Source organism: Oryza glaberrima, chromosome 1 (genome assembly GCF_000147395.1).
Source record: "Oryza glaberrima chromosome 1, OglaRS2, whole genome shotgun sequence".
In the NCBI taxonomy this organism is placed as follows: Eukaryota; Viridiplantae; Streptophyta; class Magnoliopsida; order Poales; family Poaceae; genus Oryza; species Oryza glaberrima.
In genome coordinates, this window is record NC_068326.1 from 25688468 (window position 1) to 25797390 (window position 108923).

Below are 108923 nucleotides of genomic sequence, written 5' to 3' on the forward strand. Positions count from 1 at the left end.
CATCCTCTTGCTCTTCCTTCGGCGATGGGGAGGACTGTGGCGGCAGATCCGGCGATCGGTTGACGGTGATTGCAAACGGTGTCCATCCCTTCCCTCTCTCATCCCTTCAACCAAACAAAAAATTAGGATCGTCCCATCTTACAAACCAAACATGTGAGTGGAATCATCCCAACCCAAAAATCAGGGATGGTTCCATCCCATCCCACTTAGTCCCGAAACCAAACACTGCCTACAAGTACAAGAAGCTGGGCTGCTGCATGCACCACACATGTCAACCTGCTGCGTTTTCTTAGAATTGAGATGGCCTTATTTCATCCTTTCCGACTGAACCGATCCAGATGATCATCAAGTGGGACTGACATTTCAAGTTCCAAAATCTCCGTATTGTGTCACCGTAGTAGGATCTAAAATTAAATAGTACTTATCCCATAAATCACATTCTATTTAAATATCTATGTACAATAACTTTCTTAGTAGTAAGTAACTACTACAAAGTTGTATGGTAGTAGCAGGTACTCCCTATATCGTTTGACTTTTTTTCCTAATTAAGTTTAATTAAGTTTATAGTAAAATATATTAGTATTTTCAACACAAAACAAACATATTATCAAAATATATTCAATGTTAGATTTTAACTAGTTTAGTATTTTAGATGTTGCTAAATTTTTTCTACCACGAAATAGTTTAGGATGGATAAATTAAGATCGGATTAGCTCTATTTCACGAACAAAAATAGATAATGTAAGAAACCAACTTCCGCGCTCGATATCTTCTTGGATTTACTTGGATCTTTATTTGAATTCTAACCGAATTCAAATCGTTTCTTCGCACGTAATTTTAGAGCCCGAGGGAGTTGCGGATCCAAGCGAAGGTCAAGACCCGCAAGACTTTGAGCAAGACAAGTCTTCACTATTCTTTGAACATGTTGATCATTTGCTTTAATATCAAATAATAAATGGGCCATGTCCATTGCAAAAGCCCATATAGGCCTAAATATTATACCACACCATTTTCAGCCCGTCATGTTGTATTCATTTACATTAGTATCGGCTAAGCCCATACAGGGCCAACAATGAAACACAATAACAACCCATATAGCACAAAGGTTAAAGCACAATTAGCATCCAACACAACCCGATAAACATCCAATACAACACAAAACTTACAACCCAGTTAACAACCAAATCCAACCACATTCCAAATCCAGCCAAATTCGTCTACTAGTGGGAGGACAAGGTCGTTGTCCCTTCTTCTTCTCATTTACTTCTTGCATATCTTTTGCCATGAAACAGACATGCATGGCACGAAGATATGCATCCTTAGCTGACTAGTATGAATCAGTTTAACATATATGTGCAGCTACAATATACTTCGACAGAGGAAGCTAGCTTTAGCTAATGGAAATAGAGAACTTCAAAAAATTATGACTTACACTTTCTTAATTACTACTAAACTTCACTGTACAACAGAAGATAGATATCCTCGAAGTATCAGCTCTGCAAACATGCTGAAAGCAGTAATGAGTGTAAACTGATAATCTTGAATAGTGAAAATTTTAAGCATAATACGACTGCTGAGCAATAGTTTTTTCGTTAATGCATGATATGCCACATAATCATCTGAAAATCCAACCTGTCTATATTACTAATTGATACTTCAATACTACATCCAAATATCTCAAAATTTAATCTGTTGACATTGCTAAATGATAGTATGCACTCACATAATTCAATTTGCAACCACAGCTTAATTAATTTGCATCTAGTTCAATCCATACTTGTGGTAAAGATTATTGAACTTATAGATAGAAATCTAGAATTTCTCAAGATAAAACCCTATGTTCTGCTAGATCACCACAAGAGAAAATGTTAAATGATATCCCGACTGTACCATGATAAAAAAAGAAGATATGCCAAGTTTGGCATGGTTGCATAATCTACCAGTCTACTCAATGATACCAGCTCAGTTGTCTCAACTTAACAAACATATTTGAATTGAAAAATTATAACACTTCCAAAAGATGAACATTTTTTTGTGAAACAAGACAATGCCAGCTTTTGATTGCAATGTTTTTGAGAAATACTATTAGAGGCATAAGTATTGCTACACTGTCAAAAGAAGAGATTTTGTCAAACTTAATTAGAAAAAAAGTCAAACAACTTATAATATGAAACGGATGGAGTACTTAAGTTTGTAGTTTTGCCACAGCAAATAAGGTTTTTGTTTGGGAGTTTTTGACATCTGCATTTTCTTCTAAAATCTTTGACTCCCCGAATGTTTCATATTCTTGAGAAATATGTAGTTGTAGAATCCAAAATAATAAATTAGAAGACAAAAGCTAGAAATATAGTTTTTTTTTATATTCTTACAAGTTGTTTCTCATAATCTCGAGCTACGTAAACAAGGCCTCAATGGCTTTAATTAGGTAAGTTCGCACCATTTAACTCCTATCAATTATAGTTCTACTGTTTGCCAAGCACCACTAATTAAATGAGATAAAATTGATTCCAATATCAAAATTAAATCAATAATTTCACTTTTTTTACAGAACTCTTAAAAGAACTATTCAATTTCTAATTAAAGAACTCTTGAAAGAGTGTTTCTTCATCTGGCTGGCGGTGAAAGGGCGCTGCTTAACCGGGGATAATCTCGCCAAACGTGGATGGCCTCATGACCCACTTTGTGCCCTCTGCTCAATTGATATGGAAGACTGCCATCATCTCTTGGTGAAATGCCCTTACACAAACAGAGTTTGGTCCCTACTCAGAGATAGGATCAATGTTCACTTTGACATCCCCGGACTCGTTTTCAGACGCGCTACAGTAAAGCCTTTGATACGTTTTTCATGCTTGTTTGCTGGCTCGTGTGGAAGGAACGTAACGCGAGGGTTTTCGATCAGAAGTTCAATACGGCTGACCTCCTTTCAGCAGACATCAAGGAGGAGGTAGCACTGTGGAGAGCAGCAGGTATCTTCCAATTTTGTGAGTAGCCCTACAATTATCCCGTCTTTTTCTTTTGTTTCCTTCCCTCTTTTCCCCTTCCGGGTTTTTCCCGACTCGACAGTTTAATGCCGTGTACAAAATGTAAACTCTCCTTTTATCTTAATGAAATTTGGTCGGCTCCTTAGCTGACACGGAATAAAAGAAAAAAATAGCGAAAGGGAAGCAGGCATGGATCTGGCAAACATTCAGCTTACAGATCATCGCCAGCAAAAGGATTCACCATTTCAGCAGCATATGTTAGAGTCTACCTACTACATGCACATGACTAACCAATGCGCACTTCTGGTCGAAGTTCTAGTTTAGTGATGTCTAATGTGACCTTCATCACAACAGACAGTTCAAGTAACCTCCTAGGTTTCCATCTGATTTTACGGTCTATCCTAGAAGGCATCCAGATTGAAAAAAAAACCGGGGGGGGGGGGGGGGGGGGGGGGCGAGTTTTCCAACCCGGATTAGGGATGCAAGCTGGGCGGGCAAGCAGGCTTTTTTAGCCCGCTTATCTCACTTCTAGTTCATTTTTTCTTCTAAATTTTGTATTACTATGTGGAAAATACACTAACAAGCGGGTTTTTATGCGGGTAGCAGGACTAGCACTTCATTGATCAGGGTTGGGCTTGCTACCTTGGTTTGGGTGATTTTCAGGTGAACCAGATTGCTGTTGCTGCTGCTGCTCTTGTCCTGCGCCTGCACTGGTTTCAGGATGGAAATTGATGGGGAACTTGGTGACGCTGGGCTTGTCTGCCAATATGTTCCTCTGCACCCGGTCAATCAGCAGCTTCGCAGGAGGCTCCTCCCGAAGCTGCTCATCATCGTTGTCATTGTTCACATAGTAACCTACTCTGATGAACTCTTGACCCATGTAGGAACAAGTTAATAGCAGCACAATAACACCAATTATGTCTTCCTTACGGATCTTTGACGGGTCAGGAGGATCAGCCTGAAAACGGAAATGTGCATATCATTCTCATGATTCAGACATACATCCAAGATAGCAGCAAAAATGCAGCAGGTCCAGTGCAAAATGAGCACAGGTCTCTGCACAGCTGAGAAACTGAAATGCCATATCAGATTCAAGTTCAACACTAGTCTCTGAGTTCATGATGCAGATCTTGTACTCGGTTTGCCACTAAAATATACTTATTTACCTGGAGAACAAAACGGTATGTCCCAACATTCACAGGGCCAACAAGCACACTCTCAAGCAGCTGATCATAATTTTCATCCTCAGCCGATCCAACATATATAAGCTTCCACTCCAGATCTGAAAGAAAGTCACTTAGTACTACTTCATAGAACTAATCCACAAAAATGAACAATACTCGTGACTAATGCAGGAAGATAAATCAGCACTACTACATGTGTTTGGAGTTCTGTAGGATGAAAATACTTCAGAGTTCAGATGCGTGAGAACAGATGATAAGCGGCGCACATCAATGAAAGCATAATAAATCACTACAGGCACATAATAAATCACTACAGGCACCTCTCAACATCAAGATTAAATTACGAGTCATGACCAGGATAAAAAAAATGTAAGAGAGGATTTATTGCGTAGACTAAGGTGCAGAACAGATTCCTAAATAACACATGTATAGAAGAGACTTATTTTTTACTGGTACAAAACTGAACAAATATAATGGTGTTATCAGCTATTTATAGCCAGCATATTCATAGATAAGTCAATTTTCAGTGGAATATCATCCAGAATGTTTGCACATATCTCCGAATAAGCACTAGACAACAAAAAAAAGAGGAAAATAAAATATCTGAAAAAACGAAAGGTGGTAAATTACAGTAATATCATCCTTTTTCTCAATATGAAACAACCATGTTAAATTGGCAAGTTGTTTCAAAAGGGGGTAACGAAACTGATGGATGCTGATGTAACAACACCAAGCAGATGGAATATTTACAAGATAAATTGGAACAATGGTTACTAACCATATGTTGAGTCAAACTTAATCCCTGTTCCTGCACGAGATCCAGAAGATCCCCATAATCCAGTTTTCTTTGATGATGTAGCACTTCCATCTGGTATTGACTGAATCCTATCAGGTAAGGCAGTAACCAGATCACCACGGATTGCAAGTTCTTCTTTTGAAAGCCCTTTAACCTGGCATTGGCATAGAAAAATCTTTAGAACTAGTATTTTGTTTCAAGGAAAATCTTAGAGCAATACTAAATCAACCAAATTGAACAGTCCATTCGGGTTAAAGCCTTGCTGAAATAAAACTTGGACGTGCACCAGGAACACCTTGAATACATGTCTGAGTTCTTTAAACAAAAGATATGTATGAAGGTAATTGTCCAATATTGTTATGCCGAGGAAAGTTCTATAAAGTACAAGCACCTAGTCACCTACCGACTCAATAAACAACACAGCTCCTGTGCTATGCATTTGTTCCTTTTTTCCTTCTAACAAAATGCCATATAGATATCCTTCTTATAATGCATTGCCTACATCACATGGTACCAAAGAATCTAGAAGAATTTCCACAGGGTAAATTAGGAGTCATCAACAGTCAGCTTGAGTACTCAAACTTAAATGTCCCAAATGTTCAAGAGAAGAACTTAGGAATCAACTTTGTTCTAGTTCTACTTCTACATTAAGAGCTGTCGGATATATCTCAACCTCGCAAATCAAAACATAGATCCACGACCAGAGACATGCATTTTTCTTAATGCATTGCCATTACGAACTACGTAAAAGCATAGACAGCATGACATCCATTAAGAATGGTCAATTCAATTCCTACAAAATCCCTATGGAGTTCCTGCTCCAAACAGGGTCTGCACGACTGTGCACATTCACCAAATCAACAATACTTAATAGCATGGCCTACTTTGTAGAAGAACTGCCCTGAGAAAGCGCATAAAACTCCTAAATTAATTTACACACCCAAAGAATACATGTTTCCAGACAATGTAACCTGCATTGCAAATGTTCTAGTTGGATCTACTCCAAATCAATTATACTTCCCCACATTTTTTAAAAAAATACAACTTGTTGTTTCCATCAGAAAAAAATCGACTAGAGCTCAGCAAACATTTGAAAACAAAGCATAAGAATCACTCTCCTGGCACAGCAATCAGTTTGCGTTCAATCATCGATTAATGCCATATGCTAAATTTAGAAATCGTCACTCTTGTGATCATCCCAGAAAGCTACTAAGGTCACATCTCTGAAGCACAGTGCAAGCAGGAACAAGCTCCTCGCACCAACCACCTTGCATATCTATGTACCGACTAGCTATGCAGAGCAACAGAGGAGAGAGGACTAGAGAAGCATCAATAACCTTCTTCAGGGCGAGCCGCTGCAGCTTGGGCAGATCCTCCTCGAGGAGCTTGGCCTTCGTTCCGCGGATCTCCGCGTTCAGCGCGACCACCGTGGCGCGGTTCTTCTCCTGCTTCGCCGCCTCCGCTTTCTGCAGCGACACCCGAATACCCGATCAGATCAAGATCAGATCACACCCGCTGCGGGCCTGCGGCAGAATGCGAGAGAGAGAGAGGAAGGGAGGCAATCAGGCGGCAACAGTGCAATACCTCGAGGCATTCGTTGAGGTCAGCGTCGACCGAGGCGTAGAGGCGCGCGAAGGGGTCCTCGCCGGCGACGCCGGAGCCGTGGAGCTTCTCGGCGTCGTACCTGCCGTACTTCTGGCAGATGGCGTCCACCCGCGTCAGGATGTCGATCACGCTCATCTTCTTCTACTACTTCCCCGCCTCCGCTCCGCCGCCGTGGCTGGTGGGAGTGGTCGGTTGCGCTGACCGGACGGCGGTTGGGGAGGGCGGGGTGGGACGGCGGGGATGAGGTGCGGGGTGGTGATGGTGATCAAGCGATGGAGGAGGTTGGCAGGGCGGCCGGGCCGCCTGGGCGGGTGGCCGCACAGCTTGGCTCCGGCGGCGGCTTATCGTGGGCCGATTCGAGTAGTGGGCTGTATGGTTAATGGGCTGATGCAGTATGCTCTTTTTGGGGTGGAAAAAGTACACCGAAGGTCCCTCAACTTGTCTTAAGTTACAAAATCATCCCCTAACTGCAAAACCAGATATCCGGCGTCCCTTAACTAATTAAAACCGGTCACAATAGTTCCTTCCGTGTTTTTGGCCCCGGTTTTGTCCTGCGTGGCGGCTGAGTCAGCGTGGACCCACGTGGGTCCCCATATGTCAGGATGCCACATCAATCTATCTCCCTTCCTCCTCTCTCTCTCACTCTTCTCTTCTCCTCTTCTCTAGGCAAGCCGGCCGGCAGCTAGGGAGGAGGCCGCGGGGTAAGGCGGGAGAGGGGCTGGCTACGGCACGGCGGCGGAGAAGCTCACGCTCTTGGCGATGCCGCTGCTGTAGAGGAAGTCCAGCGGCGTCGGCGTGCTGTCGCCGCTGGCCCACCGCTGCGGCACTATTCTTCGCCGGTGCGTTCCCGTTCCTGGAGGCGGAGGCGGCGGCATCGCCGGTGACCTGCACCACGGCAGCGTCTGCATCATGTTGCGCTTGCGCGTCATGGAGATGGACACCTTGTCGCCGTGGTTCCTAGGCTCTCTGTTACGCGTCGACGCGCTCCTTCAGTAAGGCGGCGACGTGAGTGGCTAGGACGGGCTGGCCGCGGTGAGCGCGACCATGGTGGGCGGGCGGCGGGGCAAGGGCGCGGAGGCAGCGGCGAGGCAGCGGTACGAAAGAAGAGTGAGAGAGAGGGGAGGGGAAGAGAGAGGGTGCTGACATGGCATCCTGATACGTGGGTTGCACGTTAAATCAACTGTCACGTAGGATAAAACTGGTGTTAAAACCACCGAATGACCTAGAGTAAACGGTTTTTTGTAAGTTGGGGATGTCATATATCTGGTTTTGTGGTTGGGGATGATTTTGTAGCTCGATTTTCGGTGCACATTTTCCTTTTGGGGTAGTACTGAGGATGGGGAGTTGTGAAACAGGAATGCTAGCTCAATTTCTGTTCTGACCATGATTTTTTTTTTGACTGGTGTCCTGACCATGATTTAGTACAGCATTTCTTGTAGATGTATATTATTTTTTTAAATAACATGTATATGTAATTTAATATTTTTTTATACCTCTATTGTTGTAAAATATAGGCCTTGTTTAGTTCTAAACTTTTTCTTCAAACTTCCAATTTTTCCATCCCATTGAAACTTTTCTACACACATAAACTTCTAACTTTTCCGTCACATCGTTCAAATTTCAACCAAACTTACAATTTTGACATGAACTATAAACTATACACACTCATAGGTTCCTAAAAAAATTAGACTACAAAAGGTAAAATATGTTGAAATGAACGGCATATTTCCAAATGTATGCTCCATTCAGAACACTTGAACTGGAAAAGGTCATTTTGTAAAGGTAAGTGAAATCGTCTCCTTCTTATAGATGGCCCCAGCTTAATTACTAAACGAATTGTGAATAAAATGATCGTCCTTGTTCTGTTAAAAGTCTAGTTCGCATTGCAACGCGGAGTTACTAAACGATGCAGGAGAAACAAATTGTGAATAAAATGATCGTCCTTGTTCCTTTAAAAGTCCAGTTCGCATTGCAACGTGCAGTTACTAAACAATGCAGGAGAAACAATGTGCCAGTCTTATTAATTTTTCTAAGGCAGATCAGATGTCATACAACGAGACATGTGAATCTGTTGCGCTGTGGTTCATTTAAAAATCTCTCGGTGGTGGGTGTTCTTCAAAGTCCAATCCTTTGAAAGCTGTCGGAACATCACACTGGTCAAAATGTACAGAACAGCAAAGCACGAACAGCAAGCAGCGCGGCTATCTTCCCACCAACATGCTCTCTTGTTGCGCGACTGATATTAAACACAATTAAAAACGGGACATGATTCCAGGGGCAGAGCCAAGGTCAAGCGTGACGATCCATACGGTTGTGGTGTCAAACGACGGATTCGGTGCAACCGCAAAGCAGAGACTGTACCGGGTGCACACAAACTTGCGAGTTAGAACGCTTGACCTTCTCGTGTGGTAAAATGCTTATAATTCTCGCGTTCTCTGATAAAACAATTGTGCATAGCCATGCCCCTTCCCTAGCCCTTTTCTCTAGTCTAGACCGTACTGGAATGCCTTATCTGCGTGGGCGCGAGTTTGACAAGCGTTATGTGTTTGTCAACCGAGTAGAAACCGACACGTTTCGCGACTGGATTCGATCAGGGAGACGGTAAAGCTAACATAGCAGAGTTTTAGAATGGCTTTGTCTGAATCTCTAGAGAATGGAGGAGGATATCTGAAACTCGAACTCTACCCTTCCAGTTTCAGTGCAGAGCTAACATGGATCATTTGGCTCTGCTTAAGTCCAAAGTTGCAAAATAATTTCGCAGTATTTACACATGCGCGGTACTCCCGTCGACCTATCCGCGGAGAAGATCGAAACGCATTTGGCAAGAACAGTGGTGATTTCGTGAATGCGCCACACTGCCTCGTTTTTTTAGTGCAAGGAGGTGACGCTCCTCTCCAATTCTCCGGCCGCGTGCCGGTGGTGGAAAGCAAAATACTACTAGTATAGTATATACTCGTAGTCGTACCGTCGTATACTACAAAAGTAGTAGTACAAGAAGACGGAAGAATTGAATTGTGTGTGTTGACCGTGCCCGAAAAGTAAAACACAAGCGAGCGAGACAACGTCTCGCGTCTCTCCTCTAGTCAACAGCGAGGCTCTACACTACCATGAAAAAAACCAATACTTTTTTCGTAAGGCGGGGCACACACCGCACCCCGCGGCTCGGCCGGTCGAGTCGACTCGGAGACGAGATCGCGTAGCTGGTCTCACCTGCGCTGCCCCACCGGTGCCGGCTACCGCCAGAGAGAAAGAGAGAGAGAGATGGCTGTCTATGATGAGAGCGAGTGCGCGCGCCCGCTATAAAGCCCGCCCCCCGCTGCAGCATAGTCTGAGCCCTCAGCCTGCCCAGCTGCCACGCTGCATCGCACGCACGCCGCTCCAAGCAGATACGCGCCTGCAGGCCGCAGCTGCAGCAGCAGCCACGCGACACGCTCCTCCACTCCTCTCCCGTGCGTCGTGGCAGGGAGAGAGAGCCGGAGGGTGAGTGAGTGAGAGAACGGTCGGCTCGCTCTACCCCGCGCGCCCGCGTCGCGTGCTTGGATTGGTACGAGGCCGGCGGGATGGGGAGGGCGCCGTGCTGCGACAAGGCAAGCGTGAAGAGGGGGCCGTGGTCGCCGGAGGAGGACGAGCTGCTGCGGAGCTACGTCCGCAGCCACGGCACCGGTGGCAACTGGATCGCGCTCCCGCAGAAAGCAGGTGCGTACGTACCCCCGGTTTATCGTTCTCGTTTTTGGCTAGCCGGCCGGCTTGGTGACTGAGAGAGGTCGTGACCGATCGTGGCAGGGCTGAACCGGTGCGGGAAGAGCTGCAGGCTGCGGTGGCTCAACTACCTCCGCCCGGACATCAAGCACGGCGGCTACACCGACCAGGAGGACCGGATCATCTGTTCCCTCTACAACTCCATCGGAAGCAGGTATTGCTACAGATCTGCACGATATGTGTCAATTATCAGAGCTAGAGTTTAGGCTAGTCTGCAGGGTGGTGTGTAACAGCTATAGCCTACAAATCGCAGGTGGTCCATCATCGCGTCGAAGCTGCCCGGCCGGACGGACAACGACGTCAAGAATTACTGGAATACCAAGCTCAAGAAGAAGGCCATGGCCATGCATCATCATCATCAGCCGCCGCCGCCGCAGCAGCAACACTACCACCACCACCACCACCACCGTGTCGCCGGCGGTGGCGCGCGCGTCACGCTCGTGTCGCCTCCGCCCGCCCCGCAGAGCCAATGCGCGTCCATGCAGCCGTCGCCGGCGTCCGCCTCCTCGTCCGGCGGCGACGCGTGCAGCTTCGGCGCCGCCGCCATGTACTCCCCCTCCCCGTCGACCCAGCAGGCGCCACAGGCGGCGACGCTCGCGGTCGCGGGGTACACCTCCGTGGCGACGGCAGCGGCGGCGGCGGCGGTGGCGGCGCAGCGCTCGCCGCTCGACGAGCTGATCTGCCAGGTGCCACCACCTCCCACTACTACCGCCGCCGACTGCTGGGCCAGCGGCGTGACCCTCGACGACGTGTTCTTGCCCGAGCTCGTCGGAGCCGGCGAGTTCCCCAACGGCGACCTCTTCGGCGGGTTCGGCCCGCTGCTCCAGGACAGGTCGTCCATGGAGCTCTCCGCGTGCTACTTCCCCAACGCCGCGGCGGCGGAGATGTGGCCGGCGGCCACGGACATCGTCAAGCCGGCCGGGCTGTGCCACAGCCTGACATGACAAGTCAGACACTAATGATCCATCCATCCAACGAGAGTGCTCGAGTGATCCATGACGACTAGTCTCAAGTTGTTGCGTGGCTAGCTTCTTCTTGATTGATTACCTGATCATCTTTTTCTCCCCCTTCTTCCCGACGAGATTATTACATGTACATTATCCTATCTGTACTACGGCTGTTCCACAGACAGGTTAATTAGATGTTGATTGCCAATTAGCAACTGTTCTGTTCTTCCGCCTACCAGCCAGTAGTCCAATTACTGTAAAATTTTCAGCAAGCGTGTGACTATTTTCCTTCCATGCGACAAGGACAGGCTTTCTTTCACTGATCGTTCAAACTAATGCAGTAGTATACTTGTACTACATAGTCTTAACTAGCCAATTACTAGACGTAGAAGAAGATGATCACACGCACCAGTTACTGTCTGTGACTTGTGAATTCGTGAGACCCTCACAATTAATGGAGATAAAATGCATGCATGCATATATCCATCAACTCTGATGAAAATGTTGATTTGGCTAGCTGTCTAGCTAGCACTAGCCTATCTATCCGAAGATAATATCGAAACGGCCGGCGAGAAGCGCATGATGTGTACTGTGCTGCCGCACGTGTCCGGGCCGGGCGCTTTCTGTTTCGTCCCCCGTCGAGCGTGATGAATGGCGATGACGACGGCGACGACGCCGCGGTGGTTGGGCGAGAGCGCGCGCGCGCGACATGGACATGGACCAGCCGCTCGCACGCACGCGCGCGACCCGTTCCAAGAGGTAGCCGATCGAGCAGCAAGGGAGACGGGAGCCGTGTGGATGCAGGCGGCTAGCCTAGCTAGGAGTGGATGGATGATTAGATTCTGTGTCTTGCTAGCTGCACTAGCTAGCTTGCACCGGATCACTGATTAGATAATTAATCCCTCGATCTTATTCCATGGGTGCTCCTCTAGCTTGGAGCACATGGGGGATGATACTGGGATTAGCGATAGATCATCAGCTAGCTAATTAGCCACATTTAGCCATTGCTAGCTGCTTTGCCTGCTACCGCTGCTAATTACCAGAACGGGATGGGTGTTTCGGCACCTGTCCTAGCTAGATAGCTGCAACCAGTAAATCACATAAAGACGACAGAGGTTATAGTCATCAAGCAAGCAAGAAAAGCCGATCATGGCCGTGTCAACATCATCATTGCGGTTTCGGGGAAGCTTCTTCATTCCCTGTCATATACACATATGCATGAACTCTTTGTGTTAATTAACCAGCAGTTAGTAATCACGACTTAGCAAGGACCATTTCAACTCGCTCGCGCGTCAAAAGAGATTCAACACCGTGCATGCCTGCGAGATCTCTGCACCGATCTGATGAAGCATATATGTGTTTCCTTTTCGCTCATGGTCACACAAGAAACCGCACATAACTTTCGTCGCATAACATTGTAGAATCGTGGCATCCCTAGTGACAAAAGCCAATCATCTTCACGATATAGTAGTATATAATACGAGCACTGTGCTCATATACTAGTGTAGCCACTTAGAGCAAGTTTAATAGTGTAGCCCACTATTAGCTCCAATTCATCTGACCAATCTAATAGCTCGTTCATACAATAGTTACATACTACACTATTAATATCTGGTCCCACCTATCATAAATACACTACGTCTTAGAGACCATACTACAGCTGGCTACAAATAGGTAGCCCGCTACTCTTCTCTCTACTCATTTATCTTCTAAAATATATTTACAGCTGACTTATAACCTGCTATTGTACATGCTCTTACTAGTTTATTTTACGCATCGCATTGGAACTTGGAAGCTATGCGATCGATATGGATGGACCAAATATATTTTTTCTCTCTTGGATTCTGCGGTCTGTGCGTGTCAAAGTGCATCACCGGTTGGTCTGCAATGCAGACGACGCTGCTGACATCGCGTTGAAGGGAAGGTTCGAACTGGCTCGGTCTTTTTGCGAGGAGGTCCAGTGTTACAATATTTAACCGATTAACCATCACACCACCACCACACACACTTGGTCCAGGTCTTTCTTTCTCATCGATCGGCATGGCAAAAGTTGGCATTGTCACATCTCACGTCACAAGAAAACCGATATGGCCAAAAACACCACACACATTAATAGTAGTACTGGTACTACGCTTCGATCGATATATCATACTCCATCCGTTTCTAAATATTTAACATTGTTAATTTTTAGCACATGTTTAACCGTTTATCTTATTTAAAAATTTTTGTGAAATATATAAAACTATATATATACATATAAGTATATTTAACATTTAATAATAAATCAAATGATAGGAAAAGAATTAATAATTACTTAATTTTTTAATAAGATGAACAGTCAAAAATATTTTAAAAAGTCAATAGCGTTAAATATTTAGAAACGGAGTGAGTATATATTTAAGTAATTGGAGTAAGAAGGATTAAAGAACACTACTCTAGAACAGAAGGTCGGTGAGCACTTTTGGGATTGCAAAGGGAGTAAGGATGATATACAGTGCTTTCTTTTTTTCTTGTGGCCGGAATGGGAGTAGAAGGAGTACGTTTTTCACTGATGACTACTTGTAGGGCTAGTGTAATGGTAGGGAACGTCAAGTTTCTGGTGGTTTTTGGTTTTGACAAGGCAATCCCGCTGCGGGGTGTGCTGAAACAGGGAGCTAGGATTGGACTCTTTTGGTGATCATCTGATAGCCGCAGACGTTCAGATCGAGTCAAAGATGCAGATTGCGATGTGCAGTTGGCAACGTGCACAGTGTGGGAGGCAAGCCGAAGCGTCGCTGCTGCTCATCGTCGTCAGGTTGATAACCCCCTCCGTTTCAGTTTCGAAATGTTAGGTGGCTGTCTGGTTCTTAACTAACTCACTTTAGATAAGTATGACTTACCATATTTTCTAAGGCCTATAAATTGTAAGTCATGCTTGTGACAAAATCAGATAATGAATTAAGTCTATAACATGCAAGGCAAAATGCAAAGATAAATATGGCAAGTCACAAATAATAAGCCATAGTTTTTTTTAAGGATATGTTCTATACTCCCAACTTATACTCCCTCGTTTTCCACATTTACGCTTCCTGAACGGTTAAACGATTCGTTTTTTTTTCAAAGAGAAATTCTTTAAAAGAATTTTTTTAAAAAAAATCATATTAATCAGTTTTTAGCTAATACTTAATTACTCATGTGTTAATCTGTCGTCCCGTTTTAAGGATCGAGGACTGTTTCAGAACCCGTAGGTTCAAACGCACCCTAGGTACGTCAAACTTTTTAAATTTAGTTTATATAAAAACGTGTAGCAATAATTTTAGCATCGAAAATATATATTATAAAAACATATTCAATGATGAATCTGGAGTAATATTAATTTGTTTTTAGGTGGTATTATGTTCTTTTTTAAACTTGTTCAACCTTAAACAAGTTTAACTTAAAGCAAAATCAAAACAACTTGTAGGGGGTGTTTGGGGGGACTTATTTTTTTATGAGATAGGGAGGGACTTTTTTTTTCAGTGAGAGGGACTCCAAACACCCCCGTATTCTGAAATGGAATGGATACTCCCTGAAAACTATTAACTTGGCCTCACTAGCTAGCCTAACAATTATTTTATGAACCTTACTAGTCTAACATTTAATTATCCTTTTTTTTTTTTGACAAACCTGACCTGCTTGGGTCTGCGATATGTCGTATGTTTTTCTTCAACAAAAAGTATTCCAATTTTGAACTTCTCTTTGAAAAATCAAATACCTTAGTTTTAGAAATAAATTTTAATGGCCACGACATGGTGGCAGAAGTGATTTGCCAGACTGTTGTCTTCAACGGGCACGGCCGCATGGTCAAATGGACAAAGGTTTAGATATGAAAATAAGTTTTGTATGGTTTATTTTACAATTTATTAACAATGTTCAAAAAGATAATGAACGGTACTCCTTGAATTTTCGTAAGCTTATATAGAGGGTGACAAAAATGAGGCCCTTAGTGTACTATAGATTAATGGGAAGAGGATCCCCTGATATTAATATTCACCGTGACAGTACTGTACCATGACTAATATGTGAGCCCCACCACTCTCAGACCCACATATCAACCACCAAATCAGTGGGAAGTTACGTCAGAGGATCTCAATCTGGATTAATGGTTTCCAACACCTAGATATATCAAATTTCAACTAACAGAATGCCATGCACATTTGCGCTGTTTTTTTTAGTGTTTGTCTCATAGAGAAGTCAATACTTCGTGAAATGTTTATGTTCCTTTTAGGCTCATTAGATGTTTAGGATATATACTTTAAGCATTTGAAATGGCAATGGAAGATTCAAGAATAGTACTCCCTTCGTTCCAGGTTATAAGACGTTTTGACTTTGGACAAAGTCAAATTATTTTAAGTTTGACTAAGTTTATAGACAAATATAATAATATTTATAATACTAAATTAGTTTCATCAAATCAATAATTGAATATATTTTCGTAATAAATTTGTATTGGGTTGAAAATGTAACTACTTTTTTCTACAAACTCGGTTAAACTTAAAGCAGTTTAACTTTACCAAAGTCAAAACATCTTAGGCTGCGTTCTTTACCTCCCGTTCCCAACTTGCCTCTCTCGTTTTCCGCGCGCACACTTTTCAAACTACTAAATAGTGTGTTTTTTTTAAAAAAAATATATATGAAAGTTGCTTAAAAAAATCATATTAATCCATTTTTTTAAAAAATAGCAAATACTTAATTATTCACCCGCTAATTGCTGCTCCGTTTTCCGTGCCAAGGAACGCAGACTTATAACCTGAAACGAAGGGAGTAACATTATACAAGAATACATAATTGGTTTTTGATAGTACAAAGCATTAAGCGCTCTTGAAGTTGCATTTTCTGAACTAGGTTGACTTTGTATTATGCAGAAATTAAATAGGCACCAAAATTCGTCTCGATGGGGATTCAAACTTGGGTGGTATAGGCGTACATCCACTGATCCACACCATCGACCGAGCTATGCTCACTTCCTTGATCACCTCCCATTTGTTATTACTAGTACTCAAGAATGCTAACTGTAGTTGCATGCGAAATGAACATCTCTCTGTTTAAAACCAACGCAGGAATGAGCCTTGCTCAATCCCTCTCAATCATTCCACTTCAATTCACCTGTAACATCCAGTTATATTATGCGTGTGTTCTATCATAGCTTAGAGACACTTAATAATTGTTGCCGTTTGCTCTTTCGGTTCTAGCTTCACTCATAATGCATGAATTTGGATTGCAACAGCTGAGCATTTTTAGTGATCAATTTGTCCTCATTCACCTACCATTGACTCAGCGCTTTGCATAAGGTCAATGCCCGCCCATAGGATAGATCATGCCATATTGAACTCTTTTGAGTACTCTTTCGAGATTAGTTTTATTTACAGTTGTGAGAGAAATGCATCAGCCATCAGACACCATTTACTCTACTAGTAATGGTGTAACTTAGGAATAATTTTGCCTTGTTTGCATGCATACTTCTATTTCCTCCATTTCATATTATAAGTCGCTTGACTTTTTTTCTTAGTCAATATTTTTTAGATTTGACCAAGTTTATATAAAAAAAATTAGCAACATCTACGATATCAAATTAGTTTCCTTAAATTTAACACTGAATATATTTTGATAATATGTTTGTTTTCTATTAAAATATTAGTATATTTTTCTATATACCTGGTCACATTTAAAATAAGTTTGACTGAAAAAAAGTTAAACGACTTATAATATAAAACAGGAGAGCAGTCTAATCAATGTTGCAATCTAATCAATGTTGTAAGAGTAAAAGTTGCAATCTAATCAATGTTGTAAGTTGTGAGAGTGCCCTAATGTACATAACTTTCATGCTTTGCATCACTTCAATTTCTCTAAGCAGAACAACATATATACAAAATGAACAGAAAAAACTGACTTACATGGGAAAATTCAAAGAAAATTAACTGTAATTAAATACCATTTGTTGTACACAGGATACATCCTTCTTTATCTTAAATTTTGAATGAAAACGATGCAAGATACATACTCTATGCTCTGAAGAAATGCCTACACGTATGTCACTGCATGGCTGCGGTTTCAAGTAAAGTGCATGGGCTAACTACGGTTGGTGCCTCGAAGGCAAATTTGAGAGTGCAAATTGTGCACTTCCTGTCCAATCTCTTTCCATACCAACCTGAAAAGGATCAATGGAAGTATGGAACAATATGGGCAACATCTTAGCTGCACTCAAAATGTTATTAAGCTGTCAGAAAAGGACATGCACTTTCTGAAAACGCATGGCCGAAATAAGATGCAAGAACACCTGCAAAATAATCTCAGGATCAGTCCAGGTACGCATTCTCTACTGTTATCTACTGAACCAGAGGGGAAAAAAACAAAAACTAGGATAAATGCAGTGTCACTTTGCTGCTTGTAATTCTCTGAATTTCTGAATGAAAGAAAAGAAAAGAAAAGAAGCGAAACTAGTGCTCTGACAAATGTGTTTCAGATTATTGTTGTGAAAAACAAAGGAAATCTGGGCACTGGCAGAATTATTATACGATTAGACTACATTCTGACCTGAGGCAGAGATCAAACTGAATCAGTTTTCCATGACCCTGAATAAAAAGGGTCAGAAACTGACGGCCTCGCAGACCAAATGCGTTTGCTGCGGTGTCTCTCTCACATCGTCAACTGCTGATCTGCTTTAAGCAACTGTGCATTGCCGGGAAAAACCAATCTCCCTCGCCCCGTTTGCGCGTGTCGTCTAGCAGGCCATGAATATTCCTGAGCTTTGCTTTAGGGGCATCTGTGAAAGAGAAAGAAAGAAACCTCTTCTTATCACCAAGGAAATTAAACTACCAGCCAATTGGTAGTAAAGCTAAGCTCCACAGCATCCTCGTCAGGTTCTTACTGGAGCTAATCTTGATCCGCATATACCAATTTCTTTTCTCTGCTTTGGCATTCTGGTCACTGTGCATCAGTGCATGCATGAATGAATGAATAAACCCTGAGAAAATTCAGAGAGATGGAACAGTGCCTTTTCTCATTCGAGCTCTACCTAGTGTTTGTTTGTTTCTCTGACACTGTCCATGCTTGCATCTGCTACTGCTGGTGCCTCCTGCCCTGATGTGCTAACCATCTCACCAAACATAGGCCTGCATGCAGGGCAAGGTCAACGTTGATGTTTCTGCTGACACACCAAAATGCTCAAGACACGCATGCAAAGCCTGGATAGGTCGGCATGGCCTCCCTCAACGTCTCTGAAGACGATTCTTCTGCTGCATGCTGTAGTAGTAGTAAAATCAAGCGTACCTTACCTGTTCGTGCCTTCACCTCCGGTAAGTGGAGTACATACAAATTCCCAATTCTGCAAATTGCAAAGGACACAGTTTTTTCTGCAGGACACAGCAGCACGGTGCCTGGCAGGCTCCCTCACGCGTGCGATGGCCGATTGGACGGGTCCTCTTGTCCTCGCGTTTCTCTCCCGTGGATAAAAAGATCTCATGTACTGTACTCCACTTCGGCTCTGAAACTCTGAACTCTGAAGTCATCATCGTCTCAACCAGTCTCGACACCCATGATGAGCAAGAAAGAAAGCTACTACTAGAACTCCACTGTTACTGTAGTACATGCTTTGCAGCTGTGTACGCTGTGTTGTGATGATATTCAGTCAAAATTCCGGCCAAGAACGACGCACTCGGCAACTCGCCGTCGCCGGCGACGGCGATGGCTATCGATACGTTTTGCCCGTTCCACCAACCGTACAGAATTCGGCCTCGCTTTTGTACTAGAAGCATGCAGGGGGCGTATCTACGACCATCCGCGACGACGACCATTCGGGACGACAGGATCATGCTTTTCCGAGACTTTTTTTTTCCTCCTCCTCGCGTCCCTCGATCCTCATGTCTCACTGATTTCTCATGCACGCAGTGCTCCAGATGGAGAAGAGATGTGAGGGAAAAGAACCTTTGCTTTATTAGCAGGAGGACAGTGCGAAAAGGCCTCCATGATTGTCACTTTGTCAGAGAGGGAGAAAGAAAAAAAATAATAAAAGGGCCCTATTTATACCACGCTAGTGTATAAAAACAACTGGAGAGAAGAGAAAAATGAGAGGAAACGAGGTGAAAGGCAAGACGAGATGGATCGCGACATCCACTAGCGTGTGTGTGTGTGTGTGTGTGTGTGTGTGACGTACCTGTCCATCTGGGGTACGTGTTGTCAACTTTGCCCTTTAATTATCTCGCAGGTTTAAATGGAAAGATAGATCAAGGTCCCAATAATCCGATCCAAAGCTGCATCGAGCTAGTTACAATTTCTTGCCTGTGATCATCATGTCATTGGACTGCAGATTGGACAAGGTTCAGTACAACATGTATTGCTGAAAGAAGGAACAAGGAGGGAGAGGCGTTTCAAGCAATGTCATTAAGGTTATCTGCATGTAACCCTAGAGCTGCCTGTCATGTCACCTTTTCAAAGCTTAATACTGTAGTAACAAAGTTGATGGAGGAGTGCTGACTTTCCTTTCCTCGTCGGCTCGTCACCAAACTAGCTATAGCTATAGCAGTAGCTTGGCTTAAATGCAACTGGAGAATGTTGGAAGCTTTGCAAGAATGAAAAAAATGGAGTAGCTCAACGTATGCATGTGTACTACTGTAGTGTATAGGTATAGCACCATCTAGGAGTACACACTGTAGCTAGTAGCAGCATCATTAGATCGTCAGCAGCTGAGTGTTCTTTTCTTTGTTTTTTTTTTTAAGAATGGCCGACTTGTCACCTTTGAAGTCCTCCTAGCTATAGTTCCAACTTTCCAAGTCAATAGTACTTTTTGTCATTACATACGGTGTAGTCTAAAGACCAAAGGATATACGAGTATAATAACCAGACTTAATTAGTGGCAAGCTATCAATAGGCCAAATAGTGGACAGTTCTAAGAGGAGGTGATGCTTTCACACAGTGGTTATCGCGTTTTGATCACGTTAAGCATGATACATGAGTGTAATTGATATAATTAAACGAGTCGGCTATCATGGAAACTTATGTGAGCAATGGTCCATTTAGCTCACAAGATAGACTGATATATATTATAATTAAGCAGAATGCTTTGAAAAATGCAGGATCTGCAGACACGGAAAAGAAAATATTAGTACGACTACACGCATCGGCCATGCAACTCCAAATGGAGACTCTTTAGAACGACCTTGATGTTTTTTTCTCCCTTTAATGTTTTTCTTTAGACAAGTTGGGCATGTTGATGACTTTGTTGTTAGCAATAATAGCCATATTTCCTGTTCCCGTTGACCTAGCTTTGAGAGGCTGTCAAGTCACATTAGTGAGTTGGAAATATTGACGTCTTTTCTTAGGAGTTTATCAGAAGCAAGCAACCAAAGATAACGTTGGCTGGGGCAGCCTTTGCCCGGAGTTGTTCTTAATTGTGGGGCTTTTAGTTGTTTCTTAAGCATGTTAGCGTGTAATGTGGTTGTTTATTCTTGTTGGAGGAACGCAAATTATTGTCAAGCGTATGCAAGATGGTGTCCTCTTTCCTTCAAAATAAAAATGGCGTCCTTGTGGCCTGAAAAGCAGGAAGTAACTAGTGTGAATGCATCTCATTGTCTTTGTTCTTATTTTGCATGATGAAGTTAATTATGAAAGCCCCACAAACCAAAGAATGACAAACAAACAAAAAACAATCAGAAACGCCTGCCCAATGCAAGACAGAAATTGCAGTCACAAGACGTAGGCGTTCTACTATTTTCTAGGACTGTGTTTAAAAATAAAAACTACTCCACCTGTCCCATAAAATAAGGGATTTTGAGTTTTTGCTTGCAACGTTTGACCATTCGTCTTATTCAATTTTTTTGCAAATATAAAAAAAATGAAAAGTTGTACTTAAAATACTGTAGATAATAAAGTAAGTCACAAATAAAATAAATAATAATTTCAAAAAATTTTGAATAAGACGAGTAGTCAAACGTTGCAAGCAAAAACTCAAAATCCCTTATATTATGGAACGGATGGAGTAGTATTTTCTAGTGAAAAATACGTTGAAAAGCTAGTGCCATTTATTTACACAGTAGTATAGAAGGTGGAAAACAAAGGCGTTTGCTTGCTACTATTCTGCATCTGTACATCTACAAAAACACTGTAAAGCGGGGTCGGATCAGCTCTGGCTTAGTGACTTGTGTCCTGGCCATCGCTGCTGACCTCCATCTTCCGGGTCTGAGCTTTGAACAAGCTAGCAACATCAGTAGCCGTGCTACAATCCTCTGGACTCCGATCTGGACGAGAGCGTATGTACCTCGGCATCCTCACTGAGATCCCACGCGACGGATGGACCAGACCAATAGCCGCATGGTGAACAGGGGATAGCGTGAGGTCTGCAAAAGAAGATACACCCAAATCGTGATTTTACACTCCCATACATTGCAGTGGATTTCAACAAAAAAAGATAAAACATTTTTAAGTTTAAAGGCTTATATGTTCCTAGAATAAATCATAAATATTTTACAACTAAATATCAATCCATAAATAGCATTATTATAAGTCAAATGCATAAGTTATCTATGCTGTCCACGGGAATATCCTATTAATGCCTTATTTGGCAGGGCACGGTTCCAGCCCATTCCCAAACGGGTTATGCACTATAATTTGCTACTAAATGTATGTTAACCAGAGGGGCGTAATTACCTGCACCTCGGATTTCCCAAACCTGTTCCGCAGAAAACCACAACTCCGGAAGCTCGTCTGTTTTGTAGTAAACAGGTTTCTTGGGCAGTATTCTGTCGCCAGAATAGAACTCCTTCATCTGTAGCTCAACATTACAAAATCACAAGGCATATATACACAGAAGATTAATTTCCAGAATAACACAAATTCCAGATGATAGATATGAACTGTGTTGAGTTTAAAACAATAAACCACAATGGACACATAATTTATCCTTTCTGTGACATGTTCACTAGAGATCTCAAACAAATACATAAAAGCCGCATTTGCTAGAGACAGTGGCGGAGGACTCGGTAGGGCGAGGTCTGGCGCTCGCCATACCTTGCGCCATCCGCCAGTACCCCCTACCCTCCTGCCGGCAGAGCAGAGCACGGCGTAGCCGCTCGGGAGAACGACGACTCAACGAGACGAGCGAGCGACGGCCGACAGGCGAAGGCGTTCTTGCTGCTGGGCCTCTCGCCGTTGAATTGGAGGCCCATATTGGTTCCCCATCTCACCATCTTGTTGACTATTAAACCCTAGTAAATTCCCCATCTAACCATCTCCATTGATTCCCCATCTCGCGCGATTGGCGGCGTCGAGCCGGCGTCCAGCTGATGAGTGACGACAGGCGACAGCATGGGCGAGCAGGAGGTGGCACATCGACAGGCGGAGCAGTCGAGCAGCGGAAGTCCGCCAGCCGCTGGCCGTTGGGCGCACCTGCGGCAGTCAGCAAGGGCGGCTGCAGGCTGTGGCTGCAGTTGGGCAGCGCGGCGCATCAGGGCCAGAGCCGGCGCGGCAGTCGGCGGGCCAACAAGTAGCAGGGCAGGCCAGCAGCAGCAGCAGCAGAGCAACAGGCTGATTCAATCTTTGCTATTTGTCTTATCCACCTTAAAGATAGTCTATTAATCGATCTTTGCTAGGACTATCTGTTTTGCAGATTATTTATGTCTATCCTCCTTTGGCTATCCCTGAAACTTCATTAGTTGAGGTAAATTTTAGTGATGGAATGTGACGAGGGGTTGTTGTCATGCTTAATATTGTGTGGTACAATATGGTGCAATTAAGATTTTTTTCCATTATTCCTAGGTTGACTCTCATGCTAATTCATGAGCCATACCTCATCTTTTTTTCGTCCTCCGCCTAGAGAGCTCTCAGTGAAGTCAATTTCATTATAGGAATAGCTATACAATCACTCCACTGTTAGTCTAATTTCCATTATTAGTTGTATATTAACCTAATATGATAATATCTGAAGAACTTTCATTCCACTTGTTTTCTCAAAACTACCTTCATTCTTTAATTTGTCATGTCATTTTATCAAATCACTCAGAATATCAAGAAACTGAACAACGATTTGTATAGCTTCCCAAAAATTATATTCAAGCATGTAAGCAGGTGTGGACATGATGTGCTTAAAGATGTAATTTGTAAAGCTAGTATGCTACTATGCAAAAGTATTGCATGATTTGATAAACCAAGAATCCAAATCTATACCTCTTTATAGAACTCATCTGAGAAACCAGACATAACGCGGCAGACACTTTGGAACTCTTCGTATTCAGGGTTGTAGCACGCCATAAGAAAAGGGCTATACCTGTAAATGTAGAGAAGAGAAGAGCATTGGGGCAAGAAGTATGGTAAGGGGAAAAGAGAGGTTCTATGCACAGGAACCAAACGTACCATCCAGCTTTCCGACCATTTCCATACCATGCACCAATTGGAACCAAGTCCAGGCTATCACCCAAGCCAACATAGTCACGCTTAACCTGCAACAACACACATGGAATACATGATGCATAGTTTTATAGTTTCAGATATAATGAAAAACATGCAGATTCAGGCACTTGTTTAGTATAATACATAGGTTGCACCTTTAACCATGAATCACAGCGCTTGGAAGCAGAATATCCAGCATCAACATCCAGTATTTTCAGCATAATACCCTCACAAGAAGACTGGCATGCCATTTTGAAAAAGGTGTTCATTCTCTCCAAAGTGGTAGAATTATCCACAGAAGCTTCATCTGCTTCTACCTGTAAAATTGATTCATGTGTACCATGCATGAACATATGATAAAGAAGCAAGCACAGAGATAAAGGCCAAAGTTATTTGCGATGTCAACCAAAATGCAGTAGGTTATTATTCTAGAACAAGTATGCTAAAAAATTTAAGCTGAGCAGAAGCATATAGTATATGCTGAGACATTACCCTGAAAACATAACAAAAGCATCACTACAGTGTCCTGCATTGGTACATGCCCCCCAACACCCCAAGCTACCTATGTCATTTTGTTTCTAGGCACTCCATTACAAAGCGGAGATGCTGAAGTCCAACATTTCAGGCCATGTGACTAGTTGTTTTACTCATAGTAGTGTAAAAGATGGCAACCATGGGTGAATTCTTGATTGGTCCTTTTTTTTTTGAGATATTGATTGGTCCTTGAAGTTCCCCCCAAAACTCACATTGGCAACTCAGAAAGGGCCATCTAGGTCCTCTAGCTTTCTGTGCTAGACCAAAGGACTTATTGGTAATTCACATTGACACATTTGAGTCAAATTTGATTTTATGTGTTCTTGTAGCTGATTCATCTTGAGCAAATGTCTATTCTACCCTTACATCCTGAAATTGGATTTGCTATTTCGCTCCCCTTGATTTTATTTATCCCAGTCTCTTTTTTTCAACCATTATGTGCAGCTCTCATTGTGGCAATATCCAGCTTTTGCTTATGATGAGGGAGGAATCATTATACATAAGCACCTTGATGCGGAACAAGACAACCCAAATGATATGTTTGGCCCAAATAGACAAATTTGAGGGATCTAGGAGGCCAATTTGAAACGCAAGGGAGGAAATTAGCCTAGGGGGAAATTCGGGGGACCAAACTAGGCATTTACCTGGCAAAATTCAAACAAAAGAAAATATGAAACGGAATGTTCGTATTGCTAAGTGTGTGGTACAACATAGGGATAATATCCGGTGTAATCATTTTGCCTTGATGAATACAAGTGCTATTCATAACAGTTACCATGAATCTGCTGCTTTACACTAAGAGGTGCAACGTTTCGAGTATCATACTATCATGAAGGAGCACAGGAATGGTAGTGGTAATGTTAACGAATTAGTTGTGAGTAGGTAATGTTAAAACTGGTTAGTTCCGCATCTTGTATTTGCGTTGCTTGAAAAGGCAAGCGCTTTGATTTTGTGTTGTCCATTCTAGTTGATTGATTGGTTAAAATTATAGCGTGATTCTTTAATTCATAAAGCCGGTTACCTTCACATCGAAGTGGAAAAATGCTAAGAAGATGGCAACATAGCTATTAATGTCATGCAATTTCAATTAACAGAAGGAAATGAAATGAAAAGGAAGGATGATATTATGGCAAGATGTAAAAGGCGATATCATTAGGTCAAGTAAGAAGCGAATGTTTAGAACAGTAAATACATCCATAAAAATGCAAGTCAGAAAAGGATACAACTTACAGTAAGTTGCTGAGCTAACTCAAAATGTCCTGGCTTCTCCTGGAACAAGTCGTGGATGTCTGCAGTGAAAAATGCAGAAAGAAGTGCTATCACATTTTCTAAGGGATTCACTCAAAAAGTATGCCCTGCCTTATACATGTTTTTCAAGTACTTTAAGATGGTACTGAAACATACACTTTCTTCTTTGCCGAAGTGAGCAGTTCAATAGGCTGCAGAAAAACACCGTAAGTTTTCTGATATTGTAAATAAATTCAACAAATAATTCATATTGATATGCATGTAAAACATTTTTACACCAAGCAAGCAGCGTGTAATTGCTTTTGCAGCTTAATAGTGGGCGTTTCCGATTACCAAACAATGTATATATAACCTGTGACCAACATGAAATAAGCTTTCTGAGTCATTTACCGTCTAAGCACAAGGTTTTCTCATTTGTGTGTACCATTAAATCACTGATGACTTAAAACTAGAAGGTCACGAGCTTGGTAGTTGAAGCGTGGCACAGCCAAACTAAATTAAACTAACAACCATAAGAAAATTATGTTTGTGAGTAAAGCAATAAGCTCTCACATCGACCCATCAGAGAGGGGTGGTTGCAAAAGTACTTTCCTTGTCTTTTTCTTATTTAAAAAAGTGTCAAGTTTGATATTATATTATATAGGTACTCTATGTATATGAAATACTCCATAGTGTTACCTTTGTCCATTGCAGAACATGATATCAAAAACAAACACACAAATGTCTACCTGCAAAGTAGTCAAAATATAGTCAGATAAAAAAGACACAGTTACAAAAAAAAAGATGGATTAGTAAGCATATTATGCATTCCTAATAGGTACTGCCACTAACTATTTGTCTATCCACACACTTTCTTTCAACTTTCATCACAGGCATTTCAGTGCAAATGAACATCCTCTATGCTAGGAAAACTGATTCATGCTATAAACTATGAACCACAAAAAAAATATACGTATTTGTGGAACTGTAGGAATATCTACCACAGAAGTTGAAATTTTGTCAACTACATATCTGATTATTTTAGTGATAAGTAATAAGCACTGAAAAAACCCGGTAACTGCAAAGGGACTTGTTCATTCAATTAAAGTTGTTGGTGACAAACATAAACAATTGAGTACAAATTTTTTTGATTATGTTTCCTTGTGAAATTCTATAATTATAGGAATTCATCATGCAAAAATATTGCCCGAAAATAATGTTCAAGATTCCAAAGTAACAAGCACAATACTTTGTAAATAAAAGAATAATGGCATCACCTTTATGTTCTGAATTGCAATTGAGGAGTGCTTGCTCCCTCTCTCTCTTGAAGACAGCTCTTGGAATGACATCAGTTTGTTTCCTTTCTTCCTATCGATTCCCACAACCTTGTTTTGAATGCACAAGCACAAGAAACACAAGCCTAAGGTGAAGGAGTGTTATATTATGAAGAAACAAACAAATGTGAGTTCCTCACGAACAAAACTTACCTCGGCGTCAAGTATAAAGCTGGATACTTCGATGCTGCACAGCTCTTTGATCATGCCAACCAGATCAGGAAATCGAGAGGTTGACTCTTTCATTTGCCTTGAAAATATTTGCACAGATCCATCATTTGATCTGTGAATCTGGGCTCGCTGACCATCATACCTGGAAGCAACATTAATAAATAGAGTGCAATTATTTGGCAGGAAAGATATGCTTGCTAAGTCAAAATTCCTACAAACTGGAGATATTTAAGAAGTTGATAAGGGGTCATGCAAGAAAAGGTTTGAACTTCTTATGTTAATCATAGATATAGATTTCAGATTTTACTAAGAAGAGTAGACGACTTCTTCTGAAATTCAAGCTCAACAACTAGCATGAGAATAGGGAAGCTACTCATCCATTCTTTCTTCCTTCATGATCCACGGTTGTCATAATTCCTCAAATATAATCCATTAGTTTGCTTAAGAAAGAGTAGAGTCAGAATAATAAATATATGGCGCATTTTTTTTCCTAGCTATTGGCTCTTCATGGCAGAAACTCTGTCAAGAATTAACATTCCCCTCCATCTAAGGAGTCATGGAAAACTCATGTGTCTAGGGGTTGTGTGTGCGCGCGCGCGTGGGGGGGTGGATATTTCAGGTTTAAAACTGGCAGAATGCAATCATGGTGCGGTTATATACCATGGGGGTTAAAAGATTAAAATCTCTTAGAGAGCAATGAACATACTTGTACTCACAGGTAAATGCTCTACCATTAAACAATTTCAGTGATTGAGTCAACCCGTTAGTAATTCTGCAAAAGAAGGAACGCAGCCATGAAAATCTTACAGTAGAACTGTAGAAAATAAATGAATAAAAATGGTTGTATTGAATTTTTTACTGGACATGTTATACCTTGCAAGCATAGGTGGGATAGGGGTGCCAGTTATCATTGCTAAGGACGAGGCTGAAAATGCAGTGCCTTCTCTCAGGAGAGAGGGAATAAGCAAATCCTGATAAATAATGTCACTAAACAGGTAAATGCCTTTTTGATTGAGTTTATCCAATCATTATCTGATGTAAAGAGTTCACAATATTAGTATTTTTTTCCAATTCTGTAGAATATCCAGGCCATAACATGCATCAATCTCTATAAGCACGTGGATTGGCTAATGATCACTATGTTGTCAAGTACTAAAGGGAGATAATAACTTCAAAAAGACACCACATTATTACCTTTTAAAAAAGTCAGGGTGCAAGGACCAAGTACTACAGAGGGAAATTCAATAATATAATCTTGTGTTTCAATATTCTAATGCACATACTGCGGAAAATTGTTGTTGCCATTACTTATTAATTTGATAAATCCACAAACTTCATTTATGGAGGGTCTAATTTTCTGGCAATGAAAGCTAGATATCGACAGATTTGAGAAGGATAGAAGCCAGTAATTAGATCATGCACCATGATATATCAAATGAAATAGGCTTGATTACTCACAAGATTAGGAATGACATTGTATGCTTCAGCAACTTCAGTTGAAAGTTCCTGCCAAAAAAGGAAGAAAAAGAACATTTTGGTCCAGAAAAATTGTAAAATTCCCTATGGTAGGTATAGAAATAATCACAAGAACAAGGAAAGGGACAATTCAGTTTTTTTGGCCTTGATTAATTTAGCTTCCTCCATTTTTTGGAAAAAAAATGTTTTATTATTAGGGACAAGAGAGAAACCTCCACATGTCCTTAGTTAATAACAGAATAGGAGCTTCAAAGGATCTTTAAAAATTCAGTAAAGCTATCAAGTAGGCTGCTTCAGATGGCTTAGCAGGAAAGCTTAAGCACCATCACCACTAAGTTTAAACTACCTTTTCACAACTTTTGGGCCTTTAGAGCTTATGTCTTATGAACAACATCAAGCACTCCCAGATATTGTTGCACAAAAGAAAATTCATGCTAGGTAGACAAACCTGTAATTGTGGTTTTATGCCTTCCAAAGATAGCACAGGACTATTTGAATATTTTCCATCTATAACAACAGCATGTGCAAGTGCAGGTAAAATTGTCTTCATCATGACCCCAATACGCAAGTTACGGACCTGTTGGTAAAACACACATACAACAGAGCAAAATAAATTATAACATGAGTTATTGTCTGTAGTAATTCTAATAAGTTGAGATCAGTTGAACATTGAATTATACGCTTAACTTAATAGGCGTAGGATTGTTATAAAAGACAAATGGTACTATCGTAGCAACAAAATGAATAATACAATTGACATGAAAATTTCGTTATATACCACATTTCTGAATATGGAGAGTCAGATATCATATTTTAATAACAATATTGAGTGCGTAAGTAGATGAACTGTCCATAAAAAAGCAATAGTCGAATAAAATCAATTGAGAAGATAAATTAGGAAGATAATCACATCTGCATATGAAATAAAAAAAATGTACAGTCCATACAATACAACAGCCTCAAAATAAAATTAGAAACTGTCAGTTAGAAAGGCGCATTACCAGTGTTCTAACAAGAAATTTCATCTCCATTTCTCTGCAAGAACGGATAAGATGCAAGACAAGAATTTTTCTCCTTCCAGTACTCCCACTACCTGCTATCCCACTGATAATGAAAATTATGATGAAATAAAGGAGATTGTCATTAAAGGAACTCCAGATGTTGATAGCGTATGTAAGTTAGTCAGTAATACCTTAGTTTGCGAAGTGTGGAAAACACATCGCGAATTGAGAGAGGACGAGGAGGAGCAAGTAACATTTGATTCTGGCGGCATTCTTGGGCAACATCACCTACAAATTACACTACATCCACTGTTAACACTACACAGGATCATTTCAGCATAATTAACCAGTACATGAAGCTAAACAAGGCAGTTGGACCTGGCCGTAAGCCTGCCAAATGTTGCATGCATGCATCAAACTCCTATTTTGCAAAGACACAGCCTACACCATACAGTAATTTTTTTTCCCCACACCATGGACATCAACAATGCTGGTACTTCTAACCTCCAAACTTACCAAGATCGCCGAACGTTTTGTACATCTCATGTATTTTAGATCTGCTGGATCCTAATGCCTCCTCCAGAGCAGATACAACCAAACTCCCACCAATGTTTAGTTCCTAGCTTCATTAACAAATATGGGTTATTGTATTGATTGTGCCACACGACAAGGCATAACAGAAGGGTAAACCAAAATATTTATAATAGGACATGACACAGTTACTCATTAGAAAATAATGAAAGAAAGAAAGCCTTCCAAAGGAAAGGGCCAGCTAATTAAGAAAATTTCAACTTAAGAAAAAGAATCAACTTATCCTAATTGAAATGCAGCTAGAAAATTTCAGCCTGTTGGAACATAGTATCCTCACAGGGATTTTGTAGGACACCTACATCCATGTTCCTCCAGGAAGTCCCATATTTCAAATAAAGCTTTAGAAAGAAGCAAAGAGCAGTAAATAGGGGGAAGGGAAAAGTGAAGGAAATAAAACACTTACAATATTTTCATGGTCAGGAGAAATTTTATTAGTACATAAATAAACAGCAGGTAGCACATCATCAGGTGATAAGGCAAGCAAACTGCACTTGAGAATATAAGATGTTAAGTATATTCCCCAATCATAAACATATAGATGATAATCAAAAACTGCACGCAATGTAACTTAGAGGGTTATAGGAAAAACCTTCGGAACATGTTGCAAAGCATGGCAGTAGTTTTGATCTTTCCCTTTTCTCTTTCAACCAGATCAAAAGTGCGAGCCAAATGTAAGTATGGTGCAGGCTGTCCTGCTGTCCAGCAAGCTGTAGAAGATCACATACATGGTATTACTCACTGTCAAGCAAGATGCTAAGAACCATAAGGAGGGTAGGCACTAACCATGCTCGATCGGTAGATACTTTTCAATTGGCAATGATATACAGACTGAATCTGCTTGTGCCACATAAGATTGTACACATAAGTTCGGCATCTTTGGAGTGTCCTCAGAAGAGTTGCGAAGCAAGCCCGTACTACTAGATTTGTCTGTCATTTCATTTTCTGTGTTTTGTGTGACAATATTCATATCATTTTCAAGTACATTACTGTTGTCGGTTTTACTGTAAAATATATCAACTGCTACATTCACATCCCCTTTTGCCTTCTCAAGCAATGAAATTGCAGACTCTCTGGACATTCCACCATCGACAATCTGAAGAAGCTGGCTTACACTCTGCTTCTCTGACTCTACAACTTCAGTAAACTGGTCATCATTCCTCACATTGTTTTGATTTGTGTCTACAGTTACTTTATCGGATGTATCGCTTTTAGAAGCAGCTAGCATGGTTCTAGCAAAATAGTTCGTAATTGTGGACTGTTTGCGCCCACTGGATTCTGTCAAGGGTTTAAAGGCAGTTGACCGCCCTTTCTTTTTTGGTTTGTCCGCAGAATTAGAGCCCCTCTTCCTTTCCCTTTTAGAAAGATTTGACTTCATTCTCATAGCGTTCAAATTCAGCAACTTACTAGAATGATCCATGGGCTTCTGTGAAAATAAAGGAACTTCTTGCTGACTACTTGCATCAGCAGAAGATCCATGATCAGAAGAGAGATCTATCTCTGACTTAGGCGTTTCACTATTATAAACATTTGCTTCCTCAAAGAAATCTCTTTCTTTCTCAAAAAAATCAGTTGCTGCTTGAACAACATCACCGCCTGACTTAATTAGCAAGTCCAGGATCAGGTCCTGGCTGACCCATGAGGGTAGGAAATCTGATAATTCTTTCTTCATTTCCACTGTAATCTTCTCTTGAAAACTATCTGATCGTTCAAAAGCCAAACTTGCAGGTAACAAAGTAGCCTCCTCCAGTTCTTGCACCTCCCCTTCTTGCTGGCTCAATCCAGTAACTGCATCCTCAGGGCCAAGAGTAGCATTTCTTGAGCTTCGGTGGAATGCCATCAGGAACTCCTGTTTGTTTGCTGTCTCATCCACCAAACCAGCAAAATGCTTCTGCAGAGCAAATGCCTCTTTACTATCGGGCTTTCCACCATCAAGCCCCACGGTTGGAATTACCCGTTTTGGGTGCAAGAACTTCACGTAGTCCCGCAACTCATCATAGCTCGAGTGCTCGCTATAAGGCACAAGATGGATCTCAAGTGAATCCTTTGTTCTAACTGCAAAGCCTTCCTTCTTGGTCTCGTACATCCAACCGGTCGGTACAAATCCAACAGCCTTGTTATATCCTCTCTCCACCATGATCTCCTTCATCTTCACAAAATTTGGCCGAAAATAGGGCCATGTTTCACCTAAAATATTCCACCCAGTGACATGCACATCTGTTGCTGCAGCATCCTCAGTAAAAACTCCATCCTCCCCACCAATCCCCAATAGAGTCAGGATTTCCATCTTCCTACTGTCCACATGGATCTTACAGCCACAGCGTCGTGCAACTTCCAGCAAAATCCTCTCCTTGCCCACCACGTAGGTCGCGATCAAACACAGCACGCGCTCTCCAGATGCTCTGCTCTCCTCCTTCACCCGCTTGATTGAGTTCACGACATACTCCAGTGACTCCTTTTGTGGAGGAAACGTAAATTTGGGATTGCAGTACGTGGTATCTAGAAACACAGCATCAGCACCGATGAACTCCAGCAAATTAGGTTCGGTTATCATAGACTGCGAAAACCGGAAGTCGCCCGTGTGGACATACCTCTCCGCATTTGGTCCAGATGAGCGGAAGAGGAATTGAACGGCACCGGGGCAATGGTTAGCATCCACAGCGACGACGCACCACCCATCCACGGTGACGCGGACGCCAGCATCGAGCACGACGACGAGCTGCGGCGGCACGGAGAGCACCGAGACGAGGAGGCGCGCGGTGAGCGGGGAGCAGAAGACGAGGCCGCGGCGCCACGAGGGGCCGAGGCCGGTGTAGTGGTCGGAGTGGAAGTGGGAGAGGAAGTAGGAGGCGGTGAAATCGCCGGCGTGGCGGAAGGCGTCGACGAGGAAGCGGGAGCCCGGGATGAGCGCCGTGGGCGGCACGGAGGCGGGGACGGGAGAGAGCGGCGATGCGGCGGAGGCGGAGGGGGGCTCGCTGTGGGGGGAAGGGAGGGAGGCGAGCGACGATAGGAACAGGGTGGAGGTGGCGACGGAGAGCGATTTGGAGTCCGGGGAGGAGAAGAGGTACGCCATTGGGTGCGGCGGCCGGCGGTGGGTTTAGGGTTTGGGCGCCGCGGCGGCGGCGATGGAGGACATGACGGTGCCGCCGTGGCGGGGGTGGCGCGAGAGGGAACGAGTGGGGAAGGGGGAAAGGAAGAAAAGAAAAGGTGCGAGCAAATCAGCGAATCACGACGGTGGCACGGTGCCGTCGATGAGAGAACACCGATACTTTTTTTTTTATTGTCAAATTTGATTTGAGTTTTTTTTAAAACGATTTTGCTATATCTCACTCGAAAGATTTTTTTTCTTTATCTCTCACTCGATTTTCTCATTCAAATTTACAGTGTATTTAATTGTAAGTTACAGTGTAATTTATGAAACTTACATGGTAACTTTTGTAAGTTACGGTGTAATTTTTGAATCGTCGCATATATAAGCTTTGAAATTTATATTGGATTTGGTCTTTTTCTTGAAGATATGATAGTTTAGTGTCCATTACGGTATTTCTTAGTTGCTTTTTACCTTTTACTGTGTCTATTGGATTTTAATCCAAAAATTAAAAATTTGTGTGATATGATCATAAAAATCTTTCGAAAAATGCATAGGTACTCTCTTTTTAAAATTGTATTAGCGGTACATAAACTTCTTAGGTGCATGCAATTTAGTGTATAAACTTGTAAAATACTCGTTTTGGTACATGAACATGTCTAATACGTGCAAAATATAATAAAATGGCATGACAAGACCGATTTTTCTATGTTGAACATTATAAATTATAAATTAGTAGATGACTTGCGTGTATATAGTAGAAAGGTTATACTTGTATACTTAGATTCCACTTTATCTTTCTTTGTTTCTGTACCTTGCATTACTCGTATTTTTTTATGCAATCATTATGCCTTATTATATGTTTATCCTTCTTAGATTAATGTTTATATAGAGTTTAAATCAACAACAGAATCAGTAAGATTAATCTTGCAGTGCGATTTTGACCTTGTTCGCACGCACAAAACAAGTTCGTGCACCAAAACGAACGTTTTACAAGTTTATGTATTAGATTGCACCCACCCGACAAGTTCGTGTACCACCGATGCAATTTACTCATTTTTAATACTACTAAATTTGATTATTTTGTCACTCTTTAGATTGTTACTACTAACCTATTACAAAGTTACAACGGCATGTGGGATTGTGAGTATAGGATGGCAAACCATCAAATCTCGTCTCTAAGGCTGAGTGAGTTATGGGTGAGAACTTCTCGTTTATCGTTAGTATATTTTCCGAACTACTGTATTTTTTTTAAAAAAAAGTATAGTTGTTTTTTTAAAAAAATCAAATAAATCAATTTCTTACATTTATGTTAGTTAATACTTAATTAATCAATGTGTTAACAATTCATTATGTTTTTGAATCACAAACAACTTTAGCCGAAACATAGTTTTGATCTCAGCCTAAGGAGCAGCAAATCATCAAACGCTAAAAAAAAGTTTCAACTATATACTAAACAATTTGAGAAAGTTTAGATAAGCCTAAAGAGGTTATGGCCAACTTAGGGAGAAAGAACTTGACAGGATCATCATGGGAAGAAATAATATCATAAGTGAAGACAACAATGCAGTGTTTGCAGCACGTGAATAGAATAGATCATGTTCTAGCTCAACCCACAATTAGTTCATGGGCTTGCATAGAGTAGAGATTATGTGCTTCGTAGGACTTCTTGAGATGTTGGGGGTGTAACCCCTTGTTCAGGCATTAATAGTAATCTCTTTACCCTAAAAAATAACACATTATGCGAAAGATGGTACTCTACATTGAGGTGATCTCGATGAATTTCGAACTTAAAATATATTTGTCTTGTAAATAGCTAACTGATTTGGATCTTCCACACGCTAAATGTGTTTGCTATGTAATAATATGAAGTTTCAACACAACGTCAAATGTTTATCCAAGCATCCCATATTTTCTGCATCTGTCTTTCATCATGTGCTAGTTGGCTCGGTTTGCTGCTAAATTTTGTGTTTTTGAAACTTAGGGGTGTGTTTGAACTGGACATTCGGCTGGTCTAATTCGTTTCACGCAAAATGAGATGGATCATTTGCGAATGGTTAAGTGAGTGCTGACTATTACAATCTTAAAAATGGATTTCCTTGATTTTACAAAATAACTTTTATATATTTATATATATATATATATATATATATATATATATATATATATTTGCATAAAATGTATTGTTTAGTAGTTTAGAAGCGTGCCTATGGAAAATGATGCAAGTTGTTGAATCAAACCCAACATTAGGCATCGTTCTAAAACAACTAGTTGGTTTAGCTACTTTTCACTTTCGTGAGCATGCTTCCCAATTTTCGCAAATGATTTATACATAGAGCTTCTTTTAAATAGGATCAATTAAATCTATTTTAAAGTTTGCAATAGCTAATGTTTAATTAATCTTACGCTAGTGACCTTTATCGTTCCTTATGACCTAGATAATCTTGTATCTTCGGCTCTTTCAAACATAGTTTTAATTTTGAAGTTGATTTTGAGTTTTTTTTAATCAAGGTCTATAGTTATCATTGTCGATGGGTTGGACCCGACAACGGTATTTTAGGGACATAGGGTACATTGATACTAGTGTATATGTAAGATCAGAAATAAGAGCACAGTGGAGATATTTTTATACTAGTTTAGGCTATGAGATGGGTAATAGCCTTGATACAATTTATATTTATAGCTATAGAATGTATCACACCAATTGGGGGGAGGGGGGAAGCTACATATTAGAATAGTACCAACTAGTATTCGACGAGAACTAATTCGACAACTTATAGTCGATGGCTAGCTTTTAGGCTTTCTCCTAGGTGGTATTCAACGTGCCTTGTAGTTATGACTTATGATGTGATGCTCTCCCCCTAATTGGGGCTTTGTGTTTATATAGACAGAAAATCCATCGTCCAAATAGAACTCGGGGACTCCGAGTAAGCTATGGGCAGATAAGACCTTATATTACCCAGATCGGATGCTGACATTCTTTCTTACTGGGAAAGGAAATCCAATCTTATTTGTAGAATTAACCAAACTTGAATACACCCTTTCATATAATTTTAGATATACGGTATTTCCGGTGGATATGAATACAATTACAGGAGGTATACCTTATCGATAACACAAAGCATTGACTTTTAAACCGTTAAGAACACATGCATAGTGGTGGATATCGAGCAGGCTCGGCTCGGCTCGCTCTAGCTCGTTATCGGCTCGGCTCGACTCAGTTGTAAGCTCGAGCTAGCTTGCTTAGCTCGCGAGCTGGATCTGGACGACGCACGCGCAGATGGATTTGGAAGGGCGAGCGAACGACAGACCTCCATGGCTGACGAGTCGAGGAGGAGCACCACATAGAGGCGCCGCCCAGACCTCATCGGAGTGGTGGACTCCACGACGACCAACAAATCGAGCAGGAGGGGGGGCACATGGCTAGTGGCGCGGTGGCGCCGGCCAGACCTCGTCGGAGCAACGTACGCCGCGGCCGACGAATTGACCACACGCGGATGGGAGGTGATGCCGGCAATGCAACGGAAGGAGATGGGGAGTCGTCTATTTGCCTTGCCAAGGCGGTGGCATATGGCGCACCGCCAAGGTCACAAATCAGAACAAGGTTGGAGCAGGAGAAGTGTGGTTAGGTGTGAGCTGTGGATGGTGTTGAGTGCTCGACGAGCTCCTGCTTCTACGGGCGGCCAGCTGGCCGATGAAGACGATGGCCACAGATGAATGTGAGGCACAGGCATGGTGGAGCAACGGGCGGAGTGTGTGACCGGCGAGAGAGCAGCAATAGATCGAGGGGATTGGGGAATGTACTGGAGATCGAACTCCAACTACGGTAGAGAAAATTCTAAAAAAATACGGTAGAGAAGATGGGCCTTTTTCTTGTCCTTTTTCTTATTGGGCTGCTCAGTTGTCGTGTTTGGCTCGTGAGCAGCTGGCTCGTGAGCAGCTAGCTCGTTATAAATAACGAGCTAAAACGCTGAGCCGAGTGAGCTTTTCGTCCAGCCCTACACATGCATGAAAAATTTGCCATATTTTTTATTGCTTTATTTATTTATCTACAACTTATATTCTTTTTCTTAGCAAACATCCCTGTTCAGTTTTGACAGGAGCAATTTCTCAACCACTTGAAAAGAACCACAATCACTATGGGTTGGTTTGGTTTGAGGCCTATATTGGCCTTACCAATATTTGGCAATTTCAATAGTGTTTATTGTCTATTTTGTTTGGAGCCAAATTTTGGCATGCCTAAGAAAATAGGCCATTTCAACAATTAATTTAGGCTATTTTGGCTTCAATCCAAACACAATTTTTCCTTTGCCAAAATTAGCCATGCCAAAAATTACCAAAATCTGACATTGAAAAAATTGGTAAGGCTAATTTAGGCCGCAACCCAAACTAGCCCTATATTAACATTTCAACTCTGCTCCGTCACAAGCCGTTAATGACACATCAGCAGGCACGCTCCACACATCTCGGTCCACTGAAGACCGCGTCCATCCGCGAATCCCTCCGCGCACTCCCACCCCACCCCACCCCACCCTCCCCCCTCCTCCTTATTCCCCAGCCCGACCCGATCTCCAAACCCCTACCACCATTCCCCGCAGCGCGGAGCCGCCGCCACTCCCCCCCACCCTCACCCCGCAGACCATTCGGAAAACCTAGATCCAAGCCTTCCCCCTTCCCCTCCCCCGGCGGCGGCGGCCATGGCGACCCGCCGGGCCCTCACCTCCGTCCTCCGCTCCGCCTCCCGCCTCCGCGCCGCCTCCCCTTCCCCGTGCCCGCGCCGCGCGCCGCTCCACCCCCACCACCGCCCGTCCCCCGCGGGCTTCCTCCTGAACCGCGCCGCCGCCGCCTACGCGTCGTCCGCCGCGGCGCAGGCGGCCCCTGCGCCTCCCCCCGCGTCGGGCAAGGCCACCGGGGGCGGCAAGATCACCGATGAGTTCACGGGCGCTGGCGCCGTCGGGCAGGTGTGCCAGGTGATTGGCGCCGTCGTGGACGTGCGGTTCGACGAGGGCCTGCCCCCGATCCTGACCGCGCTGGAGGTGCTCGACCACAACATCCGCCTCGTGCTCGAGGTGGCGCAGCATCTCGGGGAGAACATGGTGCGCACCATCGCCATGGACGGGACCGAGGGGCTCGTTCGCGGCCAGCGCGTGCTCAACACCGGCTCTCCCATCACTGTAATGCCCTCCCCCCTCTTGTTCCTTGTCCATCACTATGTTTGGAACTGTTTATTTGGATCTAGTCTGACGAAATGACGGACCAGTAGTCGGTAGATTTGATCTAGATGTACGGATCCGTGTATTGATTAGGGCAGGCTCACCTTACAGATCCGCGACTATAGTTTGTTAATGAATCCATGCACTGATTTAGTGCGGATTCACATATCAAATGCCAAATGGCGAGGCCACAAATGGAATTTGACTCTTACGAACATAATTATGTAATACATTCTCTATGTTCAAATGCTGCCCCGTAGATTCATTTTTCCAGTCCAGTCATGCCATCTGGAGATGGAGAAAACATTTACCGTTGGATAATTTGGTAAAGGTACTGAATGCCCTTATGGGCCTTTTCCTTTTCGTCTCTATGGTCCCAGAATCACACAAATCAAGGAGGGGCCTTTTGTCTTTTGGGTGTAGGGGCTTTATGAAGGGAGGGTTGAGAGAAAATGCATGTGACCCAATGTAGGTTCCCAATCTCAAAATGTGCTATGGGATAACGGGAAGTCCAAAAATGTTTCTTTTAAAATAAAGTTAAAGTTATCATGTGAAGTTAAAAGTTATATTTGTTTTCCTGAGAAACTTAGGAAGCTTAAGATTAGGTGATGGGGGTTGACCCTTTTTTTTTTTTTGCTTACAGATATTGTGGTTTGCTGATTATAAGTTCTGTCACTCTGTGCGGCTTATAATGTGTGTCAAACTAAAGATTATTTGTTATTTACCTGTGACAAAAGGCTATATATATTGTCCTTGAACTTTGATGTTGTAATGTCAGTATAACCATCTTTGATCTAAACCATGTTCTTTATATTTCTTTGTTTTGTCTGTTTTAGGTTCCTGTTGGTAGGGCCACACTTGGGCGTATTATGAATGTCATCGGTGAGCCTATTGATGAGAAGGGAGATATCAGTAAGTCTAAATGATATCCATTTGTATATTGTAGGTGTATGCATACATACTATATTTTCTTCCTTATGATCTTTAGTTATTGATTACCTTTCTTTGCCACAGCAACAAACCACTTCCTCCCTATCCATCGTGAAGCCCCTGCTTTTGTTGAGCAAGCTACAGAGCAACAGATTCTTGTTACTGGAATTAAGGTACACTAATTTCTGTCTCTTCTGAAATGATTTTCTTAAACCCTGTGTCTTTTTAAATTGCCTAGTTGGTTAGGTTTCTTAATTGTCAAGAGGCGTTCCTTTTTGTACCATTTTGTCTTACACAAGGATTGCACATTTATCAGGTCGTGGATCTCCTTGCACCTTATCAAAGAGGTGGTAAAATTGGTCTCTTCGGTGGTGCTGGGGTGGGCAAAACTGTACTTATTATGGAGTTGATCAACAATGTTGCGAAGGCTCATGGTTTGCTTTCTACAGAGCTTGATGGTCATATCCAAAGTCTTGTGCTGTGCATTGCCTTATCTGGTTGACCTGTTTATTTTAGGTGGTTTCTCTGTCTTTGCTGGTGTTGGAGAACGTACTCGTGAGGGTAATGACTTGTACAGGGAAATGATTGAGAGTGGTGTGATTAAGCTTGGTGACAAGCAGGTAAATTAGTCACATTTCAAATATGATATCAGTATATATTTTCTCTTTAATGAAATTTCTCCTTACAAGGTAGTATTTTCCTTTGGCAGAGTGAGAGCAAGTGTGCTCTTGTCTACGGGCAAATGAATGAGCCCCCGGGTGCTCGTGCTCGTGTTGGACTGACTGGTTTGACTGTTGCCGAGCATTTCCGTGATGCTGAAGGGCAGGATGTGCTTCTCTTCATTGATAACATTTTCCGTTTCACTCAGGTAAGTTTTGTGAGACCCTTATGCCATCTCATTCTGGCAATTCTAGCAATGGTATTCATGGTAGTTGATGCACACATTATTTTTTGTTATGTGCATTATTATTACACCTGACAAAGCTGCTCATTTGATTATTCTGTATTAGGCAAACTCCGAGGTGTCTGCCCTGCTTGGACGTATCCCATCTGCTGTGGGATACCAGCCAACCCTTGCTACTGATCTTGGAGGACTGCAGGAGCGGATTACCACCACAAAGAAGGGTTCTATCACATCTGTTCAAGCTATTTATGTGCCTGCTGATGACTTGACAGATCCTGCCCCTGCTACTACATTTGCCCATCTTGATGCTACTACTGTGTTGTCACGACAGGTATGCCTACCTAATCTTTTTACAATTTGAAATATTAATATCTTTCCTATCATAAATGGATTTATTTGTACTGGATATGCAGATTTCTGAGCTTGGTATTTATCCTGCTGTCGATCCTTTGGATTCCACATCCAGAATGTTGTCTCCCCATGTACTGGGTGAGGACCACTACAACACAGCTCGTGGTGTTCAGAAGGTTCTTCAGAATTACAAGAATCTTCAAGATATTATTGCCATTCTGGGAATGGACGAGCTCAGTGAGGATGATAAGTTGACAGTCGCTCGTGCTAGGAAGATTCAGCGGTTCCTTAGCCAGCCCTTCCACGTTGCCGAAGTTTTCACGGGTGCACCTGGAAAGTATGTTGAGCTGAAGGAGAGCGTTCAAAGTTTCCAGGTATGTATTTTGACTGTTGTTATTTATTCCCCTTTGGAACAACATTTCCACAGTAGAGTTTTTGGCTGCAAGTTACAATGTTTAGGCTATCGTGATTATTTAGATACAAGAAGAGAGCAGGGTTTTAGTATTTAAGTTGGAACTTGGAGATCATGTGACAAGAACTGTGGTTCATGAGATGAACTCATCTGTTATGGTCATAGAACATAAATTAAAACCTGATGTGGCATAAAAATCAATTTACCTGCTATTTAGCTATGCTAACTTGACAATATTTGTCAAGCCCTGTATCATCTTCCTTTTCCTAAGTCAATGGTTACGTGGCTACAATATAGTACTCCGCAAGGCAGCAGCATATTGTTGCAGTGTAACAAGTAATAGAAAGTAGAAGTGCTAACATTACTCTTGTGAACTCGTGTCAAACATTACCAGTACATCTGGCCATTTTCTTATTAGTGAAGAGATATAGTTTTTATGACAGCCAAAAATGCGTCTAAAAAGCAATATGTTTTGTTATCCTTGTTTCTCATGGTGCATTATCTTTGTCCTCGGGGGTCTTACAAAATCATCACTCCAATGTCTACTATTTTTTTTCCACCAGTCATGATCATGACTCTTATCTTGTGCTGTCTGCATTTCTACCGAGTAATGAATTTTCTCGACATGTCACAGGGTGTATTGGACGGGAAGTATGATGACCTTCCTGAGCAGTCATTCTACATGGTTGGAGGAATCGATGAGGTCATTGCCAAGGCAGAGAAGATTGCCAAGGAGTCCGCTTCATAAGCGATGCAATTTTTAACATTTGGAGGTCAACATGTTGTGCCTTTTATGTTTGTTAGCCAGGACATGTACTTACATGCAGGAGGCCCGGCCCTGCTGATCGATGTTTTTCCCCTCCACTTTTTTCCAAATAAGGATTTGCAGTGACCTATTTGTTTGGCTTACTGCCCTTCAAGGAAGAATTGAGTTCTCTTTTTGTGTGATGTGCGGCCAGTCCGGCAGTCCGTGAACTTGTTACTTGCTGAAAACACTGAAATATTGGTCTCCCATACAGCACCTCTGTGAAAACTCCTCATTTATACTAAAACCCCTCATTTATACTTCCAACATGTTTTGAGAGCCGATATAGGCCGTGTTTCGATTCAAAATTTTTTCTTCAAACCTTCCATTTTTCCGTCACATTAAATGTTTGGACACATGTATGGAGCATTAAATGTTGACGAAAAAAATAATTGCACAGTTTGTATGTAAATCGCGAGACGAATTTTTTAAGTCTAATTATATCATGATTTGATGATGGATTAATTATGCTTAATAAATTTGTCTCGCAGTTTACATGCGGAATCTATAAATTATGTTGTTATTTGTCTACGTTTAATACTTTAAATGTGTTAAAAAAAATTTTGGCACACGAACTAAACACAGCCAGAGAGCATATCATTGAGGTTTCTAGCTGTTCCGAATCCTCTTCGAGTTTCGTTTTCAGCGTAATTTGTATGGTTCTATTAACCTGCAATTTCGAAATTTCGATGTTCATTTTTTATCGCCTCGCCTTGCATATTTTCCATGTCGCCTACATAGTTAACATCTTCGGTGAAATATTGCTCTTTTTTTAAGAAGCCTTCCTGAAATATTGCACTTGTAATACGTAGCGATAATTTTCGCATAACCAGCTTATATTTTGTAGCTTAACGTGAGACAGAGGTTAACGGGCCTACAAATTTCGCGTTTAACTCCTGGCTAGCAAACAATGGGCCCCACCTGTCAGTACACCGTGTCCCGTCTCCCACGTGTCCCATTCGCATCCGATTTGGCAATCTCCTGCGCCCAGAAGGCCGGAACAGCTCAATCGCGACCGCCCAATTCAAAACGTAGGCCCGGAGATGCGATCGCTGCGGGGAGCCGGTCCAATAAAGGCTCCCTCGCTAACGTCTCTCTGCCGCTGTCCCCTTCTCCGGATCCCTTCGAATTCTGAAATCCCCAAATTCTTCTCCGCCTCTCCTCCCCTCCCCCTACAGTATTTCAAAATATTTCAAATCACACTACACTCTCCGTCGTCTCCTCTCCTCTCCTCTCCTCCCCCTCTCCTCCGCCTCTCTCGCATCTGAGGCTCCGATCGCCGGCGACCCCAGCCAGAATCCGCCGCCCCGTCTCGCCCTCCCCGCTCGACGAGACCGCGCCGAGCGGCGAAGAGGTAAGCCCCCAACTCGCCTGCGGTTTTCTCGGGCCCGAAACCCTAGGCCTAGTCGCGATCCCGGCGGGTTACTGACGCGCGCTGCGGCGGCGGCGGTAGCGGCGCGGCGGGTGTCTCGCTGAGGAGGTTGGATTTGATGTCTGTGACTGCTCTGCAGGCCTACTGTTCTTCGCACCTCGCGATGAGTAGCGCGGTGAAGGACCAGCTTCACCAGATGTCGACGACATGCGATTCGCTTCTACTGGAGCTCAATGTATGTCACCGCTTGCCGATTCAACCATTTCCCGGCTACTCGTGTTGGTTCTGGCATGGCAGTGGAGGATTTACGGGGTTTTTTTCTTCTCTCGTTCTGTTTCAGGTGATTTGGGATGAGGTCGGTGAGCCCGACACGACGAGGGACAGGATGCTGCTGGAGCTCGAGCAGGAGTGCCTGGAGGTCTACAGGCGGAAGGTCGACCAGGCGAACCGGAGCCGCGCCCAGCTGCGGAAGGCCATCGCCGAGGGCGAGGCAGAGCTCGCCGGCATCTGCTCAGCCATGGGCGAGCCGCCCGTGCACGTTAGACAGGTTAGTTTCTGGCTCCACCAATGGCTGTAAAAGAGGTATCGCATGGTTGGATCAAAAGATGGAAGTCGAATTCCTGTGGAACTGTGCTAATTGGCGATGGAAGAAAAGGAAGATTTAGTAGAGAACTAAAAGCTACGATTTCTGTTGTAAGATGATAGTACTACTGCTTGCATTGTTGATCTGATGGAGCTAAACCGTGTAGAACTCCATCAGCAGTTAACATTTTTCTAACTGATTAGTAGTAGCGTATCAATATATTAAGGGAAAGTGTTGGCAGAGCTTACATTTCTTTCTCACTTCTATTCTCGACTTTATGCCCAGTTACTGCTCAATCGGTTCTATACTTTTTACTGCTGTTCCCATGCATTAGCAATTTAGGATATATGTTTTGTAAAATTTATCTGTTTCCTTCAGTTTGAATATGTTCAGCATGAATAATATATTTACTGTTTTACCGGCAGCATGACTAAGTTACTGCCTCAAGTACGTTTTATTTGTTGAATACATTCTACCTTCTTGACTAATCAATTCTGCTTGACTGTAGATTTTAGCACTTCCTCAGCCATTCATGCAGTAACATGCATTTCATCTGAAATTTTGCAGTCAAATCAGAAGCTTCATGGCTTAAGAGAGGAGTTGAATGCAATTGTTCCGTATTTGGAAGAAATGAAAAAGAAAAAGGTCGAACGATGGAACCAGTTTGTTCATGTCATAGAGCAGATTAAGAAAATTTCGTCTGAAATAAGGCCAGCCGATTTTGTTCCCTTTAAAGTTCCGGTTGATCAGTCTGACCTGTCATTAAGAAAGCTTGATGAGTTGACGAAGGACCTGGAATCCCTTCAGAAGGAGAAGGTCATCATCACTAATACCATCTTTATCCATTTTCACCAGTCATGTTGTCATCGTGTCTCTATCTATCAAGAATCCTTTTCATTTCTTGTATAAAATCTCACTATGCCATATACATGTTTGTTTCTCACAGAGCGATCGGCTAAAGCAAGTGATAGAACATTTGAATTCTTTGCATTCCTTATGTGAGGTGCTTGGCATAGACTTCAAGCAAACAGTATATGAGGTGCACCCTAGCTTGGACGAAGCTGAAGGATCAAAGAACCTGAGCAACACTACAATTGAGAGGCTTGCTGCTGCCGCAAACAGACTGCGTGAAATGAAGATCCAAAGGATGCAAAAGGTCAGCATTGCCTGTACCATTGTAGAGGTATCAATGAACACTTTCAGTCTTTAACTTGGTTAATCTGATTTTGGCAGCTTCAAGATTTTGCTTCTAGCATGCTCGAGCTATGGAATCTCATGGATACTCCACTTGAAGAGCAGCAGATGTTTCAGAATATAACATGCAATATTGCTGCTTCAGAACAAGAGATAACTGAACCAAACACCCTCTCCACAGATTTCCTGAATTATGTAATTTATCATCACTGAGATTGCAAAAATTTATGTTCGTATTGTGTTATATTTTTATTAAGATATGAATGTTCATCGACTATACTTATAACTGTAGGTCGAATCTGAGGTGTTAAGGCTTGAACAACTGAAAGCAAGTAAGATGAAAGATCTTGTTTTAAAAAAGAAAGCAGAACTTGAAGAGCATAGAAGACGTGCTCATCTTGTTGGCGAGGAAGGTTATGCAGAGGAGTTTAGCATTGAAGCTATTGAAGCTGGTAAGATACTCTCCTGCCTTACTGCCTTTTATTGTGCCTGACAATTGTCATACCAGACAGAGTTCATATACCTGGTCTGTGTTCTGTTCGCAGGAGCTATTGATCCCTCACTAGTACTTGAACAAATTGAAGCTCACATTGCAACAGTGAAAGAGGAAGCTTTTAGCCGGAAGGATATTCTTGAGAAAGTTGAAAGATGGCAAAATGCTTGTGAAGAGGAAGCCTGGCTGGAAGATTACAACAAAGTATGGATGCTAGCTGAAGCTATATCATGTCGTCTTTGTATATTTGTTTAGCAAATAATGTGGTACTGATATTTCCTGGCTTTGGCTTTTTTAGGATGATAATCGTTACAATGCTGGGAGGGGAGCACATCTAACACTAAAGAGGGCTGAAAAGGCTCGTACTTTGGTCAACAAGATTCCTGGTAATGTTACTCAATGATTTATGTGTTTGGAACTTCCTTATCAAGTGCATATTTAATTTACAATTTTAACTCTTGCCATTACTACAATCTGATATCCTTTTGATTTGTGCTGAGCAGGAATGGTAGATGTTTTGAGAACAAAAATTGCTGCATGGAAAAATGAACGAGGAAAGGAGGATTTCACATATGATGGTGTAGGTTTTCTTACTCTCATTGATCGGGTCTATTTTTGTTTCTTGCTGAAGTGCCTTTCTTGCAATTCTTACAGGTTAGCCTTTCGTCAATGCTTGATGAATATATGTTCGTTCGTCAGGAGAAAGAGCAAGAGAAGAAGAGACAAAGGGTATTATGCTCTCGCCTAATATTCATGTATTGTCTAAATCATCTTTTCACCTTCTGTGAATACGCTCTAATACTTGAATATACCTGCAGGATCAGAAGAAGCTCCAGGATCAGCTCAAAGCGGAGCAGGAAGCTTTGTACGGATCAAAACCCAGTCCATCCAAGCCCCTAAGTACAAAGAAGGCACCTAGGCACTCTATGGGTGGTGCAAACCGAAGGCTATCTCTTGGTGGAGCCACCATGCAACCCCCGAAGACTGATATACTGCATTCAAAGTCTGTTCGTGCTGCCAAGAAAACTGAAGAAATCGGCACTTTGTCCCCTAGTAAGCCCTACTAGCTATCATGTGTCGATATATTTCTTTTTCCTCTTATTTTCACTTGAACATATGTCTAACTCAAGCAAACAATATCAGGTAGTAGAGGTTTGGACATTGCCGGATTGCCTATCAAGAAGTTGTCTTTCAATGCCAGTACTCTACGTGAGACGGAGACACCTCGTAAACCTTTTGCTCAGATCACACCAGGAAACAGTGTCTCGTCGACGCCTGTGCGCCCTATCACCAATAACACTGAGGATGATGAGAACAGGACTCCGAAGACATTTACAGCACTGAATCCCAAGACTCCGATGACTGTTACGGCTCCAATGCAGATGGCAATGACTCCCTCTCTGGCCAACAAGGTTTCAGCAACTCCAGTTTCCCTTGTTTACGACAAGCCAGAGGTAACATTGCAGGAGGACATCGACTACTCCTTTGAAGAAAGGCGGCTCGCCATCTATCTGGCCAGGCAAATGGTTTAACTGTTGATCAATTTATGTACGTAGTTGAAATCTGACTGCATTTTCTTGTCGGTGGCCATTGCGTATGTTGGTCAACAATAGTCGGCCTTTCTAGTAGCACTATTCTGATTTACTGCAATTGTTTTAATGTTTTCTACAACCAGTAAAACAGCTCAGTACAGCTTTCTCGGCAGCACGAAACATTTCTGTTCTCTTTGATGAATACTTCTTGCTGTGGATAGGGATAGTTACTGTTACATATACTGTATGCCCTCCAGAATAGAAACCTGTTAGTACGGGAGGTATTATAGGAAGGATCGTTTTGGAATTTTGGTGGTTAGCCTGCACAGTAAGTTCCATCAGTTTCTGGATTGTCCCTCGCAAAGAAAAAAGTTTTCTTGATTCTGGTAATTCGTTTGTCCCACCTGACTCCTTGAAAGTCTTCTGGACATGGGAAGCTATCGTATCGTATCGCTCGGGCGAACATGATGTGTGTGTCACTCTCGAGTGAGCAGGCCACCGAAGGCTGACTTGACTGACTCCAGCAACCAACAAACGAGCCAGCCATTTTTCACCCCGGACTTTTGTCCCAAAACACTTTTCCACCACCGTCAAGCCTCAAGCAAAACCAAAACGCTACGTAACGCCCATCAACACCATGAAATCGAGCAGCTAGTTGTGCCTGCTACTGGCCCCCCAGTGCCCTGCACCGCCCGTTCTTTTCAGCCACCCGGGGGACAGAAGAGTTTCCCTCTCAATTCCGGCTGGAGCCAGAGCCGCACGTACGACACAGTACACCACCCGCCGCGCCACGCCACGCCACACCGCGCGCCGAGGGCGCCATGAACGTCAAGACGGACGCGAGACCGCGCGCGACGACGGGTGTGTGGCCGGCGGGGGCACAACCGCACGACGCACGTACGCTCGCCCGCACGCATAATGCCGCCCAGGCGCGCGCGGGCGGGCGGGGCCCGGCATGTGCGCGGCCCCGGTGTCATGCGCTAGCCCCCGTTGCAACTTGCAAGCACTCTCGCCCTGTCTGTCTCCCCCATGCGTGCGGCTTCCGGGCGGTTTCGTCGGTGACATTATCTGGTGGCTGTGTGGACTTGTGTACTAGTTGTGTGTGAGGAGCTGTATTGCATTGCATCACTTCATCATCATCGGTACAGGTTACGGTTGGATCATGTCACGTTTTTGGTGATGATGAGGGCCTGGAGGGACCGGAGTGTGGGAGTCAAGTCCTGCACCCTTTTCCGGGGTCAAGCTGCGTGTCCCCCCTTAACATCGCACACTGATCAGCTCAGCTGGGCTTGTTTCGCCCTGGACTGTCGCTGTCGCTGTCCGCGTCCTACCGTTTGGGTACAGGTCGTACAGCGAATTTGTAGGCGCGACTTCGAGGTGCAGTGAAAGCGAAAATGGTGACGAATGATGAACTGCCGTCCTGGTGATGAACTGCGTGCTGCTTACTCAAAGTTGACGGGCGCGGGACAAGCAAGTTCCGGGTCATTTATCCAGCGGATCAAGTGTGTTCTATAAACGACACATCATCCACGTACTGAGGCCACACACTGATCTATTAATGCCTATCATATGCGCATCAAATTTAGACCTAAATTTCCAAAATCTCCCAAATTTCAGGTTATTTTGGCTGCTGCACTTTTTAAATTTAGCAAAAAAAGAACTTGTTCGAAAATAGCAAAAGTTCTTCATTTTTTCAATATTATTTAATTGAAATCTTGAAGTTTCAGTCCACCCCGAAATGATTGTGCATACCAAAAAGTAAACCCTGCTCACGAGTCATGGAAATTCCTGCGCTTCAAACAAACCTACATGTTGTTCCGGTGTTTCGTGCCAAATAAATATGTCGCCCTGCCATCTCATCCGCCCTACTACATCCGTGCACCATCTTTCCCTTTCAGGTGTTTGGGATTCACCGAACACACGAGACGGAAGAACGAACCAGCAGGTTCCACCACGCGCCGTGCGGCCGGTCGAGCCGATCGAATAGATCGACTCTCTCGTCAGTTGTCACGTCACCGGCGGCCGCACGCATCGCACCAAGCAAAGCATATCATAGGCTCATAGCACCGGACCCGAGCCCCCCGCGCCCGCGGCGCGCCGTGGTCGGTCGGCCCCACGCCCGGCCCTACGCGCAAATCGACTGCGTTTCCACACTTCCACCACCACCACCACCACGACCCGCCCGCGAATCCACCGAGCCGGCAGCCCGGCACCACGTACGCCACCGCCATCTCACGCAACTTTCCCCTCAGAAACACATCTGACACAACACAAAATCACCAACACACCCATCGCGCCATCGAACGCCCAGTTCGCCGCCCGCTGCGCCTTTTCCCTCTCACGTCGTCGTACTCGTACGCGTTTCCGACAAGCAAAGTCCACGCCACCCGCAACCACCACTCCATCACCACCACCCCACCTATATATCTCGCGGCCTCGCATCCCACCGCGACAAACCAGACACACACTCGCGCACACACACAAACACTGGCACGCTGATCACCCAGAACAAACGCAACACTCTCTTCAGCTACCAAGCGTAGCCGGCGAGCTCTACCTCGTTGGCATGGGGAACCACCTGGCGTCGTGCACGATGGCGAGGGTGCCGGGGGCGGCGAGGGGGGCGAAGGTGGTGCTGCCGGACGGCGCGGTGAGGGCGGTGAAGGTGCCGGCGAAGGCGGCGGAGCTGATGCTCGAGGCGCCGGGCCACTTCCTCGCGGACGCGCGCGCGCTGCGGGCGGGGGGAAGGATCGCGGCGCTCGGCGCCGACGAGGACCTCGAGCTCGGGGGCCTGTACGCCGCGTTCCCCATGAAGCGACTGGGCGCGCCCGCCGCGCCGGCGGACATGGCGCGCCTGGCGGCCGCGGTGTCCAGGGATCAGGCCGCCGCGCGGAGGTCGTCCGCCACGGCCAAGGTGGCGGCCGTCGTGGTGGCGCCGCAGCACGACGCCGCGATGGCCGAGGAGGAGGAAGACGCCGCGCGGCCGAGGCTGGACGAGATGGCCGTGGGCGACGCGGCGGCCGAGGCGGAGATCAGCGAGCTCAAGCAGCGGATCAGCGGCGGCCGCCGGTCGAGGCGGCCGACGTTGGAGACCATACACGAGGAGAGCTACGCTCCAGCAGCAAGATGCTAGTGATAGTTGAATTCAGTAGCCAACAAGTAACACAACTGGGATGGCAAAAGGCCATTTCTCGTAATATTTTTTCCTTCTTTTGAACGCTATGTAAAATATTTCTTTCTTTGGCGCCACCTCTTTTTTCATGTTTTTTTTTGAGAGAGGAAAGGGGAATATATGGAAGAAAAAGCTCGGTGGAAAGATGATTAATGAAATGAAGATATTTGAACATTTCACCTACTTATGCACTCTGATTCAGGTCTGTTTGCAATGAAGAAAATTGCTCAGATCATTTTGATCGGTAGGAACTAGTGCATATTTTCTAGAAAACGAACTACAGGATCCATCTGTTCTATAGGCTTAAATCTGTACTTATGCTGATCTTTTAAGAAAGAATTCGAAGAATCTCTTCTTTTTTCCTTCTAGAATATTAGAATGGATTATTGGAATTGTATATTTCTAGATCCAAAGTATCTAAATCTAGCGAAAAACTGTTGATTTTATAGCATAAACCATTTTCTGCAAGGTTGCAAAAGTCCAAAAACAATTCTGTGTGTCAGATATTTGTGGATATTTTCTGCTCCAATCCTCACAAACCATATGGTCAATATCTGAATGGCAAGTTCTGGTTTGTTTGGTCAAATTGTATCTCATGGGCTCATGGGTAACTTGGCAACTTGTTGAGCTAAAAACACATTAATTCCGTCTCTCCAACACTGGCCGTGATTCTATTGGCACACCAACACAAGTGGCTACTGCTTCAGTTAGAGAACTGAACAAAAGTAGGTTATGGAGCAGTATAAATCATTGACTATCGTGAGGGTAGAATGACTCATGAAGTAGTAGCACTCACGCATGCCGTGCTCAAGACATATGAACCGCTCAATTGTCTCGTCAGATCAAGCAAATCATAATGCAAATGATGCTAGTATATGCTAAGGGCTTATTTTGAAATGTAGGATTTAGAAAACGGAGAAATAGGTAAAGCATGGGATTCTGATAGAAATTTAAGTGTAAAATAAATAATTCTAAAACACAACAATATACAGAAATGATTGTTTGATTAGACAACAAGGAAAACACAAGAATTAAATGAAATATATAGAATCATAGAAAACTTTCTATGAGGTTTGGACCTCATGTTAAAAATCCTCCAAAACTCTTTATGAATTTCGTAGGATTCAATAGTTTTCAATCCTTTGTTCCAAATGGCTATATAAGAAAAAATCTTTTATGATTGGAATTCTACAAAACTTTTATTCCTATATTTTCATTTTAAATAAAGGGGGCCTGAATTCACATAATTTTCTTTTTTTTCTTGAAAAACCAAACCAGCTGGTTGATTCCAGAGACCGAAGAAATTAATGGCTGATCCTTTCAGGAAAAGTGGAGAACAGTGTTCTTGGTCGTTCTCTGGTCTACCATATACTCATTTCCAACCAGTTATTTGAAAAGGCGTGGAAATTATAGAAGTCTAGTGCAAAAAAAGAAAGAAGAAATGTCTTGCTCCATTTATTTATGTGACGCCCATACGTTGCTTCCAAGCTTTATCAAACAGCGACAACAAAGGCACGTACGACATCTACACAGCAGCTAATGAAATTATTGGCTCTCAGCCTCTCACACTGTGTCACTGCTCCACTCATTGTATTTTTGTTAGTGAATAGATCAATCAACCAACCATGTAATCAAAGTGGGTTAATTACGCTGTTGTTTTCGAAACACTGTTCCTTCCCCCAATTCTTCAGAGGAAAGCAAAGCTGCAGAGTGCAGACATACACATGAGAGAGGAGAGCAGAAAAAGAAAGGTTGACAGATTAATTGACGAAATGCAGTGTAGCTACTACTAGCAAACAAGATTAAAGCTAATATAAAGATGCTTTGGAATAATGCCATGACGCAACCCACACTATATGGTGGTGCTGTGCTTGCTAGGCTAGCTTTGACGGTGCTGATCCGGACCAGCGAAGCCACAAGTCCCTCCACTATCTTATGCAACTGCAAGAGAGAGACAGAGAGGAAGAGAGAGAAACCGGGATATCAAATCATGGCCTGCGAATGATTAATTGCTTGGAGTTCACTTGCATGCAGAACAAGTTGCAATGGAGGATGGTGAGGGATTTTATTTCTCAGGTCAGAGCCATCTGCTGATTAGTTAGCGGAGATCTCATGCATATCAACTACAGGCTCTAGCTAGCAGCGCAGTGTTTACAATTTCGTTTTGCACATTTCTATAGGCGAGACCAAAATTTCGGGACGAAAAACGTAAATAAATTTTGAGTGACTTTAAACAAATTCACACACACAAAATTTGTTGGGCGGAAAATGGTTTTCAAACCCTGGCTAGCAGTGACGAAGGAAATTTTTTCTTCCAGTTTTACCAGTTTGCGGTGGATGTACTGGCTTGTCCATCAACCAATCTGGTAGGTTAATTTCCTGCGAAAGCTGCTGTTTACTGGTTACACAAATATCCAGTGACTTTGTAAAGATTTCGGGGTGTGGCTTAGAAATATTCTATGACTAACTGTTACACACGTACTAACACACGCGCACACACATACATACAGAGGCCGTAGAAATGTACTTCCTCCGTTTCACAATATAAGTTATTCTAGCATTTCCTATATACATATTGATGTTAATGAATCTAGATATATTAACATCAATATGAATGTGGGAAATGCTAGAATGACTTATATTGTGAAACGGATGCAGTAGAATACTTCTTCCGTTTCACAATATAAGACTTTACAGCATTGTCCATATTCATTTAGATGTGTTTAGATTCATTAGCATCTATATGTACGTGGACAATGCCTGAAAGTCTTACATTGTGAAACGGAAGGAGTACAAAACTGTATCAGACCTTGTCTGATAGACTGAAATTCCAGTCGATTCGTATGTACCCATATATACCAGTATGCCACTAGGCCATGATCCTATGCCATACACGTGGATGGGCCACTATTGCAGCCCTATGCAAACAGGCCTCATTGCCATGAATCGGTGACGATCCTCTTTGAGGAGATAAAGGACAGGGACAATAGACCACAGCGTCGGTGAGCCTGGCCCTGCCATATGCAATCCCACCCTCCGCCACTGGGAGAGAAAGAAAAAGTCTATTTGGACTCCCTCAATTATAGGCCAAGTGTAATTTATGGGCATGTTCAGATTGTAACCAAAATAAACCTTATCAAGTTTTGGCGATTGCCAAAATTTTGGCAGTATTTTTTATGTATTGACTAAATTTGATAACAAACTAAACGTAGACATTTTTTTTTGTCAATTTTGCTAAAAAATGGTATGGTAGAAAATGACATCAAAGTGAACAGACCCTATATCTCTCAACCACAAAATAGGGTATATCGCTTCTCACAAGTGTTAAAACTGGTACAAAACAACTTTCTTTATTGTTTTGAGGGTGGTTTGGCTGCCTCCTCGCGTGCCGTCTCAATGCACGGGTGGTGTCCATGGATCACCATGCTCTCACCTTGGCGGTCATTGCCACCATCGCTGGCCTCTAGATCCTATAGTTCCTATCCTTTAGTAGGCTTCTCCCTGGCAATCTGTGCATCAATGAGGAAGGAGGTGGTGGTGTTGGCCAAGGAGGCATCAACAACAAGGACCAAGCGGTGGCGAGTTCTCGGCAACATCCTCAACGGTGGCAATTGATTGAGGAGCCAAAGAGGGGAGCCAATCCAGCGTCGAGAACAACTACGGATCGAGGAAGCTAGAGGAGAGTGGATCTGGCGTTGGCAACCTCCCTTTCTAATGAATGCCAAATCCGAAGAGGTGGCATGCTCCACACGATGTTATCGTAGCGGTGAGCTCGGGGGCGGGACTGACAAGAGGTGGCGACGAGCACTGCGTTAAGATGCCATGATGCTCGGGGCGGCAACATGCCTCCTCCCGCACTGATCTAGGGATCTAGGGCTGAGCCCGTTGAAGAGGACTGCCTAGCCTCCACTGAGCTCCCCTCGCCATCTTCCTCTCTTCATTGCCCAAAGCGTCTCTGGCTCCCCTCACCACACCATCGTCATCCGGTGGAGCTCCACCTCTTCGAGCACACCGGTGAGTTCACCTCCCTCTTCTCTCCATCCAGTCGCTGGTGGCCTCCCTAGCTACGCACTACCGTCCCTAATGTCATAGTGGCCAGTCGCAATCGAGCGGCGGCATCAACTTCTTGAGTGAGAAAGAGGACGAAAGGGAGGAGAAGGAAGAGAATGACAGGTAGGCCCAACTTTGTTATGCATATATTTTTTCTAAGAGCCTTATGTATGGGTCTCACCTATTTTTAATTTTTAATTATTCTTGTTTTCATATTGAAATGGTGTGTAAGCACCACATAGGCGCTTTGTCATGTAAAATACAAAGTAAAAGTGACATGTAGATGCCAAATAGGATTTTTTTAAGACAAAGAGGCAACAACCCCTGGATTATTTATTTGAGAACTGGAAGTACAACTAGTGTTGCATAACAGTCCCTTAAGCAAGGGGGAATTACATAGAGGTCCAGATTTAAGCATAGAAGGATAAAGTAAAATACTTCCTCCCTCCCATAATATAAGCCATGGTCAAACTTGGCACAGTCTTCAACACTAATCTTTGACTTATAATTTCTCATATACTATAATGTTTATTGCAACAAAACTATAACCATCTTAAAGTAAATTTAAATATCAATCCGATGATATTAATTTTAGCAAATAAAATTTAATTTATATTACACTCCCTCTATCTACTTTTAATTCATATTTTATCTTAACACACATACCAAGAATAAGTAATTCTACTTATCATTTATACTAATATAAGAAAGAGTTCATCCCTAGCAATCTTACAGGCCAAATCAACACACATGATCTCATCCGTCTATCTGCCATGACATCTAATCTCATCCGGTCTTGCTGCAGATGAGTTCGACGACCCTATCCACTCCACCGCCCGTACTCCTATCGCAATGACACTCTGCCTTCGCCCCCCGCATGCTGCGATGACTCCGCCCTCCTCCCATCCCCGCGCTATACCTCGCTCCGCACTGCTCGCTTCTTCCCGTCGCCGCCGCACACCACCACGCCCTGCCCCACCAGCGCCAGGTGGATCTCCTTTCCGCCGGAGCCCCCGCCAGCGCCGGGTGGTTCCCCTTTCCGCCGGAGCCCTGCCTGGGATTACCCGTCCTTCGCCCTCCTCGCTTCTTCCCGTCGCCGTGCACACCACCGCGGCCTGCCCCCGCCGGCGCCGGGGTGGTTCCCCTTTCCGCCGGAGTCCTGCCTGGGTCTATCCGACGGCGCCGAGGTGGTATGCCCTTTCCCAGGACCCGCTGCGGCACACGCCACTCTGGTTTGCGACTCTCCTCCCCTGACGACATTTTGATCCCCTTCACATGCCTAAGCAACCCATGTGAAGGACAACGCCTCCAGCTGCATCGCCTCCAAGCCATCGACTGCGGCCGGTATAATGGAGGTGATAAGGAGAGGTTCGCGGTGATTTCTTCCCTCCTTTCTTTCGCCCAGGTGAAAAAGAAAAATCCCCTTTATATATACTCCATTAGTTTTGGTTTGCTTCCATTACTGGCGCACTGAGACATGATCTTTTGATTCTCTCTAGCACCTACTTTTGGTTCGACTGGATGAGGCAATTAGCCAAACAATAGCAGTGGCAGGATGCAAGCCATGACAGCCATGGAGGCAAGCCTATACCTCCCCATCTCTTCTATATCATTATATATGTGTATGTTAGAGTGTACATTAGATTAGTCCTATACCTCCCCGTCTCTTTTATATCATTATATATGTGTCCGTTAGAGTGTACGTTAGATTCATCTACATCTCGCACATAGGGAGGAATCATTTGATCTCCATGTTGGTAATTTTGTTTTTATTTGATTCTATTGTCAAGATGGATTAGGGCATGGTAGGATTATTGTATATAAAATATGTAGTAATCCATGGTCAACTCTAGGTCTGCAACTTATTTTTATGCATGACAAACACAGGAGTTTCTCTGCCTTTTCTGATCCGATATTTGCATCTGTTTATCTTTACATAAAGATATTCGAATATCTTTACATAAATTTATCGTACTTTACATAAATTTACATAAATTCATCTTACTTTACATAAATTCATCGTACTTTATCTTTACATAAATTAATTTGCCTTTTATGTAAAGTACGATAAATTTCTTGGTTGGTGTGTATGTTAGTAATCATCGTACTTTACATGTGAAAGTACTAATGTTCAGGTTCGTTCAAAATAAGATAGTACTAATTTCACCATGAATCAGAAAATTAATGTTTCGCGTTTGTTTGTTAATGGCTATGTAGGTTTAATGGACTAATGATATCTCTATTAGAATTATTCAGAAGAGTAAATCTTTTGGTGGTAAAATTCAGGCTAATTGCAATGTACTGCTTTTTGACCTCTAATAATATTTCATCCCAGTTCCACCTCAACTGTTGCATATTTACTTACTTAGGTTCTTATCCTAAATGGATGTTTTGGTTTTTAGGTAGCAACATATGTTCTTCCTACAATTGGATCTTCAAAAGGAATTGTTAGGAGAATAAATACCCAGACCTTTCTCGGCTTTGTAATGGTCTAAGTACTCAATTTGTTGTTTTTTGGTTCCTCTGTTTCATATTGCAGACTATTTCATTGCTGCAGCCCACTGCTCTTCCAGCTCTGCCGACAACCACACCTACAAGAGCTACAGCTGAAGCATCACATAGGGCAGAGGAGGCATCACAGGTCTGGTTTGGATTCAGTTTGATGTTGCACTTTGTATAGCTATATGCAGTTTCAATTTCATCTTTTGTTTCTACCACCTTGCAATGTGAGAGTTGGTACGAGAAGATCTCACCAAAGTTCACTGTTTTTTATATTGTTCAAACATCTAATTCAGCTTTTGTAGTAAATGTACCTCACATTCCGAAAATTTATGTAAAATTGTAACGACGTCAAATTTGTCTACTCCCACTTCTTCAGCCATTGCAGGTTGAGGCAAAATCTTTTTTGTTGATAGCTAATATGGTTGCTCAATTTGTCCCAACAAGTATTTTCTAATTAAAGTGCCAAAATATATTCTGTCATTTAGAACTGATGTTACTTTTACATTTCAATTGGTGCCTCTCCCCAACCTCATCAATTTTTCGGTTGTCACATCCAAACATGTACGTTCTCTTCTCATCCTAGGTTTACAGATTTGTCTTGCCCTCACCTCTCTGCAGTCCGCTCTTGACGGCTCTGAAGGACACCAAGGTCCCAAGCCTTAGGTTCTGTAAATGATCCTGACTAGGGTGACCAGTAAAAGCGAGGATTGTGGTACTGTTATTCACTTTGTGTAACTGTGTTAGGCGTTCTGGTCCTGCTTTGAGCAAAGCCATCCTTATTTATATCATGTTTCTCTTGATTGATCGCAGGTTTGGAATTATGAAGAGCGCATGACGATTTGCAGGTGATTGTGAGCATATCACGCGCACCTAGCAAAGTGTGAGTACTGATTACAAACTTGATTTTTTTTTTTTAATTTTACGAACCAATTGGATTCAATTTTCTCTGCTAAATCACCTCATCATCATCGGTGAGATGTATGTGCACTTCCAATTTGTTTTGCTATTACACTTTGTTCCAAAATATCTATAGGTTTTGCAGGTCTGTTGAAATAGATTTGGAATACCAGAACACCTACCTCTAAAACACAATAAAATTACTTTTCACTTTGGAATCTTAAGGTGCAGAACAAAGGTTTTTTACTGCAATACAAATTTTGTGCAATTCCAAATGTTCTCCTTGATGTACTAGGTGAGATTTTTAATCACAGTGGCCTAATTGATATATGTATCTGAGCTGGCAAGGATGTGGAAAGCAAGCATATTCTTGAAGCTATCTGGGCTTGACCACTTAAATCAAAATGATTTCTTGCTATTCCATTTAACTAATGTTAAAGTCGCGTGAAAGTTCTCTTAGATTAGATATCCTTATGCATGCTTCTACAAAAGAGTCCTTTTCATCTTGTTGGGATGGCCTATTTGTTGCGAATCACATTGTTGGGTTATCCTGTATAATAATTACCCAAAAATATTTGGGAGAGAGAAGTTTCTTTGCCACAAAGAATTTGAATTTTGATAATGTAAATAACTGACTCCTTAATTAAAGGTCTTCTTCTCCCTAATTAAAGTTTTGTTTATTCTGTATCAGGCTTGTGTAGAGGAGAAAGGGAAGCTAGCAAAATTTGTGGGTGAAGAAACTAACAGATTGAAGTCCAGTCCCTTGTTAGTGTTTTTTTTTTTTTTTTTTTTTTTTTTTTTTTTTTTTTTTTTGCGATTGCATTCATTAGTTCCATCACTGACAATCTGCCTGCCATACTACCCAACTGTAGTAAAAGATATTGATAGATGACATGATGTTTCAAATAGTGGTTAGCAAGTAAATCAATGTTATATTAAAAAAATATTTACCTTGCTACCCAACTAAGGGCCTGTTTAGATCCCCTGGCAAGTTTTTTTATCCTGTCACATCGAATGTTTGGACACATGCATAAAATATTAAATATAGACAAAAAAAACTAATTACACAGATTATGTCTAAATTGCGAGATGAATCTTTTAAACCTAATTGCTCCATAATTTGACAATGTGGTGCTACAGTAAACATTTGCTAATGATGGATTAATTAGGCTTAATAAATTTGTCTCGCAGTTTACAGGCGGAATCTATAATTTGTTTTATTATTAGACTACGTTTAGTACTTCAAATGTGTGTCCGTATATCCGATGTGTCACGACAAAAATTTTCACCCCTGGATCTAAACACAGCCTAAAGCAATTTGCCTTGCAGGTTCATGAATAGATTGATGTTTTGATGATATGACCAATCTGCTGCTAAAAATGTGCTACAGGTACCCAAATCTCAAGCCTTATTATGGCACTGAATAACTTGAACCGAAAATTTGATGTTATATAAATTAAGTAGATCTCATCTACTATAAAGATCTTCAGTAGCCATGTTTAATGAAATCATGAGGTAAGTACATATTCATGTTTTTTAGAAAACTAGAGCTTCACATAGACACATATCTAATTTGCTGTCACTAGGAAGCTTGTTGTTGTTAGAGGATTTTACAGTTTTCTGAAGTTTGAAATTAATTCAGTTCCTTTTTAATGGAGGTAGTCTTGGTACATTGGCTCATATATATACGTGTTTCAAATTAGTGTATTACTTGAGTTCATTTTTTGAGTGGATTATTCAGTGATAATGTACTCTACCATTTTTTCTTTTCTTCTTCTTTTATCACAGATTGAGCCATTGGATTGTTTTTCAATCTTTCACTATCTTACTATGGTAGAAAACGAAACTTTAATCTGTTTTCATATCATTTGTCCTTACTAACTATCCTTTTATGTAGTCCAGAAAATTAGGTCGCAGGTACCAAGGTATCATTAGTATGGTCTCCATTTATATGCAAGCACTAGGTTTAGTGTCGGAATGGTTTGTTTTGGGTTCTTGGTCTTTTATGGTTGTGTGTTTGTGTCAGGTAGAGGGGAGTTGGAGGGGTATGGCAGCTCGCTGCAGGTAGAGGAGAGTTGGAGTGGAATGGCAAGTGCGAGTGAGGCGAATGGATTGTGCTGCCATTCAAGATTGACTTTAGAAGTTCTCTTCTTTTTTTCATCTTACCGATAATTCAAGATTGTGCTACCATATGTTTATCTTTTGAGTTAACACCAAATGTCTGGTGGTTGCCGATTGCCATGTGGATTTCGAAGCTTGACAATTGCTTATTTCTTTAGAGTGAATCTATTTCTAACATTTCATATTACTAAACCATATAAGTTTGATTCATGAGGTAAAGTTTGTAATATATATGAAGTTCCTACGCCATCTTACTTATTTACCTCTTGGAAGTATAATTGCTTCCGCAAATTGATGTTAGATTTGCCATATAAGGAAACAATATGTTTGATTATAGGCAATATATATTTTTTAATTTCTCATGCCGCTATGTGCATGATTACTAGTCTATTTAAACATGTTACTATTATTCCTTGTAAACAAGCGATTCATTAATATTTGTATTTCTCGATGTCTATATAGCCAATTTTGTGTGGACCAATGGAGATTTACGCATTAAATCTGAGAAAGTTATTAAGAGGATATGTTGTTGGATTGAAATATGCCTATAAAAATAAATTTTCCAGTTTTGGAAATATGCCTATTAAAAGTTGATGGAGGGAGTAATAATTGTTGGCCAAATGTTTTTAAAGTTGAATCTTGGAATATTTGCACACCTTATATTATGGGATAGAGTGAGTATGAAAAAGGTGATCAAGTCCTTCAAGCTCTAGCCACAACTGGCAGCCTTGATGATGTTCGGGATGACGGGATGCCACATATAATGAAACCACCATCAAAACCTCTAGGGGAGATGAAAGATTCGATTTTAACACTTGAGGGAGGCGGTATAACTATGCTTTTATAGTTGAGAAATACGGAGTATAAATTAAATCCGGCCTATGGTTGAGGGAGTGAAATAGACCTTTTCTTGGAAGAGAAACACTATTAATGCAATTTCATCAAGACACTCTTATAGTCTTATATATGTGGGCTTGGGCTTTTTTCCAAAGCAGCCGAGCAGGGGCCAGCCGATGGACTGCGGTAATGGCCTTCAAGTTGTCTATCAGACTAGGACGCTGAAATTCGTCATAGCTCATAGAGCAGTTTCACAAACTATATACAGTTCTCCGAACAACGAACTATGACGAGTTTATTTACAACACGATCAGCCGGTGATACAGTTCTCCGAACAACAAACTCGTAAATTTTTGTTTCTTTACAAACGACAAAGCGATAACCATACAAAAGAACTTAACCTGCAAATAGTAAATAAACAAAAATATAAAAATTGAAGATGTTTTTGCCGATACTTTTGGTACGTCATCCGTGTTTGAATCGGTTTTTAAGTTCATTCGCTTTTGGAAGTATATATCTGTGTTTGAGTCGGTTTTTAATTTTGTTCGTTTTTAGAAATACAGAAGGAGTCATATAAAAAATCTCTTTAAAAAACTTGCATGCTAACTTGAGATGATCGGACCTCTAATTGCGGCTCATGATTTTGTAAAAAGAATATCCAAGCGAATTCCTACAGTGAATTTCACCTTAGCTAAACCACACAATAATAATCTTCACCCGTTGCAACATAAGGGCATTTTTCTATAAACAAAATTTTACGAAACGAATCGGTATCACGGTTGGTTTTGCGTGGAATGGAGGGAGTAGTAGTTAGGAATAGCATAGGCTAAAATTTCCATCCACTTGTGTACTAACAATTTCTTTTAGTAATAAGTCTATTTGCCTCGCTCAACTCATGCCTATGGTTGAATCGTATCCCTTAACCGTAAAGCCGTATCCAAAAACCGTTGCAAATCGACTCCCTAGACGGTTTTATCCCACGTGGCATCTTTGACCCGTTAACTGGTTGAGTCATCAGGTGGGACCCACTTATCAGCGGCCTCCATCTCATCCCATCCTCTTCCTCACCTCTCTTCCTAGATCCCTCTTCCTCCTCCTCCTCCTCCTCCTCCTCTCTCTCTCTCCCTCACTGTCTCACCTTCCAGTCCCCCTCTTGTTGGTTCTGCCACCGCAGCGCTCATCACTTTGCTGCCGCTGCTGACGGCCTCCCCCTTGCCCTCGCCGACCTTCGTCCGCACTCCTACCGCGGGGTGGTTCAAGGGCACTGGCGACAATGGAGACTCGGGACTGGTAAGGGAAGGCCGGTTCCAACCTGCCTCATGGCTTGGTTTTCACCACCATGGATGCCAGCGATGGCGTCGGGTTGAAGACTCTGCCCACGCCGCGGCTCGGGTCGATGCCTGTGGTGGCTAGGGATGAAAACGGAGCGGATACGGACGGATAATGCTAATACCATATTTGTTTTCATTTTTTTTTACCGGATATGAAAACGAATACGGATAGCTCCAATACGGAAAAAAATACTGATTACCTCGAATACAAATAAGAATCGAATATGATCAGACACGAATACTGAAACATTTTTTTCTCGGAATACGAAAACCAACTCAACTTCTAACATAAACAAATATCAACATATATAATTAGCTCATTTTATATAAAGTGAAGTATAATTTATAAATGTTTTTTAAATTTTAAATAATATTAATAGTATGGACTAGCGTTAAGAGATAAACTACTATTAAAACCTATAAAGGTATATTGAAGGTTATAGAGTTAAAAAGAAATAGGGTATGTCTCATGGCTTCTACGGATATCCGAATAGCACTGTTCACCAGATATCTGAATTATTATCCGTATCCAACGGAAACCCCGATACCATATCCATATCCGTATCTATATCCAAACTATCCGAGAATTATCTGATGTGAAAGGGAAACTGTGACATCCCGGCTCACGGCTTAATAGGATTAATAGAATACTCGTACCAACAAGTTGCAACTTCTTTTCCGGAAGTCGATCTCGAAAGAACTCTAAAGTTAAGCGTGCTTGGCCTAGAGCAATTTCGGGATGGGTGACTGACCGGGAAATTCTTGGCTAGAGCAATTTCGGGATGGGTGACCGACCGGGAAATTCTTCTCGGGTGTGCACAAGTGAGGAGCAATTTCGGGATGAGTGACCGACCGGGAAATTCTTGTGTTGTTGTGTTGGTCTGGAGCAATTTCGGGATGAGTGACCGACCGGGAAATTCTTGTGTTGTTGTGTTGGTCCGGGATGAGTGACCGACCGGGAAATTCTTATGTTGTTGTGTTGGTCTGGAGCAATTTCGGGATGAGTGACCGACCGGGAAATTCTTGTGTTGTTGTGTTGGTCCGGAGCAATAGTTTCCCGGGTGCGTTGTTGTGTTGGTCTGGAGCAATTTCGGGATGAGTGACCGACCGGGAAATTCTTGTGTTGTTGTGTTGGTCCGGAGCAATAGTTTCCCGGGTGCGCACGAGTGAGGACAAATGCAGAAAAGACTTGTGTTGTTGTGTTGGTCTGGAGCAATTTCGGGATGATGTTGTTGTGTTGGTCTGGAGCAATTTCGGGATGAGTGACCGACCGGGAAATTCTTGTTGGTCTGGAGCAATTTCGGGATGAGTGACCGACCGGGAAATTCTTGTGTTGTTGTGTTGGTCCGGAGCAATAGTTTCCTGGGTGCGCACGAGTGAGGACAAATGCAGAAAAGACTTGTGTTGTTGTGTTGGTCTGGAGCAATTTCGGGATGATGTTGTTGTGTTGGTCTGGAGCAATTTCGGGATGAGTGACCGACCGGGAAATTCTTGTGTTGTTGTGTTGGTCCGGAGCAATAGTTTCCTGGGTGCGCACGAGTGAGGACAAATGCAGAAAAGACTTGTGTTGTTGTGTTGGTCTGGAGCAATTTCGGGATGAGTGACCGACCGGGAAATTCTTTCCGGGTGCGCACGAGTGAGGACAAAATGTGCAGAAAAGACTTGCGGGATGAGTAGTGACCGACCGGGAAATTCTTGTGTTGTTGTGTTGGTCTGGAGCAATAGTCGATATAGGCTCTGTTTGAGGGAGAGGGAATTGAGAAGATTGGGAAGATACGTAAAACGAGGTGAGCCATTAGTGCATGATTAATTAAGTATTAACTATTTTAAACTTTAAAAATGGACTAATATGATTTTTTTTACAGCAACTTTTCTATAGAAAATTTTTACAAAAAAACGCACCGTTTAGTAGTTTGAAAAGCGTGCGTGCGGAAAATGAGTTACAATCTTCCCTTTCTCATGTGAACGAACACAGCCATAGAGTAGTTTTGGGAGTTGAGGGATAGGTTATAACCGATTTTACGGTTGAGGGATGCTATTCAACCGGGGGCATGATTTGAAGGAGGCAAAACTACTTATTCCTTCTTTTTAAGGTCAACATCTTGGGCCATAATTATGCATGGGCGGATGGGCCTATCCAAGTGAGACCTCAACGACCTGAAAAGAACCCTGGCCTGGCATCCTGTCCCACACACTGACCCACACTTTGGCCCTTGAAAAATCGAGCTCCGTCCGTACTGATCAGCCTTCAGCTCAGAATTCAGTATAATGAGCCAAGAGACGCCGGCGCGGCGTTCGCCGCCGCACCTCCTCCTCGTCTCCGCACCGTTACAGGGCCACGTCAACCCGCTCCTCTGCCTGGGCGGGCGCCTCTCTTCCAGGGGCCTCCTCGTCACCTTCACCACCGTACCCCACGATGGACTCAAGCTGAAGCTTCAGCCAAACGATGACGGCGCCGCCATGGACGTGGGAAGCGGCAGGCTGCGCTTCGAGCCCCTGCGCGGCGGCCGCCTGTGGGCACCCGCCGATCCCCGGTACCGCGCCCCCGGTGACATGCAGCGCCACATCCAGGACGCCGGCCCAGCTGCGCTCGAGGGGCTCATCCGCCGCCAGGCCAACGCCGGGCGCCCGGTGTCGTTCATCGTGGCGAACGCCTTCGCGCCGTGGGCGGCCGGCGTCGCCAGGGACATGGGCGTCCCGCGCGCCATGCTGTGGACGCAATCCTGCGCCGTCTTGTCGCTGTACTACCACCACTTATACTCGCTCGTGGCATTCCCCCCGGCCGGAGCGGAGACGGGTCTCCCGGTCCCTGTCCCTGGCCTCCCGGCGCTGACCGTCGGCGAGCTCCCAGCATTGGTGTACGCGCCCGAGCCGAACGTCTGGCGCCAAGCGCTCGTCGCGGACCTTGTCAGCCTCCACGACACACTGCCCTGGGTTCTCGTCAACACCTTCGACGAGCTCGAGCGCGTGGCCATCGAGGCGCTCCGCGCTCATTTGCCGGTGGTGCCAGTCGGCCCCCTCTTCGACACCGGCAGCGGTGCGGGCGAAGACGACGACTGCGTGGCGTGGCTGGACGCGCAGCCGCCGCGATCGGTGGTGTTCGTGGCGTTCGGGAGCGTCGTCGTCATCGGCCGTGACGAAACGGCAGAGGTCGCGGAGGGCCTCGCGAGCACGGGGCATCCGTTCCTGTGGGTCGTGCGCGACGACAGCCGCGAGCTACACCCGCACGGCGAGAGCGGCGGCGGCGGCGACAAGGGCAAGGTGGTGGCGTGGTGCGAGCAGCGGCGAGTGCTCGCGCACCCCGCCGTCGGTTGCTTCGTGACGCACTGCGGGTGGAACTCGACCACGGAGGCGCTGGCGGCGGGCGTGCCGGTCGTCGCCTACCCGGCGTGGTCCGACCAGATCACCAACGCCAAGTTACTGGCGGACGTGTACGGCGTCGGTGTCCGGCTCCCGGTGCCACCGACGCGCGACGCCCTGCGCCGGTGCGTCGACGAGGTCATGAGCGGGCCGGAGGCGGAGGCGATGCGGCTGAGGGCGCGGGAGTGGAGCGACAAGGCGAGCGCGGCGGTGGCTAACGGCGGGTCGTCGGACATGGGAATCCGGGACTTCGCCGATGCTCTGCTGTCCTTGTCCGTAGAACATGGGTGCTGACTTGTCAGCGCTCTAGCGGCACATCGTACAACTGTGCATCACTGCGTGTCAAAATAAGCTGTGTTTGTACGTAACAAGTTGGGATTGGTTGCGTACATGTGGCTGTATATCACTTCCTAATCCTCCCATATTTTCGCGTTTGTATGGTGCATAAATTAAGGCAGAGTTCGTACATGTGTGTACTCCAAGTATGAATAAAGTAATCAATTGACGGATACATTTCTAGTAACACCAGCATTTCCACACTGTACGTTAAGGAAGTACTCCCTGTCCCATAAAAAAATAACCTTTTATCAACCCTAAGCATCCCCACAACTCACTGGGCAAATGTTTTAGAGCTAGAGCATCCCTCACCAAGCACCAAGTGGTGCAGCTCGACACTTATTTAGCCCTACAGATTGCATGCACGTAATTTGAATGAGAATTGAGTGCACGTGAGAGCCTTGGAATGGGAACTGAGTGGTGAGTGTACGTGAACCGCCCGGGTGCTCAATTTCAGTGCATTCGCGCGCACCGACGGCACGAGTAGTCTCCGTTCGTTTCAAGTCTCAACACTCAACTAGATTACTAGAACACTAGTGTAATGTACTCCTAATCACTACTCTCTGCCTCCATCACCGATTCACCGTTCCGGCAAAGTCTGTTTTAAATATGTGATTCGAATTTCGGGCCCACAATATATTCGGATTAGTTATCTAATAGAACTCTACTTTATAGGATTAGTTTCCTATTATGGCTCCTAGACTTCTGCTATATATATCCCTTGTAAGCCGCACCGGGAGGGTGCGACAGCCCAATGTATCACCTGCGTTTGTATCCAATTCCTCTAGAGTGATCATTGCCGGTCGGCGCCCATGTTTTTTTCCCGCAAGGATTTTCCACGTAAAATTCGTGTCTCCGTTGTGCATCTATTTTCATAACAAGTGGTATCAGAGCATTGGAGATCGATCTACTAATCACACAGCCACCGGTGTGATTTTTCGGATCGGAGTATATATCGATCTGATTGGCCTCGTCGTCGACGCCGCCGGGGAAGGAGCAGCAGCGCACGTCGCAGAGAATCGGCCGCAGCAGCAACGCGTCGTCATCATCGCAGAAATCAATTCGGTGAGATTGAATCACCGGTGAAGCAAACCCGAAGCATTGTCGACCAGATCGATTTAAGCAGGTGCTCCAACACATCGATCTGAATCACGTCCATCAAGCAACGCAAGAGAAAATCAGAAGCAGCAACAGCAGGGTTGTAGCCATTGATCTATTCCGCACGCATCCCGAGAAAGGAGAAAAGTCCAAGCCTTTAGTAGCCTTCTCGGTTCTGTTCATGTGAATTAAATTTCACGTTGGAATTGTTACGTGCACACGCCCTTCGCACCAGGGATTTAAGCCTTGCATTGTTTTGGTTATGTTCAGGGGAACACAAATTCACGTTCCAAATTGCTATATTCACAAGCCAGTCTACCAGGAGGTTCTGCACCGAGATCAACTTCGTTTTATGCACCCAGAGTGTTTCGCGTTTCTGTTAGGGTTTGACAAATTGTACCAGCAGATTCAGGATTTTGTTCCCAAGGCGAGTTAGAAGTTTGATCTACCACTCCTGGATTGAGATGCAATCTCGTTATGGCAAGTGAAGATGCAAGTTGGCGCATGTTTCAAGGAGGATAAGTCATGCACCTGAGATTAAAAAAAAAGTACATTCAAGTCGTCGAGAGGGAGCCTCGCTCCTGTCTAGATCACAAGGTGATCAAATTGTCCGGCGAATTTTGCTACCATTGTACCCAACATACCAGGAGGTTATCAGGGGATCTAAGTACTTCGTTTTTGTGCACAAGAATTTTTCGTGTTTCTGTTTGGATTCCAGAAATTAATGCCAGCAGATTCAGGATTTTATTCCCATGGCGAGTTTGAAGTTTGTGCATCAGTTTCGCGTCTCTGCTGGGTTCCACAATGTCATACCAACAGATTCAGGATTTGTTCCCAATGGCGAGTTTGAAGTATGGTCTACCTCTTCTGGATTAAGGGTGTTATGGATTATAGTCCAAGTGACTATTTGGCGCACATTGATTTTATCATCACGAGGTTCTTTGGAGATTGAAGATTTTTATGCTACAAGGGAAATTCGTCTCAAGGTGGAGATTGTTAAATATGTGATCCGAATTTCGGGCCCACAATATATTCGGATTAGTTATCTAATAGGACTCTACTTTATAGGATTAGTTTCCTATTAGGGCTCCTAGATTTCTGCTATATATATCCCTTGTAAGCCGCACCGGGAGGGTGCGACAGCCCAATGTATCACTTGCGTTTGTATCCAATTCCTCTATAGTGATCATTGCCGGTCGGCGCCCATGGTTTTTCGCGCAAGGATTTTCCACGTAAAATTCGTGTCTCCGTTGTGCATCTATTTTCATCCTCACACACATACTTGGTGCTAGGTGAGATGCATGAGTCAACAACACAATGCAATATGACAATTTCATTATCGGTGTTGTTGGAATCCAATGGGAGAATTGGATGATCGTCAACCTTACTCACCAATTCGTTACCTTCAACGTAGTCATGTGTTGATGATAAGGTGGATGTGGGATGATTATCTTGATCATCGAAGGTAGTCACTTGAGGTTCTTTGCAATTTGGTGATGAAGTTGAACGCTCCTCAAGTGGTTCTTCCAAAAAGAGTATATCATCACATTTGGACTCGTCGTATCTCTCCTTGAGTGTGGTCCAAATGAGATGAGCATCTTCAAGCGGCATGATGGTTTTAAATACATCTTCACTCAAAACACTAAATAAAACATTAGTAACTTGAGCATTGAGATGTATGCATTTCTCTTCCTCTTCAAATGATAGCTCTTTATCATTAGGAGCAGAAATGCTCACATCTACAACTCGCTCTATTTGAGGACCCATGGTCCTAAATATGTCAAGCATGCGAGTACTCCAAGAATCATAATTTGAACCATCTAAAAGGAGTAAAGGAACCATATCCACCAAACCACTAGTCGACATCTTTATTCTCTAGGCGGTAAAGCCCTAAATAGAGAGACTTGGCTCTGATACCAATTGAAAGGACCTTGATGTCGCCTAGAGGGGGGGGGTGAATAGGCGGTTTTAAAAATAAATGCGGAAGCTAAAACAAAACAGGGTCGGATTGTCTGATATCAGGTCGGATAATCCTATGTGATCAGATAGTCTGAACTGAGATCAGACTATCTGACCTGCACAACAACAATACAAACAAGAGAACAACCTAAGAGATCTAGATTCAATCCACAAGCAAAGAGGTGAGCTCGACCAACAATAATATTAGCATAGCACAAAGCAATGGAACAAGAAGGTAAAGAGAGTGAGGATATCACCGAGGTTTATGTGCCGATGTATTTCTCGGAGTTCAAATCCTTGAGGGGATTCTAGTCTCCGTTGAGGGGCCCGCAAAGAGCCGGGTCTTTTTCAACCCTATCCTCGTGAGGTTGCACAAATGCACTTCTCCCTCCACTAAGGGTATCTCTTTCCTTGCGGAGGCGAGATCCGGCCTTCACAAACTTCTCTTGGCCAACCACATGTAGATCGGTGGCCTAAGAACGACACCTAGCCGTCTAGGAGTCCTCAACCTCCAAGAGTAATAAACACCACACAACTCTTGGACAAATCCTAGTGCTCATACTAGACTCCCAAACTCCAAATTCACACACAAAGATCCAAGTCACGAAGAACAAGGGGGATTTGAGATAGAGAGGGAGAGAGCTCAAAGATCCAAAGCACTTAGCACAAAGCTCAACCCAAAATAAGATTTGAATGAAATGAGTTTGGGCAACCCTAGAAAAGGGTTGGTGGGGGGTTTATATAGATCCCCCAAAATGTGACCGTTGGAGGGGAATCTTTCAGCCCACGTCGGATAGTCCGATACAAGATCAGATAGTCCGATATTTTAAACCTCCAAGGCAACGAGAAACAGAGAACGAAGTTCCATGAAATTTCGGACTTTCCGAGACATCGGACTATCTGATATTAAATCGAAGTATCTGATATTTTAGAAGCAAAAACTTCGTCCTCAAACAGAGACTCAAGTTCCATGAAATTTCGGAGTCTCTGTGTCATCGGACTATCTGATCCGACATCGGATACTCCGATACTTAGAAAAACTCACTCGATAGGATTTTTCAAATCAAGACAGAGAGTGAAGTTCTGTGAAAAATCGGATAGTCCGATACATCGGATAGTCTGATTTCAAATCGGATAGTCTGATGTTGCTAAGTAAAAATGCAATAACTTTTTATTCCGAACTCCGATTTCGAAGATCTTGGACTCTATGGAAAGCTAGTTTCGTGGACTATCAAATCCAACATAAAACATAGTCCAAAACCTTCAAGAGATGTTGGAAAACTTGCATAGAAACCCAGTGTAAGTGTTGTGACAAGTGAAACAACTCGGGATTGAAATTTTGGCTTAGGTTTTTCAACTCACACAAAGATGAAGCATTTTGAGCACTAGTATTCAACCAATTATATGCATGTGGTATCCCTCTTAATAGTACGGCCTCCTAAACTCTAATTTGAAAGGCAAAGTTATACCAATAGGAGTACCTTCACACCATATTGTTTCTTCACTTGGAGGGTTACCAACGTCAAGGTCATTTGATCATCGGGAAGATCTCATCTTCTTGATCTTTGATATTTTATCTTCCATTTCTCAAATGATTGATGTGGATAATCCATGGCTTCAAATGGCCTCGCACGGTTCATCACGACACAGTCTTCACTCGCCCTTCACCACCGGTTTCGGTTCGTTGGCGCCAAGCCCCTTGCTTTCCCTTCACCACCGCATGGTCCATCGCAACTGAGCGTCGCTTGCGCTTCACCGTCTTGCCATAGGTAGTCACTTTATACCCGCATCTTCAATATCTTCTCTTTAATTCTCATCCATCGATAAGTCCATTTCCTAGCTTCTTCACCGGACTAATCACTTGCTTATACACTTAATAAGTGCATTAGTCCCTTAATCGTTTGTCATCAATAAACCAAAACCCACTAGGGGCATAGATGCTCTTTCACGTTTGTATCCAATTCCTCTATAGTGATCATTGCCGGTCGGCGCCCATGGTTTTTCCCGCAAGGATTTTCCACGTAAAATTCGTGTCTCCGTTGTGCATCTATTTTTATAACAGTCTGTGCCCCCGTGCTCGCTTCCCTCGAAAGAGAGAACTATTGTGTCCATTTGTGCGTGGGAGACGGTTACGTGCTAATGTGCTAGCACAAGTAGTTGCGCCATTGTAGCAGTCGGGCCAGCCACGTGGTTCCTGACTTAAAATACTACTTCCTCCATTTCATATTATAAGACTTTCTTGTATTGCTCACATTCATATATATGTTAATGAATCTAGACATATATGTGTGCCTAGATTAATTAACATCTATATGAATATTAGTAATCCTAAAAAGTTTTATAACCTGAAACGGAGGACGGAGGGAGGGAGTAGTATGTTGATAGCTTCCCATGGCTTTTACTCTCCACTCGAAATCTCGTAACAGCTCTTGTTTAATTTCGGTGGTTATTCAATAACCAGACCGGTTCGGTTGGCCATCGCGCTCCCGTGCTCGGCAAAGCCCAGAACCGGCGTGCGTTTCTGAGGAGATACTGTGGTGCCCACGCCGTGATACCGATAGTTCCAGGAGCAGACACAGCGACGCCGAGCTGGAGTAGAGTTTGTTGGTTTTTCTTGTCTCATCTCGGAGAAAAGCGGCTCCCCTCCATTATCCGATACATCGGAGATTTGGACTTCGTTGGTAGCTGCACTACTGCCGTGCATGCAGCCGCGCGCAGCCAGCGAAATGAGCCAAGAATCAGCAGCCGCCGCGGCCACGGGCATGGCGCCGGCGCCGGCGAAGGCTCAGCCTCACGTGCTACTCGTCTCCAGCCCTTTCCAGAGCCACGTCAACCCCCTCCTGCGCCTCGGCCGCCGCCTCGCCGGCAAGGGCCTCAGCGTCACCTTCACTACGGCTCTCCGCGACGGCATCCGCGTCTTCGACGACGGCGACGGCGGCGGCGGCGGCGTCCGCGTCGAGCGCCTCCGCGGTGGAGGGATGTGGGAGCCCGACGACCCACGGCTCCGCGTCCCTGGGGACATGGCGCGCCACGTCGAGGCCGCCGGGCCGGCGGCGCTCGAGGAGCTCATCCGCCGGGAGGCCGAGGCCGGGCGGCCGGTGGCGTGCGTCGTGGCCAACGCCTTTGTCTCCTGGGCGGTCCGCGTCGCCGGCGACGTCGGTCTCCCGTGCGCCATACTGTGGATCCAGTCGTGCGCCGTCCTGTCCGTGTACTACCACTATGTCTACTCGCTCGCGGCCTTCCCGTCCGGCGACGAGGCTGACTCCTCCGGCGCCGTGACCATCCCGGGTCTCCCGGAGCTGGACATGGACGAGCTACGGCCACTCCTGATTTACACTTCCGACCAGGAAATGTGGCGCCAGATGCTCGTCGGGGATCTCGGCAGCATGACGGAGAAGGCGCCATGGGTTTTCGTGAACACGTTCGACGAGCTCGAGCACGAGGCCGTGGCGGGGCTTCGCAAGCATATACCGCTTATACCGGTCGGTCCACTCGTCGAGCCAGACGACGGCGGCGTCGACGACGACGACGTCCACGGTTGCACCGCGTGGCTCGACGCGCAGCCACGGAGGTCAGTGGTGTTCGTGGCTTTCGGGAGCCTCGTGGACATCGGCCACGACGAGGTGGTCGAGATAGCGGAGGGGCTTGCCAGCACGGGCCGCCCGTTCCTGTGGGTGCTGCGCGACGGCAACCGCGCGCTCCTCCCCAAGGACGCCCTCATCGACGCCTGCGGCGGCGACCGGGGAAAGGTGGTGCCGTGGTGCGAGCAGCGGCGCGTGCTCGCGCACGCCGCCGTGGGCTGCTTCGTGACGCACTGCGGGTGGAACTCCACCGCCGAGGCGCTCGCCGCGGGCGTACTGATGGTGGCCTCCCCGAGGTGGTCCGACCAGCGCATCAACACGCGGTTCGTCGTCGACGTCTACCGTGTGGGCGTCCGAGCCCCGGCGACGCCGCTGACGAGGGAAGCGCTCCGCCTGTCCGTCGAGGAGGTCACGGCCGGGCCGGAGGCGGAGGCGATGGCGGCGCGCGCGGCGATCCTGGGGGAGAAGGCGCGCGCCGCCGTGGGCGGCGGCGGCTCGTCGGACCGCGGCGTCCAGGCGTTCGTTGACCGGATAACGTCCGGAGGCGCGGAGCCGTGACTTGCCCGATCGGATCACGTCGCGTTGGCGGTTTGGCGCGTAGTAGTTTGCATGGGTCACCTTGAAGCTTGAATTCCTTCCTGGATAGGCATGTGAGGATCTGTTTGCATGTTCAATGGGTCACTTGACCTCCCGAATAAAGTTTAGCAAAACTAGATATAGTTTTACAGACATTGCATGTGCAGTGGATGCTGTCGGCCTGTTGCTACTTGCACGGTCATCTTCTACCCCTGATTTTCCAGCCTTGCAGGAACAGGAAACCAGAGGTTCGTGGCCATCTGACTGCTGAGTGCATGTGCTTATTACCTGTGTTTTGCAGCAATGATCTGTTTTGCGCTTTGTGTTTGCCCAACCTCTCTATTTGTAACTGTTATATATGTGACTGCACGGCCCCGTTCGTTCTCTCCAGTTGTAGGGATATTTTCAACGCACTGAAACGAAAAAAACTCATTAGTAAATGTAGTGTATAATGTTCGCACCTAAAGTCATCTATAGTGTATACAGCGGTTTATATAGCACGAAATGTGAGACCATACAACAATTAAAAAAAACAGATTGGCTCTGTGGTTGCACAACAGCGATCATTTTGTCAAATTTTAATGGATTTAGCTGACACATACAATTTTTTTTAATCGTCTCCAGGATTTTGAGGCCCCGGAACAAAATGCAAATTGGGTCCTAAAATTTAATAAACCAATATTACTTTCATTCAACTATATAAATTTAATATGTATTATTCTGTATAATATTTATAAATACATTTTCAAGTATTAATGCTAAGAGAGTATAAAGGTAATACCTTATATTCTACTGAAAAACATCATTCGCCTAGTTAAATCCATAGTTTCTCTCACAACAAATTTATCAACAGCACTTTTATGATTGAGCTGCTTCATCTAATCTTTGGTTCTTATTATGTTTTTGAGCATCCGAATCATACTTCATGTTTCTAAATGAAATGCTGAGGATTTGAGTAAATGAATGTCTTCATGTTTTATAAACAAAAGAGAAGACATTCACATTACTTTTAATTCAATAATCAATCTATGGATCATTCAAAATACTATAATGTAATTTCATTAGGTTTGTTTCAAATTAGTAAATTACCAATTCCAACTTTTCAATTCCCGAGGACGAATAGATGACTCAGATGAGAATTGAGAAGCTGAGAACACCACTCGGAGCTGTTCGCCGTTCGCCGCTGCTTGCTAGGCGCTACGGTTGGACCTCGCAGCCTCGGAACCTCGATCGCCGCCGCTTGGGTCGGTGCGCTGCTTGCCTTGTTGTCGTTCGCCACTGGCCATGGGCTGGGTGTTGGACCTTGCGGCCTTGGCACCTCGCTGCTCCACTCAGCAACGTTGGTGTTCACGATCTTGGCGTTTGGCGACGTCAACATTGTGCTACTTGTTGTCAAGACATAGTCGCTACCACTTGCTGCACTACACGCCGCAAGTCGCGCCTCCGCAAGCTAACAACGAAGCCGAAGCGAAATTTGCCTTCTGCCTAAGCACTCTTGACTCCTTGCCTCCTCGTTTGTGGGCCGCTGAACTTAGGCTAGGCTGCAAGCCTACTTTGTGATGGGGGGCCCAAAGAATTGGGGGCCATGTGCGGCTACATGGCCTTCAATGGTACGAACCACAATTTTTTTCCTTAGCTTCAATACCTGCAGTGTATGATCGGATCAAGCTTATTTCTCCATTTTTTTTTCCGATTTTGTGACTATTTTGGAGATGGCCTAAGCGCTAAGGAGTGCTGTATTTATCCTTTTCATGATCATTTCACTTTTTAAAGCACATAAACATTACATGGCGTTTTGGTTTGATACCAAAATGTGCCATACCAATTTTTAGGTAGTTTGAATAGTAAATGTAACGATTTGGTTTAAAGCCAGATGTTTGGTAGGGAGCGTATCCTATGCACACAGGCCCTCACATGTACACACCGTGTACACCAACTAAAAATTATCACAAAAAATTCTAGAAAAATTCATACATATACTTTCAATAGTATTACATCTACGTGCAAAGTCGCATCTTCAAATTCATTCTACATAGAGAATAACAAAAAAGATAAAATTCTGACAAAATTGCAACCTTAAAACTGTCAGATTTTTTGTTTTTTTTGTTACGGCTAAAATATAATGAATTTGACGTTAAGATTTTAACCCTAGGTGTAATACAATTGAAAGTATGTGTATGATTTTTTCTAGATTTTTTGGTGACATTTTTTAGTTGGTGTGCACGTGTGTACACGTGAGGGCCTGTGTGCATAGGATATGTTGCCTGTTTGGTAATGCTTATACTTAATTTGGCACAATTCTAAAATATTCTTACCACAATTTGAAATTTGGCTCTCAATTGACATAAATCCAAACACATCCATTTACAATTCTACCCTACCAAAATATTAATAGTACCAAAACTTACATAGATTTTGGCACTACCAATATTTTGGTAGGGTACTAGACCAAATAAGCCCTACATTACATTATATGAGTGCTAGGCAGTTCTTAGAGATGTGTTCGAGTTACTCCCTCCGTCTAAAAAAAGGCAAATCCTGGGTTTCCGTGTCCAACTTTGACTGTCCGTCTTATATGAAATTTTTTTATAATTCGTATTTTCATTGTTGTTAGATGATAAAACATGATTAATATTTTATGCATGACTTGTCTTTTTAATTTTTTTTATAATTTTTTCAAATAAGACGGACGGTCAAACGTTGGACACCGAAACCAGGGTTTGTCTTTTTTTTGGGACGAAGGGAGTAGGTTGTAACTGGAGTACCATGTTGGCAACTTAACATACTTTATAAACTGGTGTAAAGTACACGGCGTGACGACAAACCCATGTAAAGTTTGAAAATTGAATCACTCACCCGATAGTTAGGAACATATATAGTATCATATATATGTTTTTCTATATTCTTCTTCCACCGTCAATGAGAGGCCAAGCTGGTCTAAGCTAGGTTCCGTTCATCGTCTGTATTTCAATACTTCTTGACAAGGTGATAAGTGGCTTCGCGTGTTTTATTATCTCTTAACTTAAAAACGTGGACCGCTTTGATGAAACCTAAATCCAAGCAAAGTTACACGTGCCACGGACGGCAGGTCCAAACTTTTTCTCATGCACCGGTGCGGCGGCCACGAGAGTGGCACGAACCCTTTTCCGGATGGAAGCAAACACATCACCGCTCCAGTGTGTGCAGAACCCCGCGAGTGAGGGAACCCCCATCTCCTACAAACGCGGAATTATTTTACCCATTCACCACCGCAAACTTGACCCAAATTCGAAACGCGTCCTCGCGTCCGCGGTCCAAAAGCCCCTGCCCCTCCTCGCTCTCTCTCTCTCTCTCGTGCCTCCTCCCTTCGCAATCGCCGCCGTGTCCGTGCAGCCCTCGCCGCGATCTCCCTTCCCCTCCTCCTCCCGATCCCCACCATGGCCGGAATAAGGTTGACGCCGGAGGAGCCTGAGCTGCCGCAGGGCACCCCGCCCCGCCCCCAGCTGCCGCCCGCCTTCGCCGGCGCGGGCGCCGTCCTGGCTGGCAGTGGCAGCGGCGGCGGCGGCGGCCTCGAGATGGCGTCGGACGACGAGCGGTCGGTGGCGGCGGACTCGTGGTCCGTGCGGAGCGAGTACGGGAGCACGCTCGACGACGACCAGCGGTACGCCGACGCCGCCGAGGTGCTCGCGGCGGCCGCGGCCTCCGCCAACTTCCCCTCCGGTGCCTCCGATTGCTGGTATTTTGGCTCCTGGCCCTACTTAACTCGCGTTGAATTGTCTGTCTGGGATTGCGAACTGTGACGCTAGCGGCTCTGGAATGTGGATCTGGTGAATTTTGTTGGAAATAATAATGCTTGATCTCATGGACGCCTTGCCTTTCTAGATACCCTACAGGGTTATATAGTCTCATGCTCTTGTGGAGTTGCCGTCCGTACCTTTTACTTTGTGCACTTTCTGGTTGCGACTAGCTTGATGACTGCATTTAGGATTGTAATCAAATATGTGGAAAGAGGAAGTGCTAGAGATGTCTTTGCCAGCTTCGTGGTTATTGGGCAAGTTGGCATCGGAAGTCAGATGCGCATCCAAATTGACTGTGGTCAGACATCCAAGCGAGTTTATTGTTGAAAAGCAAAGCAAATTCACCCACTTTGTTTTTGTGCTGGAGTTTAAGCCTCGAGGCAGTGCAAATCATCCCTTAGCACTGAAAAATGTGACAAATTACACATGACGGTTTTTTAGAAGACCCTTTCTGTTTAGTTAGTGATACTTGATGATCATATGGACCCATCACCTACACGCGTTTGATTGCCTAATCCAATATAAAGTAGACTTTATTTTATCTATTGCTGCTAGATAGGTTGGGTTATGGGTAGGTGTCCACTAACCAGTGGCAGAAAATACATTTTTAGGTACAATCATAGCTTCCTGACTGCCTGTCCACTATAGGACTAGAAAGCCACTAGAACCATGTAAGTTCCTCCAGGGGAAATATACTCCATTCTAAAAGACAAAGTCCATTCTGATGTCACATTGAAGGACGAGACCAAGAGGTTGAGATTGTAATACTGTATCACTCCACCTCATTGTTTGAAGGTGGCCTATCTACGCACTCTTTAATAGATATGACATGGATCGATGCAATGAGCATATATCATGATCCAGAGTGTATAATCAGAATACATACATTATATTTGTAGACAATTGGTACATTTTGCTATTTAAGGATGGATCAATATACTAGATCGTTTATGGCATGTTGCATATCAGCATAAATGGCAAGAGGGGAAACGTGTCTGTTGCCTACTTATTTCTTTCCTTTGAATTTTCTTGTGATTAGTTTTATAATTGGTCTGTTATTATCAGCAGTTTTTGTTTTAATATTCTAAAATATTGCTGTGTTGACACAGTTCTGACAAAGATGATCAAGATCCTAGCGAGGTTGAAGGCTCAATGCTGGGGCTCCAAAGTTATTGGGATGCTTCTTATTCAGAAGATCTTGCAAATTTTCAGGAACATGGGCATGCTGGAGAAATATGGTGACTACATACCATGATTTTTTATACCGAAAAATCCGGTCATTCAGATTAAGTAAATAGAAAACTGAAGTGTTGATATATCAGTTGATGCAAAAAAGCCCAATAAGTTGACACTAATTAGTTATAATTTTTATCTGTTGATAATTGACATTGCTTAAACTCAGAAAAATGCAAGTATGGTTGTGTAGAGTTTCTTTTTCTTTTTTTTAAAGTAGATACCTCCCAAGGAATGTAAAGGAACCTGGTAGTGTGAACTTAAAGTTGTTGGAGGTGTACTATCATTCTTTTGTTGTTTTTTTTCACTATCTGCTGAAAATCCAATTTAGTACCTGCTTTGATTATGTATGTGACTGTTTAGGTCTTTTCAATTTTTTTTAATGGTACAGATGTATTGGTATATGCATCAATCACAAGCTTCGCAAACCTGTGGCCAGAGTTTGATCCTCAAACTCAGAATTTGGATATCAAAATATCACCTTGCCTTGTTATTTACTTAACTTGACTCTCATGGGGTGGTTTTTATTTATAGGAAATTACTCGATGATTCATTGGCATTTCTCTAAAAATTTGGTTGATTCAGGGTTGTCTTTTGGGTTGTGAACAGAGCTTTTCTCTGTTTGTAGGTTTGGTGCAGATGTAATGGACACCATGGCTGTTTGGACAAAAAAATTGTGTATAGACATTATTAATGGTGGGACTCCATCTGGTAATGACAGCATCAATTGTGAAGTTGATGAGAAGCAACTATCCAACTACCCTGTGCTCGATGTTGGAACTGGGAATGGGCTTCTTTTGCAAGCACTTGCCAAGCAGGGGTACAACCTATGTTTTCTTAAATATGGCTTAATTATCCTCCCTTTTATGTGCATTGCACCGAATTTTGTTTCGGATTTGTCTTCTGAATGTTTGACACCTCCATGTTTTCTTTTGTTTATTGGACTGGGATGCTTTTCATACAATTTCAAAAGTTTTAACAATGATAGTTGTGCCTCATTAATTATTAAAAAGTCAATAAAATAAGTTTTTGGCGGATAATAGAATATATTTGAATCAAACTATCAGATAACAACACATAAGTTTTCTTCCTGACTTTCTTAGAACTAACTAGGGACTTATTGAACCTTTTGTCTTTGTTCATGTGCTTATACCATATCTTATTTTATCCTGGCTAAAATTTTCTAGTGGACTTTCAAAATATATGTTTGCTTATAGTGTTTCCAAAATGATAGCCCTTGACCTCATTATTCATTTCAAATAGAGTAAACTGAATATCTTGTTTTTTCAGGTTTTCAAATTTAACAGGGACTGATTACAGTGAAGGAGCCATTGAACTTGCAAAAAACCTTGCTGCACGTGATGGGTTTACTTCTATAAATTTCTTGGTTAGTGTACTATATTCAAGTCGAAGTTTCTTCTTCCTTGAGTGCTGCAAATACTTTCTACTTGAAGAGAATCTGCCCGGCTACATTTTTCAATAAATATCATGTAAAGTTCTAAATAATGTTGAGTTACTATTGTCAGATGCACTGCAGCTCAAATAGCAAGAGTCTATGGGAACAATAGCTACTCTACTTGTTTTATCCTAGAAGCATATTTGCATCAGTGTAGAATGAAAAACTAAAGGTTTGATAGGAAACGCTTAGTTTGTTTATCCAAACCAGCCTTTTACTTCCTTTTCTCATGTCTCTTCAAGTAAACGTTTGGAAGATCATTAACTGCATATTATATATATATATATATATATATATATATATATATATATTTAATCACAACATGTATGATAGCTGGCAGTTGTGATGGTTTTTGAAAGTTAAAACATCAAACTACCGTAATAGCTGTGGGACATATGCACAAAAAGTTTTGGTTCCTGAATGAGAAAGCATATTTTCTTTATAATGTCTAAAATGTCCATCATTTCTGCTCATCTTTGATATTCTTTTATTGTACCTTGCATATTGAGGTTGATGGTTTCTAAGCATGGCAGCTGACACTGGATGACTGGAAACTTACCGATGCATTTTTATTCGAGTACTTACATCTGTGGTGCTCTCATGACGGTGGTCACTTATATTTGCATCTGTAATAGGTTGATGATATACTTGAGACAAAGTTAGATAGAAAATTCAAAATTGTTACAGACAAAGGGACATTGGATGCCATTGGATTGCACCCTGATGGTCGTATAAAAAGGTACAACAACATGACTTGCTTGGTCAATGTTTTGTTAGCTAGCCCCTTATTTAATTTCTAATGCATTTCATAAATTATTCCAAAGCTTTGAATATTAAATTGATTATGCATGTAGCTGTTGATATATTTGGTGAAGATATAATCATCCAAGATAAGCTATCCAAGCATTGCATGCTAACATTGGAATAAACTGGGTTCATGAGTTGTCCTGCCCCATTCAGCTTATCTTGATATCCTGCAATATTTGAACAAATTTAGCATTTATGTTGTATAAATATGACTATCAACAGGATTTTGTAGGTTTAGGTTTAGAAACACTTGATTGTACAGGCTAACAGTACATAGATGAGTGTTGCCATGCACCTCGTGGTGATACCATTGGGAGACTGTAACTTAATGTTAGACATACTTGGTTCAATAATCAGTAACTGTATCAACTTTAAGTCTGACCTTTTCTCATTATTTTTTTCCAGAGTAATGTATTGGGAGTCTGTATCGAACTTGGTTGAACCTGGTGGCATTGTGGTCAGTACTTTATTCTTTGAAATTCTAATTTGTACCTCTGCTCTCTAATTCTAATTTTAGGTAGGAGTAATATCTACCAGTAATTCCTATTGTTATATTTATTCCACTCGGTACCTCATGTTTTTAATTAACCTTTGCATACCTTATTATTGTACCTCTCATGACAGTAGAAAACTGCTGTACCAAAGTTCGATGCTTGTATTATATTTTTTTTCTGCAAATTCATGTAAAAAACATCCTGGGGGATACCTCTTCAGGTCGTAACATCGTGCAACCACACAAAGGATGAGCTTGTGCAAGAGGTAGAAGATTTCAGTAAGACGAAATCTGGTAAGGAACACTTGGATGAAGGTGAAGGTAATGTGCCACAGATCTTCCGGTACATCGATCATGTCCGGACATACCCTACCATTATGTTTGGAGGGGTTGAGGGTTCTCAAGTGTGCACGGTGGCCTTCCAACGGGTGTGAGAACTGAGAACCACTCATTCTTGGCCGTTTAATTATGTTGTCACCCGAAGAACTAGAGAGAAGGAAGTTACGTACTTCACCTCTGAGATTATTATCATCTCTGCTCATCGTAGTTTAGCCCTTCTGTACGGTGTAGCTCAATGTATCCTTGGTTATAACTGTTACTATACCAGACTAGAGCACGGGACTGTTCCATTTCAGTTACCCAGAAAGAGAGTATTAGGACATCTCCGAAGCAATTTTTGCAATCAGGCATCCTTACCTGTACTATTAATTCACCATGAGCTTTTACACCGCATTTTTGTTTGAAGCTATATTTAGGCCCTGTTTAGTTTCCAAAACAAAAATTTTCACGCTGTCATATATGATGTTTTGACACATGCATGGAGTATTAAATGTAGGCTAAAAAAAATCAATTACACATATTGCGTATAAATTGCGAAATGAATCTTTTAAGCCTAATTGCACCGTGATTTAACAATGTGGTGCTACAGTAAACATTTGCTAATGACGGATTAATTAGGTTTAATAAATTCGTCTCGCAGTTTCCTGGCGGAATATGTAATTTGTTTTGTTATTAGAATACGTTTAATACTTTAAATGTGTGTTTGTATATTCGATGTGACAACCAAACCCAAAAATTTTCTCCCACTAAAGGCCTTACAAGCCGTACTTTTCCAGTATTGCACTCTCTTACGCAATCGGAATCGCCAGTAGCGTCGCCGATGCTGATGACGATTCCGATCTCCATGGTACTAAGTCCCCACTATAATAAAGGCATGGCCATAATTCTACCCTAATAACTATACCTACCATATAATAGTTATATTTCTCCGTTTCATATTATAAGATTTTCTAGCATTCGCCATATTCATATATATGTTAATGAATCTAGACACATATATAAATGTAGGCAATGCTAGAAGGTTTTATAATATGAAACGGATGAAGTATATGTGTTTAAAAATATGTACAACTTTATACAAAAGTTGTTATATAAAGGTACGATGTAGTTAATTAGAACTAATTTTATTATAGAGTAAATTGCACTGGTGGTCCTTAAACTTGTGAGGAGGTTTCATCCAGGTCCATGAACTAACAAACCCGGGGTAAGGGCACTAATCTTGTTTTATTGTATCAATCCGGTCCAGAGAACGCTTTGACTCATTTCGTGCATACGTGGACAGCAACGTGTCGCGACATGTGTGATGCCACACCGCACCATCCCGCACCGTGCCCTTTTTCATCTAAGCCCCTCTGTTCACTCGAATTCTTTAAATCCTAGCCCTCTCTTCTATCTGTTCTCCTCTAGATGACGAGTGAGGGCGTGGGAGGGCAACTGAAGAGGAGTGGCGAGGGAGGGCTTCTGGCTGAGAGTCGACGGCGGGGGAGGGCTTCCGGCTAAGAGTCATCAAAGAAATAGACCACAACTAGCACAACTACCACCCATCTGCAATCAACCCAAAAAAAAACTCAAATTTTGGGTCCATTCTACATACCGTACACCGGCGGCGGCTCCCCTGCTAGTCGAAACAACATGCTTCCTCACTGGCTTCAACACCTTCGGGAGGCCAGCGTCAAGACTCCGCACCCTCCCCGCAACCTCTGAATCCCTATCTCACCAGCGATCGCAGCCCTCAATTTCTATGGCGATCGCCTCTGCTTCGTCGTCCAGAGGAGAAGAACAGATAGAAGAGAGGGCTAGGATTTGGAGAATTCGAGTGAACAGAGGGGCTTAGATGAAAAAGGGCACGGTGCGGGGCGGTGCGGTGTGGCATCACACGTGTCGCGACACGTTGTTGTCCACGTATGCACGAAACGGGTCAAAGCGTTCTCTGGACCGGATTGATACAATAAAACAAGATTAGTGCCCTTGACCCCGGGTTTGTTAGTTCATGGACCTGGATGAAATCTCCTCACAAGATTAAGGACCGCCAGTACAATTTACTCTTTATTATAGTTAAATTTGATTTTTTTAATCGAGAAACTTATGATAGTTTCTTTTAGCAATTCCCAATTAGAATGGACCCTCTCCAAAAGAAATCCGGGTGCAATCGACGGAAAGGAAACGTATTGCATGACGGTGGTCTACGGTGCACCGAATCCACGCTCCCTTCTCGTCGTTTTTTTCTTCAAGGCCATATATCCGCATATCGTGTGTTTCTTTTGAGTTTTGCGCCGTTCTCCTTTCCTCTCACGGTCACGGGTCGCCACGCCCCTCCTCTCCTCGTCCGTCTCGACTCCGGAGGCCGAAGCGCCGTCTCTATCCACGCAGATCCCCTCTCCCCCTCTCACGCCGTACGTTCACCACCACCTTTTGATCCATCTCATGGCGTCGGTTCCGGATTTGAATCCGTGGGTCGTGCTGGACAGGTACGTGAGGGATGCCGATCTCGTCGACACGCAGCGAGATCCCAGGTGGGCGGCCGTCAAGTGCGCACGCAAGGAGGCCTACGGCTGCGGGGAGTTCGGTCAGGAGCTGGTGGATGGCCTGACGCTGTACGTGCGCCGCAACGATGGCCCCAGCGACGATCTCTTCTCCGCCCTCGCCGTCCGTGCCACCGACGAGATGCTGCGGAAGGTCGCGGCGCCAACGAAGATCCAGAAGAGCCTCATCCGCCCGCTCTTCCGCTGCCAGGCAAGCATGAATGCCCGCGTCACCTTCGCCTGCGAGCTGCACGCCGCGGAGGAGAACCTCGTCGTCCTCACCGCGTCCTTCGACCACGCCCACCACATCTACTACCTCGTCTACGACGGCATCGACGAGTCGCTCACCATGATCCCGAGCCCGTCACCGCACCGCTTCGTGGCCTTCCACCCGCGGCCTGTCCTAAGGCGCCGCGCCACTGGGGGCTATGACCTGGCCCTCATAGCGAGGTACCTCAGCAGGAAGAGCAGAGAAGACGGGGACGTTCTCCTTCTGTTTACCAAGGAGAAGGAGAGTTCCTGCTGCTCCGATCAGTGGATGGAGAAGAAGAAGGGTATGCGCCTCCCAACGGGGCCCCTGGGCTTCTTCTGCCCGGACATGATCTTCTCGTTCAAGGGCAACATTTTCTGGGTCGATCTCTCACAGGGTTTCATGTGCTGCGACACCAATGTCCTCTTCTCTGGCGACACCGTGGATTTCAGACACCTCAGCTTCCCCCCCCCCCCCCCCCCCCCCCCAGTACCTGCTTCATGACATTATCAAATCCCAGGAGCTTGGCCCGATGGAGATGTACCGGACCATGGGCGTCTCCGGGGGCTCCATCAAGTTTGTCTCTATCAACACTCCGGCTACTGATGCCGCGGCAGGCAAACCGCCGGGCAGGCCCTGTCATGACGCCACTGCATTAGCCAACACAACAGTGGCCGTGTGGACACTGGACCAAGGTGGCCTGTGCTGGAAAAAGGATGTGGAGTTCAGGCTGGGGAACATATGGTCGCAACGGGACTACAAGCAGTCTGGGTTGCCCAGGATGGTACCCGTGTGGCCCTTCCTAAGGCCGCACGCACATGGCACACTCTACTTCCTGGTGCCGAAACCGATGACCGGACCTAGTGACCCCCAAATGTATCACATTTGCGGGCTCGACATGTGCACCAAGAAAATCCAGTTGTCGCAGTACTCCGTCCGCTCCAATATCCTCCGGCCGGCTGCCTTCCCTACCAATGCATTCCAACACCTTGATGAGTCCCCACTAGCTACAAAGTAATTCTACTGTAAGGACTGCTACATCATTTGAATTGTAAAATTTGTACTTTGCTTTATCTTGTGGATCACACACGGCACGCCTCGTCTTGTTTATATCACTGAAAAATATCTAGCAGGGTTACCATCTAAGTTCTATGATGTTTTTGTCTGGCAGGATTGCTTGAGTTAACTGGAGGCAGGGAATGTTCATCAAGGCAGTGCGGAGTTGGGATTCTATATGCAAGGTTGCTTATTACTTTCTAGGTATCGTGTTTTGGGTCGAAGGCACTTCCCAACTCGTAATTTATCGTCACTCTATATAGCCTAGGACCCTATTGATGCACTTGCGAAACTGATTATGTGCTTCCTTATTGATTCTGTATCCGTGCGACGAACTAATCTAGCTACTTGTTATATTATTATCTATCTAGCGCTGTGGTTCAGGCTGAAATGCTGAAATGGATTTGGCCACAATATTTAGAGTAACATCTCTCTTTGATTGTCCTTGTTGGATAATTGTGCTGCGATTTGCCAAGTTGTTTGATATTGTTTGCAGCTGATCGAAATTCGCTCCTGAGCAGCTGCTTTGGTATTTACAATACCATTTGAAATTCGGAAACTTTTCTGAATATCTGAATTATGTTCGTTTTTTTTTTTCTCTTTTTGAAACTTGGATGGTTTTGCTTAATGGTTTGTTGATGCGAACTGGAGTGTATCATTTGTACTCCTGATTCAGCGTTGTATGCCATTCAGTTTTGACAGCAAGCACAGCACAAACCTGAAGAATGAAAATCTTCAATGCTTGGACTAAAAGTATGTGGGTGTTCTTTCCTTTCGCAATCTTATTATGCAATTGCTTAGTATGTTGGTTGTTTTAATTGGATTGGGAGTATGCCAATCCAGATGGTCGTTATTAGGGGCTGTGTAGCAGGACAAAATTTGCTCTCAAATCAAACCACGACTCTGCCAAAGTTTTTGTCACCTAGGACCATATGTCGTTGGAGTTTTTTATTTGACAACAATTGTAGTTACATAATAATCTAGCACTCTAATAACGTGTCGTGTTCCTCATGCTGAAATGTCTCACATATTTAGGGTTTATCTCTCTTTGATCATCCTTGCTGGGTTATTGCCTTGCAATTTGCAATTTGTATCGGTGTTGAGCGCAGGGTTTGCAGCCAACCTTGTGAAAACCGTTCGAAATATGGAAACTATGCTGAAATTCGAATCCAGTTTGATCTTTTTTTTTTCTTTTTGGAACTTGGGCGGTTTTGATAGGAAGGTGCAGGTAATGTGCCCCAGATCTTCTGGTACATTGACAGTGAATTGCACGTTCTATTTATAGTCAAATTTATTATTTTTGTTTATACTTGTATAAGTCGAATTTAAATTTGCATGTTTGTGAAATGACATATCACATATTGATCTATCTTAATATTTTTTTTTCAATTTTTTTGATGATTTTTTTAAGTAACATGCAAAAATGAGGATATCCCCTTAATTTATGAATTGAGTTTTCAATGTATAGGACTAGACTACTACAGAGCATAGGACTGTTCCTTTTCATTTACCTGTCCCGTTTCAGTTATCCGTATAGAGGGTATTAGGACAATTTATAAACAAATTTTTTGGCATGAGCATGAGCATGGCCATACATGTACTATTATTAATTCAGCATGAGCATGGCACCGTATTTTTGTTTGAAATTATATTTTCAGAGCTTTAGTTTCGGACTTTCGGTTCACTACCCTTTCCAGTGTGTGTGCACTCCAAATGAATTTTCAGGGAATTCCGTGTCGGACTGCCGTGGCCATACGCAATCGGAATCGCCAGTATCACTGACGCCGCTGACGAGTCGGAGTCGGATCTCCTTTGTATCATCACCCGCCGCTATAAAAGCATAACCATGCCCCATAATTTCTCTCAACTTCTCACGGATCGAGGGAGTTTGAGACCTCGCCGTAGACAGCGGGAAACGCGGGCGCGCGCGCGCAGCGCAGGTAATGGCCGCCGCCGTCGTCGCGATGCCGGTGGCGCTGGCCCTGCCGTCGGAGGCCGACCTGCCGTACGAGGAGGACGTCCTGCGGGACCCGCACAGCATCCGCCCGTGGCGCCGCTACCTCGCTGCCCGCGCCGCCGCGCCCCTCCAGGAGCGCGCCGTCATCTACGAGCGCGCCGTGCGCGCCCTCCCGGGCAGCTACAAGCTCTGGCACGCCTACCTCCTCGAGCGCACCGCCGCCGCCGCGCGCGCCAAGCCGCATTGCGGGGAGCACCCGGCGAACGAGGCCCTGAACCGCGCCTTCGAGCGCGCGCTCGCCACGCTGCACCGCATGCCGCGGATATGGGAGATGTACCTCGCCGCGCTCCTCGAGCAGCGCCTCGTCACGCGCGCACGCCGCGCCTTCGACCGCGCGCTGCGCGCGCTCCCCGTCACGCAGCACCGCTCTACCTCCGCCTCGCCGCCCTCCCTTCCTGCCCCGCCGAGACCTCCATCCGCATCTACCGCCGGTTCCTCCAGTTCGAACCCTCCCGCGCCGACGAGCTCGTCGAGCTCCTCGTCTCCGCTGGGCGGTGGCAGGAGGCAGCCGATCACATTGTCTCGGTCCTCAACGGCGGAAGCGACGTCAGTGACAACGACCGTGCTCTCCTGCTCAAGCTGTGCGACCTTCTCGCCAAGCACGCCGACGAGGTCGCCGGGCTCAAGGTGGAGGCCGTGCTCCGCGGCGCCATGCGCGAGTTTCCGGACGAGGCCGGAAGGCTGCGCGCGCTGCTCGCCGAGTGCTACGCACGAAGAGGGCTTTACGACAAAGCCAGAGACGTCTTCGAGGAAGGGGTGACCACGGCGGCCACCGCAGCTGAGTTCGCGCTGGTGTTCGAAGCGTACGCGCAGCTCGAGCAGAGCTTGGTCGCGGCGAAGATGGAGAAGACGGCGGACGAGGAAGGCGACAAGCTCGTGACCGGTTGCTGGTTGGCCGACGGCGACGACGGCGACATGTGCCTGGCGAGGCTGGAGCGGCTGCTCGACCGCCGGCAGGAGCTTCTCAACGGCGTCCTCCTGCGTCAGAACCCGCACGACGTCGCACAGTGGCACCGGCGGGTGAAGCTCTTCGACAATGACCCCGCGCGGCAGGCGGCGACCTACGTCGAGGCCGTCAGGACCGTCGACCGGGCGAAGGCGACGGGCAAACCAAGCACGCTGTGGGTGTCGTTCGCGAAGATGTACGAGGCGCACGGCAACCTGGACAGCGCCGACGAGGTGTTCGCGAAGGCCACGCAGGCGAGCCACAGATCGGCCGACGACCTGGCCACCGTGTGGTGCGAGTGGGCGGAGATGCAGCTCCGGCACAAGCGCTTTGACAAGGCCATCGCCCTGATGCGACAAGCCACCGCGGAGCCCTCGGCCGAGGTGAAGCTGCGAGCCGCCGCCGCCGCCGCCGGCGACGACGAGCCTGCCCAGCTGAAGCTTCACAAGTCCGCAAAGCTGTGGAGCTTCTACGTCGACCTGGAGGAGAGCCTGGGCACGCTGGCGTCGACGCGCGCCGCCTACGAGGGCGCCATGGCCGCGCGCGCAGCGACGCCGCAGATGGTGATCAACTACGCCTCGTTCCTCGAGGAGCGCGGCTACTTCGAGGACTCGTTCGCGGCGTACGAGACGGGCGCCAATCTGTTCGGCCACCCGCACAGCAAGCCCATCTGGGACACCTACCTCGAGAGGTTCGTGGCGAGGCACGGCGGGAGCAAGGCCGAGCGCGCGCGGGAGCTCTTCGCTGAGGCCACCCGCCGCGCTCCTCCCCACGACAGGGCGCGCCTCTTCCTGCGCCACGCCCGGTACGAGGAGGAGTTCGGCTCCGCCGCGCGCGCCATGGCCGTCTACGACGAGGCGGCGCGGTCCGTGCCGGCGAGCGACAGGGCGAGCGTCTACGAGGCCTACGCGGGGCGGGCGGCCGAGCTCCGCGGCGTGCCGAAGGTGAGGCGGGTCTACGAGCAGGCGATCGAGTCCGGCGGCCTCCCTCGCCGCGACGCCCTGGCGCTGTGCCTCCGCCTCGCCGCGCTCGAGGAAGCGCTGGGAGAGGCCGCCCGCGCTCGCGCCGTGTTCGTGCACGCGTCGGGCTACGGCGATCCCGACGCCGACGAGGAGTTCTGGGCGAAGTGGAGCGGCTTCGAAGTCCGGCACGGCGACGAGCGCACCTTCACAGTCATGCTCCGGATAAGGCGCACGCAGAAGCACGCGAAGACGCCTGGGGTTCAGGTGAATGGCAAACTGAAAGATGAGAAGAAGAAGAGATGTGCTGATCAGCTTGGCGCCACTCAGAGCAAGAGGCAGCGAGTGTAATCTTGTCAAGCTTTTCTTCCTCTTTCTTTTTCCCCTTTAATTCTGGCCCTGAATGTAGTCTACTGTAGTAAAGATTTCCCTGGTTTCAATTTAAATCAAATTGTTTTTGGGGGAAGAATATGATATTGTACGTTCTAACGTTCCTTCAAATATGATATATGCATTTCACTTGTGAACACGAGGCACTGATTGGTTGGTCCATTATTATGAAGTTTGGTTGTATGATCACACTATCTTTTTTAAGTCCCTTGTAAAATCTTTATTTGGATTCTTGTTCAGTTTAAAAATGGGAAAATGCCAGGTAAATGAACTTTCTTTTAATTGCATCGTGTTGCTTTTGCTTTTGCGGTGCTTCAACTGAAAGAAAAAGCTTATTCTTTGACATGAATGTAGGAAAACATGTGCATTCCACTCCAATTTCCAACTTGTCTTGTAATATACACATCAAGCCCACTTAATCTTCACTTCGCATCTTCATGGTCGGTGAAGTTGAGTGGCTATGTCTAAAATTCGTATGTACAAGAATACTATCAAATCGCTGTACAACCACTGATTTTTTTTTTCATATCCTACTATGGACTTTTCATTCAACGACTCCTACTGAGCTGATGGGTCATATATCAGTTATTTACAGAGCCTGATTACTTATCTCCTTGCAGATTTCTACTGGATGCTGATAACATGCTGTGGAGGTGGCATCGGCCGCAAGCCCTCTCCTCCTCCAGGTTCTGAATCCGTTGCCTCTTGCACTGCCTGAAATCTCATACAAACCCAAATTATGGATGCAACTGATTTTTTTAAAGGGAGAAAACAGAATTATTTGAGGTTTTGACAGATGTTGCCTGTATCGATGAAGCAATGTGGTAACAGACCTGATGTTGCCTGTATCGATGAAGCAATGTGGTAACTGATACCAAGATGATGTATATTGGTATGACAATTCCAGCTGTTCTAATCATCAAAAGCTGTCTCATTCAAGTGATTTGTGTCAGTCATTTGTAATCAGGTTATCCAAGCACGAAAGATGCTAATCGAGTTTCAGAAATCAGTATCTTACAGTGAACAGTGCTATCGAGTAGACCTCAGGATCGCCGAGGATAAGTGAGATCGCATCACGGAGCACCAACAAGGCCATCAGCTGAAGATTGCATTTTTTTATTATTTTTTTCAGAAACATTTGATGGCATGATTGAGAGTACTAATGTCCAAATGGAATTTCATGCTCTGCAACACTTACAGATATTGCGACTACACGGCAATAGAAGACACCTTTTGGGCTGGAATTCTGAGAGTCAAAACTGGATGTACCGGCAGCTTGATCTGAGGTTTGCGCAAAGTGTTCTTGACTGCGATCAGTATCAACATTATCTGATCTTTCTCCAGATCTCCTACAATGAGAAAAGGATTTAAGATACCAGTAGATACTGGATGGCCCCTTCTTATAATATCAGTAGGAGCATCAGCTGGTACCTGAAACTAATTAGGTTCCTTCCATGCCGAAACAACTTTAAAGGGGCAGTGTAGTTTGGCGTGAATTGCTGCGGTAAAAGAGCAGAAGTAACAAATCGAATATTAAAATTGGACTGTAAAATTCTTCAGTATAATAACATAATTGCTTCTGAGAGAAGAAAAGGACAGATTGCATTGCATCTGCTTCTTTCCTGAATTTGTTGGGATTTTTTTTTTGAAGAGAATTTGTTGGGATTTGGATGATGAATTGTTGGACGGTTTCAGAAAGGTTCACCTGTAAGCATATCTCGCATACTGTGTCTCCCTTCTCATTGCACCACCTTTGGATGCATGCGTGGTGTGCGTACTGCAGACAGTGACAAACTAATTCAAGTAAATATTCGGACAGCAGGGAAATCTGTTGGGTAAGAATGGCAGGCAGAAATAACACTGAAATGAATGATAACATTTTAAATTGTAAGAATCTATCTAATGGAAACCGGGAGTTTTCTGTTTCAAGAAAAGTCTGAATTAGGGTGAATTCGAGGTAGAAGTAATCTTCAACTTCAAGTACCATCTATTGGAAAACTCAAGTTATCAGCATTCACCATAAGGGATGAAACCCCAAATGTCCTATTAATTGCAATATGGAAAACTGAATGTTGGTTACAGCAGTAGAAGACCTGGTAAGAAACTGTCGTGTGATTGGAAACTCAGTAATGGGAATAAAATGATTCTGAATTTGTGCCCAGAAACTCTGAACTTGTGGTTGTCCTGGGGGTTAAACAGGGCTAGAAAATACGTTTTCCAAAAAAAAAAAAAGGGCTAGAGGTTGAAATAATTTATATCCCGATCACTAATCAATTCAGCAAGCTCTTCCATACATAAAGGTTATCAAAATGGCAACACCTAATCATGTAATGATGCAGAGAATTCAGAATGGGAACAGAGAAAACCTTGCCTTGAGGCTGCCCTTGCAGCAGCAAGGGGTCTCCATGTAGGACTCGTCACCTTCCTCCTGGCAGATTCTGCATTCCACCATGACACCGCTCTTCGCCTTTCCATCCTGAACATCTTCATGAACGGGAAGATCAGGCTGATCATGAACTATCTTCACGGAGGCGACAGCGAGAGCCTCCTGCACGGCTGACTGCAGCGTCGACTCCGTGAGCAGCCGACCAGCCATCAGCGCGAAGTGATCCGCCATCCTCTATCGTTTCAACAAATCCCTATATCGAAACAAAGCTTTGCGTAACATGCAGCCTCCAGATCGTTGGAGCTAGCACTGGAAAATATAAGCCAAGAAGAGATATTCTTCAGAATTCAGAACAATGGCCGAAAATTCGCCTGAGATTGAGTTGTTTGTTTACAATCTCTGACAAGATTCAGGATAAAAAAAGATCAACACGAACGAACAAATCACACGTTGAGACAGAAGAAAGTTCTCCTTTCCAACCATCTTTCTAGTAGCTAAAAGAGGAGCCATGGCGCCGGTGAAAAAGGCTAAGCTAGTTTACGCACCTGGGAGGAGGATGAGGAGGAGGAGAACGCCGTGCGGCCTGCAAATTAGCTAGCCGATGCAAGGAAAAGCCGCGAGCTTTTTCTCACGCCATGAGGTTGCGATCGAGATATACGGAGTACTAGTTTGCACGCACGCGTGTACTGAAAAGATCCGGGCTTTTCTCCACGGACGAAGGAAGAAGCAAGGATGCGATGCAAAGGCGACGGCGTGGGCAAGGGAGCAGGGGCAAAGAAAAGAGAGCAGGAGAAGCAGCCGCAGCAGCAGCGACAAGCCAAGGAGGCTTGCAAGGCGGGACTAGGATATCCCTAACATCCAACTTGATAGCTTAGATATAGCTAGAAGAGAGTAGGTTAAGTTCCTTGCTACTTCCTTTATCTTATAATATAACAACCTAAAATTAGATGAGGGATATGGCTTTTCATCTGTTTACATGTCATCTAAATAATTATCATAAATTTTTTTAAAAAATTGACAACATAGATTAATACGAAATATATAACTCCACAAACATGTAAGACAAAATTCAACTTTTACAAATTGCAACAAAAAATAACAAGTTAAACTGAAAATAGTTATCGCATACATATTTCATATTAATCTATGTTACCAATTTTTTTCATATTTTTTGATAGCTATTTATATGACATGCACGAAATGAAAGATATTTCCTTGAGGGATGAAATCACTTTTCCTTTAGACATATCGTACCACAAATCTGGCATTGGTCTCAAAACGACTGATTGATGTGGCCTGCCTCGTGATTCGTGCTGCCTGATCATTGCACTGTGGCCCGACGATAACTGATAGTAACGGATTAGTATGGTCAAAATGAAATTTTGATTGAGGCTAGCTACTACTCTCCAGAAGTCCAGAGCAAACCTGGGTGATTGGAGGTGCTGTCATAGATGCTCCACAAAGTGCTTGGCAGTTGGTATTGATTGTTGGAAACTGATCATGTTTTCGGCCAAAGCCCCATTCTCATTGGCCTGGAGCTACATCTTCTTCTTCACTAGACCAAGAGTTACAATATTTTTTTCCAAGTGATTTTAAACTGCAAACAATTACCTGGTGCAATGATTCCCGGAATGACCGGCCATTGCTCGACTCGCCATCCTTGGCATCACACCGTGGCATGATTCGAGCGGAGAAAGTGACAATTGGAGCGGTTAGGGTGGTGGATTAGGGTTCCATCGCTGTACTAATCACACGTATTATTCCACTCGATCTCCTGACCTCTCATCCGGTCACCCCTGCCACACCATGGCATCTGGTGGCTGTGGTCTCTCTCGCGGCTCCTGTGTGTGGTCGTATCCAATCCTCTAGATCTGCAGCTTAATTTCGCTTCGTCATCTCGATCGGCAGCACACGCGGCGCCTCTCTCGCAGTCTCAGCATCCCGTGAGCTGATTTGATCCCTCGATTTCGTGGAGCTCTTTCATGGCTCGGCTAAACTTGTTGGCTACCTAGGCTAAACTTGGCTACACTACTACATAAATTGCTTCCCGTTTCTTCGAATTTTCCGGGATTACTGTTTGGGGTTCAGCGCTGATGGAGGACAGTTCAGATAAGGGTTTTTCTCATCCGTTTGGACGGTCTCCTGCTGTTTGTTGAGACTGTTGACAGATTGCCAGGAGCAGTGGTCCTTGTTAATCAGTAGCGTTTTCTGAAGATTTTGGAGTAATGGGTTTGGTTTCTCACTTTGTCTACTTATCATTGAGCCTTTTGGGTTGGTTCTAACTTCTAAGGCCTATCAAAGTATCAATAGTGTGGTGCACGCAGCTAGCAATATTGAAATTATTTGGTCTTCTTTACAGCAAAATAATGTAGTATGATGTGTCTTAGGCCCCATTTGATTCAAAGTAAATTCATAGGAATTTTAGAGGATTTTATTCCTATAGGAATTTTTCATACAAAGCCCTTTGAATAAAAGGAATGAACCCTATGAAATCCTATAAAATTTCTATGGAATGCCTCTTCCCATATAAGTTTTGGAGGAATTTTAATAAGAGGTCGAACCTCATGGAAGAAATCCTTTGAGTCTTTACTCTCCTCAAATTCCCGTGTTTTTCCTGTGGTCCAATCAAACGGTCATTCCTAAATTTTTCTTGTGTTTTACAATACTCTGTTTTATACAAACATTCCTTTCAGAATCCTATGTTTTTCTTATTTCTCCGTTTTTTCATTCACAAAGGGGCCCTTAATAACTGGGATACCTCAATAATTTCAGATGGCTGCGTCATGTACAATGGATGAAATTATTCCTGCCACAATCTAATATAAGTCCATCCGTTTCTTTCCGTTACTACTAGGTACTAGCCGGCAATGAAATAACCATTAAAATATTATTTTCCCTGAGTCATCTTATACTTGAATTTGGTAATGGCAGTAGCATCAATCTTTCAGAAAAAAAGAGATGATGGTTCTCCGTTGCAGTTGCCTGATGCGGACACGAATACACGATGAGGTCGTCGCCGATGGTGTACTTTGCACTCGCCGAGGGAGCAAAGCAAAGAATTTCTGGCTGCCGTTGCAGTTGTTAAACTATAGTAGGCCCATACCTCACGGACCTGAATAATCAATGGGCTGCGCCTTGACTGTACATCTGGGATGGGCTTATTAGTGCAGACCATTTAACTGGACGGCCCAAATACCCTGACCACTGGCATCTAACGGCTAGGATCTTCCACCACCCGACTCCAAAGTCCTTCCTAACCCAGCGAAAACCCTAGCGCCCGCGCCGCCCTCGGTATAAAAGGCCTCGCCTCTCTAATCACCCGCTTCGCTTCCCAATCTCTCCCCAGCGCCGCCGCCGCCGCCATCCTCCCCGAGCCCTAGCTCTCCCCTACCCCTCGCCGCACGCACCACCACCAACCATGGCCGGCGCGCAGGAGTCTCTGGTGTTGGCCGGCGTGATGCACGGCCACAACGACGTGGTGACGGCCATCGCGACCCCCATCGACAACTCGCCGTTCATCGTCTCCTCCTCCCGCGACAAGTCGCTGCTGGTGTGGGACCTCACCAACCCCGTCCAGAACGTCGGCGAGGGCGCCGGCGCCTCCGAGTACGGCGTGCCCTTCCGCCGCCTCACCGGCCACTCCCACTTCGTCCAGGACGTCGTCCTCAGCTCCGACGGCCAGTTCGCGCTCTCCGGCTCCTGGGACGGCGAGCTCCGCCTCTGGGACCTCTCCACCGGGGTCACCACCCGCCGCTTCGTCGGCCACGACAAGGACGTCCTCTCCGTCGCCTTCTCCGTCGACAACCGCCAGATCGTCTCCGCCTCCCGCGACCGCACCATCAAGCTGTGGAACACCCTCGGCGAGTGCAAGTACACCATCGGCGGCGACCTCGGCGGCGGCGAGGGCCACAACGGGTGGGTCTCCTGCGTCCGCTTCTCCCCCAACACCTTCCAGCCAACCATCGTCTCTGGCTCCTGGGACCGCACCGTCAAGGTGTGGAACCTCACGAACTGCAAGCTGCGCTGCAACCTCGAGGGCCATGGCGGCTACGTCAACGCTGTCGCGGTCAGCCCCGACGGTTCTCTGTGCGCGTCCGGTGGCAAAGATGGCGTTACCCTGCTGTGGGACTTGGCTGAGGGCAAGAGGCTGTACTCGCTTGACGCGGGTTCCATCATTCACTCGCTCTGCTTCTCGCCCAACCGCTACTGGCTCTGCGCGGCGACCCAGGACTCTATCAAGATCTGGGATCTTGAGTCAAAGCACATTGTGCAGGACCTTAAGCCCGAGATCCCTGTCTCCAAGAACCAGGTTTGTTTCTCCACCTTATGCTTCATACTGGTCATCTTGTTAGTTATGGAAATTATAGCTATTGTAGTATACTTAGGTCGCATGCTAATGCTATTCATATGTGGTGAGCTAATGCTTGATGTACCATGTTATTCAGTTTGATGCAGTTCTATATTACTGTCATTCGTCCACATGATTATTTGTGCTATAATTTAATAGATACTTCCTCTGTTTCATAATGCAAGTCATTTTAGCATTTCCCACATTCATATTGATGTGAATGAATCTAGACATATATATCTATATAGATTCATTAACATCAACATGAATGTGGGAAATGCTAGAATAACTTACATTGTGAAACGGAGGGAGTAGTTCCTATGGTCTCCTTTGTTGAAGGTGATAACTTGTGCTATAAACTATGGTTGTGAACTCAATTGTAACTTGTTTCTAGCTTTTATTTGAATATTGTACTTATGCAGGATGATGGTATTTAGTTTGGCAACTCTTCTGTTAAGAATTGTCATTGCTATAACTTAGAATCTGTTCTTTTACATTGTTGGTTATTTTTTGCAGTTTCAAATCGGTACGACAATGTCTATATATGGTCTGATCAGCTTAGACTGTATACACTAAACATCTTGATTCTGTCATCTTAAATATTTGATTGTTAGATGTTAAGTTAAATTCTTATCTACCAAAATAAAGATTTCATTCTCATATTACTAAACGGTCGAATCATTTAGCTCATTTACTATCTATATACATAATCACATTATATATATTTGCTAGTAAACCCTTGAATTGTAGTATATTTTTGTTAGTAAATTGCTAGGAGTGCTAGTTTATATGTTTATGTTACTCACTGCATTTTGCATGCTATTCATATTTTTCTATCCATCTATAAAGTATCTTGCTTTGTTTATGAATTATTATGGGTAGCTTAGCTTTTTAAGATGAATTTTACTTGTTTATGTTTTATTTTTCTCTTGGATTCACTGTTCTTATACTTGTGTTGGTAACCTGTATTCTCAGAGTAGTATGTTTAAGCTGGTTAGTCATAGGAAAACTTTACCGTACCTTTCTGATGGACTATTTTTTGATACATGAAAAACAATCATTTTTTTCTAGAAAATTCTGTACCTATTTTGTTGATCCTTTTGTTGCTCTCTTGGCTCTTGTAGATGCTCTACTGCACAAGCTTGAACTGGAGCGCAGATGGAAGCACCCTCTATGCTGGTTACACAGATGGAACCATCCGGATCTACAAGATCTCAGGTTTCAGCTACGCCGGCTAGAGATGGGGAGTGTTGTTTTAGTTATCGCGTTCTGGTAAACGACTGTGGTATCACCCTAGTGTTCTTTTTGGCTGTTTGAAAGGCATTAATCTGCCTGAGTACTTCTGCTTAATTTGCCCATCTATGTAGTAGCTCCAGTACTGAGCTCATGGATACTGTGGAATAGGGATCTGTTTTGCACCATGTTTTGTTTTGACTTCCTTTTCAATATATTGTCTGATGAACCATGCGATCCATGGTGCTTCTCTCTTTTTAATTCTGCCGCAGGCCGCAGCTGCATTTTCTTTGTTTCTTTTTCGATCAGTGAAGTGGACACATAAATTAATTTGCTTCTTGTTTTGCCTGCCTGATCTCGGCAAGGTGTTGCAAAGGTCGCGTCGCCTGCGATTGTCGCAAAGCCTTTTTCGCCGGCGAAGCTACCTACAGATAACAGTGGCGCCAAGTTCGCAAAGCATCAGACCTCACCTCACTCACGGATGGTAGTCGTGGATGTTCACTGTTCTGTTTTTCACTCTACGTGGGGTCGGCTGACCCATCAACCCTGCCCACAAAGTAGGCACGGAGCAGAACCCATCAAATTTGATGGATCAGATCATGGGTGGAAAAAGTACACCGAAGGTCCCAAAACTTATCATTGTTCAACCGCAAAACCAGATATATGACATTCGTCAATTTACAAAACCATTCAATTTAGATCTTTCGATGATTTTGACCTCGGTTTTATTCAACTTGACGGCTGAGTTAATGTGGGATGTCACATCAGCACCCTCTCTTTTTCCCCTCCTCTCATGTCCCCTCCTCCATCTCTCTCACTCGTGTCGAGGAGCACAGCCAGCAGGGGAGGAGTGCCGGCGCGGCGGGCACGCCGGCGGTTGGCGGGGGAGTAGACGTGGCTGGCAGGGGGAGCGCGACGGAGATAAGGGCCGGCGCGGTGGCCGGTGAGGGAGGAACGTGGCTAAGAGGAGGGCTGGTGCGACTGGTGGCAGTCAGCGACGCGGAGCATGACGACGACTTGGGGCCCCTCCCGTCAGCCCTATCCCTGCCGCCGCGCCCCCCACCCCTCTGCTCCCCCGCCTCTATGCTCCGCCCGCCCATAGCCGCCGCCAACGATGAGGCTAAGCGGCGCGGAGTCGTCAGCGCCGTCGCTCCCCATCCGCAACCGTGCTCGCCTGCCGACGTCGCCTCTTTGCTTGCTCTAGCCGCCTTTCTGGTGCGGTGGCGGTCCTGCCTCGCCCCGCCGGCCTCCTCTCTCGCCTCGCCCCGCCCATTGGCTAGTGGTGCGGTGGCGGTCTTGCCTCGCCCCGCCGGCCTCCTCTCTCGCCTCGCCCCGCCCATTGGCTAGTGTACGCCTTGCGTAGAAATGAGAGAGAGAAGGGAGAGAAGAAGGGAAAGCAAGGTGTTGACATGGACACCCTGACATGTAGACCTACATAGGTCCCATGCTGACTCAGTCGCCACGTTAGATAAAACCCGGATCAAAACCACCAAAAGACCTATTTGAACGGTTTTATAAATTGAGAAATGTCATATATCTGGTTTTGCTGGTGGGGGATGATTTTGTAACTCAATGACAAGTGGAAGGACCTTTGGTGTACTTTTTCCATCATGGGTCTATCGACAACGGGCCCGTACGTAACAAGCATACCTCTGGGGGCTGGCACGGGACCTGACCTGGGCTGTGTTCTTACCCAAGTTTCCCAACCCATCTTCCTCGTTTTCCGCGTGCACGTTTTTTAAACTATTAAACGGTGCGTTTTTTTAAAGTTTCTATACGAAAATTGCTTAAAAAATTCATATTGATCCTTTTTTGAAAAAGAATTAGCTAATACTTAATTAATCATGCGCTAATGGACTGTTCCGTTTTTCGTGCGCACTTTCGGATGGGAATAGGCTACAGCGAACACAACCCTAGTTTGCACGCTGCTAGATCACATGCGCTGCCGACGCATCTTTGACGAAGTCGAACGCTGTCGAAGGGAGCACCCTGCACTTTGATGTCACCAGTTCCGCTCTCCTCCGCCAAAGCAGACCCAAGGCAAGGCCACACCTCGCATCCATCAGACGAGTGTGCCAGCGCCACCGCTGCCAAGAAACAGTCGCGGCGGTGCCAACCCCGTTCCTGGATCTCCTCCGCTGAAGCTAACCCCTACATGCACAAGCGCCATTTGTGCCGGAAGGAATAAGTTTACTTTGGGTCCCTCTATTTGTCGCCAAGTCTGATTTTCATCCCTTGATCGTAAAACCGGGTGCGACAGGTCCCTCAACTTATGAAACCATTTAAATAAGGTCCCTCGGCAGTATTTGACCCCGGTTTTGGTTGATGTGGCGTCTACTTGGCTAATTTGACTCGGTCTTTATATGACATGGCAATTCGATCCGAAAAATAATAAAATCTATGGGACCCACATGTCAGTTTCACACACACAATAATAAAAAAATAGTAGGGCACACGTGGACCCACGTGGACCCCACCTGTCATCCTCACTACCCTTCTATCCCTATCTCTCTATCCTCTCTCTCCCTCTTCTCTCTATCCCCCCTCTCTCTCCCTTGAGAATGGCGAGCGGCGGCGGGTAGCGCAAAGGGGCGGCGACGAAGCTGAGAGGCGGCAGGCGGCGGGTGGAGCGGCAGCGAGTGGCTACCATCAAGAACGCGCAGAGCAACTACCTATCCATGGACAACTTCCTCGCCACCATCTCCGACAGTGTCGCCGCCACCATTAGGAAGGTCTCCCGGGCGTGCCTTGTCGTGGCGTGCGGTGTCGTGGCGGCCGCCTCCGTCGCCGTGGCCGTGCACCTTCTGTTCTTCAGCCTCCTCGTCAGGTGCACGGCTGCTCCTCCCCGCGACGCAAAGGGAGTGACGGGCAGAACGACGCAGATGGGGTGACGGACGGCGGGCGGTGGACAGAACGGCGGCGAGTGGAGCGACGACGGGCGGCGGGTGGAGCAAAGGGGTGGCGGGAGCGGCAGCGGGCGGAGCGGTGGCAGGCGAGCTCGTCGGCCGAGGTTGCCGCCCGCCTTGCTCGCTCATTCTTGACATGAACTTGAGGGGGATCGACGTCGAGGCAACGGAAGAAGTGCGAAGCAAGTGTCCGCGGATAGTGGTCGGCGAGGACGGGCGGGCAGTATGGCGAGCTCGAGCTCGCTGGCTCCCCTCCCCTCTTCCTCTCCACTCTCGGACCTTCCTCTTATTCCTCTCGGCTCTCCCTCGTCCTTGTGGCAGAGCGGCGGTGGTGGCAGGCCGCTGGTAGAGCGGAGGGGCTGGCAGCGACCTCGCCAAGGACGCTGTGGGCACCTCCGACGCGAGAGGAGCGACGACGCGTGACGGCCTGTGGGAGGGAGGGACAGGAGCGGCGGTGCGTTTAGGTCGGCAGCCGGCGGGAGGGCGAGAGAGGAACGGCGACGCGCGGCAGCTGGCGGGAGAGGGTCGGCGGCGCACGCCGGCCGATGGGTGGGATGGAGAGAAGCGGCGGCACGCGCCGCGCCGGTGGAGAGGGCGGCCGACGGGAGGACGGTAGAGGAACGGCAGCTCGGCGGCCTCTCTACCCTTGTCGCTCCGCCCACCGCCCTTGTAGGGGAGAGAGGGGGGGATAGATAGAGGAGGGAGGTTGACACATGGGACCACATGGGCCCCATCTTTTTTAATTATTTTTTGTGTAGCTGACAATATGGGTCCCATGATTATTATTATTTTTTCAGATAAAATTGCTATGTGAGCATCACGTCAATGCCACATAAGCGCCACGCCAATGCCACGTGGGACGAACAAGTGAAAGGAGCTACATAGGTGCCACGTCGGTCAAAACTGCCCTCCATTCTGCCGAGGGACCTCGTTTGCCCCGTTTTCATAAGTTGGGGGACGGGTCGTACCCGGTTTTGCGGTCAAGGGATGAAAATCAGACTGACCGATAAATAGGGGGACCTAAAGTGAACTTATTCCGTGCTGGAACAATCTCCGACGCCAGAAATAGGGAAAAAGTACACCGAAGGTCCCTCAATTTGTCATCGAGTTACGAAATCGTCCCCCAACCACAAAACCAGAAATGTAACATCCCTCAACTTACAAAACCGTTCACTTTAAGTCCTTATGTGGTTTTGACCCCAGTTTTATCTAACGTGACGGCTGAGTCAATGTGGGACCCACGTTGGCCCCATATGTCAGGTTATCTACGTCACCCCCCTCTCTCTCTCTTCCCCTCTTCTCTCTCTCTCACCTCTCTACGCAGGGGACAGGCTGGCCAGCGGGCGGGAAGGAAGGTGACCGGCGACGGGCGAAGCGGCCGTGGTGGCGGCGGCAACGACGTCGTCCGCGGCCGGCCGCGGCGGCGCCGTCTCTGCCTGTGCCGGCAGCGGCGGCGCCGTCTCTGCCTGTGCCGGGAGCGGCAGCGGCCACGAGCGCGTAGCGGGCGAGCGCTGCAGCGAGCGGGCGGGCAACGGAGCGGAGCGCCGGCGGCGGCAGGTGAGCGCGTGGCCAGCGGAGCGGCGAGCGAGCGGCCGGAGCAGGCCCGCGAGCGCGCGGCGACAGGTCGAGTGGAGCAGAGCGGCGGCGGGCAAGCTAGCCGCCGGACCTTCTCCTCTCCCGCCTCGCTCCGCTAAATTCCTCCCGACCCGCCAGCCTCCTCCCTTCTCCAGCGTCGCTGCCATCACCGCTACCGCGTCGCTCGTCGCCGGCCCGCGAGGAGGCTTTGTTGGAAGTAATCTTGTGGGCCTGCATTATCTTCATCGGTTTGTTAGGATAGTTGCATGTTTATTTTGGATACTGCATGTAATGGGCGACTGAATTGTTCAAAGTTCAGTTAGCTCGTTTTTTTCCTGGTCTGTCTTTCAGTTTTTTGGTCATAGATAGACTGAGCCGAATTCGGATCGTGGGATGGCACGTTCGGTAGTTGGATCCGGTAATGTCGCTGTTTGTTATGCATGTAACTATCGCAAAATAAAGAGGAGAAGAAATAGATCAGAAAAGCTGCTGAAGTTTGCAGCACCAAAAAGCTCTGTTTTGCTCTGTTCTCAGTTTTTCCTTTGTCAGTATACTGTTTCTCATCTGAAAAACGTCAGAGTTCATAGGCTAGTTTCAGTCTCGCGTGAGTAAACAAGGGTGTTGAGCTGACAATTGGTACGAGAGCGAAGTTCCGGTTCCGTTTTTAATGTCGTCGGATGGGCGCTACACTCCGCCGCCGAGGCGTGGTGGAAGTGGCGGTAGCGGCAGCGAGCAAGGGGGCGGCAGCGCAAATGGCGCAACGATGCCGTTGGTGCCGCTGTCCAGAGATGGTGGCGCGGCTGCAAGGCTGCCGATGCTGGCGAGGACGAACTACCCCGACTGGGCGTTGCTGATGCGAGTGAGTCTCCAGGCACAAGGGCTGTGGGTTGCGATCGACCCCAGCTACGCGGAGTACCGCGAGGACCGCGCGGCCCTCTCTGCCATACTCCAGGCCGTTCCGCGGGAGATGTTGTGCGGGCTAGCGAAGCATGACATGGCGAAGGCGGCGTGGGACGCCATCAAGACCATGCGGGTCAGTGTCGACCGCGTGCGTGAGGCCAAGGAGCAAGGGTTTCGCCGGCAATTTGAATCAATGCGGTTCAAGGAGGGAGAGACACTGGAGGAGTTTGCGATGCGGCTAACTGCCGTCGTTGCGGACATCCGCGACATGGGAGGAGTCATGGAGGACGAACATGTTAACAAGAAGCTGCTGCGTGTTGTCCCTAAGAAGTACAAGCTGGTGGCAATTTCACTCGAGCAACTCCTAGATATCAAGACCATGGCCTTGGAGGAGCTCGTCGGGCGGTTGTCCACGATTGATTCGTACAGTGACGATGAGGAGGCTAGTGGCAGTGGCAAGCTATACCTCACCGAGGAACAGTGGGAGGCGCGTGCAAAGCAGAAGGAGCAAGAAGGCACAGCCGCCAACAAGGGTCGTGGCGGTGCTGGCGCGCAAAATCGCCTGGGCAAAGTTACTGGGTCACCCAAGGGAAAGGAGGCGGCTACCGGGGGGAGCGGCAGTCGTGACATATCCAAGGTGAAATGTTTCAATTGTAATGAATATGGCCATTATGCTAGGCAATGTCACAAACCACGACGACAGCGTCGTGCGGAGGCAAACCTCGCGCAGGCAGAAGAAGAACCAACCTTGCTGATGGCGCACGTCATGGGTGTGTCGCTCGCTGGTGAGGCTGCACTGGGTCGAACACCTAGGGTGCAGGAAGTGCATCTCATGGAGAAGAAGGTTGTGCTAGACCGTGAGGATGTGCGTGAGGAGGAGAAGACTGGAGAGTGGTTCCTGGACACCGGGGCCACGAATCACATGACGGGCGCACGCTCGGCGTTCGCGGAGCTTGACACTGGTGTTGTGGGCATGGTTAAATTCGGCGATGGCTCGGTGATTGACATCCAGGGCCGCGGAACTGTGGTGTTTCAGTGTAAGAACGGTGATCATCGCTCACTGGAGGTGGTGTATTACATCCCCAAGCTGAGAAAAAACATCATCAGTGTAGGTCGCCTCGACGCGCGCGGCTACGACGCACACATTTGGCATGGTGTTTTCACACTGCGCGATTCGGATGGGATGTTGTTGGCGAAGGTAAACCGTGATTCCAGCTATCTATATGTTCTCAAATTAAACCTTGCAAACCCAATTTGTATGGCGGCGAGTGGCACCGAGATGGCGTGGCGGTGGCACGCTCGTTTCGGACACCTGAACTTTCAGGCACTTCGAAGGCTGGCGCAAGGAGGGATGGTCCGTGGTCTCCCGCCAATTGACCATGTTGATCAGCTGTGCGATGGGTGCCTGGCGGGCAAACATCGACGCACACCATTCCCAGAGGAGGCGAAGTACAGAGCTCAAACGGCACTTGAGCTAGTGCATGGTGACCTTTGTGAGCCAATCTCGCCGGCGACACTAGGCGGTAGGAAATATTTCCTGCTCCTAGTTGATGACAGGAGCCGTCACATGTGGATTCGGCTTCTCTCCGGCAAGCACGAAGCAGCGGTAGCAATCAAACAGTTTCAGGCTGGTGTGGAGATGGAGAGCAACCGCAAGCTCATGGCACTCCGCACTGATCACGGGGGTGAGTTCACTTCTGTGGAGTTCATGGAGTACTATGCAGATCGAGGGGTGAAGCGGCATGCTCACGGCACCCTACTCACCGCAGCAGAACGGTGTTGTGGAACGACGCAACCAAACCGTGGTGGCAGCAGCAAGGTCTATGCTAAAGGCCGCGGGAATGCCGGCGCATTTCTGGGGAGAGGCAGTGGTGGCTGCGGTGTATGTGCTAAACCGATCGCCGACGAAGAGTCTTGATGGAGTAACACCATATGAGGCGTGGCATGGTCGGCGTCCTACCGTCGAACACCTGCGAGTCTTTGGTTGTGTGGGTCATGTCAAGACGGCGAAGCCCAATCTGAAGAAGCTTGATGATCGTGGCACGAGGATGGTTTTCATCGGCTACGAGCAAGGATCAAAAGCTTACTGGATGTATGATCCGGTGGCGCGACGTGTGTGTGTGTGTCGCGTGATGTCGTGTTCGACGAAACGACATTCTGGGACTGGGGTGGCCATGCAGATGAGGAAGAAGCTACCTCAGATGCATTTGTGGAGTTTTCAGTTGAGAATTACACAGTGCCGGTTTATGGGGGTGTTTCGCCTAACCAAGTGACGGAGCAAGCAACTGGCAGTACCTCACCAAGCACGCCGGTAGCAGTATCGGCAGGAGAAGAGGCGTTTGGACCTGCGTCGAGCCTACCACCAGGGATGGAATTTTGTTCTCCTCCAAGTGATGCTAGTGAGGGGACTGATGAAGCACCAAGACGCTACAGAACAGTGGCAAACACACTTGCAACGACAACTCCAATCCTTGATTTCGACTATGATGATCAATGCCTTATGGCAACTGAAGAACCTGCTAGTTTTGCTGAGGCTGAGAAGGAGAGTTGTTGGAGGAAGGCAATGATTGAAGAAATGAATTCAATTGAGGGTAACAAAACTTGGACACTTACTGAATTACCTCCTGGAGTAAAGCCAATTGGTTTGAAGTGGGTGTTTAAGATTAAAAGGGATGCAAGTGGTGCTATCATTAAGTATAAGGCCAGATTAGTTGCTAAAGGGTATGTTCAACAGTTTGGTGTTGATTATGGTGAAGTGTTTGCTCCGGTTGCAAGAATGGAGACAGTTCGGATGCTGATTGCTCTTGCAGCACAGAGTGGATGGGAGATACATCATATGGATGTGAAATCTGCTTTCCTGAATGGTGAACTTGAGGAGGATGTGTACGTGGTCCAGCCTCCAGGATTTGTAGATGAAGGAAATCCTGCAGAAGTGTTGAAACTCAGAAAGGCATTGTATGGCCTTAAGCAGGCTCCGAAAGCATGGAATGCCAAGTTGGATGAAAGTCTGAATTCTCTTAATTTTGTTAGATCAGCTACAGAACATGCAGTCTATACAAGAGGAAGTGGGAGTTCTAGACTGATAGTTGGTGTATATGTAGATGATTTACTGATTATTGGAGCAAGTGTGATTGAGGTTGAAAAATTCAAGAAGCAAATGCAGAAAATGTTCAGCATGAGTGATCTTGGATTACTGAGTTATTATTTGGGAATGGAAGTCTACCAGGGCAAAGGAAGTGTGACCATTTGTCAGGCTGCGTATGCTGAAAAAATTGTTGCAAAGGCTGGTATGGAAGGGTGCAACACTGCTCAAGTTCCAATGGAGACAAGGCTAAAGCTGAGCAAAGAAGGTTCATGACAGCCTATTGATGCCACATTGTATAGGAGTGTGGTTGGAAGCCTAAGATATTTGGTGAATACAAGGCCAGATTTAGCTTTCTCTGTGGGATATGTGAGTAGATTCATGGAGGCTCCCACAACTGAACATTGGGCTGCAGTCAAGCATATTCTAAGGTATGTGAATGGTACATTGAAGCTTGGATGCAAGTTCGAGAAGAATGGAGGAGGTTTTCAGCTAACTGGCTATAGTAATAGTGATATGGCTGAAGATATAAGTGATAGGAAGAGCACAACTGGTGTTTTGTTTAAATTGGGAAACAACCTGATAAGTTGGCAATCTCAAAAACAGAAGGTGGTGGCATTATCTTCATGTGAGGCTGAATACATTGCCGCTACTACTGCAGCATGTCAAGGAGTTTGGCTTAGTAGGCTGCTGGGAGAGTTGATGCTTGAAGACCCAAGTTGTGCTGTTCTGAAAATTGACAATAAATCTGCAATAGACCTCTGTAAGAATCCAGTGCTTCATGATAGAAGTAAACACATAGATACCCGCTATCATTTTATCAGGGAGTGTGTTGAGCAAAGAAAGATCAAGGTGGAGCATGTCTGTTCAGAGGACCAGCTTGCTGATATTCTGACAAAGCCATTGGGCAAAATTCAGTTTCAGGAGCTGTGCAAGAAAATGGGATTGGTGAAAGTACAGGCACATCAAGATTAGAGGGTGAATTGTTGGAAGTAATCTTGTGGGCCTGCATTATCTTCATCGGTTTGTTAGGATAGTTGCATGTTTATTTTGGATACTGCATGTAATGGGCGACTGAATTGTTCAAAGTTCAGTTAGCTCTTTTTTTTCCTAGTCTGTCTTTCAGTTTTTTGGTCGTAGATAGACTGAGCCGAAATCGGATCGTGGGATGGCACGTTCGGTAGTTGGATCCGGTGATGTCGCTGTTTGTTATGCATGTAACTATCGCAAAATAAAGAGGAGAAGAAATAGATCAGAAAAGCTGCTGAAGTTTGCAGCACCAAAAAGCTCTGTTTTGCTCTGTTCTCAGTTTTTCCTTTGTCAGTATACTGTTTCTCATCTGAAAAACGTCAGAGTTCATAGGCTAGTTTCAGTCTCGCGTGAGTAAACAAGGGTGTTGAGCTGACAGGCTTTGGTGCCGCGGCGACAGCTTCGGGTCCCACGGCATGCTGGCGAGCCGCGAGCCCATGACCAAGCCGACGTTGCAGAACGCGGTGGCGAAGAAGCCTATGACCAGCTGCATCTCCATTACCAGCGCATACGTGACAGCGCGACCGCCGGCGACGGCGTGCTTGTATGCGAGCTGATAGTGAGCAGAGCCATGGCGTTTAGCAGCCGCTGCCGCTCGATGAAGCACGCGAAGAAGACGATGAAGGCGAGTTGCGTAGAGATGAGGATGGCGGAGATGGACACCGGCAAGTAGGTGCGCGAGGCCGTAGTTTTGTGACGAAGTCGTCGACGCCGGTGAAGATGCTAAGCCCCACGCTCGCCAGCAGCACGCGCCGCGGCATGAGGAACAGTGGCGCAGCCGCGGTGACGCGCGTGGCGGCTGAAGTAGGACGCCGACACGGGCATCAGCAGCAGGGCGAGCTTTACATATAACGACGGTGAGACGCTGGCGTCGTCGTCGTCGGGAGCGGCGGCGTAGGTGGAGGCGGAGGCTGAGGCTGACGCTGCGGATGGTGCCCGCCGCCGCTCCTTCTCCGCCCGGCCTCGCGCTTGTGCGTCGTCGTCGTCGGGTGCGGCGGCAAATGTGGAGGCGGAGGCTGACGCTACGGCTGGTGCCTGCTGCCGCCCGGTCTCGCGTGTGTGCGTCGTTGGGTGCGGCCGGCCGGCCTCGACACGCCCCGCCTCGCCCCGCCCTGGCGCCCTACCAGGCCAGAGGACCGAGAGAGAGTAGGATGAGAGAGAAGAGGGGAAAAGAGAGGTACTGACGTGTCACCCTAATATGTGGGCCCCACGCTTACTCAGCTACCACGTCGGATAAAACCGGTGTAAAAACCATCTGAGGACCCAAAGTGATCCGGTTTTGTAAATTGAGGGATGACATATATCCGGTTTTGTGGTTCGAGGACGATTTCGTAACTCGATGACAAGTTGAGGGACCTTCGGTGTACTTTTTCCCCGGAAATAGCTACGCCTGCTGACACATAAAAAACGAGCAAACGCCTCGAGTGCGAATCCTAGTGTTGGTCTGTTGATGAAGCAGGCAGCAGCCTCATTTTTGTGGGCCCAATGGGCTACCGTGCTGCCTCTGGCCTCATGAGCCATCTCGTGCCTGGGCCGTGCTTGGGCTGTCAGCTCGGCACATGGGCTGGCACGGTACCTAACGAGCCGTGCCGTGCTGAAAGGCCCATTTAGGCTGCGTTCTTATCAACTCTCCCTCTCGTTTTCCGCGTGCAAGCTTTTAAACTATTAAACGGTGTATTTTTTTAAAAAAAGTTTATATATGAAAGTTGCTTAAAAAAATTATTTTGATCCATTTTTTTTAAAAAAATGGCTATTACTCCTTCCGTCGTAAAGGAAGTTGTTTAGGATAATTTTTAATTCAAACCTGAGAAATATAAATCATGAATAATTCTGAAGTTGTTGAGTTTGAAAATGTAAAAAATATATGAATAGATTTGTCTTGAAAAATAATTTCATAAAAGTATACATATATCACTTTTCAATAAATATTTTTATAGAAACAAGAAGTCAAAGTTGTGTTTTGGAGACCGTGCCGCTGTTCAAAACGACTTCCTTTATGAGTACGGAGAGAGTACTTTTAATTAATCACGTGCTAATGGATCGTTCCCTTTTTCGTGCAGGAGGGATTAGTTCCCATCCCCTGAAACCAAACACAACCTTAGACAGCTATAGTTGGCAATGATAACAAAAGTGAACAAGCCCTTAATCAATACCATCCACTCCTTTTGTGGCTACTCAACATGATGCATCATAATGCCTTTGGCTCCTATGTGGTTAACTTAACCACGACATGTTAACCCTTTTCTACATGATTATAAGTTGTCGCCAAAATTTTGGATTTGAAACAGACTTGATTTTGGTTTTTTATCTTAGTGAATTTTTCATCCTTAGACTTTTAAGTCATAAATAATATAGATATAAAAAGCTAACTATAAATTTTTAGTTGCTTCATTCATATTGCTGCGGCTTATCACCTACTTCCTCCGTCCCAAAATATAAGCATTTTTGAGGTTGGCACGAGTATTAAGAAAGTAGGTGAGAATGATTGAAGAAGGTGTGTGATGGGTTGAAAAGAGAAAGTAGG

General features: G+C 45.2%; 12 protein-coding genes, 1 long non-coding RNA gene and 2 pseudogenes across 19 annotated transcripts; 12 read left to right on the forward strand and 3 right to left on the reverse strand.

Annotated features, from left to right (window-relative positions):
• The window catches only part of LOC127766847 (uncharacterized), an 845-nt pseudogene extending 649 nt beyond the window's left edge, over window positions 1-196 (forward strand).
• Window positions 197-1106: 910 nt separating this feature from the next.
• LOC127760413 (uncharacterized) lies at window positions 1107-6812 on the reverse strand. Of its 2 annotated transcripts, none has more exons than XM_052284665.1 (6): window positions 6546-6812; window positions 6299-6427; window positions 4944-5115; window positions 4148-4263; window positions 3624-3939; window positions 1107-1496 (listed from the first exon to the last, which is right to left on the reverse strand). In XM_052284665.1, exons 1-6 carry the CDS (start codon window positions 6699-6701, stop codon window positions 1456-1458), a joined length of 930 nt encoding a protein of 309 aa, XP_052140625.1. In that variant the 5' UTR covers window positions 6702-6812; the 3' UTR covers window positions 1107-1455. The 2 variants fall into 2 exon arrangements, with proteins under 2 accessions (XP_052140625.1, XP_052140626.1); XM_052284666.1 differs by having other exon boundaries at window positions 1107-1507.
• Window positions 6813-9908: 3096 nt separating this feature from the next.
• Window positions 9909-11493, forward strand: LOC127765461 (transcription factor MYB4-like). The gene is made up of 3 exons (XM_052290376.1): window positions 9909-10262; window positions 10350-10479; window positions 10579-11493. The coding sequence occupies exons 1-3, from the start codon at window positions 10127-10129 to the stop codon at window positions 11267-11269; spliced, it is 957 nt and encodes a 318-aa protein (XP_052146336.1). The 5' UTR covers window positions 9909-10126; the 3' UTR covers window positions 11270-11493.
• Window positions 11494-20835: 9342 nt separating this feature from the next.
• Window positions 20836-33196, reverse strand: LOC127777280 (DNA ligase 6). Of its 2 annotated transcripts, XM_052303866.1 has the most exons (21): window positions 32591-32832; window positions 30786-32498; window positions 30592-30709; window positions 30406-30487; window positions 29928-30030; window positions 29603-29699; window positions 29412-29514; window positions 28859-28987; window positions 28393-28440; window positions 27808-27905; window positions 27641-27706; window positions 26917-27076; window positions 26707-26814; window positions 26129-26178; window positions 25607-25641; window positions 25433-25491; window positions 23824-23985; window positions 23633-23718; window positions 23447-23546; window positions 21932-22049; window positions 20836-21621 (listed from the first exon to the last, which is right to left on the reverse strand). In XM_052303866.1, exons 1-21 carry the CDS (start codon window positions 32700-32702, stop codon window positions 21416-21418), a joined length of 3753 nt encoding a protein of 1250 aa, XP_052159826.1. In that variant the 5' UTR covers window positions 32703-32832; the 3' UTR covers window positions 20836-21415. The 2 variants fall into 2 exon arrangements, with proteins under 2 accessions (XP_052159826.1, XP_052159817.1); XM_052303857.1 differs by having other exon boundaries at window positions 30786-33196.
• A 4499-nt stretch (window positions 33197-37695) lies between these two features.
• Window positions 37696-41915, forward strand: LOC127770798 (ATP synthase subunit beta, mitochondrial-like). The gene is made up of 9 exons (XM_052296599.1): window positions 37696-38261; window positions 39137-39212; window positions 39315-39403; window positions 39547-39664; window positions 39747-39850; window positions 39940-40098; window positions 40241-40465; window positions 40548-40859; window positions 41532-41915. Exons 1-9 carry the CDS (start codon window positions 37785-37787, stop codon window positions 41643-41645), a joined length of 1674 nt encoding a protein of 557 aa, XP_052152559.1. The 5' UTR covers window positions 37696-37784; the 3' UTR covers window positions 41646-41915.
• Window positions 41916-42801: 886 nt separating this feature from the next.
• On the forward strand, window positions 42802-47080 carry LOC127770788 (65-kDa microtubule-associated protein 3). The gene is made up of 13 exons (XM_052296593.1): window positions 42802-43056; window positions 43214-43309; window positions 43415-43621; window positions 44225-44473; window positions 44604-44813; window positions 44891-45046; window positions 45144-45303; window positions 45397-45548; window positions 45643-45730; window positions 45848-45924; window positions 45999-46073; window positions 46163-46397; window positions 46488-47080. The coding sequence occupies exons 2-13, from the start codon at window positions 43238-43240 to the stop codon at window positions 46874-46876; spliced, it is 2070 nt and encodes a 689-aa protein (XP_052152553.1). The 5' UTR covers window positions 42802-43056; window positions 43214-43237; the 3' UTR covers window positions 46877-47080.
• A 2261-nt stretch (window positions 47081-49341) lies between these two features.
• LOC127758341 (uncharacterized) lies at window positions 49342-50231 on the forward strand. Its single transcript, XM_052283897.1, has one exon. It carries the CDS (start codon window positions 49443-49445, stop codon window positions 50007-50009), a length of 567 nt encoding a protein of 188 aa, XP_052139857.1. The 5' UTR covers window positions 49342-49442; the 3' UTR covers window positions 50010-50231.
• Window positions 50232-56637: 6406 nt separating this feature from the next.
• Window positions 56638-59867, forward strand: LOC127760053 (uncharacterized). 2 transcript variants are annotated; one of them, XR_008015042.1, is made up of 5 exons: window positions 56638-56739; window positions 57184-57312; window positions 57411-57480; window positions 58189-58262; window positions 58827-59867. It is a non-coding gene; the product is annotated as an uncharacterized LOC127760053 (long non-coding RNA). The 2 variants fall into 2 exon arrangements; XR_008015041.1 differs by having other exon boundaries at window positions 57219-57312.
• Window positions 59868-63996: 4129 nt separating this feature from the next.
• LOC127756741 (gallate 1-beta-glucosyltransferase 84A24-like) lies at window positions 63997-65660 on the forward strand. Its single transcript, XM_052282121.1, has one exon. The coding sequence runs from the start codon at window positions 64055-64057 to the stop codon at window positions 65438-65440; it is 1386 nt and encodes a 461-aa protein (XP_052138081.1). The 5' UTR covers window positions 63997-64054; the 3' UTR covers window positions 65441-65660.
• A 5423-nt stretch (window positions 65661-71083) lies between these two features.
• Window positions 71084-73030, forward strand: LOC127754958 (gallate 1-beta-glucosyltransferase-like). Its single transcript, XM_052280569.1, has one exon. It carries the CDS (start codon window positions 71242-71244, stop codon window positions 72676-72678), a length of 1437 nt encoding a protein of 478 aa, XP_052136529.1. The 5' UTR covers window positions 71084-71241; the 3' UTR covers window positions 72679-73030.
• A 2932-nt stretch (window positions 73031-75962) lies between these two features.
• LOC127754966 (uncharacterized) lies at window positions 75963-81173 on the forward strand. Its single transcript, XM_052280580.1, has 7 exons — window positions 75963-76411; window positions 77582-77710; window positions 78334-78525; window positions 78996-79092; window positions 79797-79900; window positions 80374-80425; window positions 80683-81173. The coding sequence occupies exons 1-7, from the start codon at window positions 76113-76115 to the stop codon at window positions 80893-80895; spliced, it is 1086 nt and encodes a 361-aa protein (XP_052136540.1). The 5' UTR covers window positions 75963-76112; the 3' UTR covers window positions 80896-81173.
• Window positions 81174-84056: 2883 nt separating this feature from the next.
• Window positions 84057-85049, forward strand: LOC127760027 (uncharacterized). Of its 2 annotated transcripts, none has more exons than XR_008015039.1 (2): window positions 84057-84597; window positions 84744-85049. XR_008015039.1 is itself a non-coding variant. In XM_052284236.1 (2 exons), the coding sequence occupies exons 1-2, from the start codon at window positions 84105-84107 to the stop codon at window positions 84751-84753; spliced, it is 492 nt and encodes a 163-aa protein (XP_052140196.1). In that variant the 5' UTR covers window positions 84057-84104; the 3' UTR covers window positions 84754-85049. The 2 variants fall into 2 exon arrangements, 1 of the variants encoding a protein (XP_052140196.1); XM_052284236.1 differs by having other exon boundaries at window positions 84057-84586.
• A 1522-nt stretch (window positions 85050-86571) lies between these two features.
• Window positions 86572-88941, forward strand: LOC127784528 (uncharacterized; annotated as a pseudogene).
• Window positions 88942-89247: 306 nt separating this feature from the next.
• Window positions 89248-92154, reverse strand: LOC127757009 (uncharacterized). Of its 3 annotated transcripts, none has more exons than XM_052282433.1 (8): window positions 91872-92154; window positions 91312-91579; window positions 90646-90717; window positions 90372-90439; window positions 90139-90289; window positions 89959-90039; window positions 89774-89866; window positions 89248-89654 (listed from the first exon to the last, which is right to left on the reverse strand). In XM_052282433.1, exons 2-8 carry the CDS (start codon window positions 91555-91557, stop codon window positions 89565-89567), a joined length of 801 nt encoding a protein of 266 aa, XP_052138393.1. In that variant the 5' UTR covers window positions 91558-91579; window positions 91872-92154; the 3' UTR covers window positions 89248-89564. The 3 variants fall into 3 exon arrangements, with proteins under 3 accessions (XP_052138393.1, XP_052138385.1, XP_052138377.1); XM_052282417.1 differs by having other exon boundaries at window positions 89249-89654; window positions 91312-91635; XM_052282425.1 differs by lacking the exon at window positions 91872-92154 and having other exon boundaries at window positions 91312-91804.
• Window positions 92155-94640: 2486 nt separating this feature from the next.
• On the forward strand, window positions 94641-97168 carry LOC127752779 (guanine nucleotide-binding protein subunit beta-like protein A). Its single transcript, XM_052278189.1, has 2 exons — window positions 94641-95635; window positions 96799-97168. Exons 1-2 carry the CDS (start codon window positions 94745-94747, stop codon window positions 96910-96912), a joined length of 1005 nt encoding a protein of 334 aa, XP_052134149.1. The 5' UTR covers window positions 94641-94744; the 3' UTR covers window positions 96913-97168.
• The last annotated feature ends 11755 nt before the right edge of the window (window positions 97169-108923 follow it).

Bases quoted from the DNA above. Each gene is read 5' to 3' on its own strand.
- LOC127765461 (XM_052290376.1), top strand. From the start codon at position 10,127: ATGGGGAGGGCGCCGTGCTGCGACAAGGCAAGCGTGAAGAGGGGGCCG. The intron at 10,263-10,349 runs GTGCGTACGTAC...CGATCGTGGCAG, and splicing joins CGCGCTCCCGCAGAAAGCAG to GGCTGAACCGGTGCGGGAAG. The intron at 10,480-10,578 runs GTATTGCTACAG...TACAAATCGCAG, and splicing joins TACAACTCCATCGGAAGCAG to GTGGTCCATCATCGCGTCGA.
- LOC127777280 (XM_052303857.1), bottom strand. From the start codon at position 33,072: ATGGCGTACCTCTTCTCCTCCCCGGACTCCAAATCGCTCTCCGTCGCC. The intron at 29,700-29,927 runs GTAAGTTTGGAG...TGTAATTTGTAG, and splicing joins CAAAACGTTCGGCGATCTTG to GTGATGTTGCCCAAGAATGC. The intron at 28,441-28,858 runs GTTTGTCTACCT...CTTTTTTGGCAG, and splicing joins GCATAAAACCACAATTACAG to GAACTTTCAACTGAAGTTGC.
- LOC127760413 (XM_052284665.1), bottom strand. From the start codon at position 6,701: ATGAGCGTGATCGACATCCTGACGCGGGTGGACGCCATCTGCCAGAAG. The intron at 6,428-6,545 runs GTATTGCACTGT...GTGTCGCTGCAG, and splicing joins ACCTCAACGAATGCCTCGAG to AAAGCGGAGGCGGCGAAGCA. The intron at 3,940-4,147 runs GTAAATAAGTAT...TTCCGTTTTCAG, and splicing joins CATACCGTTTTGTTCTCCAG to GCTGATCCTCCTGACCCGTC.
- LOC127758341 (XM_052283897.1), top strand. From the start codon at position 49,443: ATGGGGAACCACCTGGCGTCGTGCACGATGGCGAGGGTGCCGGGGGCG.
- LOC127754966 (XM_052280580.1), top strand. From the start codon at position 76,113: ATGGCCGGAATAAGGTTGACGCCGGAGGAGCCTGAGCTGCCGCAGGGC. The intron at 77,711-78,333 runs GTGACTACATAC...CTCTGTTTGTAG, and splicing joins GGGCATGCTGGAGAAATATG to GTTTGGTGCAGATGTAATGG. The intron at 79,093-79,796 runs GTTAGTGTACTA...CATCTGTAATAG, and splicing joins TTACTTCTATAAATTTCTTG to GTTGATGATATACTTGAGAC.
- LOC127756741 (XM_052282121.1), top strand. From the start codon at position 64,055: ATGAGCCAAGAGACGCCGGCGCGGCGTTCGCCGCCGCACCTCCTCCTC.
- LOC127754958 (XM_052280569.1), top strand. From the start codon at position 71,242: ATGCAGCCGCGCGCAGCCAGCGAAATGAGCCAAGAATCAGCAGCCGCC.
- LOC127770788 (XM_052296593.1), top strand. From the start codon at position 43,238: ATGAGTAGCGCGGTGAAGGACCAGCTTCACCAGATGTCGACGACATGC. The intron at 43,622-44,224 runs GTTAGTTTCTGG...GAAATTTTGCAG, and splicing joins CGCCCGTGCACGTTAGACAG to TCAAATCAGAAGCTTCATGG. The intron at 46,398-46,487 runs GTAAGCCCTACT...AAACAATATCAG, and splicing joins AATCGGCACTTTGTCCCCTA to GTAGTAGAGGTTTGGACATT.
- LOC127770798 (XM_052296599.1), top strand. From the start codon at position 37,785: ATGGCGACCCGCCGGGCCCTCACCTCCGTCCTCCGCTCCGCCTCCCGC. The intron at 38,262-39,136 runs GTAATGCCCTCC...TGTCTGTTTTAG, and splicing joins ACACCGGCTCTCCCATCACT to GTTCCTGTTGGTAGGGCCAC. The intron at 40,099-40,240 runs GTAAGTTTTGTG...ATTCTGTATTAG, and splicing joins ACATTTTCCGTTTCACTCAG to GCAAACTCCGAGGTGTCTGC.
- LOC127752779 (XM_052278189.1), top strand. From the start codon at position 94,745: ATGGCCGGCGCGCAGGAGTCTCTGGTGTTGGCCGGCGTGATGCACGGC. The intron at 95,636-96,798 runs GTTTGTTTCTCC...TGGCTCTTGTAG, and splicing joins TCCCTGTCTCCAAGAACCAG to ATGCTCTACTGCACAAGCTT.
- LOC127757009 (XM_052282433.1), bottom strand. From the start codon at position 91,557: ATGGCGGATCACTTCGCGCTGATGGCTGGTCGGCTGCTCACGGAGTCG. The intron at 90,440-90,645 runs GTGAACCTTTCT...CTTTTACCGCAG, and splicing joins TATGCGAGATATGCTTACAG to CAATTCACGCCAAACTACAC. The intron at 90,040-90,138 runs GTAAGTGTTGCA...TGCAATCTTCAG, and splicing joins GCCGTGTAGTCGCAATATCT to CTGATGGCCTTGTTGGTGCT.
- LOC127760027 (XM_052284236.1), top strand. From the start codon at position 84,105: ATGGAGATGTACCGGACCATGGGCGTCTCCGGGGGCTCCATCAAGTTT.